We start from the raw sequence: 144,179 nt of genomic DNA on the forward strand, positions 1-144,179 counted from the left end.
GAGGCGCACAGCCAATGATTGCTATAAGCGCTGGAATGACCTAAAGCGCAGGCCTCAAGTCATGCCGCAACTCTAGTGACTGGAGGTGGGTCTCCAGTAGTAGACATGGAACTCACTCCACATGAGTCAGTCGCTGGGACCTACGTCACGGAGGAACAGATCCAAGGCGTGGGAGATTTGGCTGATTACGAGGCATTGTCCGGTGAGTGCACATGCATGTGTGTGTCATCCATGTGCATGGTGTGTGTGAGGGCTTCTGTTTGTGTGACAGGTGAGAGTGTGTGCGCCTGAGTTGTATGGGTCAGCCATGTGCTTCATGCTATACATCCTGCGCATCTGCATTTGGCCATAGCAGTATCCCTTCTGCCAACAGTAGACATCTAGCCCAACTGCACGCCAGTTGCCCTTGAAGTGTCACCTTGCCACAACATTGTTGCTTAATTTTCCACTGTTCATTTAGTCAGATTGTTTGCATTCCACCACTTTTACTAGGCATGTCGCAGTCCTCTAGTCACATGTCTGACATGGCTATGGTAAAGTGGAGTGACTTTGTTACCTGGATATCATTTGTTCAAACATGTCCCTGTGCAATTGCACCATTTCGGACTGGCAGCTCCAGGTGAAGAATCTGACCTGTTTGATTTAGAAAAGCTATTACATGCGGGAACTGGACTGAATGAATAGGTGCTGCCCTCCTCTCCATCTTCACTCAATAGCAATGGTACATGCCATCTGTGTGATGGCATGTGTGTTTCACCTGCCAATCACAGGCCAATGTGTGATGCCACTGCCAGGCAGCATGCAGAATATGTGTTCATCTTCCATCTTGGTGTCATCAGTGTGTGCCATTTGCCTGCCCTTCATACGCAGTGAGGGTGCATGCATGGGAGGGTTTTAGTCATGTGGGACATGTGTCAAACAAGTACTGGTTCTCTTGCTTCTCAGCCCTCATTGTGTGCTATGGTGCTAATGCCTGTTTCCATTTCTTTGTTTTATGTCTTTGCAGGGGAAGACGCACCTGATACTGCTGGGGTTGTGGAGATGGTGCAGACCCAGGAGGGGTCCGAGGGCCGACCAACCACCAGTGAGGGACGTGGTGTGGTGGTGGGTGAGAACACACAAGTGCTGCAGGTCCTGCTCTCAAGGGGTGTCTCTGGCTGCACCTCCCCCGAGCTGTACTCAGGTGTTGATTCGGATGAGACCTACGTGCCGTCGCAGGTGAGTGTTCCAGGGAGGGATTCTGTTCTGTCTCACCCACCTGCACCAGGGTCAGAACCCTCAATGGGGATGTCAGTGTTGGCAGCTACGCCTTTGGTGGTTACGGATGCAGGGTCACACTCCGCGACATCTGATCCTGTTCCTGGGCCAGCAGATCAGAGGGGGAATGCAGTCCTGCAGCCTCCGGCAGTGCCGGCACAGCAAGGCGCAGTTCGCCTTGCCCCAGACAGGTGTGGTGCCCGCCGACGTGGTGGCCGTACGCCACCTGGCAATACTGCATGGGAGCAATCCATTTACGGTATGGCAACCCAACAGGCAGCATCATCCGAGATGATGGCTCAGACCATGGATAGGGTGGCCACTTCCATTGTCCCCCCTGAAAGGCTGATGGAGCGACTAGAGCAGGCAACCGACTCCATCTGCCAGTCACACAGGGAGGACATGTTGGGGTCCAACAGGGACAGGCGGGCGGCACTGGCGACTCTGCAGGAGGCCATCTCCATTGAGTCCCAGGGCCACAGGGAAGCCCTGAGGCAGGAGCTCCTTCACCTCAGGACGACTCTTGTTGAGCTTGAGACTTCAACACACCAAAGGACAGAACAGCAGCTGGAGCGTCTCACCCGTACGCTCTCAGCTGAGATGCAGGCAACGAGGGCGGAGGTCCGGGCATCCCGTGAGTTGTTGCATGGGGACCTCCGCACACTCATCCTCCAGAACCAGACCTACCACACCCGCATGCTTGCAGCCATGGAGGAGCAGACTAGGGCCTTGCGTGGGCTGCCTCCCATAGTGCAACCACCTCCGGATGCAGCTGCACAGGGTGATAATAGCGACAGCAGTGATACTCCCACAATAGGGTAGCCGTGTGGGCCATGAGCCCATGGAGGTGTTTTTTTTTCCCAGGATCCACGCAGGTGGGTTCTGGTGTGCATCCTGTCCTCGGACCTCCTGGGTGGCCTCCCCAACCCCCCCGGGCCCTTCAATGGCCATTTTTGATTTTTTTTAATTTTTATTTTTATTTTTATTTTTATTTTTATTTCTTTTATTCCCAATTTTTTTGGGACGATTTGTTGGCTTCCGTGGTTCCTGTGGGCATACGCTGCATTGTGGCTGGGCACATGCAGGCTTGTAATGTATTTGGTTCAGATGCTTGGGTTTGAGTCACACACTCCCCTCCTGCTTCCCGTTTCCATGGGCTTGCAAAGGGGGTGCCCAAGTGACAGTGAATTACACAGTGACGTTGGACTCCCATGAGCTGTGTGGGCAGTCTGTAGTCAATACTGTGTATACATTCCTAGTGCATATTGCTGTTGTGTTGTACACTGCATGTTGCATTGATGTGTAACTCATCCTCTGTGCCTACCTCCCAATTTGCAGGTCCCTTCCTCATGTCTACACAAGGACCTCTAGTCTGGAGATGGGGTCCATGTTGGCAGCAGTGCACCTACAACTCTACATGGCGCCAACACTGCACAGTTGGTAGTGGTGGGAGTGCAGGCATTTCCAGGTGGTGAGACTACTAATATTAAACATTAGTGATGTCATGTTAATGGTAGTACGTGCTCAAGTTTGTTGTTGGTCCGGCATTACTGTGAGCATTTCAGGTGTTGCAAGTTTCTAATAGGGACACTGTACATTGTGACACTAGTGTCATGTTGTGGGGATTACTTTGTTTACCTGCAAATAGCATGACATGGCACGGTGTGTCGTGTGGCGGTGCTGGGGTTGGGTTGGCTGACATGGCACTGTCCTCTTGTTGCATTTTGCAAGTGGGTATTCATTTTAGCTGCTTGAATGTGTAACTTCACAAAACTGCATTGGTGGTGTCAGTGTGGGTAGGGATGCACACATTGTGACACTTCCAGGTGAACAATCTCAGGCTGATATGGTTTTCACGGTTCTTTCTCCAGACATTCAGGATCAGTGTCAGGTTGAGTCATCATTGATTGTCAGATGGAATGTGCCAGGGCAGTGTGCACTCCACAGGGGTGTGATTTCTATGTGAAGTAATTAGCCACTAGCTGTGTACGGGCTGCCTCCCCCGTGCCCTTTCCCCTCCCATGCGCAGCGGCTGTGCATGTGGTTGGGGATGGGGGGCACCACCATGTCCACGGCCAGGCCCCGGCGTGTTGCAACGTTGTGCAGGACACATGCTGCCACTATGATCCTGCACACTACTGGGGGAGCGTACAACAGCTACCCGACAGAACGGTCAAGGGAGCAAAAGCGTGACTTCATCACTCCGAATGTGCGCTCCACTATGCCCCGGGTTGTAATGTGGGCTGCGTTATATCTTACCTGAGGTGGCGTGGTGGGGTTCCGAATTGGCGTCATCATGTGGGGGCTGAGAGGGTAGGCACTGTCCCCTGTGGAGGTGGTGATTGGTATCATTGGTGGGGTTGTGACCTTGCTCAGTATCTGACATGCATGCATGTGCAGTGGCATTCATACTCACCAAGCAGCCATGTATCGCCATGCCGGCCAGCTTCTAGGTCCCGGCTTAGGGTGGACATTCGGTAAATGAAGCTGTCGTGGGTTGACCCGGGATAGTTGGCATATACTGAGGTGATGATTCCCTTGGCATTACATACTACCTGCACGTTGATGGAATGCCAGTGCTTGCGGTTCCTATAGATGTGCTCAGATGCCCTGGGGGGACGTAGAGCCACATGGGTGCAGTCGATGGCACCTAGCACTTTGGGGAATCGTGCCACAGCGTAAAAATCCAGGGCGGCAGCATGCCTTTCTGCAGGGGTTCTGGGCAGGTATATGTGCCTGCGGACTGATGGGCATGCAGTGATGATGTTCAAGACCTGGTGTAGGCAGCGTGACTGGGTGGCCTGTGATACACCACCCACAATGGCACTTGTCCGCTGAAATGATCCAGTGGCTAAGAAGTGCAGTACATTGAGGACCTTCTCCAGGGGGCTGAGTGCTTGGGAGCACAGGGTGGGTGATGTGAGGTCATCCTCCCACTCACTCACCAGGTCCAGTAGGATGTGTGGTGGAAACCTGTACCTCCCATGCACCTGGTCATCAGGCATCCCGAAAAGGCTGGTTCTGGGTGTGAATATTCTGGCCCTGACTATCCTCCTCCTCCTCCTTTGGTAGGCCACGCCCACTGCTGCTAGGAACGGTATGTTCATCCTGGGTCTGAGCTTGTTATTTTGTTAGCGCGCAAATTAATGCGTTGCGCGTGTTGTAGGCGAGCGTGTGACCCACGCATCCCTGAAATCCAGTACCCAGTCCAATAGCGTGTGGAAATTGCCGCGCACACCGGGATACAGGTGCGCTGACGTACTTGCGTGTGTAAGTGTCCGCGCACACCTGATATACACGTACATAGGCCAGTCGCATGTACGCGCACTTTTGTCCAATTACACGCGATGAGACTCTGACGTGCTGTCCAATTACACGCGATGACACTCTGACGTGCAGTCTTTCCACGTCTGCTCTGTCATCACGTGCTGTGTGGGAAACACCCATGCGGGTCACATCACAGACACGCTTACGCGCTGAGGGCCTTTGGTCCAAGTTATAACACAGGGTGCTTAAAAAAATGATTTTCCTTAGATGAATGGGGTAAAATCCTTTACCAAGATGGCCACCATGGAAAGGGAAGAGGGGCTCCGTACGGAGCCCCTCTTCCCTTTCCATGGCGGCCTATGGGAGGCAAGTGGAAAGAGCAGAAATAAGGTAAGTAAGGGGGGTGAAGAAAAAAAATGGGACGGAGGATGGGGGGAAGATGGCAACAGGGGAAGCCCACTCTCAGGCGGCATGGAACATGGCCTTTCACCGGCGGTGCAAGCCTGCGTAACTAGGCACCTGATTGGCTGCCCCCCACAAGGGAACAAATAGATGTTAGTGTATTGTTAAAAGACTGTCTAGATGAGTTTCTATCCAGTCTATCATTAGTCATGTTGGTATCCATTGTTAGTTGTTGACCATTGTCAAAACTTGTATGACTTAAAGGCAAGTGAAAGCTACACAGGAATTGGTACGATTAGAGAGTCAGGAAACAAATACAGGATTCAGTAGCATTCAAATAGGGCCCTACACTGGTAATGAGTACAAGAAAGAAAGACAATTAAAATAACTATATTATTAAATCAGAATAGTTAATTGACAAACAAGTGAATGAATGCAGAGATTGCCATATCTCTCTGTATATCTATACAATATACGTGTTTTTTTAGTCTCTCCAATTATAGTAGTACTGTATTCTCGCCTAGAGCCAAGTTATGATTAATTTTCTGTTTGTATGTAAACAGACAACGAATATTGACCTCAAAACTCAATGAGATATTATGTGAATGACAGGGATGCAATTTACCACTGACACAGTTTCCACTTTATAAAGTGAAGCAGATTATTACGGAACCTGCTCCTGTTTAAATTGCAATTTCATGAAGGGCTTATGAGGTATGTGTGGGGAGCAACAGGCTGTACTGGTTAAGAAGTTCCATTCAGAGATAAGGTAATCCTAAACAAGCCTGGCAAAGCCAACAGTGTTGCTTTTGTGTACACCTGGGAAAAGCATTTGCCAGGGACTGCAGTAGTGGTTTTAACTGGCCATCGATGGAAGAAGTTGCAAAATGGTGTAAGTACTTAACAGCAGCGCCTGGCAAATGCCTAACACTTTTCCAAAAGCCATTGCTTTGCCAATTTATTTTTTTAACAGGACTTCAGCGAAGGACAAGCAATGTGCTTTAAAATCAAGTCCATCTGATGCATAGGGCATCTGTCAGGAAGGAGATTAGCACGGTCGACCTCCAGGGTGGCTCGCCACATCCTTCAACGGAAGAAATGTTATTAAATAATTTGAAAATAATCATCCACTTCTAATTGACATTGTTTCCCCCTGAATACAACAGGGCTAAAAATATCCACACAAAGAGGGGTCATTTTAGCCTATTAGCTACACGAGGCTTAAACAGACATTTTCGCAAGAAGACAGTCGTAGCTGTCATTTTAAAAGCATACCATTACAGCACCAATTCCTGAAACTGACCACGATAAATGTGCCACCCTCGGTGAAAGACGCAAAATGATGCCATTTACAAAGACACGGTCACGCTTTGCTTCATTGATATCAGAAAATAAAAGCCCCGTGTGTTCGCCACTGATTTTTGCAGCATGTCCTGTCATCAAAAGGCAGACCGGTGAGTCATAGAGAATTCAAGCACTGAACCACGATGACTTGAAATGATACACTTGAGCAGAATCCTAGCATCCGCCTCTCTGAGCAGTTGTTTAAGCTAATGGCTCCTGTCTGCTCTTGTGGGGTTGCTTTGCTTGTACGTTCTGGTACCCGGCAGCTGGGTTTTATCTTGTTAAATCTTTCTGCTCATCGCTTATCAAACTCTTCCGTTGCCTGCTGTGCGTTTCGTGCAGCAGTCACTGGTGACGGGAAATGCTGTTCTTGCCTTGCTCAAGCATGCAGAAGAAAGAGCTGTGCATCTCCCACAAGTCACTTTCCGAATGGATTGTAAAGGACGCGCAGCCTAATTGTTAACTGCTCCCCCTTGGTTTCCCAACAAATGTGACACACAGCTGCGCGGCTACAACATTAATTACGGAATATTGAAAATAGCACTTTTGCTGACCTCGATCCATCACGTTACACATATAAGGGAATGCAAATCTTGAGTTCATAGGTTTCTTATTTTTGGGATAAAAATGTACATATTAAAAATGTTTGAACTTGCTCTGCTTTTGCAATTATTTCTTAGCTTTTGCAATTATGTCACAAATGACATGCTAAACACAAAATACACTTTGAGATAGCGCCAGCTGGTGAACATGTCCTCTATTTGCATTGCACCATCCGCAAAGGTTTTTGTAAGACCAACCTAGGTGCACTATTGGAACAAAAAATATTGATCATTGTTTATTTCGTCATTTTGGTGCCATAGTGTAAAGAATATTGCAACTGTCCCCGGTTTCTTGCTAGTGCGTCGAGTGACTCCTCACTGTCCCTCTTCATCAGTCTCACCACTAGCACCACAATTCACTTCCTTCATTTAAAAATACTTTATTGAACACAAATCAGGCTATAGTTAACATATCTACAACACCAATAACATTACAGGCCAAATCAAACAAGATTATATTATCATACGCCATCCTGGACAGACAACATCTGACACACATTTAAGTAAAATTAAGAGCCCTATGCGAAAACTGTTACTGCCAGATGCAACTTATTTCCTTTTGTAATTTCTTTGAAATGCATGTAGGCTAAAATAGATAGCTACTATTGCCGTACCCAGACTACATGTTTTAACCGTCATCTGAAGCATGTTCATGGGTCTTCCACAGGGCAACACATACTAATTATATAGACATCTAGCCGTTCCCAGCGTAACATACGCAGTTCTAGCATTTCTTAAAGGGCAATATCAATCTGTAATTCATTGGGTGACTTCTGCCCCCCTTCTTACATATTGGTATTACCACTGATCGCTTCCAGGGAGGGGGTGTAGGTTCCTGTTACTTATTAATTGTCACCACTGATCACTTTCAAGAAGGGGTTGCAGGTCCCTGTGAATTAATAGTTATTGAAAGGCTAATAGTATACGTAACTGTCTCCTTTTGAATTTGAGAGGCATATTTCTATCAGATGGAATGAGAGGTATGTGTGGTATAAGAACAGTATCTAAGTTCCATTGATTAAACTGGCCTCTATGATGTGTCTTTGCAGACGTGTAATTGTCAACCATATTCTATTGCAGAGTTCCCGCAATGGCATAAGATTGCGTAGTAGCATAATTACAGCACCTACTTTCAGTTTTAGCTCATGAGGAGACATTCGCCCTAGAGCGTTTCACTCTTTAGAGATTGAAACATTGAGCCAGTAATTCACTGTTGATTGACACTGGAACCTCCATGCCCTGTGTGAAGAAGAGGTTGACAGAAGTACCTAAAAATTATTCCGAATGTTTGCAATAGTGGAAGGTGAAGGAGACCGCGTAGAACCGCCCTCATTCTGTTTGTTAAAATGATAGCTGTTGTTGAATTGGAAGGGCACAGAGAGGTGCACATTGACATTTGGAGAGCAGAGGGCAACCTAACACTGACAAATTGATATTCTACAGCTTCAGAAATCATTTTCAGTGGTGTATATTCCACTTCATGTTTTTTTGAGAGGGATTACATGTCATGTTATGCTTAGAAAGAGCAATATTTAATCCACTGTTGTCCACAGTTCTCATATTTACATATACATCCATTTATCAGCTATTGCATAATCCTGTAAAAAATAAAGATATGTTTCAGTTTCCATACCAATGACACCAATATTTACTTAATCCCAACTCATTATCACTGCATAGAAAACAATCATATATACTAGACCAATATCATCATAATGAGTTCCCTATTGTACATAACTTCACATAAATATGCCCATATGTGAATTGTTAATAATAATTGCTGACTTGCCAACCACTGTATAAAAACACTAAATACATAAATTACAAAATATCTCTCACTGAAATATCGCCTCACATTAAACTCTGACAATATGCAATACTCTTTTACCAACATTTTACCGATCTGCCATATTATATTCAATTTGGCCAAATTGGGGAGCAGGATGGGCTTTACATGTCCACCTGCTTTCCCAGCTCTGCCGGACAAATGCGGCTGCGTTACCATCTGCACCTATTTCCATGTTGGTGGCAATGTATTCCATACAAGATTACCACCTGGTAAATACAGGTGGATTCTGTAGGGATCCATTCTAAATGCCTTGTCTAATCAGTATGTCTCAAGTGGTACCCTCAGTGTATTTAGGTTAGACATCTAAATGCCCCCCACTGTACTTGTGTTCTCAGCAATGATGCTGTGTGCATTGAAAAACGATCACTCATCTCTTATTCATAAGGTGGTGTTTGTCACTGGGCCAGTTTAGAAGACTAGCACTTGCCCGTTAAGTGGATGTAATAGTGGTAATCTTTCATATTCTAGGAACTGAAAGAAAAGGACATTGGATAAATGAACTAAAGTGTTAACTGGTCCTAGAGTAACCAGTGGTACTCTTCACCTCTGTCATGATATAATCCCATGCACTGACACCGGAAGAGGTATGAGTGCTTTGGTGGGCTTTGATGTTGCTCGCCCTGCTCGATATAGCAAACCTCACCCACAGACTAACCATTATTCTAAGCATAATGAGTGCTGCAAAGAAACAGTTCTGCTGTTTCAGAATCTAAAACACTGCCATGCTACCGCTTGTTGCTCTCGCAAGAATCTGTTCTGTAGATATTTGTGTAATATATATTCAGAGAGATTTTACACTTTTATAGCAGTTTCCTTTGAGTTGCTCCTGTGAACCATTTGCCTGTGGACCAAGTTGTAGTGGGTCAGGCATCTTTTTCGCAAATATCAAGGATGGACTAACTTCTCAATCTTAGCCTGAGCAAGAAAACAGTTGCCATGTTGCAAATCGAAATCCCTCTTGTGACCGTTCGTTCTTCATGAGTAAATTGCATGAACATTCTAAAAAATACTAACTACACTCAGGATCCAAGTCGAGGGTACACGTGGGTGGACAGAGTCCCCCCACCTTTTTTTTAGAGGGCAGCTTGTCATGCTAATTTCTGGTCGTCACATTCAATTGGTATGTTAATGAGTCCCCCCACTTTTTTTAAAGACTTGTCCCCTGACTACACTATAGAAAACACGGGTTTGTCCTAATTCGCGTACATCCCCAATGTGCTAATATCACTCTCATTATGGAACAACACGGCTCTATTTCATTATTACTAATTCATTTAGAGTGCATCTCCACTACAAATGCTGTGGTCTGTCCCCGAAGTTATTACTACTAAGTAAATAAACCTGCGTGTCTCATGATTGTGCTCAGAGGGCGACTGGGAACCTAAAATGGCCCTGGAAATGTTTCCCAGAAGTGACCCAAATAACTTCGTGTGCAAATACAACCCCAGGCACCCTGGCTGGGTTTTCCCAAAAGAAAATGTAGAACTGCACGTGGCAAGAGAGTAAGGAAGGGGGTAGGTTGCATGGGAGAGAGGGTAGGAGGAGCAGAAAACTGGGGTACGTACGCAAAAAAGACTCACAGTGCAGAGGCCCACTGGGAAATCTCCAGAGTTCCCTGTAGGCCAGTCCACCAGTGGTTATACTACATTTACACCAAGTGCACGTGCTATTCTTTATCTACGACCTAAAGAACACTCACCCTTTGAAGGGAACAGAACCATTTTAATCTGCCATTTTGGAACAATGTATTGCTGAACTTCGGACCACAATTGAAACAAAGTTCATACAAACCAATGCAATAGTGTCCCCAAACGCACCCTTGTTATGTCCTATCTCCCAAACAGTGTAGGCAAGGGGTTCTTTGTGAAATAAACCCGCGGCCGGAAAAGCGCAGTTTAAAAAGTATTTATGAATGCCTTTATATGCGCGGGTACCCTCCATGTTACCCCTTACCTTAAAGTATCACCCCCAACCCGCCGGCCACATATATATATGCGTTGAAACGTTCATTTTTAACTGCAGTTTTTCCGTCCGTGGGATTATTGCGGCGAGTTTTTCACTAGAAGCGACCCTTCATAGGTGGGATTCTATCTACAAAGGTGAAGTGTGCAAGCAGAAGTTAATTGCATGTCACACCAGAGCTGTGAAGCACTGAGCTCGCTGGTGCTCTGTTCAAGTGGGGTGTTGTATGTATTCACTAATCTCAACAGTGTGTTATGAGCTGCAATGTCATGGCTACACTGTAGCATTTGGGAGGGAGCCAGTGGGTGCCAGGGGATGTAGTCGGTAACTGTGCACATTCCCCGTGGGGACACCACAAACGATCCCGGGGACCCTTGTTCACCCTCAAAATGACATGGTGAGAGTAGGCTCTGCATAAGTATATCTTCCTGGGTAGTGCAAATACAGAACGCCTCCTCAGGGCAGATTGTGTGTGTGCATGCTTTGGTAATGTAAAACAAGCAGGATCGGGGTTGAATGCCCGAGATCCAAATGTTCGATTGAGGGAAGACCGAAGATAATGTTTCCGAAATAAACTTTGGTCTTTTCTCCCCTGAACATTTCCAACTTGGCCCCCGCCCCACCCACAGCCCCACCCCCTTACTTACCTTGCGGCCGCTGACTTGCAGTGTCCCAGCAAGGCCTGTTCCCTTACTCTTCCGTGATCATGAACCGGCGCCGCTGGGTCCTTTCCTTTTTTTGGGGGGGATTGCTGCGGTTCGGCTGCAGGGAATACCCACACAAACCCTGCTCACAATATAGTGAGCAATGGTGCGGGGGGCGCCCTTGAAGCCTTCGGCACTGAATGCGCGATCTGGTTGAACTTTTCGGCCGTTCGGAATTTTTGAACGCCCGAAAGTCGCCCAAATTAGGCATTCGGTCATTTATTATCGGTCATTTTGGACGTTGCCACACAAGCACACGGTGAATGGTATACTCATTTGAGTGAAGCTTGGCCCCATGAAAATAAAGGAAATTCATCCTAAAGAATGTGCACCCGCAGAAGTAGGGGCACGCTTTTGTTACTACAATAAGATAGTACAGCCCATTCTTTAATACCAATGTGCACTCCCTGCATAGACGTGGCATAGTGCCCATTTGTGCAGGGGTACAATTAAGCACAAGGTGAAGTATCTCTAGTTACATATTTTGAATACATATATAAAAGTTAATGTTGCTCCAAGTGGTGGTAGTCTCTCCCCATTGCATGTTTATGTTATCTGGGTTTGGAAAGAAGACGTACAATACCAATGGCTTCACGGTGCTAGCAGCAGACATGCAGTGATGAGTGCAATACATTAGCACGTCTAAACAAATTGAAACAGATGTGTTGTAAGCAGACTAAAAAAAGCAAAATAGTCCTGAAATCCCCACTTATAAGCAATGTGTTCCGGGAGGCAGTTGACATGACAGAAGAAAACAAACCTTTGTCTATTATCATTTCACTTGAAAAGGCACATAAAAAACACTGCATGAAATTAACTAATGGTACGTGCTGGACAGGGATCTAAAACCCTTGCGTGAGAAAGGACAAGTGTGTTCACTGAGGGTGCAGTGTGTAATGTACTTGGTTTGGAGTCAACGTGCAGTCACTCAGGCAGCCAGTGCAAGGAGCGCACGTGGCACGTCCGTGAAGGGCCTTCAGGCGCCAGGGCATAACAGGGCGGGGGTGCTGCCGATTGTCTGGGGTTCTAACAATTATTGAATATTTTACTGTTTGTTCTGAAGTGATAGTGTGAAATGATTAAGACTGCAACTGCTGCCTTGTTGTGCCACAAATAAGAAGCGATTGTCTGGTCTCAGTTATTTAGCCAAGGTGGGCTACAGCAGGGTTGTATTTATCTTGCGGGGGTGGGGGGCGAGCAGTATGTTATGTTTGTAAGTTAATCCCAGTTATGTAGGTTCTGTTACACCAGATGTTCTAAGTGATGTAAGCACATTCTTGGATTCTTATACTGTTTGTGTTCCATTGAGAATGCGATCTTTTAAATAAGGCAGTTGATCCTGGCATCTGAACCCACAGGTGCGCCTGCTGTGACTTATTCCAATTAAAACTTACTTAATATCCTTCCTGGTCTCATGCCTCATTTAACACAGTACCCAACTGCCTATGTTATGAAGACTGCAATCAAATGTTGTGTCTGGCCAAGTCAGAGCAATTGTCGAGCAGCTGCATTTTGTGAGCACTGCAGGTGGTCTACCCAATGCAGTACTTGTCATCTGTAATATTGGCCAACACGTGATGATAAATCCATTGCAATGATGAAAGACCCTTTGATTCGAGGATATTATTTTCCCCTTACCAAAAGGTCTAAAGAAAAAAGAACTGGACCTTTCTCGGGACCCCCTTGTGTGGTGCTTACTTCAAACATGCGCAGAATGTTGGCCAAGTGCATTGTTACCTGTGATGACGAACCACAATATGCTTATTAAGGCTGATACATACCTTTTGGTCACACATTGGCACTGTAGCTTAGGTATTTCAGGGCTCATCACAAAATAGGGAGCAGCCTGGGAGCTTAGTTAGAATCTTGCCTTAAATTCCTATTTTTGATGGACAAAAGGTAAAATAAAATAGTAATAATGACTCTGCTGCATGTCTTATGCATTTCGGAAGTCAATCCACCTCACTACTTGCTGGAGGGGGAAGGGTCTGTCTGAGAGTTTAGGAGCTTCATATGGTCCATCATACGATCAAATAACTCTTCCCCTGCAGTAGTTGAAGCCCCTTGATGACCAATGTCTTCGTTTTTCCTCGACCACCAATAAAGCAATTTTTCATTACAGCAATTAAGAAAAACACAACATTGTCAGAACCTGCACTATTCCGTGCAGTGCTTTAACATTTTGATCACGTGATGTATTTAAAACTGCACATTCCAGAGCGCAAGTTAATGTATTTGAGGTGGTGTGCATGTCCCTGCTTATGGATGGTTCTTTTGGCTTTTGAACCCCCCAACACTCTTTTTTCAATTGACCTAAAATGACCTAGAGTTATAACGAAAAGCTAATGATTAACTTACAGTACAATTGTTCGCCTGGACGCAGTAGGTCTCATGGCTCAGTAGCCAAGCCAAGCTGATCTGCTTGAGAACATCAGATGGTGAGTTCTAAAGTCACCTTAATCTTCAAAATCCCTTAATTACCAGTGGAAAATGGCAGGACCATGCGAGCATTGTTGCATCCCATACTGTTTAAAGCTTTTAAAGCTTAAAGGTTAAAGCTGTTAAAAGCTGGAGCACCCTTGTACAGAACACTAATCAAAGCATCGCCACTTTTATGGCTATCCCTTGGAAATCTGCATATGCTTCAGAATTATCATGCCTGCCAATGTCATGTACTGCATGATGTTACTTGTGCAGCTGACAATGCGACAGATGTGAGTCCTGTTCACTCTGGAAGTGCGCATAGACATTTATCCTTGTGACACCCTTATATTGCAACTTTGAAGTCAAGTGGTATTGTAGACAGGATGTTTGCAATCTTTTTATTTACTGCCAATGGGTCTTGGGTGTTCACAGTGAGGTCGGGTCTGGCTAGGCCATACTTTCCTGTCATGTGCAGTCATTCAGCCACTATGAACAGTGAATTTACATGACCTGCAGCTCTCTACATATTTTAGCGTACAACTTCCATCCTCGATCACCTTGGATCACTGTAGATGAGGCTGATGGGAGCTCTGTTTTGCATGCTGGTCTCAGGGTGATCATTCCCATAGCACCCAGGTTATGTTGTTGACCACAGGTTGATGATGGTAATGTACCCACGTGTGAGGAATTTCCATCTGGCAAAGGTGCAAAGCACTGGCTTTCTTTGATTTTTATTGAATAATATAATGTTGCAGATATCTCTGGAAGGGTAATCTTCTGACCACATTCCCCTTTCGCAAGCACCATGACAAAAGCATAGTATGTATCTGTAGCCTGATGCATCCGTAAACTGATACCCAGCGCCTGCTCTACCCATCACACTGAGCAGGTCCAGTTCAAAGATGCCCATTTTACAGCGGCAGTGACAGACAAGTCTCTGCCTCGCAGTGGCTCCATTTAGGATATGTGCCCCTCTACCCAAATGATACTTATCATAAGTAAACCATAATGGTGGCAGGATAATCTCTAAAATAAATGCTATGCATGAGTTTAATCATAGTGCATGGTACTACTTAAGATCACTACCACCACATCCTAATTGATATTGCACATGTGTCAACTCCTGTGAGTCAGCGCTGCTGTGGAAGGTGATGTGCATTTTGGTCAGCCGGGTGTAGCTGGCCAAATGGCAGGGCAGGAACCTGGTGGGTTGGGCCTCCTCTTTGATCTCTTTGTGAGATCAGGTAGCACCTTCCACCTGAGACAGCTGCACATCAGCCAGCTGTCCTGGGCATTAAAGAATCACCCATTCAAAAGGAGTAGCCTCACTCCAAAATGTTGAATCTCTAAGGGCCTTTGCTCTCAGTGAGAAGGGAAGGGGTGGAATTAGAATAGACTCTGGTCAATGGAAGTAGACCTCCACCATTTTGGTTCTCACTGTCACTCTCTTTCTTCCATGTCCCCTCCGTATCATGAGGTATGTAGTGCATTAAGTAATGCATTGATACAAATACCATTCTATTATCAGGTTCTTTCCAGTATACTAAGCTGCTCATGTAGAAACATAGGTATTGTGTGCAACATACATGATGGATGTACAATATTATTAATCTCACCATGTTGAATAGTAAAATGATAAATGCTTTTTATTACAGTTTTGCCTACTGTGCAACATTTAATAACTAGCTAATGAAACCCACTTACTACATAATTGCATTATTCAAAACAAAACACAAATAAGAACAACACATACACGTATGAGCATATACATGGAAAATGAAGTAAACAACAGTATTACCAGCCAATCTTCATACCCAAACTAATCAACTTTATACACAGAAATGATCGCCCTGCTTCAAAGCTACCACTTCGCTATGTATAACTATCATATGATGTGACTGAACCCCAAGGAGAGTAGTGTGCATACAATGTATACAAATATGAGCATATCCAGCAAAGTAAAGTAATTAAAAAAAGGCAGAACTATAAGAAAGTGTTGATAACCTTACTGATTATCTTTATACACACACAGCATTGCAGTTTTCCAAATCTGTGTTTTCCCCTATGTATTTGTTTCATATGCTGTGAGTGAACCCCAAGTGAATTACTGTAAGTACATATTTGAAGTATAACTCTACAAATATAGTACTTGAATATGAATTATGAGTATATTAATTTTTAGTTCCTGACTGTTACTGGCCTAGATATGTCAGTAAAGGAAAAAAGAGGGAGCCAGACATGTGATGTCATCAGTGATGTCATCAATGACATTTGTGATGCCATCTTTCATGTCTTGGGTGTTAGTCTTAGCAGTGCACGGTGGTGGTATGAGTTATGGTTGCTTAGCTTACCATAACTGGCAAATTTCAAGGGTTTTTACGGTTTTACTTGGAACCATAACGTCCCTTTAATAACGTTTTTTTCACTGAATTTCATAGGTTTTTAGCCATAACGTCCCTTTAACAAAGTTTTTTTCACTGAATTTAGATATAGACAATATAAATTGGATACATGTTTCCTAGGATTCCCTTAGTTTATATACATATAAGATAGAACATACTGATCCCCCTACCTGCGCTAGTGGGTCTGATGTTTGCTGACCATGCGTATGTTCACGGACGGACTCGATCAACATCAACACTATCCAAAAACTCAGGGGGTATCTTACATTGTTGTATCATGCAAAAAAAACACTGAACATGTTCAAAAAACAGCACATAAATGCATTACATTCAATAATAAATAAGAAGTGGAAACTATATGTAAGACACCCACCATCCACTTACATAACAAATGCAACATAATGCAATATACCAAAACAAAATAATTATGCCTCCAACAGAATTACCTCACACAACCTGGACAGCAAAAATAAGCAGCACACCTATGCAGCAGTAACAGCAAAGCTTAGTAAGAAACATATTTATAAACTTTCTGTATTAGGTACAGTAAAAATAATATATATATTTCTTTTTACACAGGAATGTCTAGTACTTTGGAATGGCTGGAAGAACATTTTCCTTGTGATGAAATGAGTGAAAACAGTAATACTAATGGTTAGACACTACACTTCTCTATATAAACCAATTATTACCCATTAGTTTATGTGTACTTACCACATTTTATTTCAACACACCATACAGACATTAAAAATAATACAGAAACAGAAACCTTAGAAAATCATCTGCAGCGAATAGAGCAAAAAATGTATTTATTAAAGGAATAGTGAGCTCAGAAATATGATTGTCCCGAGGGTTCTGGATGTGTTTCTTAGCATACGTTGATTGATCGTACAAACATTTCCTATGCACCTTACCGTAGATTTCCTCTTTTTTACACATGAGAAATCAGACAGCAAGGCGCAATCGTCTTGTGATAATCTTATCCGTTGCCACATCGCCCAAGGTGGACTGCCCTGGCGGCACTAATTCATATGCCCCACCCCTGAGGCTGACATCACCAAACCTAGTGATATTCTCTACCTATCTCCAGGGCGTTACTGGGCAGCGTAGCCAAACGCACCCAGTCATCACCTATGTGATAACGTTAGTTGACGCAGAACCCGGAATATCAACACACATCATCTCACAACACAGCACGTCCCAATTGTGAATATAAAACCATACTTTTAAAGGAAATGGCAAAACTTTACAATTTGTAAAGTACTTTTATTTCACAATAAACGCCCCAAGAACATCTGACGATTGCCATATTCAAGCAAATGGGTAATTTTTTTCTTCACTCTCGATCCACAAATGTTTATCGTGAGTCACGCAGTGTTCCTTTTGGGTATAAGAAGTGCATTGGATGCACTGTGAATCGCAAGGCTTTGAAATCAGCTTGGTGCTACGCCACCGTAAACTATGTCAGGTTGCTCCTTATCACTGGTACCACATCAGGGCATATCGGCCCGTGGTGATCGTCCAAAAAAAAGAGTCATTGTGATGCAGCCATTCACGTGTATCTGCAACTGCTGGTTAAAAAAACAGTCAGTTGGTATCTGGAATCAATGACAATCGCAGAAAGGCAGGATGTAGCTGTTTAAAAAAGATAACAGAAATGTGTCTCAGTAGCCAATCTTTATTAAAGTTTATCATTTTAACCATTAATTTGGCCCGGTGTTAAAACCATTGATGAACACGGACGTGAAACAATGGCAACACAGAGGAAACAACGTGGGAAGTAGTCTTCAATTTGCTTCAGAGGTTAGTGCTATGCAGTATGTTCAGCTCAAATTGGAATGCGGACACTGATGCTACAACCAGGGAGCAAGCTAAGGGCAAGAAGAACACATAGACAGAATTTTAATTAAATATTAGTGTTGAATTACGCATTTTTGGAACCTGGGAGAACCCACTAGTGGACTACACGCATCTCGATGCTGGACTGCCCATGTGCCCAGGACAAAGCCAAGTACACACACAGGTTGTAATTGCGTGTCGTTGCAATATGCCACAAACAACAACTGAGTACAATGTAAGCCAGCAATAATGGTCAGCGAATGATAAGTTGACTCGTTGGTCTATAAAATCGTTGAAAGTAAAACTTACATAATATTCAGCATTTCCATTCTCTCAGCGTAACGCAGACACTCCGTTCAGGTCAACGAATATCACTAATTTAAGGTAGATGGCAGTGCTTCTCATGCTCCTTGACAGCAGCCTTGAAGGCTCCCCCCTGAAGAGGACTGTGTTTCAGTACATGCAAAGAACTGTTGTCCTAGGAAGTAAACAATCAATAGCCTCTTGTATGGCCTGCGAGGTAGGAGGAGGAATCCTCTACCCCATAGCAGGTGATTGTGTGGTGGCAGGAGCAGTTGAGGAAGATGGGGTAGAGGATGTAAGCCTACTGTGAGAATTTTGAAGGTATCCACACACCTAGTCCCCTTGGATCCTCTGGTCAGGTTGCCAGAGAAAGGCCATGGCTTTTGGATTCTGACCCTGGGGGTGGAGATGCGAGGGAGGTTCACTTGGGTGGACGGTCCTTGCAAATTGGGGAGAGGATATCCTGAGGCGAGAAATGGTATCCCCCTTTACCTTGTGAGAACCAACCTCACCCTTCCCCTGCCTTTATGGGCTGTTGTAAACCATCTTCCCTCATTACCTCTTATTCAAACCATTATAGTACTGGGACGAGGAAGAGTCAACTAGGAGTATTGCAAACTAATATGTCATTTCACCACTCTAGTACTGAGACGAGGAAGAAGCCTGCAGAAGGAGACGGCCAAGTTGGGTCCTGCGGGACAGCCAGGACGCTGGCAAAGAACCCCAAGGAGCTGTTGAGCTGAGGCCCGGGCAGACCGCTAGAGGACCACACAGGTGAGAGCCTCATTGGTCGGTTGTCAGCAGCAAGAGCTGCAGGCACGGAAGAGAGACGGATGCTGCAAGTTACTGCAGCATTGGCAAGAAGCCGGCAACCCACAGAGAGAAGGCAAAGTGCGAGCGGGGCTCGCAATCTGAAGAAAAGATGTCGGCGGAGCAGAAGCAGAGACAGCAGCTGCCCGGAGGAGACGCCAAGGACTGCGGAGGGGAAAAGAGAGAGCACTCGAATCGGGGCACTACTGAGGGCTGTTAGAAAGCCAAATGAAATGCAGAATGAATTAAAGAATATGTGCAAGATGCACTGAACCCACAGCAACGGGTTGTGAGGAATAATACGGACAAGATGAATTGTAAGCAGCATAATAAAAGATCCAAATCATTGAATGCCAAACTAAATTAAAGCTTTTGACAAGGCTAAGAACAGATGATAATTTTGTGGAATTACATGTTCAGTGATGTGGGATGCATTGACCCACTAGGCTCTGCCCTGCAACATCACTGTGTGCTGCTTTCACCAGAAACAACGGAATGGCTGCAAGAAAGCCCTAGACACGCTAAAAACCTCTGAGAAGTGCTCAGGGAAACTGGAAAAATAGGCTGCCAAATATACTTTGCCTGTGTCAGTGGTAGAACAGGAGACCACACTGCCAAAACCTCTCATTGGGCTGCCCACAGAGTGAAATGGAACTACCTAAAAAGGCAGGGCTTCATTGCCAGGAAAACCCAGAAGTGCTCTAAAATCAGTTTTTTCTTGGCTGTTGAAATTGCAAAATAATGGTTCCCAAACATCAGAAAAGATCCAACAGCCTTGTTGGGTGTTAACCATCATCTTATTTAAGGAATCCCCATAAGTACAATGTCAGGAGAAGCAGATTTCATCACAAGAATATCCATATTAAAAAAAGGCTTGCCTGGAAAAATCTGTCAGAATATGGGTGCAGTACTGCCGCCTGCCTGTATCAAAACTGTCATTTACTTACACTGTTAGCTTAGACTTGTACATTAAGTTAAAATTGTGGAAAAGAAGTGACTTGCCATCAAAAGCAATACAGGTTGCTACTATTCAATCTCTATGTTTTAAAAAGACTGGAATTAGAGATCTGTGTGAATACTTGTTGAAAATGTAAAGTATTTTAGCAAAGACAAATTTAAACAAAGTGTTTTAAAGTGAACTGATACCAGCCAGAGGACTTCAAAGCACATTCCACAGTTTTCCCCAAACAAAGGTGCCTTCCTTTTGCTCTCTGTCCAGGAACTCTCAGTTAGATGCAAATGAAAGGAGGAGATTTTGCTCTGCTTCTCTGGGGAGAGACAATAGACTTCCTGGAAGAAAGGGAATGCAAATTCAAGTGTCAACAGAAGCCCCTGCCAGCAGGAAGAGAGGCCTGGATTGCTCTTGGCCCAGCAAAACCATGAGGGCGGGACCAGACAGATTTGTGTATCCTAACCCACAAGAAAATATGTTTTTGAAAAAGACTCACAGAGAACTGTGCAAAATTTGTAAAAATCTGTAAAACATAGGTTGTTAACATGGGAATTCTGCTCACAGTTTGAAACTACTCTGAACTCTGTGCTATGCTCAGAGACAGGACTACCGAAATTGTAATTTTGTAGCAATTGTGATGATGCTAGAAATATGAAACTTCACAGGATTATGCCCAGATGTCATGCGCATATATGTAGAAAGATGTGGGCATATCTGACATGGGTAAACCAAAAGTGAGAAAGTGAGACCGGGGGGATTCAAAGAGAGGGGCGTTATATAAGGGTACATCATTCAGAAATAAAAGAACTTATAGACACAAATCTATAATTAAGGGTTCCAGCTGTGCATCACACGCTAGGCATTGACTTCGGTGGAGTGCTGGGTTGAAATCACTTACATTGAATTGAGAGTAAAGAGCAATTTCTATGAAATACAGTGAAAAGCAAGTATGGAATATTGCTGAAGAGTATGAAAGCAACATGGTGAAGGAACAAGAGCACCGTAAAGTGAACTGTATGAGAAAACACATTGTGGCAAAGTCAAGAGACTGGCAAAAGGCTGGCAAGTAGAAAGCCACGTGAATGTAAACCAGCACACAGGTACAGGTACCAAGCAACTCTGTGGACAAGAAATCCTAGGGTTACCAGTTACGTTTCCTGTAATGGGTGGACCGTGTCATCTGCCAACTGCACCTAGACCTGGAATTTTATCTGTGAAAGTTACAGAAATATACAGAGAATCAAAGCAAGTCTATGAAAGAGATTGCTATGATATAATATGACATGTCATGTATAACACACCTATACACAAGTGTTTCAAGGCATGACAAGACAAGATAGGAAAGACAGAGGGAGGGCAAGACAAACAATCTTACTAGGCCGTTTGTCATTCCTATCCTGCAAGTGTGACAGCGCAAAATGCGGGTTCAGTGGGAAGTGCACAGGGAAAGGAGGTGGGACATGTAATCAGGAAGCAATTGCTCTAAGTAAGTGCAGCCAGGGCAGCGAGGCTCTGGGTAAGTGCAAGGGGGCAGTGGACATTAGAGGTTATAGTTACAGCCCCTAACTGCGTGGTAGGCCTGCAAGCAGTGCAGTGGAGACTGATCAAGATGCAGCATCAAACTCAGTGGGGTTCTGAAGGTAGCCAGGCAACCAGTCCGTGCAACAGACAGGTAGGTCAGCAGGGGACGTTGAGAGATAAAGCAGAGGAGAAAATGAAGGTCTTGAATTGCTTCTGGAACTACAGCTGTTCCGGCTCAAGCTTGAGAGGGGCAAGGAGACCATTGCAGAGGGAGGCACCTTCAGAGGAGAAAGATCTATCCCCCACTGTCTGTCTGGAGAAGCCTCTGACCAGGGATGTCATTTAGGGGTCACCAGAGGTTGCAAAAGCGAACTCTGCTTATTGGCCAGCGACTTCTATCAATCTCTTGCAACCTCTGGCATTTCCTCCAATCGAAGGAGGGGGCGTGGACACAGCTACCAAGCGGTGCTGCATGCTTGGTCTCTCCATTTTGTCAGAGCTGCCAGCAGCACGTATGGATCGTCTGCCGCAGCTCTCCTGTCCTCTGCTGTCCAAGGCCAAACCTAAAAACACGGTGAGTCCGACTAAGGTCGGGATGTGTGCTGCTTGGTTGGTGGATGGTTGATAATGATTTTCAGTTGCCATGGTGCCTAACGCTGCGGCCGGAGGCAGGGCCAGGTGAGTTCAACTCGCCTGCGGTGTTGTATTCTAAATGTGGGTGTGCTGCCATCATGAATGGTTTGCTGTCTTACTTGCAATTGCCAGTGTAATAATGAATGGCTGAGTAGTTATTTCATATTGTCAAGCTATTAATCCTGTAGCTGCCACGGCCGCCCGCCGCCGCAGGCGAGTGGTGTGCAGAGCAGTACACACCTCAGCCTGGGCCTGTGGCAGCGCCGCAGCTCCAGGCTGAGGTGTGTGCTTCACCAACACGACTACAGATGCGGCGCCGCCACAGGCGACTTGGTGAGCAGAGCAGCACACACCTCAGCCTGGGCGTGCGGCTGAGCCACAGGCCGAGGCTGAGGTGTGTGCTTCACCTACTCGCTAGCAGCCCCGTGTCACCACAGAGCCAGGCTGACTTGTGTGCTTCACAAACTCTCCTGCGGCCTCTGCTGCAGGCAGATGCAGTAGGACTATTAATAGCTTGACAATATGAAATAACTACACGCCCATTATTATTAATTGCAAATAAAACAGCAAACCATCATAATGGCAGCACACCCGGCACGCACAGATTTAGAATACAACGGGCTGCTTTTAGGCTCAGAACATTCTTTTGTACTTGATGCAAAGCATACGTATCAAAAATAGGGGGGCTGCTTGAAAATAAGTGATTAGCGTACATCTGCGCTCCCCACGCCCATTGTGCTCCCAGCTTATCGCAGGGGCCTCCATGGCATATGCATTTTGAATTCATAAAGCAGACGCCTAGCTGATGCCTATATTGGAAAGTGTGGATTTCAAATATGCAGAAACCCCTGCTATGAAGCTATTGATGCATTCTTTTTAAAATGAGCAAATTTGACACGCTCCAGAGCACTTGCTGCTACCGTCCTAATGTAAGTTTTTTTTAAATCTAGCTGTTAACCTTTCAATTCACTGCTCTTCATCTGCACAGCACTTTTTTGCCACTATCAATTTACACTGCCCTGCACCATGAAGGATATCCAGTTCATGCATGCTGAAATTTACTGAAGCTAAGGCCATCTGCTACTCTGTACATTTTCCAGTTTCCTCTTTCAGGCTGTCGTCAATCTCGCCCTTTCCACTGCAGAGAGATGTCATGGCTCATTTGGAGCAGGTAGCTCTTAAATTAAAACGGCAAGAAATGAGCACTGAAGAGATCCATTTATCTTTATCTTTCAGGGCCTTTGCAAAGCCAGAGTGTGAGAGTGCAATACTAGTAATGTATAGAAACAAGAACTTGAAATGTTTTTTTCCTCTTGAGTTATGCAAGCATTTTGAAGAGATACAGGAAGATGATCAGGTAGAGGTATTTGCCACTGCACTAATCAAACATTTAAACTTAGCACTAGATTCTGAAGGAGATGAACATCGGAGACGTCTGGATGTTTTGTGCAGGATTAATGAAGTCCATGAAACAACTGAAAACAGTACAACACAACACTGAATGTAACGTGTCGAATAAGAAGAAAATGGAGTAAGTGCCAAAATCATTGAAGACTGTGAATGCCATCAACTAGAAGAATACATGTTCTCTGGTGAAATATTCCCACTCTCTCCTTTTATCCTGGCTTTCCCCTATCCCTATACCCGCCTATCCGCCCCTGTCCCCCCAGAATGTTATTTCGCTCTGTAGTCCTGTTGAAATAACAAGGCAGATCTGCATCAAGAGGGTATTTGGATTTATACACTGCCCATGGCACCATGGGCCTTGACACTCTTCTACATATGATGATTCATTCTTGTAGGAATTGTCACAATACAGTGATATCTTAACCATATGTTTCTTTTTTTTTTAAACTTTGGTTTTATTGGTAATTTTTCAGAAAAAGAAACAAAGACAACATCAGGATCAATATGAATATCACATTTAACATCATCATCAAACCCCGTGGTCTCCTTCCCCTCCCTCCCCCCTCTCCCCCCTCCCCAACTCCACCCCTCCCTCCAGATCAGTGTCCCATCGAAAAACCAATCGCAGGAGTCGTCCTCATTACTCATAGTTCTGTGCCTTGGAGCTGTGCTATGCGTTCCCATAAATGCTGGCCTAGACGGATCTGCTGTCTCCCGGGCCATGGGTCACACCATTGTCCTTGAGTGGTACTCTCTGGGCTCCATCGCCCTCATGCCCTATGTTGTCCGCATAATGTCAGTGAGCATCCCACCCCCATGCCTGGTAAACCCCATACCAATTTGCCTGGAAGGTGCTCGATTCATTGTTTATCATGGCCGTCAGTTTGTCCATGAGGAACATGTTCTTATGTTTTTTTAACCAGTCTTCCTTAGAGGGGGTCTCCGGGCTTTTCCACCTTTGCGCTAGGGCCACTCTTCCTGCGCAACATGGTCTCCCACATTCTTGGGTACCTGTATATTTCCGCTTCCTCCGGCGGGAGGCCTAACAACATCGTCAACGGATTGAGTGGGAGTAGTTCCTCTGTGACCTCCTCTATCCATCCCCGTACCTTCTCCCAGAACCCCTGTACCTTAGGGCAGAACCACCACATGTGACCCCTCGTCCCCACTTGGCCATATCCTCTTGGACATCTGGGGGACGCCCCCGAGAACATCTTGGATAACTTCAATGGATCTCTATGCCATCCCTGTAGGATCTTAAAGTTGTGCTCCATGTCCGATGTAAACAGGTTCCCATGGAATGCTATTTTAAATACCCTGGACCATGCATCCTCCGAGAGAGCCTCTCCTGCCAAGTCATTCCAGAACCCCCGAAACCCTCTCCTCCCTTCCAAGTTAACTGTATTCAGTATCTGGTACATTTTGGATACTACCCCATTCCTTGTTGTGGCCGTGTCTAGTAATTTTTCAAAGGGGGTCAACTGTCTCCGCAAGATTCAGGCCCCAGGTCTGGTCACAGAGCATGCCCTTCAGGCGCAAGTATTCAAAGACTGAAAGAGACCCCCGCCCAAGCGCATCTCGCAGCTCCTCGTATTCGAGGAACTCGCACTCCTTGAACAGTTGACCCGCCCATTCCAGCCCCCCATCTGACCAGGACTGGGCATTCCTGAATCCCCTGCTACCCAGTCTGAGCAGGTGGCCCCAGAGCGAAGACATCGGGGAGGGCCATGAAGTGAGGTATGCAGTTTTGGGACCTTCCTTCCAGATCGACCAGAGTATTCCCAGGGGTGGGTGGGTCTGCAATTTATTCAGGATGTGTTTGCGCGGCAACCACAGGAGGTCGCATACTTTCAGAGGGTGGGCATCCATGTCCTCCAGATAAGACCAATAGGTGCCCATCCCCTCCCTCATATGCTCCAACAGGACCCTTAACTGGGTGGCCCGGTGGTAGAGTAGGAAGTCCAGCAACCCGAAACCACCCTCCTCCCCAGGTAACGTTAGAATAGCCATCCCTATCCTCGGGTTCTACCCTTGCCATACAAACTCTCGGACTGCCCTCTGTAAGTCTCGAAACGTCTGGTCAGGGACACCCGTTGGGAGTGCCGTGAAAAGATACAGCAGTCTTGGGAGCATGTTCATCTTCACCGCTGTCATGCGCCCATACCAGGACTGGATCATACCTCCCGATCTCCTCATATCTGATTTAATCTCCACCATAATGGGCCCATAATTCACAGAGGCCAATTTTGAGAGATCTCTCATGAGGAACACACCCAAATACTGGAGTCCCTCCCCACCACAATCCCTGCACACCTATCCCGGTGGTCCAGCCCCGGGTCCTGAGCCCTCATAGGGAGTAACATTGATTTTGATGCGTTAATTTTTAGCCCCGAGAATTGCCCGAAGGTCGTCATCAGGGCCAGGAGGCGGGGGAGCGAGGAGCTGGGCTCCACCAGGTATGCTAGAATGTCATCAGCAAATAGGGAGAGCTTGAACTCCACCTCTCCTCTTTTAATCCCTTTAATGTTGGGGTGGGCTCGGACCGCTATGGCCAGGGGCTCCATCGTCAGGACATATATTAGAGGGGAGAGTGGGCATCCTTGTTGCGTCCCCCGCGTGAGAGGGAATGAGTTAGAAAGTTCTCCATTCACCTGCACTCTCGCCGTTGGGGCCCCGTATAGGGCGGAAACCCAGTTCCTGATGTGAGCTCCGAAGCCCATTCGACGGAGGAGGAGTTGCATGTACCTCCACACTACCCTGTCAAAAGCTTTCAGGGAAAGCAGACTTGCATCTAGGTCTGATTCTTGGGCATGGTGGATTAGGTCTATCATCTTCCTGATGTTATCAGAGCCTTGCCTGCCCCCTATGAACTCCACTTGATCCCTGTGAACCAGCTTGGGCATTATCCCCTCCATCCGTTTGCCTATCACCTTGGCCAGGATCTTAACATCTATATTGAGGAGGGAAATCGGGCGATATGAGGAGTATTCAGTGGGGTCCTTTCCCTCTTTGGGCACAACCACGATTATGTCCCTCATCATGGTATCCGGCAGAGAGCCCCCCTCTAACACCCCGTTAAACACAATCACCAGGTGTGGGGCTAGGCTAGCCCGAAACCTCTTACAGAAGTACACAGAGAAGCCGTCTTCCCCTGGGGATGTTCCCACCTTCATCCCACTGATCACGTGCTCCACCTCCTCTTCCGTCACCCGGCCCTCTAGACCCTCCGCCATTTCACCTGTCAAGGACGGGATCTGGATGGAGTCCAGGAAACCCTCTATCTGGGTGTCATCCCCATCATACTCTGACCAGTATAACTTTTCATAATAACGGCGAAAGGCTGCTCCAATGCTCGGGGTGTCGTGATCCAGTGATCCCCGATCATTCTTCACCGCCTTCACCGTTCTGTTCCTCTGAAGCTCTCTGAGTTTCCAGGCTAGGATTTTGTCGGCTCTCTCCCCCTTCTCATAGTATTTCTGTTTCACTAGTTGGTGGCTCCGCTCGGTCTTATGTAGCAGGTCTTTCAACTGGAGTTTGTAGTTTTCTAGGGAGGCAATCTGATCCCTTTCCAGGGGTGCCTCCGGGAGGTCGCCTGGCTGAAGTTGGGCTATCTTTTCCCTCAGGGACTTTTCCTGGGTCTCCCTCTCCCTCTTTTTCTGGACTCCCATTCTAATCAGGACACCACGTAAGGTCGCCTTGAAGGCGTCCCACAGCACGTGCCTGCCCACCTCTCCATTGTCGTTCAACTCGAAGTACTCTGAGATGGCGTCCTGCACTTCCTGTGCCAGGACTTCGTCCTTCAACGGGGAGTCATTACATTTCCGTCGCCCTCTGCTACCACTCCGCCATCCCCCTATTATGGTGGTGCGGACCAAGGGACCGGGTCAACCCTGTGGCCAGAGACATGTGGAAGAAGGGGTTTGTCTACCAGGATGTAGTCTATACGGGAGTATGATGTGTGGATTGCTGAGTAGTATGTGAAGGAGGGGAGCCCTGTCCTGGGAGTCGGAATGGTGTCCACCAGGCCAAGCTCCGCATTGACCCTCTGGAAGGTACGGGCCATGGTTTAATCTGCAGCCCTAGTGGATTGGGGCCCCAAGCGTTTTCTATCCGCAGGTGGGTCTAGGACCGTATTGAAATCCCCCCCAACACCAGCATCCCGTGAACAAACAATTTCAATCTGTCCTTCACTCCCTCCCAGAATTGTGCCTGGCCTTCATTGGGACCGTACACAACTGCCAGAGTCAGAGGGGAGTCCCGCAAAGAGCCCCTTGCCAGCAGATATCGGCTCTGTGGGTGCTTCACCGTGGCTTCCACTTCAAAGCCAACCTCCCTTGCTAGCAGTATGGCTACCCCCCTTTTCTTGGTTCTGTGGGATGCGCTGAGGACCTCCCCGATCCCCCCTCCTCGCAATTTCGGTTACTTCCCCCGAGCCCAGTGTGTTTCCTGAAGAAATAGCAGGTCAAGCTTTGCCCTCCTGAATTCCCTGCAGACTAAGGATCTCTTTGTTGGGGTGTTCAACCCCCACACATTAAGGGAACCCACGCCCAGGGCAGGCAAATCCTCAGCCATTGTCTAGGATCAACCTCTTACTGGATAGCTGGCTCATGGCACTTTTCCTTTCCTGCTCATTTTGTGTTATAACCTGATCTCCCTTGCCCCCTCCCCCCGCCTCCCAGGTGGGCCTTAAACCTGTCCCCAACTGCCCCCTGGTCCCCCCTTCAAACTGAACAACCCCAACTATTCCCTCGACCCCCACCCCCACCCCGGCGTCCAGCCAAATAGTTCCACCATTGCTGGTAATTGGCCAGACCACCAGCCTACCGCCTCCGGCTGGGCTAATGTCAGAAATCACTTCTCCTTGAGCCCCTCCTTTCCCCCCCAGGCTCCCCTAAGCCACCTCCCACAGGTAGCCGCCATACTTGCTGTTTTGGGAGGCCCCTTACGTCCTTGGACCCAATGGTCCTGGAAGTCAACTCGTCTTTGAGCCAGGCCGGACGTCCTGATCGTGAACCAAGTCCTTTGCCCGGTTTCCCCGTACCCCTTTTGCACTTCCAGATTGGTGTTTAAGCTACCAGACTATCCCAGGCCCGACCGGCCTGCTTCTCCGTGTCCGGGGTCGGCATCCTCCCTGTCCGTCGTCGGGGACGGCGGGTTCAGTTTCTTAAATTTCCGAGGACCCGTCTTCTTTCTCCTCTCTCCTTGTGACCTGCGTTCTCTGGCTCCTTCCGCTGCGAATCCCGTGGGTTCCCTCCGCGGGACGGGTCCGACACGTACTCTTGGATGGCTCCCCTTATGTCGTCCTCTGTAATCAGGGTCGTAATCTGTAATCAGGGTCGACCGTTGACCCGCGTACTCGAACGAGAGGGAGAAGGGGTACCCCCATCTATAGCGCACCCCCTTCCCTTTTAGCATTTGTGTCAGAGGGCGGCACATCCTGCATTTGGCCAGCGTGTATGAAGAGAGGTCCTGGAAGATAGACACTTGTGTATTGTTATAGGTAATCTCCCGTGTCTTTCTGGCCTCTTCCAGAACCTTCGCTTTCTCAGTGTAGTAATGAAAGCGGACTAGAATTGACCGGGGGCCCCCAGCTCTGCCCCCCGCTCTGTGGACCCGATAAAACGTTGGTTCGGTCGTCATCTCGTCCGAGAAAAGGAGAGTGATGATGCCCCTCACCACCCGGTTTAATTCTCTTTCCGTTTCTCCCTCCGACTCCGGCACCCCAAAGATTCTGAAGTTGTTCCACCGTTCTCTATTTTCGAAGTTGTCCATTTGCCTGGCCCTCTCCTCGTCTCTTTTTTCAAGGGTGGTTATTCTCAGGGACATGTCCATCTCTTGGGTCGCTGCTGAAGACTGGTTGGCCTCCAGCTGCAACAGTCTGTCCTCGACCTTGTCCACCCTACGGTCCATGTTCTCCATTTTCTGGGCAATGTCCGCCTGCATGTCTCTGATCTCCTGCAGGACCGAGGCAAAGCCCTTTTCCATTGTAAGGGTGGGCGGGTGCGAGGTCTAGGGCCGGGACATTCTGGTCGACCGTTCCGGGTCGCTAATCTCCCTTCTGGCATCCTGGTAGAGGTACTCCTGGAGTGTATGGCGCCAGCTCATCCGATCTCCCTTTCTCTCCCTCCGGCCGGTGGTCCTCGGGGGCCTATGATCCCGCTGGGGTACTACCCTCTCTCCTTTGGGCAAAACCGCTCCGTGGGGAGCTAACTTTGAGTGGGCACACGCCCCACCGGCCTCCGGCGGGGGCCTCACACTCTTTACACTCCCTTTTCTGGCTGCTTGTGGTCGTCTGTCCCTGTGGTGGGGAGGTGGCGACGACGTGTGTCGAATTGTGATCGGATGAGGGTCCAGGCTAGGCCTCCGGCATGCTGGTTAGATACTATCGGCCATGTTTACTTCAGAGTTCGTCTCCAGGCGGGCACTCACCCTGGGAAGGAGCCCAGGGACCACCACCTGCGTAAGTCTCCTCCTGCCTGGGCCTCTCGCCAGCCGTGTCCCGCTGCTGTCCGCTGTCCACCGCTCTGATGGCCCTGTTGCTCAACTCTGTGTCCGGGAGCTCGGGTCAAGCGGGCTGCCTCTCCTTTGGCGGGTCCGCGGCTTGAGTCACTGCCGCCTGGGGCTTCCGCTCTGCGCTGGTACCATTCTCCTGTGCCGAGGGGCCCCGACGTTGGAGTCCCCGCCGGAGCGCCGGCGTGCTCTGTGACCACACACCACGACTCCCCGCGCAGCTCCGGAGGTGGGCAGGGGCTCTCGTGGATTCTCTCGTTGGGCTGCGAGGCCTCCTTCTCGGGCACCCGAGGGTCTTTCGGCGTCGCTCTTTCGCCCGGTGGGGTCCCCTGGGGTTCACCACCACCGAGGGCCACAGATATTTCGTGGGGGGGTCATGAGGGGGGCTCAATCCCTCAACACAGCCCAGTTTCGGCGGGTGCAGGATCTTCATGCAGCCATCGCCTGTGCGCCCCCTGGTGGCCTCAACCATATGTTTCTTAGCGTACTGAGGGATAATGATTTATGATGCCAAGTCCTGTGATGTAATGTGGAGGTGATGTCACACGGGGCGGGCTCAAATGACATCACTTCATGTGATGTCACTCTTGGGGGCATGGCATTGTGATGTCACTTTCACTGCCCCAGGCATTTTGCTTAAATAACGTCCCTGCCTCTGACCCTTGGAGAGTTGGAGGTAGCTGAGCGGAAGTTGGATGTAATGCGGGCCCTGACCCCAATAAGTCTTGTGGACAATGCATAGGGTCTTGAACTTGATCCTTGCAGCCACCGGGAGCCAGTGGAGAAGGAAGGCTGGAGTCAAGATAAGAGAGCATATCTTCACTGGTGTTCAGGAGAGCAGTTACTGTGCCTCTGGTTGCTCTGAAGCCAGACTGATGGTCATGGAGGCAACCAACAGATTTGGTGTGGAGAGTAAACTGGGAGATGGCCAGATTTTCCAGTATTTTGCCCAGGAAAGGAGTGAAAGAGATTGGGTGGTAATTTTGCCAGGCAGGTAGGATCGGCTGAAGGTTTTTTTAGGAGGGGGTGCATGAGGGAGTGCTTGAGGAGAGAGGGGAAGGAGCCAGTGGTGAAAGGGTGATTGCAGAAATCGGCCAAGGCTGGTGCTAGGGTGTCAATGTGGTCCTTGATGGTTCTGAAAGAGCAGGGGAGCACCAGGTTGGACTTGTCTAGAAACGTCATCTGGTATTGTCGGAGAGAAAGAGGAGAATGGAGGAGGAGATGGAGAGGCGACAAGAGGGGTGCTGAGAGAAGTAGAGGGAGAAGAGGAGGAGAGAGAGGACAGGGTGTCCTGAGTTTTAGTGCTGAAGTGAGAGCCAGAGCTGTACAGAGTGTCTGGGTGGGAGCAAGATAGGTGGAGACTGCAGAAGGATTGGCCATCTCCTTGCATATTTTAAAGAGTTTGACCGTGTTGTTGGAGGCCGCAGAGATGAGGTCTTGGATGTGGACTCTCTTCTTGTTCTGGACAGACCATCTGTATTGCCTTTGGAGCAGGCGGCAGGCCAGTTTGTTAGATGATGCACCAGAAGCCATCCGTTTCCTCTCAGCCACTCTTCACTTGCATTCCAGGGCGGCGAGGTCAGAGTCATACCAAGAGTTGCACTTGGAGGTAGGCTTCAGGCGGATTCTCATGGCAGGGGTAAGGATGGCCAGAGTGTTGGAGATAGTCAGATGAAGGCTAGAGAGGGCTGTGTCAAAGTGTAAGTCAGCCACAGGAGTATGGGGAGCAGAGAAAGTAGAGGCAAAGGCATCCACTGACACATGCTTAATGGGCCAAATGACAAAGAAGGTAGGTGGCAGTGCTGAGTTGTGCTTAGCATGAGGGCCAGAGAGTTTCATATGAGAGGAAAGCAGGAAGTGGTCAGTCCAAGAGAGAAGCAAGGTGAGAGGGTTAGAGAGGGATATGTCTGAGGAGATGAGAACATCCAGGTGGGTGTTCAGGTCTCTGAGGAGAAGTTCAGAGGTGGAGGCAAGGAGAGAAGTGGAGAGGTCTTGGAACCTAGGGAGGAGAGATGGGCATAACCATGACAGATACCATTTGTATACAGGTCTCTCTCCTCTCTTGTAGCTCTCCAAAGCAGGTGCTCTCAGTATCTCTGCCAGACTGAGAATGACTAAAAGTAATGTGTGGGTCCCTTCAGAGGAACCGTTTGCAGACTTTACTCCTGTCCGTGTACATGGGAGTTTAAAATAGGCCTTGGAAAGTTGTGAAAAGTTGAGAGACCAACTAAGAAATGGCACTAGGAGCTCTGCAAGGGTAAACTTTCAACTCCAAATGTCCTAGATCGGCTGAAAATGCAGTTTGAAATTGTCCATGAAGCACGGACACCGATCGCCGCCACATCATCACAAGGTGTAGCAGCAGCCAGCAAGGCAATATTTTCTTAAAGTGCATATTTTTTTTTTATGCTTATGGGCAAAGCAATATGGGGTGCTGTATTTGTTCAGACCGCATGGACATGTTTAATGAAAGTGGCATATCATTTTTAACCAGCATTATGAGAAAGGCCAGCATGATGAGTGTTCTTATGTGAGGTGGAGGGCTCATTGATGCAGGAAGCATGGACATATTTACTTGCTTTGGCATGTCATGTTTTACTGGCACTATGAGTAAAGGAAACATTAGTGTTTCTCTATGGTCAAAAAGACCTACAATGAAGCAGCCAGTATGACATTAGATATGTTACTGGCGTTATGCACAGAGCCAACATGGTGAGAGTTATTACTTTCCCATGTTGGTTTACTTTGGTGCAGGTAGTATGGACATGTTTTCTTACTATGGCATTGCAATTTATAGTGCCATTATGGCTGAAGCCAACTCAATGAGTCTTCTTTCATGGCCATACTTGCCTATGTTGGTGAAGCCACTATGATCATTTTTTTCTGACAGTGGCATTGCATATTTTACTGGCATTATGGGCAAAGATAAGTGTTCTTATGGTTGGCATACTCCATTGGTTTAGCTTTTATAGTCATGTTTTCTTACAATGGTGTGATATTTTGCACTGGCTTTATGAGCAAAGCCAACATGAGGAGAGTTCTTACATGGCTATACTGGCCTACATTGATGCAGCCAGTCTGAACATGTGATCTTCCATTGGCAAGGCATGTTTTTCTGGCATTATGGGAAAAGAGAATATGATGGGTATGCTTAGGTGGCCACACTGCACTATATTGTTTTTCCCTGTATGGACATGCTGACTTACAGTAGCAAGACAGCTGTACTGGCATTATGAGGAAAGTCCACATGACTGTTCTTACACTGGCATACTACAAGACAATGACCACCCATATGCAGGCCTACCTGATAGCAAAACTATAGACTTTGGTGGCAAGGGGCCATCACCTGATTGGAAACTAGATTGGTTTGCAGGGAGAATACTAGGAAACAGTCCTTGTCATGCCACACTCTGTTCCTCTGGAATTTACATCCCAGTTGTAATCCTGACTGCATCAAGTCTCCTTAAATTGACCTGATTTTTCCAACAAAATCCTGGTGTAATCTAGTTTTGAGTTATCCTGGGTGCACACCATCCCTCTAAAGTACTGTGATAATTGTTCCTTGTTAAATTCTGACTACCAATGTTTTGCTCTATGACCGTTACAGCATTCTGTTGTCCCTGAGCTAATTTTTGTAATAAAATTGATAATACTATACTGTTGTTCATTGATTCAGCCCATTTGCACAGTTTTTTTCAGTGGCTTGGCATTTCTTACTGGCCCATTTGATAGGTGTTCTTGCCTAAAACCTACAACATCTGCCAGTGGCAATAGACGAGTTGAAGAGGGTTGGGTCGACTAATTATTTCATAGTGTACTGCTTCACAGCTGTCTGTGATTATGGGACTAATAATTGTAAATCCCTCTTCTTAAAAGATTACAGTCAAAACAAACATTTCAATGATATCTATTGTCACCTTATCGACATATTCTCGCTGAATGGAGAAAGCATATTAATAAAATTTGGAACCAATGGTGATGGATTTAGAAAAACCTTTGGTCTATTTACCATTTCTTGTTTGTCCCGGTATTTTTACTTGAGTAAATAGATTTTGGTTTCGAGTGTTGTGGGGGGGGGGCTCATTCACGCCCACGCACGCTCGCACACTCTCGCAGGCAATGACACGCGGGAGCCGGGTTAACTGCAACCTGCTTTATTCACAAACCGGCGGGAACTGCCGGACCCCTCTTCCCGTCCCACCCCTACCCCCGTGACGTCCCATCAGGCACGTCATGTCCTTTTGGGCCTTAACGAAGGCCCGCCCACATAACGTTGTGGACGATCTGACATCTCCCCCTTTTTAAACAAATGAGCCGCGCGGCTTTTCCTCTTACCCCATTTCCTCGATGAGTCGCATTGGCTTCATGCGGCTCCTCTGGGGTCGTGGTGCCCGGCTTGGGGTTGGTCGTTCCCTGTCGGGTGTTGGGAGGTGTGCCTCGCCTCCTGACTCTTCTCCATCTCCTTGGTACTCTTCTTCTTGTGGTCTGTTGTCTGTCTTCATCACTGTCTCTGTCCATTGTCCATTGCCTTCCCTGCGTCGGTCTGACACGCTTGAAGTGTGAGCTGTTCCTGGTCACCAGGGAGCAGTCGTCCCTCTGTGCGGTGACCATGGTACCCCACTTGTGTGTTATGACAAGGGGGGTGGGTGCAAAGGTGGCTTCCTCCTTGCGGTTTTTGGGTTGCCTTAGCCATACTTCGTCTCCTGGCTGCATCACACTTTCCCGAGCTCTTCTCTTCCTGTCTGTGATTTCTTTTGTTTTTGCTTTCCTCACGGTGTCATTTGCTTTCGCTTCTTGTTCAAGCGGCGTCAGTTCTTGTGGTCTGGGGTTCTCCGGCAGTCTCGTGGAGATCGGCCTCCGGAACATCAGATCAGCTGGGCACACTCCTGTCGTGCTGTGAGGTGTGTGCCTGTACTCCCGGAGTAGCTGGTTAAGAGCCTGCTCGAACGGCTTATTTTGAACATGGGCGATTTGTAGGGTTCTTTTTATGTTGGCCATGAATCTTTCGACCATGCCATTGGCCTGGGGCCATCGGGGTGTTATTCGTCGATGTTGAAATCCCATGTACTTTGCAAATCTCTGGAAGTCCTGGCTTATGAATGTGGGGCCATTGTCTGACTTTATGACTTTGGGGATCCCATATGCAGAGAGCATTCTGTCAAGTGCCGGGATGACGCTCGATGTGGCGCTGCTTTCCACCATTTGCGTGTCCGGATATCTTGAATGTTCATCTATGAGTATGACCACGTGAGTTCCGTTGCCCAGTGCGCCAAATAGGTCTACCGCTAGCTCCTCCCATACTTTGTTCGGTAGCGGTGACGACTGTAAGGGGTTGGGATGAGGCGGTGGCGCCACTTGTGCACAGATGTGGCAGTTCCCTACGATGGTATCAACCAGGTGGTCAAGGTGTGGGAACCAGGCTTTCTGGTGAAGGAGGCGCTTCGTGGCGATTACTCCTCTATGTCCTTCATGGGCTAGGTGCACTATCCTTTCTCGGAGAGTTCTCGGGATGACTACCTTGCAGCCCTTCAGGATCACATTGTCATCTACTACCGTTAATTCCTCCTTTACCTGGTCCAATGACTTGACGTCCTCGCGTGTCGTCTCTGATTCTCCTCTTGCTTGTTGTCTCATGAAGGTTGACTTGTCTGTCACCAGGCAGTGTCTCGCAATTCGAAGTGCTGGGTCAATCTCCGACTGTGCCGACAGTTCAGCCCATCCCACGGGCAGCGGTTGCAGGTGGTGAATTATGTAATTTATGTAAGCGTCCGCTATGGATGGTCGGGACGCAGTGGAGGGCAGAGGGTGCCTAGAGAGATAATCTGCGGGGTTTTCCTCTTTCCCCGGGCGGTGAATTATTTGGAATCTGTAATCCTGCAGTCGCAGGCCCCATCTGGCGATCCTTGGTGGCATCCTAGCCTTTGGGCTCCCATAGATGATGAGTAGCGCCTGATGGTCGGTTATGACGGTGAACTCCTTGCCAAACAGAAAGAGATGAAAGTACTCACACGCCCAGACTACCGCCAGGCTCTCTTTTTCTGCTTGTGAATATGCCTGCTCTGTCCTGGTCAGGCTCCGGCTGGCGTATGCCACCACGTGGGTGACGTGCGGTTCTCCGGGGCCTCTTTGTGTGAGAATGGCGCCGAGTCCCACGGGGCTGGCGTCTACGATCAGTTCGGTGGTACGGTTGGCATCAAAGTATGCCATGTCCTCTGCTTGTGATATGGCTTTCCTTATGGCTTCAAATTCATCTTGGCACTCCTTCGACCATATAAACGGCGTGTCCTTGCGAGTGAGCAAGCGTAATGGGTTGCTGACGGTGGCATAGTCTTTCAGATATCTGGAGCAGTAGCTGGCGAGGCCAAGAAACGATCTCAGGTCCGTGGTGTTAAGTGGGGGCGTGGCCGAACTGAGGGCTTCCACTTTCTCTGGATCGGGTCTCATGCCCTTGTCCGAGAAGACATGTCCGAAGAATCACAGCGATCCTTTTGAGAATTCGCACTTCGTTTTATTCAATGTTAATCCTGCCTCAGTCAGTGCTTGGCAGACTCTGTGAAGCGCTATGTCATGTTCTTCCTGCGATTTGCCGTAGACTAGAACGTCATCTGAGTAATTTAGACAGTTAGGGACGTGCCTGATTACTTTGTGAATTTCCTCCTGGAATATTTCAGCGGCGGAGCAAATGCCAAAACTGAGTCTTTTGTACTGGAACAAACCGAGATGGGTGACAAATCTAGTAATGTACCGGGATTCAGGCGCGATTTCGATTTGGTGGTAGCCTTTTGTGAGGTCGAGTTTTGAAAAGACCCTTGCGCCATGGAGCAGGTGAATCATGTCGGTGATTCGGGGCGCCTGATGCCTCTCTCTTTCGATGGCGGTGTTGGCCCTGCGCATGTCTACACACAAGCGTATGGATCCCTCAGGTGACTTCTTGGGGACGGGGACGATGGGGGAGACCCAAGGTGTGGGCCCTGTTGCTGGTTCTATGACATTTAGTTTAATAAGTTTGTCCAGTTCTTCTTCCACCTGCCTTTGAATGTTGAATGGTATCCCCCGGTAGTGTTGGGCTACCGGCTTTACCTGAGGGTTTATGTGCAGGTGCACCTTCCTGTTTCGCAGTTTGCTGAGGCCGGCGAAAATTTTGGGGAATGATTGTTCAATAGTGTCCGGTTTGACAAAGTACTTGTGCGCCATCAGCTGATATAGGATGTGTATGAGTCCCATGTCTACTGCGGTTCGGAAACTTAGGATGCATCCGCTGTTTGCTTCAGTTTTCAGTATGTATAGTGGAATCTTCGCGGTGTGTTCTTTGTGTGTGCACCAAGCTTTGATCATTCCTAGGCACGGCAGGGGGGTCGTGGACCCGTAGGGGTATATGTCTACTGTGGTTTTCCTGATTTTTGGTTGAGGAACCAGTGATTGATATGCTCTTTCGCTGATGATGTTGACCGTTGCTCCGGTGTCTATCAAGAATTTCTGTGGGGTATCGTTTACCTGGAGTGTCAGTATAGGGCTATGTTGGGTGGCGGCCGTGTTGTCTTTCAGCGCCCATACGTTTCCTTTCCTTCTTTGATCATCCTCAGATGATGGGGTGTCACTGCTGGTGGGGGAGCGGGTTTCAACGTATCTTACGAATCTTCTTCTGTGCGAGCGTCTTGTGTCTTCCGATGAGCGCTTGTCTTCACGAGTGTGTCTGCTTTTGCGGTCACTGTCCTCTTTTCTGTAGTGTCTCCTTTCACTGTCACCCATGGGTCTGGGTGGGCTCTGGCGAGCGTAGCGACGCCTGTCTCGTTGTTGATGTTTGTTTGTACTGTGTGTTGGCGCGTTCTTGCACATGGCCCTGTAATGATCCATTCCTCCACATGCGGCGCATTTTTGCCCTATGGCCGGGCATTCCCCTGTGTGCGGGTATTCATATCCGCATTTGTAGCACGTGGCCTCTAGTGATTTGTTTCCTTAAAGTGGGTGTGAGTGTAATTTGTTGACCGATTCGGTGGTTTCATGGGGTTGTTGTATGGATATCTTCCCCAGGCTGTCTAGTTGTGAGTCAACTGCTGCCTCCATGCAAGCTAGGGCTAGGATTTCTTCAAGGGATCTTTGTTTCTGTAGAAGTTGCTTGCGGAATGGTTGTGAGAGGCACCCTGCGATTACTTGTGACCTGAGTGCCTCTTCATTAGAGTATTTGTGAAATTCACAATGCTTCAGCTTGATGCGGAGGCGCATCACGAAGTTGTCTATTGACTCACCCTTTTCTTGCCTGGTTGTGTGGAACATATGGCGTTCGTAGTCGACGTTAGTATGAGGTGCGAAGTATTCTGAGAGTTTGGCATGTAGTTCTCCGAATGTGACCGTGTCCACATTTAATAGTTCCCCTGCAATGTCTCTCACTGCTGGCCCCACTACCATGAACAGTGTGTTTTTCAGTCTCGTGTCATCAGTTAGCCCTATGGCACTCGTGTAAAACTTAAAGTCCCGGAGCCATATTGCCCATCTGGGTCCAAGGTTTGAGGTATCACGAATTTCAAATGGATTTGGCATGTGCATGACTTGGGATGCACCTCCCGCTGTTTGATTGCTGTCATGGGTTGCATCAATGTCTCCTGCTGCCGCTGGTGCCGCCCCTCCCGAAGATGAGGCCGTGGTACTCGTCGTCTCCGACATGTTTGTCGATGTCGTGGGCCTGAGCGGTGGCGTGTCCCTGTGACGTTCGCGCAGCGTGTGCGGGGTGCCTGTTGCTCTGGGTGTACGTTCCTACTTAATCACCCGTGGTGCAGGATGGCCACGCTTTCCATTTACTGGATGGAGTGCAGCTTCTTCACCCACTCCAGCTCGCCTGTGGCCCAGCCTTTGACCCTGGAGGCCCGCGTCGTGCCACTGCAGACCCGCCCACGCCGTGTGGAGACAGGCGCTGTGTCTTCGGCCTTGCAAACGGCCCTGACCTTGTGCTGTGTATGGCTGCTGGTGTCCCTTCTGGCGTAAGGGTGTGGGCCCAGTTCCCCCAGTCCCGTTACCGTTGCCGCGTCCGTTGTCACGCGGGAGGCGGGGCCACACTTGTGCAGCTTTCCGTGACCGAGGTGCGCCGACGCGCTTGACTGCCCGACAGCAGACCTCGTCACGGAGACAGCGGGGGCTCGTGTCCGCTCGTTGCCAGTGTTGTGGAGGGGGCTCATTCACGCCCACGCACGCTCGCACACTCTCGCAGGCAATGACACGCGGGAGCCGGGTTAACTGCAACCTGCTTTATTCACAAACCGGCGGGAACTGCCGGACCCCTCTTCCCGTCCCACCCCTACCCCCGTGACGTCCCATCCGGCACGTCATGTCCTTTTGGGCCTTAACGAAGGCCCGCCCACATAACGTTGTGGACGATCTAACATCCAGTACATTTCATTCAAGTTATTCACAAGGTTGAGTTAAGATTAGATATTATTGTTTCTAGTTAGTTTCCCTTCCACTACTTTCTTGTAGTTACTTGAACTGTAGTTACTTCACTGGGAGGTAAAATAAGTGAAGCTTAACAGTAGACTATTTCCTTGTTCTAATGTGAAAACGTAATAACACATGATCATAAATTGTCTATTTTACGCACAGTAATGTAACACAACACTTGGGGGCACCATTTGAGCGATGCTGAGGGCCACTCTCCACCAAGCTCTTGAACAAAGCATGGGATGGGCCCACATGGTCTACGACATGTGCACTGTGTATGATGATCAGGCTGCTGCAGTGGCACGCGTGCACTGCACTAGGTGAAAGATCTATGTTTTTTTAATCAAAGCTTAAATCTTTCACCTAGCATAGAACAAAAGGGAAATGCATAGCCGCTGGCACCCACATTTGTCAGCCACCAGTGGCGACTAGTGATATGCTTTATTGGAGGGCTGTAAATATTTGCTATAAGTATGCAAGATTGACCTAGTGTAGCAAAGGAGCCGAACAAATGAAACGGAGCTTGGACAGGGTCTCCTAAAAGAAAATCTTTTGAATAATGGGTTTAAATGGTACAATTGGGTAAACAGCCAGTCAGTTTGCAATAGGTTGTTTTGGGTAACTCGTGAAAGTCCAGTAGATGCAAATCACAGTGCACAGGAACATTCCCCAACACATTTCATGCCTTTCCCCACACTATAGGCCAGTGTAAAAAAAAAATGTTCATGCTCACTGTGCCCATACATTTCCATGCTGGATGCACCAATATATGTTATACTCCCATATAAGAACATACTCATGTTTTCTTTCCGCGTAATGCCAGTAATTATGCTGTAAGAAAACATGTCCAAGCAGGTTCTACCTTTATAAGCCAGTACCACCATGTAAGAACATATTGGCAATGCCACAAGAATATAACCTGTACAAACTGCCTTCAATATAGGCCAGTATAAACACATGAAAACAATTACATGTTTTCTGTATCATAGAGGATCACTAAATAATGTATGCCACAGTAAGAAATAACTAGGCTGGCTTCACCAAAATGTCAGTCTGGGCATGTAATGACATTTATCATGCTTGCTTTATCATATATGCTCAGTATGAAATGTCATGCTACAGTAAGAAATTAATAGATTGGCTGCACCAAAATGCCATTCTAGTCACATAATAACACTTATTGTCAGTGTCGGGCCTCACCTTTTTTCGCTTGTCCTTTGGTGCGAAGAGGTAAGGCCTTTAACTCCATGCCACCACTGTGTCACCCAAGTATAGTAATCTGGGGGTACAGAGGCCACCCGGAGAGCTGGGTCTCAAGGAAGAAAAACCCCTGACAGGGGGAATAAACATGACTGGAACGAGTGTGGATCCCAGGTAGCAGAATACAGCATAAGTGATCCCGATGTGAGGCAGAACTGGTCTCCGGAAAAGTGAACTGACGCACTGCAGCACGTAATCAGGATTGAGGAGGCACAAGGTGCAAAGACTGACGAGCAACCACGTAACGCAGAAGGGAAGAACCAAGGCAGGAGCCAGGCACTGGGAATCCAGGAAGCACAAAGAAGAGGAAATCGAAGGGCAGAGAAACCAGGAAGTGAGGGAGAAGGCAGGAGCCACGGTTGATCCTGCGGCGAGGCAGCGGGAGAAACAAGTAGACGCAGGAGGCAGAATGAATGAAGTGTGCAGCAAAGCTGTGCAAGGAACACACTCTAACTAGTGTAACGCAACACTAAATAACAGTTGCAACGCGCTGCCTACCTGGTCTGCAGTGTCTTTATTCCGATAATGCATTCTTCTGGGACTGATGTGAACGTGATGACGTCAGTGTTCCATGAACGCGAGTGGCCACCATTTTGGAAAGGGAAGCTCCCCTCCAGCATTTCCATAGTGAATCACAGTTCAGGAGTCTCCAAGCCTGCCGTGAGCCCCACAAAAACATTACACTTATCATGCTTGCTTTATCATAGATGCCCAGTAAAAAATGTCATGCTTCAACAACAAATGGCTAGACAAGCTGCAGCAACATAGCAGTCTATCCACATAGTAACATTTATCATACTTGCTTTATCATACCCAGAAAAAAAGTAAGCAATGGCTAGATTGGCTGCACCAAAATGCCAGTGTAGCCATATAATAACACACATCAAGTTGCTGTTTCACAAAAAAGCCAGTAAAGCATGCCAGGCCTCTTAAGGCAATATCAACAATGCTATAGTGCTCCTCAAGCCCCCCAGTCCCTCTCATGCACACATATTCTTATTCACCCACCAGTCAACTTAAACTTTCTCTAAAATTCACTCATACGTGCACCCAGAACCATTCTTCCTGGTTCCTTTCTGCTGTGCACAGAGTAGCTGGATGCAGAGTGCCTCCTTCCTGTGACATTAGCTGCAGTGGCCCTGGCCGAGCCCTCACCCTGATGGCTTTGCTGAGGTCCCTACCTGGACCTAGGGCAGCAGGGCCCCCACACTGCAGGGACTATAAGTGCCCCTGCTATGCCAGTGGTACACAATGTCGATGGCTAACATCTTTGACTGGCAATTTGATTGCCACCCTTAACAGCAGTTGGGTTTTACCTACTAAAATTGGTAAATTAAAACACAAATGTAATAAATAAGTATATACACCTACGGCAGAAAATGACTGATGAAAAAATAAAAATATTCCTGCAAATAACAAGTGATCTAATAACTATACTGGAAAATGCTTGATGGGAGACGGAATACACCTCTTAAATTACATAGCGTTTACTGAAAAATGTGATGCTGCTTCAGCACTATTTGGCACATGAAGGCAGTATAGTAGATATGCGTTGGATTGCCACCTACAGGCAATTATAACATTCACGTAATTATAGCACTGAATAGCAATTTCAAAGAACAAACTGTGTTCCAGGTTCAAAAATGAAAAAGGATTATAAGATTAGGAATAAATGGTCGCTGTATGGGCACACACATTTTACAGTAAGCAATTTAAAATATTTGTGAACAATAATTGTGTATGATTACGTTATCCAAGAATGTGAGTAGGATGAATCGAGTCATTTTGAAATGCGCTGTCTGACTGTGCTCTAAATGCAGTTTAATGCAATTATTTTTCAATAGCCACAAAGTGTCTGAATGTTCGGTTTCAAGCTAGAAACATAGAAGACTGGAAAGACCTTCATGGTATTTGGAAGACTGAGTAGGATTGCAAATAGATTCACACATTTCTAAATAGTAAGAGGAACAGATGAGGTAGATTTGAAACTTACAGAACCCCCCCCCTGGGCTGATTTTTGGTTGCCGGACAGACTGTTTACCATCAGGGGGGATTTTCATTGGCAGACATCAAAAGGTTTAGATTTAGATTTGCCCAGATTCATCCATTCTAAAGTGCAAGCCTTAGCCTTGCGAGTTTAAGAATGTATTTTCCAAAGAGTGGAATTCATTTCCACTATTGCCACCAAGAAAGGAAGAAACCAGAGTGAAAAACAAGGCTACAGTGAAAATCTGATTTTTGCAATGAACTGTTAGGCATTGTGTCAGTGAATTCCACAAGTCAGACCAAGTTCTCCAAAGAAGCTCTCAATTCACCTGTGAGATATCAGATTTACTGCTCTAGGAAATGGTTCGCACTCGGCGGTTCATCAGTTTGCAGATTTACAAACTGTAGACAACATAATTCATGTTAAGCAATTCCTAGATGACCTGCCAAAAGTGGGACATAAATGTGCCCACAATTTGAAATAGCAAAAGTGGTTACAACATGGATCATGTTATGTACTATGCAAATAGGTCTGCCAATTTACCTACAGTAGGAATACATTACCAAGTCAACAAATGAGTAAACATAGTTATTGAGCCGACATTCACTAAGGCAGGGTCATATATCTGCCGTAGTGCAGTTCTGTAAAGAGTGAATTGAGATTGTTCTGTTAATGACCTGGTGGTGTAGGACCACCAGGTGTAGGCCTGGTGAGTTAAGGACCTGGTGCTATTTGGTTATCAGGCCTTCCATTTTCATGTGTTCAAATTTCACATGAGATATCTCACGGATGTAAATGCTTGCAGAATGTGGTGGCCTAGTTTTCCTATTCCTGTGGTGCTCAAAAGAGTCTTCTGACTCTCCCCTGCTCTCAGGATTGGCGGAGTGCCCCCCCCCCCACCACTGCCCTAACTGGGTGGAGGTCTTCAGGATACTCTTTTTGGCCTTTATTTCCTGGAATTCCCCACCAAATTTCACAAACTGATCTTTTGGGAGGCAGTATTTTTGTGGATCCAATTCTCTGACTCTCCCCTCATAGGAGTCTTCCTGGTCAGAGATATTAGCCCAAACATTTGGGGATCTGTACATGGAGGCCCATCCATCAATTTCTGGGGAGCCCTGATCTGTCAGTCCCATCTTACCCACTATATTGAATTCTACCATCCCCATGGCCCCTGGTACATATGAGCCCGTGGACATGAAGGTGGCAGAGTTCATGGTATTGAAGGGGTTAGAGTCATTGAGTACGGGGGTCCTTATGTTCTGATCAGGGGTTGCTCTGTCCCTCTAGACCTTTTCTTTTTCCACCCTATTTCCTGGTGATAAGCAAAAATCTGAGCCTTTTGTTCCTCTATCAAGGACTTACTGGTCTCAATGATTCGCTCTTGCATTGCTACTTATTGGTGGAGCACTTCATTCTTTTCACAGAGAGCCTCATTGTCTCTCTGCGCTTCCTGCCTGGTCTGGGAGTACTGGGGCAATTTCTGCTGCAGGAGACTCACCTCCTGAGTTTTAGCATCTTTGGTCTGGGTGTTCTCTTCCAGAGCATTCTCCACCGGTCTGGTGTGCTCTAGTAGCCTCCCATACTAGTAGCTCGGTTTTTAATTGGCTTACTTCCTAGCCTAAGGCATCCCTCTCCTGACTTAGGGTGCCCCTCTGTTCAGCCAGGTCAACCCTTTGTTTTTTGATGGTACTGGTGTCGGGGTGATTTCCCGGGGGCCGGCAGAGCCGTCCGCAGACCTCCGGGGCTGGGGAGGCCCCAACTCCTCCCGCGTCCCAAAAGGAGTATGAGGCACACACAAGAGCAAGGTAGATACTGCTGTTTATTGTAGTAATGGCAGGGATAACTCTCAGCCTGTATGCATACGGAGACGCTCTCAGCATAAGTGGGGCTCGCAGGCCCTTTTTACCGTAGTATGACGTGCTACTTGAGTCACCTGGGAAAACTGTCCCAAAGCCTAACGCCACTTCGGGTTGGCTCCCCGAGTGGTAGGGTCAGTATGGTTACCTATAAGAGAAAGGGTTATTGGATAAGGACGGGTCAGGTGGAACACTTGGGTTGTCCCTAACAGTTGCTACACCAAATTTGTTACAAGGGGACACTTGGTGATTGGCTAGCTAGAATGGTGTCAGTGATGAGCCCCTCGTGTTCTGATTGGTTCACTCGCGAGCCCCCAAGCTTAGGACCATCGCTGTTCCCAGCTCGTGGTGTCCATGGTGCTGGCAACAATGTGCAACTATGTGTCAGTGGCGGACAATGGACAGGTCTGACTAGTGGCTGATGTGCATGTCTTTCCCTTCGCTGTAGGTGTCCAACTTGTCACTTCGTTTTTTCAGACCGTGTCCCAGACGTTGGACCACCGGCGACTTTTTGTCTCGTGAGCTTGGCATCTTGTCAGTTCGGCTTGGTCACGTGTGGAGAGACCGTGGCTGGAGTACAATTATGAGCATTTGATTTGTATTTTGGCTCTGAGGAGCGTTTGGCATTGGCAGGTGTAACCTTGGTGCAGAGAGTGCGGCATGTAAATGGCAACATCGCGGGCTTGGCTGTGGGCTCTCGTTGGGGCTCGTTCTGCGTGGTCAGCACTTGCATTTTCATCTGAGAGGATTTTCGTCTGACAGGCTCCTGCCTGGGGACTCTTGCTTTGCAGCCTATCTTGGTTTAGCTTCTGGGTGGCGGTACATAATCCATAATATGGGGTTTGTGAGGGGCGGCAGAGTGTCACAAGCAGCAGTAGATATATAGGGTGGCGTCTTCATAGGGATAGGTAGCGAGAAAGCATCTGCAAAGATATATACACAAGCTCTTCAGGCGTCTTGCATTTCTGCGGTGCTGTAGGAGGCCTATGTGGAAAATAACAACGATGCGTGTCTGTGGGTGTGTCAGTCCTTTGCGTCATAGCACTGAGTATGTTCTTCGTGTGAGTTGGTGTGTGAGTGGCCAGTGTGCAGGGTGGCACGTGTGTTCTTGATGTTGGCTATGTCGTCATGGCATCTCTAACGATTTCGGTGTTTGTCGCTGTTGTCTAATCGAGTTGGTCCATGAGGCTGATGTCGGCGGTTCCTGGACGTGGTAGTGGGCAGGCTCCCCGGGCATGTGGGCCATGGACACAGGGGATCTGACCGTCTGGTGAGGAAGTGAATGGGTCGAACTCCTCTCGCGGGGGGTGCTTGGGTCTTGATGTCCTAGGCCATGGTTTGGATGAGAATGGGGGGAGGGTATTTTCCAATTTTCCCACTTCAGTCCCCCCCTCTGGTCGACTTGTCGACCACAAAATGATCCACTCATTATCCACTCTCTTGTCTCTGCGTACTCTCCATACTTTCGTTATTACCGCCAGGTGTCCATACTGGTTCACCTGATCTTCAAATGACCAGTACATGTATAAGCATCCACCGCCAGGCTTGCAATAAACCCACTTTCCAACGTAACTCTTCGGGTTCCTTGGGTTTTCTACCTTTACTGATGGTGGATATAAGTCTGCTTCTATTATCTGCTGGCGTAACCGTTCTCGTTCCTTTATGATGATGTCTGTGTGTTTGTCGTCTTCAGCTGGCATTAGGGCGTGCATGCCGATCATTTCCATCATTTCATCAGTAGTACGCGCTGACCTTGCTTTCCATAACTTCATTCCCAGCAGGGAGGCCATTCCCAATATTATGCATCCTGCTACAATTTTAAGACCATCTGACAGCCACGATGGCATCCATGACCACAAGAAGAAAAACCAGCTACCATCTTTCTTCACTCCCTTTGCTTCTCCTTCCATCTTGGCGTGCATCTTGGCAAGTTGTGATACTGCCTCAGAAAAAGTGCCATTATCTGCGTCGTTCGCAGGGTTAAATGTGCAACACAAGCTCCCAATTTTCCCACAAACTCCTCCTTCCATTGCTGCTAGGAGATCCTGCACATATCTGTTATGAAGTGCCACCATTCGTACTGCCCTCAGTTCTTCTTTTATTGCATTGAATCCTTTTGACGGTGGAGTTAATCGTCATCATTAGTTCCCATCTGGTAATCTTGAGCCACTTTACATTTGCATATGCCTGCATCCCTGGATGTATTATGGAGGAGAAAAATATTGCCGCTCTGCTGAACAGTCTGTGTTCTGTTGGGATGTCACTAAGAGCTGATTCTGATCTTTCCCACAGGTAATTCCCCGTCAGTAGTTCTCCTTGTCTTTTTACTCTTGACCGGCTTGCCGTGCTGTTCTTTTCCCTTCCTTCTCCTATCTTCACTGACTTTTTCTTCCTTTTGTTCCCTTCGTCCATTTTAGGGAAGTTCCCCAGGTTGACATGTTTCTGCGGTACTACCAGGGATGGTATGTTGATAGTGCATATTCCATTTCATGATGGTGGAAATCTGTGGTATGCTTTTGCTCCACCGGCCCAATAGTGGTTCATCAGAACTGCTGTACCAGCACCCCCCTCAGCAATCATTATTGTTCTTTGCAGTTGCTGTTTCTTCCAACATCGACATTCCCATCGTGCTGATAACATAGTGTAGGTGCAGTTAGTGGAAGTATGGTTATAGGTTCCTCATCCTTTTCTAGCCAAGTTACTAGGGCTGCACTCCTTGTCCATCCATTGTAACATTTATTGTTCTCTTCATTTAACGTTACCACTGTTGTCTTTGCCAATGTCACCATATTGCTTCCTACAACCCCGTCCACCCATCCTTCTTTCGTGTATACCTTCCATATATTAATATCAGTGGTCTTTCCCAGAACCCTGGTATCCCAGCAACTTCTCTGGCGTGCCTTTCGCATGGTAGGTAATTCAATGTTATTTCCTTTGTGTCTCCTTTGTCAGGTCCATCCGTCACATATTGGAGCCCTTGTGTATGCTGCCAGTAGTTGTCGTACATGGTTAGTGTTTTGATGAAGTTATTTTCATACGGGCATGTATCCCTCGATTTCTATTTCAGCATTGCTAGTTTTCCTTGAAATCGCCCTCTTGTTTGGAACAAGGCCAGGTATAGTAGGCACTCCACTGATGTTGCAGGTACCTCAGTTGCCACAAATGTTCTGGATGCGCTCATGGCGTATGGGATCAATGAGCACACATAGCAGTTGTCCTTAGTTGTCCCCTTACCAATTTTGGACATGTGCTGGTACCACATGTTATTTGAGATGTGTGCAGACTCTGTAAAATATGTGTCTACCCTGTGGTTATCAATAGGAACACTACGTTTATCCCTCTTCCTGTTTCCTCTTGGGTTACTTGTACCACCTGACACCATACCTGTTGCAGCCATGGTGGGGGGTTTGTTAGTAGAAGGTGATGCCATAACATAGGAAGCATAGTGTGCCTGCCAGACAGTGGCAGCAAGTAGACCAGTGATGAAAAATATGCCTATCATCTTTATTAAAATTGCTAATATCACTGGCATATTTCTCTTACCTTTGCTGCGGTCCTGCAGCTTCTTTAATTTTGATGATATAGATGCCCGCCTAAAAATTTCTCAAAATATGCATTATTTTGTTAATGGTTTTCTTTTTTCAAGCTCTCTCTATCAGATAATCATTCAAAGCCCAGGCGAAAAGCTGTCCCCACGCTTTCCTTACCGTCCTATCTCTTAGGGCTGGTAAGTGCTCGTGGAGGTGTGGGAAGGAGTGCTAGTTTTTGTGTCAGTACCGCTTTCATTACTGCTGAGTCACAATGTGAAAATATGTAGAATGGTTCTTCATAGTTTGGTGTTGCTAGTACTGGTGCAGTGGAGATGGCATGTTTTAATTCACTGAAAGGCTCTGTCATTTCTTTTGTCCATCCCAACTTCTTCTCCCTCCTCTGTGCTTCTCTGTTTGAGCTGTAGTCGAAAACCCATGACCTGCAGTAGTTGCATAGACCCAAATACTGCTGCAATTCTCTCACTGTCTGTGGCTGAGGTGTGTTTATTATGGCCTGCGCTCTTTGTGGTGCAATGTTCCTCCCATTTTGTGAAATCACTTGGCCTATGTACAGTACTTCAATTTCTCCTTGTCTACCTTGTACCCTTTCTCGGCTAGCACTGTGAGCATCTTTACAGAGTCTTTCCTGCACTTTTCCTCTGTGGTGCTAAGGATGATGATGTCATCTACATATTGCAGCACCGTGCTTTCCATATCAATGTTACCCAAATCCATTTGTATCACTCTGTTGAAAATGGATGGTGATTCGCAGTACCCCTGTGGCAGCATGGATGGTGATTCGCAGTACCCCTGTGGCAGCCTTGTGTGTTTCCATTTTGTGTTCCGGTATGTGAAGCTTGTCAGATCTTGTGAGTCAGCGTGTAGGGGTACCGAGAAGAATGCGTTTTTGAGGTCAATCAGGGTGAACCGCGATGCCTCTGCTGGTATTCCACATAGTATAGTGGCTGGGTTAGCCGCTATAGGGTATTCTGCTTCAACAATGTGGTTGAGGGGTCTTAGATCTTAGATGAAATGCCAGGCCAGGACCCTCCCTTTGCTTTGCGCACAAGGTACACAGCAGTGTTGCATGGGGACTCTGATGGTACTAGTATACCTCTATTTATTAGTGCAGTTATTGTTTCATATATCCCCTCATATGCTTCCTTTGATAGTGGGTATTGCTTTACTCTTGGCAGCATTGCTCCTTTTTTCAATTTTATTTTTACTCCTCCAATGCTTTTTATGCAGCCCATGTCGTATGGACTGGTGGTCCATAGAGATGCTGGTACTGCTGCCAGGTCATCCTCGTAAAATGGCACTGCTGTAGTGGCAGGTGCCTCTAGTGCCATTGCCATCTTTTGCGCTACTTCTTTGTATGTCACTCCCAACCAAATGTTAACGCTCATCTCAAACACCCTCTCCCCCTCTCCATTATTGTCTGAGAAGAGCTCCTCATCTGATACCTGTGTTAGTCAGCACCCCTCCGCTAGTGCTATCACTGCTCTCCATGCTCTCCCTTCCCTGTCCTAGGCATGTACTGCGATGTAGTCTGTTATTGCCACAATGCTCTCAATGCTCACTGATATCATTGTCCCTCCCTTTTCACAAGCTGGTGTTTCGGGTCTGAAAAGGTAAGCTGCTGGTCTCCTCCAAATTTTTCCTTCAATTCCTGGTAGCCATGCTGTTGCCATGTCTGTTCCATATTGGAAGATGTCTCCATCTACTGGTTCTGCCATGGCCACTGTTTTGCCACAATAAGCCTGCAGTATTTGTCATGCTGTGAGCATGTTAATGCCTGGCGTGGAGCAAATTATCCCCTTTTCAGTAAAGGAGATGGTCATATTCAACCTGCTCATGATATCTAGTATGTTTACTGGTGATTGCTTTGAATACAGCAGCGGAAGAGACATATTGTGAACTCCTATAGATAAGGAGATGTTATCAGTGAAGGGAACCAACCCTCTAGCCCCAGAAAATCCTTGAGTGTTCATAGCTTCGCCTGACAAGTTAAACTTTCCCTCCCTTATGCATGACCTAGTGGCCCCTGTGTCAACTAGGAAGGAACATTTGTTGTCACCTATCGCCACATGTATGCGTGGTTTCCCCATAGGGTTAGGTGTTACTGATTGGACACATCAAGGACATCTGTGGGCTGTCCTATTGTGGGTATAGTGACTGTCCACTCCCTGTGTAAGGGTTGTGACCCAATATGGTCACCCTCCCCAGCTGTGTCTGTTTCACAGGTGTGTCAGTCGATAATATTGCATTGTCCTGTATTTGTGTGAGCTGCTGCACTGTTTGGACCTGTTGTTGTGCTGCAATCGCCTGCTGCTGTGGTTGGTGTTGTATCTGTTGCTGTGGTGGTGTGTATGTTTGTATTCGTAGCTGTGGTTGCTGTTGTGTTTGCTGTGCCTGTTGTTGTGGTTGTTGTTGTATTTGTGGTTGTTGTATGTACCCTTGAAGTTGCAGCTGGGGCTGTTGCAGTGGTGCTTGTTGTTGTGGCAGTGGTTGCTGTGTTTCTTGCTGTTGTTGGTAAAATTGTTGTTCCCCAATAGGCCCCTGCTGTCCTTGTTCTTCCCAAGCTGCTTGTGCCGGTCTCATTCTGCAAGTGCGTGACATGTGTCCCACCATTCCACATATCCAGCATATTGGTGGTTCCCGGGCTTGCCATGGATATCCCCCCGTCTTACCTGAGTACCCCTGCTGTCCATATTGGTTGTAACCCTGGAACCCTCACCCTTGTTGTTGTGCATGTGTGCCAAATCACCTCCCTCTCATTTGTCCACCCCTCCCTCTGTAGTTGTTTGAGTATCCATTCTCCATTTGCATATAACCCCCTCCCGTGTGTTCTGTTTATGGTGGGGTGGAGGCATCTGCTGTGTCATAATTTGAGCTTGCTGTAACGGTGCTATCTGTTGTGTTGTGTCTTGCGTTACAGTGGCTTGTGTGGGCGCGGGGGCTGTTATCAGTGTTCCTTCCATAGCATATTTAGATAGTTTCTTTTGGACCAATTTAGCTTCCTCTGTCTTTCTATCTTCCTCCTTTTGGTTCATGTTTTCTTGCCACATCCTGCAGTGGTGTACTATTGTCAGTTGTATTTCTGGCCCTGCCTTTGCTTCCATTTCGACTAATTTATTCAACTGCCTCTGTACTTGTTCCGGGAGTCCTTGTACTAGTATGTGGTAAAATATTGCTAGTGTCTTGTCCCACAGTTCCTGTGTTTCTAGGCCCCACTTCTCCTGGATCTCCTGGATGTAATCAACAGGGTTCTCATTCTCGCGCATCTTGCGAGACGTTACTGCTCCTATGTCTGAGGTGTCTGGGTATTGGACCCTCAAGGCCTGCCATAGAGCGTGCCTACAGTTAGCAAATGGCGCTCCATCATGTGACGTGTCATTTATTGTTACCTCTGGGAATCCCGCCCTCCTCCATATGTCGTCTGCAGCATCCCCCAGTAATGAAATTAGTAACCCCTTTACATCACCCACCGCTAACGTTTGACCTGCAGTGTATTTTTCCATTTCACGTATCCATTCCCAGCTCCTCCACTCAGAGATGGAAGTCTGCATTTCATATTTTATTTATCTGCTTGTTTCCATGGGACATATTGTGGTCTTAATCCCCCTCTCTCCAGCAGTGACATTAAATTGTTCTCCCTTACTTCCCCTGGCGTTCGTCTGTGTGAGGATATGATAGTGTATTCATCATCTTCTTCTATGCCAGGTAACTCTCCTATACTGTCAATGTTACCGTATTTCGCGCTATCACTTCCTATGCTCTTCCTTCCCCTCCTGTTACCCTCCCGCCCCATCATGGGTGTGTCTGCTTGCTCTTCCTGCCTGCATCCTGGGAGGTCCCTAAGTCTGTTGACATATGGAGTGTGTACAGGTGTTGGTGTTAGTGGTCGTGGTGTTTTTCTGTTCACTTCTCTGCTTCTCATTTCCTCTGTGTTTTGTTCTCCCCGTGTCCCGCATGCCCATGGTGACTCGCAGTTAGTGCGCGTTATGTTTAGTTTATCTAAACTTTCTCTATTTCCATCTCTTCTATCTTCGCACGACCCTTCCTCTTCCTCGCTGCAAAATCCATCTTGAAATGTCAATCACCTCCCTTACCTGCAGCCCACTGTGTTGATGTTGTCGCAACCTCCTTATCCTGGCGTGTATATATTTTTTTCTCCATGTTCCACTCTCCTCTCTCCCCGTTCTTCATTCTTCTTCTTTACCACCTTGCCACCTATTTCCGCTCTTTTCCTGCAAAGTTCTTCCAATACTTCTTCGCTCACCTTTTCTAATATCCTCTCCTCTTCTTCTTTTCTCCACCATATGCCCCCTTCCCTTTTTAATATGCTTTCAATTATCTTTCCTCCTTAATATTTCCGCGCACTTTCTGATATAATCTTCTTTTTCCACATTCCCATTTCTCTGTCATTTTCTTCCCTCTCCTCTTCTTTCCTTCTCATCTCCCGTTGCTCCACGCGTGCCACTCTTTCAGCTATTGCCCATATGCGCGCGTCATCCTTCTTCCTTTCTTCTGTTTGTTCCTTCATCCTCACCTTCTCTTCCTTATTTGCTTTCTTCTCTTCCTTTCTTTCCTGTGTTTCCTGCTCGAACTGTCTGATCAGTGCGCTTCGTACTTCCCTCAATTCTGCTAACCTTTCCTCCAGCATCTCTTCCTCTTCTAGTGTCCCCCGGAGTTTCAGAATCACCTGTGCTGCTATCCATTCATCTGGCCCTATGTTTGCAAAGTCGTCAAGGACCCTCTTCCCGCCCCCCATACCTGCCTGCATTTTGTTTATGTCTGCCGTGCCCGTCGTTATCACCCCCTTTTGGTAGCTATCTGTTGGTGCGTATGGTGGAGGGATTTATGCAGGGTTTCAGTACCCCTCAGCGGCCGTTAGTTGCTGTCGGGCGGCTTATCTTAGTTCTGTTAGTGGATACAATCCCCCCTGCTCCTTTTTCATTACCTTAGCCATTGGCATATCCCCTGTCCCTTGCTTTTTTACCCTTGCCTTTGCTACCGCAAATCATCCTTCTGCCTCCTCCTCACTTTCTTCAGTGCTAGGTGGGTTTTTGTGTGTCGTACCCCCACCCCCTCCTGTTACCTTCTCCTCTATTACCTCCTTCTCTTCCCTTATCCCCTTTTCCTCCTTTACCCCCTGTACTGCGAACATTCCCGGGGCCCCTGGTGTACCACCCTGGAACATCTTGCAGAGATCAGAAACCTCTAAATGGCTTGCTAACTTTTTGCCTTTGTATGTATTATGTAGATATGTCAGCAGGTAGTGTTGGGTAAAGGTGTCGAAGATGCCGTTGGGCGGCCACGGTACACTTATTTTGTTGTCTGTTCCTTGTGTCCATTCAATGCTGTATTTTACAATTTTCTCCTTGTGCGGTGACAATGTCGTGCAGATGTGCTGGAGTCGTGTTAGTTAAAGCGCTTGCTCTGAGCCCCAACACTGCTCCTGCCCCCGGCCCGTAGTACGTGGCCATGTTACAATTTCACTTTTCTCAACGTCAACCTTTTACCTGGCCCCATAAACTGGGGGCTTCCGATAGTCCACTGAAAAGGAAGGCAATTTCAATTTTACAGTGTTTTGCTTTTGCTGTTCTTCCTTCCCGATGTTACAACTATGGCCCCCTTCGGCCGTGGTGCATGAAGCCCCCTGCGGCTATGTGCCCTGTGTGGCATGCCTTTGAGCTGCCCCACCTCCCTGTGCCACCTGTACTTGGCACACCTTTAACTTAGTTCCTCCTCCTCCCCGTCCCCACTTCCTGCTCAGTCCTCTCCCTTTTCTGGTGCAACCCCCTTGTCGAGCGTGGCCGGCGTTCTCCGTGCGCTGCCGCCTCTCCATCTTCGCCTCTTCCCTTTCATACTTCCTGCCCTCGACCACCCCTGGATGAACACGAGATGGTCGTTGTGTCCTATGCAAGCCCTATGGGTGGCATCACCAACCTCTACAAGATATTACCAGTGCGTACAATTTCAGAACCAGTGAACGCCCGCTATCCTTGACACTTTTATTCCCCGTTAACCCCACAGCTGGCTCCCCACTACATCTGGAGTGGAGTATGCAACACTCAATTACCTATTACAATCGGACTGCGCACACTGTGTCGTCTCACGTGTGATACGCCCCCTCCCTAGGGGAGCTTAACCAGCCAATTATCTTCCGCACTCGGGAAACAATCTAGCTACCTCCTGAGGGAAAAGATCATCTACCCAACGAGCTTCAACACTCAATTAGTAGGTATTCTCATCTATTAATTGATCCAAATGTCAAATCATAGGAAAGCCACATACAGGTGTCCGTGATCTGGACAAATCAGCGCCCTCTAACAGTCACACGCGGGTGCTTCAAGACCCACCCAATCCACTTTGTGACGCTGTAGAGGACAGCCCTCGTGCCTGTCCGCTACACTTCACACATCTATCGTAGCTTATTAATCGAAATCATTTTCCACACACTGTAACAACCACCCGCCACCCTCCCGCACAACATTACATTGCTGGTTGGGTGTGCCATACTCACATCAAGTCCTCGTGAGCTGGGGCCGCTCGAACGCGGGCACCCCTCAAAAGCGGCTCGCCACCTCCCCTCGTCTGGACCACGTCTGGACACTTGCCAACCGCGGGCGGGATACTTCTCAAGTCGGCTCCCGATGGCCAATATCCGGATTGTGCTGTCCGGTCGCCTCGCAGTTCCGCGATGGTTGTGTAGTCCTCACAAGGGGGCAACGGCAGAGGGGGCCGCGCTGTCAGACTACCTCGTCGCAAGAGGCCTTGTAGTTGTGCCCTTGGGTTAGGTGGACTTCAAACAGATCTCAGCAGTGCCTCCAACTTGTCGGGGTGTTTTCTCGGGGGCCGGCAGAGCTGTTCGCAGACCTCCGGGGCTGGAGAGGCCCCAAATCCTCCCGCGTCCCAAAAGGAGTATGAGGCACACACAAGAGCAAGGTAGATACTGCTGTTTATTGTAGTAACGACAGGGATAACTCTCAGCCCGTATGCATCCGGAGAGGCTCTCAGCATTAGTGGGGCTCGCAGGCCGTTTTTACCGTAGTATGACGTGATACTTGCGTCACCTGGGAAAACTGTCCCAAAACCTAACGCCACTCGGGTTGGCTCCCCGAGTGGTAGGGTCAGTATGGTTACCTATAGGAGAAAGGGTTATTGGATAAGGACGAGTCAGGTGGTACACTTGGGTTGTCCCTAACACTTGCTACACCAAATTTGTTACAAGGGGACACTTGGTGATTGGCTAGCTAGAATGGCATCAGTGATGAGCCCCTCGTGTTCTGATTGGTTCACTCGCAACCCCCCAAGCCTGGGAACATCGCTGTTCCCAGCTCGCGGTGTACCTGGTGCTGGCAACAATGTGCAACTATGTGTCAGTGGCGGACAATGGACAGGTCTGACTAGTGGCTGATGTGCATGTCTTTCCCATCGCTGTAGGTGTCCAACTTGTCACTTTGTTGTGGCAGACCGTGTGCCAGATGTGGGACCCTGGCGACTTTCTGTCTTGTGAGCTTGGCATCTTGTCAGTTCGGCTTGGTTATGTGTGGAGAGACCGTGGCTGGAGTAGAACTATGAGCATTTGATTTGTATTTCGGCTCTGAGGAGCGTTTGGCATTGGCAAGTGTAACCTTGGCGCGGAGAGCACGGCATATAAATGGCAACATCGCGGCCTTGGCTGTGGGCTCTCGTTGGGGCTCGTTCTGCATGGTCAGCACTTGCATTTTCATCTGAGAGGATTTTCATCTGAGAGGCTCCTGCCTGGGGACTCTTGCTTTGCGGCCTATCTTGGCCTAGTTTCTGGGTGGCGGTACATAATCCATAATGTGGGTCATGAGGGGTGGTGTCTTCATAGGGATACGTAGCGAGAAAGCATCTGCAAGCATAAACACACGAGCTCTTCAGGCGTCTTGCGTTTCTGCGGTGCTGTAGGAGGCCTATGTGGAAAATAACAACGATGTGAGTCTGTGGGTGGATCAGTCCTCTGCGATATAGCACTGACTATGTTCTTCGTGTGGGTTGGTGTGTGAGTGACCAGTGTGCATGGTGGCACGTATGTTCTTGTCTGTTGGCTATGTCGTCATTGCATCTCTAACGATGATGGTGTTTGTGGCTGTTGTCTAATCGAGTTGGTCCATGAGGCTTATGTCGGCGGTTCCTGGCCGTCTGGTGAGGGAGTGAATGGGTCAAACACCTCTCGCGGGGAGTGCTTGGGTCTTGATGTCCTGGGCCATGGTTAGGATGAGAATGGGGGGAGGGTATTTTCCCATTTTCCCACTTCACTGGATTTCTGGCGCTCCTCATCAAATTCTGTTTGAGAGTGTAGGTCTCTCATAATTAATGTATTATTTTCCTCTTTCAAGGTTTCTATCTGGTTTTGTAGGGTAACTATCTGTTCTGCGCAGACTCTATTATAATTTAATTATTGTGCCAGTTTCTGTTGACTCTATTGCAGAGATTCAACCCTTTCCTGACACTCCTCTTTTAGTGGCTGTAATTGGGTGTCTTGCTCTGCATTCTCTCTATGTAGGAGAGACAGATCTTCATTTAATTTGGTGACACAATCTCTAGATTCTGCCTCTAATTCTTGGCTCTTCAGTAGCCTTTGTTCTGCAGAGTCCAGAACATTCTGGATTCTCTCTAATGATTCAATTTGATTATGTCCCAGAGCTATGTTTTCAGCGTGCTTTTCCCGCATCACTCCTATTTGGAGGTATAGGTAGGCCGCAATTCTGGAAATTATACTTTGCTCCTCTTTAACTTTTAGAGCCATGTACAATTCACTAAGAGCTTGGTGTAATGGGCCTTTTTCCTGCCATGTATCCAGGTTCATGGCAGTGTCCTGTTCTGTGATTACCTGCAGCCAGACCTGTTCATTCTGTTCTGGCCACTTACCCCTGATGAATGGATTGTACAGGAGGTGTTCCCTAGCCATACTGATTTCTACTGGAATCGCCATTTTAGAAATAACAATTTCTTTATTAATTATTTAGGGGTTGATTTACTTTACTTTTACAGACAGGCCTGATCTTGGAGTATTTGTTTTGGGAGGCGCTTGTTCAGTATAGCACAGTACACCAACCAAGCAAAGTGCCTCTACCCTGCAGGTTAGTCTGCTGTCCTAGACTTTCACGGGTAGAAACTCAAACACAAATTCCCGGACGATCCCCCAAATCTGTTTCAATCAGGTGATACACCCTGGTCTCAGCCTAGTATGCAGCGAACAGCTGAAATGCTTATTTGATTATGTCTATAAGTTCAATATTCTGAGTGATATACCACTCATATCACACCCCTTCTCAAATACCCCAGGTCACAATGGACCAGGAATCAGGTTGGTTGGTAAATTTAATATTTATTTATTTATTTAAAATTCAAATAAAGTATACTTTTTAATAGGGAACAGCAATCACCAATGTGGTGACAATAAGAGATAAAAAGATATGTAATGCACTTAAATTCACTCTTAAACAACCCAAAATATAAAACGCTAGAGAAAAGAACACTTTTTGCTTGTTTGAAAAGATAGCACTTAAGTCAGGATTTCCCCCCTGCAATATTCCTCACCCCACAAATAAACAATTCTAAACAGATATAAGGAAGTAGCAGGTAATCAGGAATAAGGAATGGAAAGCAGAATTCAAATCTAACCCTCCCACCCAAACAAGAGCGAAAAACTGACTTTAAAATTACATTTGGAAATGGCTGGGTAAAACAATAAATGTGTGCAAAAATCCTTAAATCAGTACAAATCTCTATGGGAGCAACATTGGAAAGATACTAACAATCATGAGCTATAGTTTGAGCAAACGTAAACACTTTGAATCTGAATGGAAGGAGGAAAATAATTTAGAACAAACATCACACATGTAAAACTTTGCAAAAACGAGGATTCCCTCCTAAAATTAACCAAACGGTTTTTAAGAATAATGGGTGAAATGCACTTGGAGTGCGGTGTTTGGGTTGGGATGTATCTATAGATCTTAGGTATAATTCAGAGTTGAAATGAAGTCTCTAGCTATTAAACTGAGGAAGATATGCAATGTTGAATGAGAGGTGTTTTTAGAAAAATCGGGTAGTCAAAACAGAAAAGAAACTCAGTTTGGGAAAGAAAAAATGTACTATAATTTTGCTCTATGCTAGAGCATTCCGGCCAGTGTACCAAGGAGGGAGAAAGTAAGCTCTAGAGTTGATTCATGACTTCAACCCAGATCCCCAGTGTCCTCTCCGGCGGAACCAGTCTGATCACTCAAAGTGGGATTGATAGTTTTACGATTTACACAAGAGATAAATGACTAAAGAAATGGCGCTTAACAAGATAAATCAAGAACAGGATTGCAATAAGGATTTTGACAATGTTACAGGTCATTAAGGTAAGGATAGGATGGTTTTAGAGATTGGAATGAGACAAGGCAAGGGATGCTATGGTTTTCTATGATTCCTATTAATACTTACAGTCCACTTTAATTTAGGATTTTGGACCGTCAAGGGTTCTGGTCCTCACACGGATCGGGTCTAACCAAGGACAGCTGGGCAAATCTGGCAGGACAGGATCATCTAGGCTGTTCTGGTCAACGGACTGCACTGGAAGGTTACTTGAGACTGGAGATCAGTGGGAAGGCGAGTTTGCAGGCATGCATCTGGCAGTTGCAAGCCAGATTGGATCAGAATGCTTCCCTTGGGTTTTTGGGATTTTTAGAGTTTGAGGCCTAGCTGAAAAGGGTTCAGCAATGCATAGGCCTTGGATTAGCAAAGAAAATCTGGAATCAGGATCAAGTAGGATGAAGAAATCAGGAACAGGATGCCACGCAGGAAATCAGGAAGAAAGTCAGGAATCAGTGTCTTTCCGTGCGTTGTCAGGTTCCCTTATTAATCATGTGAAATGACATCACTAAAGTACATGGCAGGGGCAGGCTTACTACCCACACACATAATGCTATGAATGGGCAAGAGCATAGTTTCCACCTTGCTCTTCGCTGATTGGATTACAGAAAAAGATGTCATGTTTATGGGATGATTTTTACAATGACTAGAAATCTCGCCTAGCCACTGGAACTAAAATCAAATTTTCCCACAAATACATATTTATACAGTTATAACCTCTGAGAAAATCAGATACACAAGTTACATGTTTTGTGGGTCGCATTTCAATCCAAACCCCCCCAGTCTGTGGAACCTGGTTTAGCATTTCTGCTACATTTTGGCAATTTTAACCATGAAAGCTTTGGCCTAAAACTTTCCAACTTTGTACACAGATGCGTATTTACCCCTGGAATATGTGTACAAAATGTCATGTGCGCAATATCAATACTTTCCCCACAATCTGTTATTCTTTACAACTTCTGTTTCTTATGCAGTAATGAGGCCTTCCACATTTTCAAAGAAAGAGCATACAATTAGATTTAAGACTACCACTTTTCATATTTTTCCTCATTGTTGGTGCAAAGTTAAATGTCTTTAAAGTTCAGTTACAAATGTCAATTTCTTTGAAGCATGATGAGAGGCCTCACTTTTGATTGAAGTGTCCTGCCCTTCACACTTGACAGGTGAGAGTCTTGGTTTGCTATTGTGTCAGCCTGGAGCAAAGACGAATGTCTGATGCAACTTGGAAAGCCCCATTGTCCTGGGTATTCAAAGCCTCCAAGCTAGCAATTAGCCTTTCCTGTGCCAGCAGTTTATGAGGTATCACCCTTTCTTAGGGCTAGCAACTGGCAGAGCAAGTTTTACTTTTTTTATATAGTTGGCCAACTTAGCCTGGGTTTTAGCTTTGATATCTCCTTTTAAATATTAACTTTAAACCTATGAAATTAAAACAGTTTATAAGTGTATTTTTTAACAGTAACACATCATTTTACATTTCTAAGTAATCAAGCTTTTACACAACAATGTACTTTTTAAAATAGGCGATTTTCCCCCTTCAGTCAGGAAAAAGCCCATTTTACTATTTCTTTAAATTCAATTTTCATCTCCCGCAAATATACACTTTATGCAGTTAATAGTTCTTGTCTTGAGTGCTGGAATTGTTTTGCCTGGGTTCCACATCAACAAACACATCTCCTTCAAGACACACATAGCTAAAAAAAACTCAGACAGCTTGGTATCAGTTTTCTAGGAAGTGTCCTAAACGCGGCTGCATGCCTCATCAAGGGTCTACGCAGATACGACCACATCACCCCGGCCGTCATCGACCTTAACTGGCTCCCACTGCACACATAAATCACCTTAAAGTCTTGCTGCATCATCTATAAGGCAGTCACCCTCAAGTCACCCAGCTATCTTGCAGAGAAACTCAGCATCTCCGGTTGACAGCACACCAGCAGAAGCCAGGACATGTGCAGACTTGAAATCAGCTGCTACAAAAAGGAAAGGACCAAAAAAGAACCCTTCTCTGCCTACGCCCCAAGACTATGGAACCTCCTCCCTGTCGGCATCAGACTCACCTCAATGCTCCTGCAATCCCGAAAAGATCTCAAGACTCACCTGTTCAAAGAGGCACTCCTACTCAACACCTAGGCCATCACATTGCCCCTTGTGCCACTTGACTCGCTGGATGCACCCGCCCATCTCCTCCCCGCCACCTGGAATGGCTGTACTCCTACTCTGTAACCCCTCTGTATCCTACCCCGGCTGTATATATATTCTGTTGTATATCTCCGTAAAGCACTTCGTTATGTATCTGTATTGCTGTATACCTCTGTAAAGCGCTCCATTGCTTCTCTAAGCTACATCCATGCTCAATAAATACAATAATAATCCTAAATTCATTGTATGAAACCAGCCTGCTGGTCTGACCTTATTTGTATTCTCAGCTGAATATGACATATTCCAAATTTCTCTTGGAGGTAATGGAGGAAGGAGTAAGTGGCTCAGGTTTATCTTGCTTTGAATTCTTCCTCAAAAACAGAGCTTACGTAATTAAATTAAACAGGATGATATTTCAAGCATGATATGCTCACATAGGACAATGCTATGCGTCATAGGTTCAATACCTTGGTCGGGCACACACTGTCATTCACTCCTGTACCCCCCATATAATATATCAAGTGCAACATTTGGAGTAATAATGATAGTAATAAGTAACATCACTTGTCAAGTGCTCTGATACATTTCTGGTGATAATGGTGCTTTATATTTGACTCTGATGCCTCTGTGGTTCTGGAAGTTAATATGACCAAATTACAACTCCACATTGTGTGAAACATACTTCGAATCCTAAACTTTGCTCCTTTCCCGCTCGGACTACTGAACCAGCATCCTTGTGGATTCTCCCAAAAATTCAACAAACAACTTCAATTGATCCAGAAACCTATCACCAGAGCATGAAGAGTCAGCAGCACTTCTCTCCCACTCTAAAGGTCCTGCAGTGTTTCCCGGGGGGACACAGAATCCCATTCAATTGAGATAGTACGGCTTGGCCAGCAAACAACCTTGAATATGGCTCTTAAATGTCTCACCTCGCTTATTATCTTCTATGAACCTTGAAGGCACTCTGATCAGCCGTAAAGCGACTCCTCAGAAGAAACAAATGTAGGTAACACTGCATGAGCGAGAGAAGGCTGACCGTTACAGGCCAGAATGTGCAGAACGCCCTAACAAGTTCCACTGTTCACCCCCTTCCCAAAGCAATTACCATTGTCTACACTTAAAGCCATTGCACAATAGTGGTATGACCTCTACTGTACACAATCTACTTCCATCCTCAAAACAATGCTGGAAATGGATACAAATGTAAAGAAATAATTAATGGAGTTACAATAATCCTCCCTGTGGTATTTCTACAAATCCACACATGTCACGCTCTACCTGATGGATTCCCGCCAATCAACTTGAATCCAAGAAGGAATGCTCGCAGTAATGGTACCTACGGAATGTGATGACTACTGGCAAATATCCATCAAAGTCATGCAAACACACCGGATTTTACCAGTGGAAACTTCAACATTCTGATAGGCATGTGGTTGCCAAAGCGACCAGCTAGGTTTGTACTAGCCAACTCTCTGACTTCCAGAGATGCGATGCCGCTCTATTTTCTTTCGTTCATGTTTAATTCCTGCCTTCATCCTTTCCTCATTTTCAAAGTTGTTGATTGGTCAGTTCTACAATCTGGATATCCGTTTATTTTCTATTTGTAGTTGTATTGATTTTTGTAACAATTCCCTGAGAGAATTCCACGCGTTTGTCGTCTGTCTTAACGATGTAGGTTCACCTGTTTGACTGTAAGAAGCGATCTTAAGGTCTGGTCTTCAGTGACGTGGCGTGTTGCCCGCACCTCAGTGCGCCAGAGCAGAGGGCAGGCAGGGAATACATCATCACAATCATCCTCATGATGGTTTTCATGAATGCATATCCTACTCCTTCCACACCAATGTTCACATCTGTTTTCAGAAAGTTATTCCTTCCCCCAGAAAAATAAAAATGGTTGGAAAATCCACTTTCACTGCTGCAGCTCAGCAGAGGTGAACAGTAAGTAGATTTGTCAAAGCGAACCTCTTATTAGAATGTTTAGACTGTTTAATGCCAGAGGCAACAGTAGCCCCATCCCTCGTTCACAGATACATCGACTGCATATTAAAACGTCGTTTTTTGTTTCTCCAGTAATGCCTTTTCTTTTGATTTCACTGGCATACATTTATCATGTCAAAAAGTGCATTTGTATGAATTATTAAACGGGTAATTGGATGTATATTTAATCACATAATAACCACGTGAACGAACCAAATGCATTTATGGTAAGTTGTACAATAATGCTGCACATATTCCTAATTGTGCGATCGCCCTAATCATGGAACACTTTGAAGGGTGTGTGTATCAGGCTTGTTTTCTGTTGCTACAGTTGACAGTTTTAACAATATCCTTTTTTTCTTACTTAGGAAAATTAATATCATAAACTGTCCTGCTGCCGGCATACATATTTCACTATTTTATCTATATATATTTTTAAGGTGAAACCTGTGAACCATTGGCTTTTTATTGCAAATAACATTTGACTGGTTGGACGTATATGGCTACAGCTTTCTAAAAATAATGCCTGCCACGAGTCCCCTTAAACTGAAAATGTCGGGCAAATTCGTCCAACATTTCAGTAGTTATCCAGCACTGAAAAAGGTGTTTTTTAAATTGATCGCATTCATTTTCTCATGGGCGGAACGCAGAGAAGTCATTGCACCAAAAGGCCTGGGGTAGCGGGCGTGACATCACACGACCATTGACCTCTGATGACATCACAGGAAGTGATGTCATTTGACCCCACACCGAAGTGATATCACGGAAGCGATGGAACACTTCCAGTTTTGTCACCCCTTGACAAAACTGGAAGTGGCATCACATAGCATTGTTCCTAAGTACACTACGAAAAAAATATGGTTACGATATCACTGTAATGTGATATACATTGCATGCAAGAAGGGATCACCATATGTATCGTTAATAGATGTATAGGCCCATATTACCAAATTACTGTGCATGCAAGCAGACGTCCATGGCCAAATGATATTGATGTGTTATTATTTAGCGTCTATGCTTAAGCGCTTTAGTTTATATATAACAAAAATACATACTATATCACCCAACCTGTGTTGGTACTCCTTTATCGACCTCTGAAGGATAAAAGACTGAGTTGGCCTTGATGGGATTCGAACCTGCAGATCACACACACAACCCAGCAGCATGCACTCAACCCACTGAGCTATCTTACCGGCTATAGTAAAATGAGCTATTACACGTCTGAATGTTCTCAAAGTCAGAAAGCAAATTACACTCTGTAGTGGATACCATTAAACTGGTAACTGAGATTCAAGAGCAGGCCAGTTCATCTGAAGGTCTGGTGCAAAGCTGGCCACATGTCAAGCCTGCTCAGATCTACTTTCCAGTCTTCAGAAGTTGGCAAAATACATACAATTGGGAGGGTTCATAACTGTGTATTAAAGAATTTAGAGTAGCACAGGGAGAGCAGCACACTCACACAGCATCCTGCACTCTGGGTATTCGATACCACATACTCGCAAACAAACATCCGGAATAGCATGCCAGGGAGACAGGAAAGAGAGACCCATTACAACAAAGCATTCATTGTGGCACAATGAAATCATGGGTCACTTTATGTGCTATGGTCAAACATTTCTACACCGTACAAAAGATTTTAGGCACAAGGATTTTGTCAAGTGACCAAGGACACTGAGGTGGAATGTCTTGTGATGATTGTAACAACAGAGACATGAGCAGAAAAAACATGCTAAAATTGCAACTTGCGACGAGCTAAATTCACAGTCTGAAATGGATGTTTATTCTACTCTAAATGCTTTATGGAAGTTTGTGTCTGCATTGTGAATTTGAGGTGTTTAAGAACAGACTAAATCAGTGACTCCCCCCCTGAAGTGTGCCTGAAATAAACCTTTGAGTGTAGCAATTATTGTATAGAATTCCAGAATGACAAATGATGTGTTATTCCTATTCTTTCTTATTTAGGGTCGCTGCTCAGTGTTACCCTTGTGGAACCCCCTGTTTTTTTATTTTTTTTAAAGCGGCCTGGACAAGAGAGTCAGCCACTCCAGAAACAACAAAAGAGCCACATGGTGCTGTCCACAGCCAAAAAGCTTCATATGTTAAAACTAAACAAAAAAAATACATAATTTATTTTTAGGGGTAGCACGGGAGACCAAAGGAGTAGCAAGGGGACCTCAGAGGTCGCACTTGTGACCCCTGGTGACTCCCAAATGACGTTCCTGGCGGAAAGATGCATCTTTTTGACAACAGCGCAGCGAAAACCAACGAAAGGATTTGCGCCAATTACGAAACGAATTTGGCACAAAGTGATGCACATGTGATTTTTGGTAGTTTGGTGCAAATCAAACTAGATTTTTTTATAAATATGGCAGACGAGGGGTTGCCCCCATGCCAAAACAAATTTTAAATGTTTTCAATGTCGCTTGGCAACTGGGGTTGACAAGAAATGTTTTGCTCGATGTGACGCATTCCAACAAAAAAGAAAAGCGCTCAGTCGGACATTTGGAGGAGGGAAAGAGGAGATCTGAGATCAGGCAGGATGCGAGGAAAGTGAAGAGGACCAACGAGAAACATTTTTCAGTCAGATTGTTTTCGTCTTTTTGTGGGTAAATCGTAAGAATCAACTGGGAATTAAAATGCGTCTAGGAGCTAGATGGGGGGAAATAATAATGCGTCTAGGAGCTAGATGGGGGGAAATAATAATAGGAGCGGATTTGGGCACTCTTTGACTGTGGAATAAAGTTGTGGAGACTAAAAAGGAGGGTTGCACATTAAGGTTTGGAGGGGCTGTGGATGACATTTTAATGTTAAGGCCTTTTTTTTTGGTCTTACTGAGATAATGAATAGTTGTGTTTCCGAAGGAGACATTCTCACACCAAGAGATGTCTGTGCAACGATTCCCACGATTATATGCCCTTGGGAAATTCTCAGTCGATAATCTCATGGGAATAAAAAATGGGGGGACATAAAAAGGCAAAATACTGGCCTGTGGGCTGTTGTGTCTTACACAAATAAGTAGAATATAGCAACTGGGCACAGCAGAAAGCCAGGGCCAGAGGACCTCAGTTAATTACTAAAGCGGATATCAGCCAGTGGGTTATGGCCATACAACCTACTTTGTGCAATGTGGCATTAGACAGGGCCTAAGGCCATGATCAGTGGGACATGGTATTGTACTAATAATGGGAGCAGGGAAAATGGAAATATGGGGAACATGACCGTATACCTAGTAGGGTTAGGGTGTGTTCCCCCTAACGGGTGCAATACGAAAAAACTGTAAGTTAAGGTTGTTGTCACTTACAACAACCTTTGGATTTCATGGGTTTTGTTACAGTATATTGTTTTACTTTAAATGTCTCTTAACTAAAGTGTTTTCACTGAATACACATATATATGAATTTAAAAAGTATTGATCCAATGCAGACAATATGGTGATATTTTAGGCTAACAATGTCATTTATTTTTAAACTTTTGTAATCTTCAGATCATTTCTTCAGGCATAGGAAGATTGAACCTCTTGAAAAAACAGGATACATTAAGATTCTCACAAAGCAGCATGCATCATAAATGTTACAGAATAGATGCATTGGTGTTTACCACTGTAACGGATGGCCTCAATAACTCCCCGACTCCGAAACATGGGTTTTTATTTCGAAAATAGAAACAAATTTTTCCAATAGCTTCCCTACCTCAACCTCCACTGTCTGGCAGGACTAAGGGCACAACCTACATTTTTAATCTCTACTATTTCACAAGGATGGGGCACACATTTTCTTTCCTGTCTTGCCAGAATGGGTATACACTCCTTTCTCGCAAGAGTGGGGGCATTGGCTACATTTTGATTTCTTACCGGCACAGGTTAAATGTTTACATCTGTCCTGGCTCGCAGGAGTGGGGGAACATCCTGAATTTTTACACTTCTCCTGGCTCATAGGGATAGGAACACAGTATCTGAATGTTTCCATCACTCCCGTCTTGCAGTAGTAAAGGCATGCCCTCCATTTGTAAGTCTCTCCTATCTTGCAGTGGTGGGGGACACAGCATGTATTTGATTATCTCTCCTGTCTCAGAGTGATGGCTCAGCCTGAAGTTTTACATTTGTCAGATCTCGCAAGGATGTGGGCACACAATCGATTTCTGTGTCTCATGCCCTGTAGGGGTGACGGCACACAATTAATTTTTACATCTTTCCTGTCATACATGGGTGAAGGCATACACTCAACTATATGCCCTGTGTTATATATGGCAATCATTCTATATTTGGGTCTTGGGGCATCCCCTGTTTGTACCTCTGCCTCATGTTTTATTTGTGCCACACCATTTGCACGCCCCATTGTCACCATCATTAGCGTGCCATTTGGCACTGCACTTGTGCAGCATCGAAGTCCCAGTTGGCACACACACAAAATCAGGAGTAAAAAGACGATGAGACGTATGAGGAGCTTTACAGTCATTCCAAGCCAGGAGGGCACCCATGAGAAAAGATTGTCGAACCAGGTGCTCAGTTGTGCCACTCCTTCGTTCTTCATTCGCTCGCCAAGGTCGTGTACCACGGCTATCACATGTGAAAGGGAGCCATTCTCAGCGTCTGCAAAAGGTACAAATGTGAAACATGCGCTCCCGATTATTTGGCAAACACCTCCATTGATTGCTGTTAATAGATCCAGCACATATCGATTCTGCATCGTCATCATCGTCATCAACTGCAAGGCTCGGAGTTCTACTTTGATGACGTTGAACCCTTCTTCAGTATCGTTGGCCAACTGGAAAAGCTCCCACCTGGTGATCTACAGCCACTTGGCATTCGCTCTCGCCTGGATGCTGGGAACGAGGGATGCGAGAAATGTCTGTACTGAGCTGAATAGTCGATATCTATCAGGGATTTGGGCCAGGTGTTCGGACGACTTGGTGGAAATATAGTTGGATGACCATTTCTTCCTCCTGTATGGACCTTGCACTCCTTCCTTGTCTAAGGCATATGCAGGTTCCGTCTCTAGTGGTGTTGGGGAATGTGCATTTTGGATTGTTGCACGTTTGCGTTTTCCGTTGATATGGCTCTCGTGGATTACCATTCGTGCAGAGTGCAAGGTTGCCACAGAGCACGTTCCTTTCCATGACTGCGGGAGATACAGGTATGCCATGTTGCTGCAAACCCAATATGTGTCCATTAAGGCTGCAGTCCCTTTCTTCATGTCAGGAATTATGAGGGTTTTGCTACAGTTCTTGTTTCCCCCCATGTCTCTCTTCCCTTCTCCATGGAAACATAGTTCATATGAAATATTTTTCTGTAATTTGAAGGGCTTCTCGATGGTAGTGACCCATGTAAGTTTGCTTATGTGTTCAGTCCATATGGGAGCGCATGTTCTCTGTACCCATGAGAGTTTATCTTCAGACAAGCCTCACTATGCTTTGTATAGTATCTCTTCCTTCTGCCACTTGTTGTCAGCATGCAATGTCTCTTTTATTACCAAAAAAGGTTATTTTACGCAAACGACTCCTTGCAGCCGGGAGTAACATGTGCGTTCATTCCTGAATAGTTCAAAAGAGACTGTGTGTGCTTGAAATGTATTTTTGATCCGGCACAGCGTAAGATGTAAAAGACATTGGGCCTCTGCAAATGGAATTTCTTGTGGCAATGGCACTTTGGGAGTGCCTGAGGCGTGGGGTATGAGTGAGCAGAAATAGCAGCTCTCATTAGTTGTTTGTTGGGCAGTGTGGCTCATGTCAGCATGCTACTTATTTGGTTGATGGGGGTGCTGAGGGTCATCAACTGTATCTATGCCAAATTTATACTGTTCTTTCCAATCATCTACCACTGCTTCTCTCCACTTTCTCCTGGGTTTTTCCCCTTCAGTTCCCCACTTTTGCTCGTTACTCCCATGAGTATAAAAATTGTCGTCAATACTTAACATGACTCTGGTCTTATTACCCCCTCCCCCGGTGGTTGGGCCAGTGGGCAGGTCTGCTTCTGGTATTGCCGCAGTTGTGGGATACGGATGGTTCTGCACCCATGTGAGTTCTGAGGGAGTTTTGTCATTCATGTATATACGCTAAAATGGGAATCGTTCATTTTTTGGGGCGCTGTGGTGGCCTGCATTGTTGTGTTACGAGTGACACCTGTGTTGAAAACATTGTTGTGTTCCTTTTCTGGAGTCCAATGACCACATATTAACCTTGCGCCATCCCAAATCAGGTGGGTCCCTTTCTTGATTGTCTACATGCCTGCACCCCCCTGGCCAGCATCAATTGAGATGTACACTATGACCCAGTACAGAAACAGGCCAAATAGTACCGAAAAGAATACCACTGCACACACAAACAATACACATTCATACGAATAGCTAGGATATGCCTCTCTCCTCTCTCTACTCCTATCTACACTACTGCTAGCTGTTGTTGGAGGCTCGTCCATGATATTCCTAATAAATGAGATATAAGCATTTGTTAATCATGCATAGCATTTTTATACTTTGTTCACAACCATAAATTGGTCACTTTAAGCCTGTTCTCCAGTGTTATTATTTTACACATAATTTGTCTCATAGCTATATTTACATTTGTACATTCTATGTCCACACTTTGTGCTTCCGTTTTCCCTCCCCACATCGTACGTCTGGGGAAGGAAAACCGAGGGAGGCGACTGAGATGGCTGCATCATTTCATTGCGAGAGAAAGGAAGGTGTTATTGACACGTCATTGTTTCAATTGACAAATAAAACCATGAGATTCGCAAAGAAAATGGGACCGTTTCATCACTTTCCTTGTTTATTCAATCATCAAAAAATATTATTACACTTACACAATTATTTACATATTTTGTCATCCATGAGTCTTCCTCTGATACTCAATTTAATACCAGTTCCTGAACCCTACCATGTATTCAGCTTGTGCTTGTGTGCTACCCTCTCCCTCACCTTCTTGGGTGTCTTGATCGTTCAGGCTCCTCCTGGCCCTGCGCACATCTGTCAAATGTACCCAGTATCTCAGTCCCTTTACCTTAACAGCTGTAGGTGTACATAAGATCACCTTATATGGGCCATGGAATCTTGGCCCGTTCCATCTCCTCACGAAATTTCTAACGTATACCATGTCACCTGTCATCAGCTGGCAGTTTGTGTTCCCTGTTGTGGGGGCTGCTGTGTCTGTGGGCGTATCTTGTATGGAGGGGAGTGCTATTTGTCTTGCTATTCCGCGTGCAGCTTTTGTCAAATTTTTGAGGTATTCGTGGAATTCTTCACTTAAGACAGTGGCACTTTGATGGGTGTCTGATTGTCTGCGCAGGGGTGTATGGGCTGTATGCATTCTCCTAGCTGTCACAATCTCATGCAGTGACAGGTGGTGGTCCTTGCTGGGTTGGATTCTCATTTCAAAAAGGGCCAGGGGTAAACAATACACCCAGTTCTTTTTGAGTGTGTGGCACAGTTTGGACAGTCTACTCTTGAGCAATCCGTTCATTTTTTCCACGACGCTGTTCGATTGCGGATGATAAATTCTGCAGAGCTTGTGGGTTATGCCCAACATTGCGGTAATGTGCTTAAACATGTAATTTACAAAGTGCGTTCCATTGTCGGAACATATGATGTCACAGATGCCCCAGCGGGGAAACACCTCTCTCACTAGGAACTTGGCAGCACACTGTGCGTCTAAGTGAGCACAGGGTCCCACTTCCACCCACCCAACGATCAGGTATCTAGCCCCGGTACACCGCTCTCCCATGTCTGCCTAGTCTATATCCATCTCTCTAAAGGGCCCTTCTGGTGTTGGTAATGTTCCTCTGGGGGCTCGCAGTGTCATGCCGGAGTTGTATGTTTGATAGGTAATGCACTCTATTATTAGCTTTTTGACATGTTCCTTTGCATTGTGGGCTGGGAAATGTAACTGTTTAAATGCTACTTCTAGCAGTTGTGTTGGCATCCCTACCTTGCCTGTACTGTTTTGTCTCCATAGCAAATAAGTGGGTGATTGACTGCACCCCCTTTTCACCCACATCTCTTTCTCATTGCCGGGCGCATTGTGTTGAAGCTCAATTATCTGGGAGACTGGTAACGAAGTAAAGCCCTCTGGTTGCATCTCCTCTACTGTCTTTTGCAATATGTACTCACCTGCTGGGTTCTTAGGTAAATATGAGGCTTCTTTTGCAGCAGCATCCGCTGCTGCGTTGCCTAATGAGATGTCACCTCGGGTATGTGCTTGACATTTCACGACTGCGACGAGTGTGGGTTCCTTCAAGGCAAAACTCAAATCTCCTAGTAATGCTGCATGTTGTACTGGGGACCCATATGTTCTCCGGAATCCCATTCTCCCCCACCGTGCTCGTCCCCCATGTACCGTGGTTGCCATGTAGGCGCAGTCTGTGTAAATGGTGACCATACATCCTTTTGCTGCATGGAGTGCTTCTATCAGTGCTACTAGCTCTGCTGCTTGGTCTGAAAAATGTGGGGGCAACCTCTTCTGCACAATCACTTTAAAATCCCCATCTTCTACCCGCACTACTGCTGCTCCTACGTGCTTTTCTCCTGTTTCACAATCTATGGAGGCAGACCCATCCATGAAGTAAATATCTCCTTCTACCAATGCAATTTCATGTGCTTTGGGCATGTCTTCATCATTCACTGTGTATGTGGCGCAATCATGCTGCTGCATGTTTTCCACGATGCATGCTTCTGTGATAAACGTGGCCGGGTTTACGCTTTTACACCGCACTAAATGTATGTTGGCACTGGAAATGATCAGTTTGTATGCTGTGGCCCTTTGGGTGGTCAATGTACTCTTCGATCTCTCAAGCATGGTGAACAGGGAGTGTTCTACGTATAACGTGATGGTGCATCCCATCACAATAGTAGAACTTCTTTCTATCGCGAACGTGGCGGCTGCGAGAGCCTGTTCGCATGCGAAGTGTCCTTGCATTACTGCATCAAGTGTTCGACTGTAAAATGCCAAAGGCTTGTGGCCCAGCGATTGTTTTTGTGTCAGTACAGTTGTCATCAGTGTGCTGTTCAGTGTGTGAAAAGATAAAATTCCTGCTCATAGTTTGGGGTTGCGAGAACTGGTGCAGTAGATATCAGTTCTTTTAGTGTGTCAAAGGCTGTGTGCATTTCCTGTGTCCACTGCAACTTAGTGTTCTCCCTCTGTGCTTCTTTAAGTGCCTGTAGCAGGGGCTTGGTGTATGATTTATAGTCTAGTATCCATGCGCGGCAGTAATTACACATGCCAAAGAACTTCTGTATTTCCTTTACTGTACTAGGCTCTTTTACTGCTTTTATTGCTGCTGCTCTGTCTGGAATGATAATTTTACCATCTTTGGAGATCAGTTGCCCTAGATACAGTGCTTCTGTCAGACAGTATTGCAGCTTCTGATGGTCTACTTTGTACCCCTTTTGGCAAAGGTGTGTCAGCAAGAGGATAGAATCTTCTCTGCACTCATTTTTGATTTTTCCGCAGACCAACAGATCGTCTACATACTGAATTAAGGGGCTCATTGTATGTATGTTTCCAAGGTCTTCGTGCAATATTCTGTTAAAGATGCTAGGGCTCTCACAATACCCTTAGGGCAGCCTGCAATGTTCATATCTTTTCCCCCCTAATGTGAATGCTGTTAGATACCAGGAACCTCGATTGAGTGGGATTGAAAATAATGCATTCTTTAGGTCCACTACTGTGAAATGGGTGGCTTCTGTTGGAATGCTGCACAGAATTGAGGCAGGATTTGAGACAAGAGGGAATTCTTTTTGTACTACGTCATTGAGGGGCGTATATCTTGGATCATCCTCCATGCCCCTTCCATTTGCTTTCTTGATTGGGTATATACAGGCGTTACAAGGCGAGCTTGATGGAACTATTATGCCCTGTACCATTAGTGCATAAATTGTGTCTTTTATTCCTTCCTCAGCTTCCCTGGATATGGGGTATTGCTTCACCCGGGGTAGAATAGCTCCAGGTTTGAGCTTGATCTTTACTGGTGTCACTTCATGTAGTAGCCCTACTTCGTGTGGGCCTGTGGTGCACAGTTGTTGCAGTACTTGGGACATGTCTTCCTCAAAGTAAGCTGGTGGGGCTTTGATCATTGCCACGAGAGGTAGCTGCACCTCTCTCCTTTGAATCATGATATCACAAGGGATTGCAATTTCCATTACTATTTCCCCGGCGTCTTCTATATGACAAAAAAGCTCTTCATCAGTTAAGTCTTGCAGGGCTTTTTTGGTGTCGATGCACAGCACTGTTCTCCACTGGCATGCCCATAGCTATCACTGCTATCCTCTGGGCTGACACCTGCACTGCGTGTCTGTCTATGGACACGATGGATCCTGGCACTACTTCTGGGTCCGCTACTGGGCGAAAGATGAATTCTGAAGGCACTCTCCATTTTTTGTTCTTTAATTCTGGCACTACCCGTGTTAGTATTCTCAGCCCTTGTATGAACATGTAAGGGTTCACGGGTATGCATTGTGTTTGCGGTCTGCCTGTGTGTATATCACTAACATTGCACATATTGTACATATGCCTGGCATGGATCATACTATCCCTCTCTCGGTAAAAGAGATGGTCATGTTGAGCTTGCTGAGAAGGTCCCTTCCCAGCAGGTTAATGGGCAATTCTTCACAGTACAACATGGGGGCACGTACAGTTTTCCCCCCACCATTATGTCTAGTTCTTCAGTGTAGGAACCTCGACCACCGGCCCAGAGAGCCCCTGCATTTCCAAAGTCCAATTAGAAAGCGGGAACCTGCCTTCTTTGAGGCATGATTTTTCCGCTCCTGAATCCACCATGAAAATGAATTGTTTGTTTCCTATCGCTGGCCCAACGAGTGGTTCCTCTGCTGCGTCACGGGTTATCGATAGTACTGGACACGCAAGTGATCTATGTGGGCTGTCCTATGCTGAGTGCCACAGGAGTTCATCTACGTCAAAAACATGTCCTGTCACCACTGTTGTTCCCCTACACGGTGTTGTTGGTGCCCCATTGGCTGTAGCGGCACACATCTGGTTGTGCATGGGGGCGGCATGATTATGACACTGGGGGTGTGAAAAACTCAGACAGAGAGGCTACCCCAAAAAATTAGTGAAAAAATCAGCTAAAAGGGCATTTAACAATAATCGGGAAGCCTTACTTGAACCCAAACCCAAAAAACCTAAAGATGATCGTATTGTCTGTGTTACCACCTTTACGTACCAGAGTTTTGAAATTACCAACATCATCAAGAAAAATTGGAAAATCTTCAAAACCGCGACTCAAGTTATGCCAATGCCAATATTCGCCTACAAAAGAAGCACCACCATAGGCAATAGAGTTAGTAACAGTAAATTGAAATGTCTAAATACACCCTACCCGAGATTGACCACTCTATGGGGTCTTCCAGAAGCCACTGGACATTACCCCTGTGGCTAATGTGGTGTTAGCAAATTAACTTCCAAAACTAAAGAGGTTGATATTGGCCTTTCAAAATATTGGACCCAAATAAACCTCACTAATTGTAATACGGAATGTGTGGTATATTTGATCACCTGTATATGTGGACTGCACTATGTGGGGAAGACCATTCGAAAAGTTAAAACCCGCATCATGGAACACCGGAGCTGCTTGAAGAACAAAACTGAAAATGCTCCTCTGGTGAAACACTTCAACCTTCAGAAGCACAAGCATGAGGATTTTACATGGACTGTACTTCTAGCCCTCAAAGGAACTAATTGTTCAGCACGCGAAAATAAACTGTTGAAGATGGAACAAAAAATGATCTACACCTTACATAGTGATGTCATTGGTCTTAATGAATCGATTGAATGGCACAATATTTAGTTCCTCCCTCAAGAAATCATCTTTACCCCTGTTTTTGCTGAGTCTTTGCTGCTATGGCCATCTTCGTGACCACTGTCTCCTTTCTTGTCTTTTTCTCACCAATTTTTGGGGGGTTGTTTGCCTTTACCTATCTCACATTTCCTACTATTAAGCCCACTCCGGACTCTCCTTTATCCGTGGTGTTTTATTGTTAACTTAGTCTATTTTTTCCTCACCCACCGACATTTCACCTTTGCGCCACCGTTATTTTGGCCTCTCCCCATTCTAGTGCAAGATGGCCGCCTCCTTTCTGCCCTCCCGTGTACATTTCTGGATTCTATTAAACATAGTAGTAGGGCCACTGCTATTTTGGCCTCTCCCCATTCTAGTCCAAGATGGCCGCCACCTTTTTGCCATCCCGTGTACACTTCTGGATTCTACTAAACATAGTAGTAGGACTGTCGCGTTTCCATGACTACTCGCAGGCATCGGCCACTTTGCGCATTCAGATTGATTCACGGAGCCGTTCTGACTGGTTCTGAGCACTTTTCGCCGCGGACGTTCTTCACTTGGTAAGCCGCGCGTCCGATTGCATGCTCTAGAGACTTAGCCCTCCCAGACTTGAGTAGCTATTTAATGTGGGTTTTCATCCACTTTTCTTTTTTTCAGTGTTGAACTAAGGGATTCTTTTCCTGCAGCCAGCCCGATTTACGAACTGTCCTTAGTTGGCATATTTATAAGGTAATCATCCCCCTCCGTCTGCGGTCACCACAGCGACACTCATCGCGGTGTGATTAGATCTTAGAGACATCCACTGACACTCACGCACTCCCGATTGTTGCGATCTGCACCCCCAACATATTTTCTCATTTTTTCTCTCTTCATGGCTACACCTATTCTATAGTACCGATACACAGTGCTTCTCTGTAACTGGCTCTGATATAAATCTCACAAACCTCCGGGTTAACTCCGGGGCATTTGCATGTCCTAAACCATCACTGCAGGCTTTCCTTTATCCCTAACTTGCGGACTCCATTTTAAGGTGAGTTGCGCCTATTATTTTTGGCGATTACGGCACTGCCTTGCCGAATTTCTTCGTACTGGTCTTTCTATTCTGCTGGAATGTTGTGAGCCCATTTATGCTTCTTTCTAAGCTATCCATTTTGCTTAAGAGATACTTCTATCTTTTGTAGGACCGACTTTGTCGTCTACTACTACCTACTGCTGTCAGAAGAGAGCCCCCACCAGCACCATTCTAGGTAATTATTCTCCTTCACATGGTGCCTTTGTTTATACATTTGAACATGTCAAAGCATCTAGCTATTCATAAGCTGACCCTTTGTTTTATGTTGTTTTTATTTCACAGATGCTATGAAACTTTCGTTGTTATTATTATTACTCTGATTGTAACTAGGCTACGTTGTTAAAATTCTTCCTCCTGATGAATGCTCCATACTAATGCCTTGAGGAACAGAAACATGTCGAGACAATTCTCTGGACTGTAAACAGAGTTTACATTTATGACATATTTATTCTAACAAAGTTGGGTACTATACTAATTGTTTTACAAGTACCCGTTGTGTTTGTTCTTTCTGAAACACTGTTTTAACTGGCTATTCAAGCTTGCCACGTATTCCTTGTTGTTGGTTAGAGACAGGTGATCGGAAGCGGCCTCTAGCGTTACGGATTTGCGTACGCTTGTGATCGTTGAGGTGCGGCTTGACACTTCCTGGTAGCGTTCGCGCTCGTATTACGCCGCAGGGTCCTTTCCTCTTTCCTCGCACGAAGCGAGACGCGGCGCGGAGCAGCAGAGGAGAGGCAGAGCGGCAGAGGAGGGACCGGCCCTACTCGGGCCCTCGGCGCCTCGGTCCCCCGACGCCCATAAGAGCTGCTGGAGCACGGGAGCAGTGAAAGGACGGGGAGCTACACGCCCTGTTGGTGAGCCTGTTGGTGAGCCGCGGAGCGGAAAAAGGAGGACTTCGTGCTTCCTCCCGCGGCTCCCTCATAAAACGAGAGCTCCTCTTAACATCAGAGGTGAGTGGGGATTTATGTAGAGTATCCCTGGGGCCTCACCTCACGCTCTCCATATTGGAGACTGGACCATTGGACCATTACATAGACCCAGTACTGAGGCCCATTGCTGATATAGGTGAACTGGATGCTGGCTGTATAATAAAACCAGAGGGCCAGCTGGGACAAGAATATAACTGGGGGAGAACTATTGTGCTAAAAGAACTGCCAGTGGAGAGCATACCCTCCACCCACCCTGATTAGAGGGGCTCTGTATAGGAGCCCTGTGGATCCAGCACTTCTACCTGGTGCCCAACCTACCTTAGTAGGGAGCAGCGGGGCCAGTACTACCCAATTTATGAAAGCAGGCTTTAAGAGCATAAGCACAGGAGACTGCAGGCCTAGGCCTTTGATCCTGTACGTTACAAAGCCCGGAGGTCACTAAACCGTGAAAAACCCGTATGCCTCCAAAGAAGAGATCTGTACAGTCTAAGTACAACCTTAGAGGAATCAAGGGAATGGAGACAATTAAGAATCCCTCAAACAACCCCACGGGGCGGGCGAAATCCAAAAAGAAAGTTAAGAATGACATACCTAAGGATCAGGGAGTGATTACTGAGTTCTTCCTGCAAAACCCACTCCCAGAAACCAATTCAACTATAATTGAGGAAGATCTGGTTCTTGTGCCGTCCAATGCAGGATCTATAAATGCGTCTACTTACGACGACATTGACAACAACTCGCTACTGGAATTATGTCTTAATATTCAGAGGAAAATGACTCCTGCCCCATGCTCGCTACCTATTAGCGTGGACTGTGCTAATTCAAACAAGCAGAGAAATATTCCATTTGCATCCCCGACTTCAGCAGAAGCTATGGGTAGACTGTCAGCATCACCAAACTTGGCGATGGCCTCTATGGAAGACAGTCTCCCAGCGGAAAGTGTATGCTTGGCTGATACTTACCCAGGAGCTGCAGAGATTGCGGAGATCCAGTCCTCAGTTGCATCGTTGCAATTTGCCCTTAAGGTCTTACTGAAAATGACGGGGAAAATCATGGACAACTCAAATGCCCTAATATTAGAGAGGGCCGAGAGGGAGAAAGAAGAGAATACTGCTGAAGTTGATCAATCAGCAGAGTCCAACCTCTCGGAAGCCATAAAACTGGTGGACGCAAATGAAGAAGACCATTCTGACGAGCCTCACAGTCCGGGGAGGGCGACAGAAATAGGAAATGAAGAACTTTTCTTCTCACGTAAACAACGCAGATTGGCTAGGAGGGCAGCAAGGATCAAAAGAGCTAAAGAAATGGCCCTCCTTAAGCCGGTTAACGAATCAGCAGGGCACCCCTCAAAGAAAGCCAAAAAACGGGCAGCAAGGGCAAAGAAAAGGAAGAACAGCGGTGAGGGATGCCTGACGAGCTGGCTAATAGCTGACAGAGAAAAAATGATCGAGCCTGAGGAGGTGGAGGATCTATGCGAGGAGGAAAATCCGAGTGAAGTGCCAGAGACTGTGGACAAAGACTATCCCGGGAGTCCATTAGAGCTATCAGCAACATCGAAGATAACTCGGCCCACTGAATCTACAACTACCATGGAAGGAAACCGTATATGTTTTATAAAGAATTTGTACCTAAGCGAAAATACGAAATGGCTCTCTCGCTCAGAATTATTACTTAGATTGAGCTATGTACCTCAACTGAGGGTCCTAAAGTCTGATGATTTCCAATTCGTGGAACCACTAAAAGGCCCTAATCCCCAGGTCTCGGCACTGCATTGTAAGTTTCTATCCACAGCGACACTACTAAGGAACTATAAAACCGAATTGAAAGCAGTTGACGTGGAGATTGATGCCGATCCCAACGAACCAGACCTATGCCAACCGCCCATCAAGGTAGATATGATAGCTGAAACTAACCTCCGCCCCTACCTCCCGGAAGGTAAAAATGTGGGCATATCAGACATACAACAAGCATTAAAATGGTTAGCGGCTTCACTACCTGAAGTACTATTAAAGCAATGAGATATGTCTATTCTCTCCTGGAACTGCAGGGGTTTTGCTCATTTGTTGTCTACTGAGGGCTCCATTAAGATCCTAGATAAACACAGTTGTTTTTGCCTACAAGAAACCTGGGCAATGGAGCCACTGATCCTGGATGGCTTTGTTATTTATCAAATGGTAGCCAATAAAGGTACAAAGGGAAGACCATATGGGGGACTTATCATAGGGGTGGCCAACATGTTTGGCTCCAAGTTAGTGAAAACTGATTGTGCCAGTAATTTGATGGCAGTTGAGATCGACTATAACAACCAGTTAGGAATGGAGCACTTACTATTAGTTAGCCTCTACAACCCCCCGGGTGCACTAATAAGAGAACAACTCCAGGAGGCCTTACACAATCTATTGGCTACATGGCTACTAAAATCTGGGAATACTGGGATAATAGTGGTGGGAGACTTCAACTGCCATATGAGCGGTAACACAGAGAAGTTCTATAACCCTAATTTAAAAACTAAAAATCAGATGCTACACTCTAAAAATAATGATCCTGAGGGTCTAGGATGGAAACATTTGTTTGATCTATGGGACATCGAAATGCTTAATGGGAAAACAGTGAGCGATTCGCCAGGTAATTATACCTGGTCCAATGGCATTTCGAGAAGTACCATAGACTACATGTTTGTCTCACCTAGCCTCTATGAGATAGTGGTGGACATGCAAATAACCCCTAATGAGTGGAGTGACCATGCCACACTCACTTGTAAACTGAATATTGGAACAAAAGCCCCTATTAGCATCAACATGGGTAATATTGTCCCAAATAAAACCGGCACTAGGATCAGCTGGTCAGACAAAAATGTCACGCTTGCCGTAGCAGCCCTGGCTAATACTGATCCAAACTCACTACCGGATTTCCAGGAGATGTCGAGTGAAGCCATTGAATACTGGATCTGCAATTTTGTTAAGAAACATGCAGTCTGTCGAATGGGGCCTATGATTAGGTGCGGAAAGGAAAGGCCATCTTTTGACATAGCCATGCGAAATCTGAAAAGAGAGCGCAGAGCGGAACTCCGGCTGGCCAAGAGACAAGCTCTCCCTTCAGATGTCTATTTTCTGATGGTCAGGAGCATTAAAAACAAATACAGAGCCATGATCAAGACTAAACGGAAACTAGATAAAATCAAGACCTGGCAAAGACTAGTTAACACGATTTGCACAGGCAAAACGCGGAACATCTGGGCTCTGTTGGGTGAGGCACAAGGTACTACACAAGGCACAATAGTTAACCCTATTAATGCGGAAACATGGATAGCCTTCCTCGCAAATAGGAATTCCAAAGCAGATCCAGAGGAACCTCATATAGTGATTCATAGGCCATCTATTCCCCCATTTAATGTGACATATCATATGGTGCTGAATACAATCTCTGAACTAAAATCTTCGCGTGCCCCGGGCCCGAATGGTCTAGCTAACATTGTGATGAAGGCATATCCTGAATTCTGGGCATCCCTGCTAACTATAATGTTTAAAAAAATCCTAAAAGAGGGGAGAATTCCTCGATCCTGGCAAACAGCGGTGCTCATACCAGTCTTTAAGAAGGGGAATAGAGCTGACCCCAACAACTATAGATTACTCTCAATGCTGGATGTCACGGGCAAAATATTTGCCTCTCTCCTATTAAAGGAGCTGCAGCTTTGGGTAGAGCAGTCAGACATACTCTGTAAATTTCAGAGTGGCTTTAGGCAAGGATATTCGACAGCACATAACATCATGGTGCTGGATCTTCTGAGAACACGTGCTAGATCAAGAGGGCAGCCACCACTATATGCCTTATATATAGACTTCTCAGCGGCATTTGACTCCATCCCAAGAGAGGCCCTCTGGAGGAAGTTAAAAGCAATGGGTTGCCCGGATGGCTTGACCTACTATCTTAGATTACTGCATCAGAACACATCTGCTAAAGTAAAGTTAGACCAGGAAGGACACACCACTAGAAGTGTGTTCCAAAATAGGGGGGTCAAGCAAGGATGTGTTACGGCCCCGCTGATCTACAATATGTATGTACATGACATCCCGGAGGCCATTAAAGGAGCAACAAACTGTCCTCCGAAAATAGGAGATTCTGTCTGTCCTGTCCTGGCCTATGCGGATGATCTGGTTATTCTGGACCACACAATTGGGGGGCTTCGAAGGTCGGCCATTGCCTTATGGGAATACGCCAAGACAAACGGCCTCAAAATCAATTTGGATAAAACTAAGGCAATGAGATTTACCATCAAGAACACCACTCGTGTACAGCTCAGGGTTGGTACAGATATCATTGCCTATTCTCCTCATTATCGCTATCTAGGGGTAGATTTCGAGAGCATTGGCGACTATGGACTCTGCAAGCAGGCTCGTAATGTAAAGGCAACACAACTGACTGCACTGTTCCACAGATTCACAGTGAAGCAGGGGGGATTTACTATCTGGGGAACGAGACAACTGTACGTGCAGGTACTAGCACCTATGATCACCTATGGCCTGGAAGCCCTCCTCAACTCTGACCTGAAATGGTTGCAGGTGATCGAGGGGAAATTCTGGCGCTCTATTCTGGGCCTTCCACCGGGAATCCCCATGGCAATACTAAGACTAGAACTGGGGCTGACCTCACTGAAAGCGATCGTATTGAAAAAGCGTGCCCTATTATATCTGAGAATGAGAGAGGAGACCAAGAATGGGCTACTTAAGGCGGTCTACATAGAGATCTCGAAAAATAAACCAGCGTGCTCCTTGAAAGAGCAAATGTCTAAATTTCTGAAGATCATTGGGTGGCAAATTAGGGAAGGCAGTGTTACTATAGAAACACAAAGGGCCTTGGTCAAACGCATAGAGTTATGGGATTGGCTGGAGAATTACGACCATCTCCAGAAGCTAAAAAGCTATCAGTTTGTCCAGTATAGATTGTATAATTACAAAAACTTGCAGAGATATCTCAATCTATGCCCAGATAGGAGACTCAGACGTTTTATACTACTCCTAAGGCTAGAACAACTGCCTACCTTAATGATAACAGGTAGAAGAGATATGATCCCCCTAGAATTACGACTCTGCCGGTTATGTAAAGGAGTGAATTGCATAGAAACGGCCAGACATGTACTGACAGAGTGCTGCAAAATGTCACCTACCATAAACCTTGCTTTGGGGCCGTTTGTGCATAACCAAGGTTATATCTATGAGGAACTATTCTGGCATCACTGCATTAACTCAAACAGTATAAGGCTCTTGATGGCATTGTATAGTATTTGGCTGATTGTGGAAACAAGACTTAGGATAACCATATAGACGGATTTAAGGAAACTCTCAGTGGAGATCATAGGGCAATAGGTGGTAAGCCAGGACTTCAGAATTACTGTAAATGTAAATACGAATTTAAAATTGAAGTTGTGTTTTATATGGTTTTAGAAAATGTATATCTAAAGAATGTAATGTATTGCTTTTGCTTTTTGGCATCTTTTATGCAATCTGTTGTTATTATTGACAATTTTCTCAGTAGAAGTTTGCTCTTATTCAAATATATATTTTATGTGTAAAGTTTCGTTGTAAACTAAGTCACAATAAATTATAAATTAAAATTATATATCGGATGTTAAAGTATTGTAGTGTGGACCACTCTATTTAATTGTATGTTTTAACCATTATGATTCATCATTATTAAAATTTGATATTCTACTTTTAACCTCGACTGGTCCCCCTTTCGAATCACTTTGAGTATTTATGTTTTGTATCCTAGCATCTGTACTGTAGCTTTGTCTTCTTATATACTGAGTACTGGGGGTGTGAGGACATGTCTTGAGGGGGCATTGGGCATTCGTTCATGTATCTGGGGTCGGGTTGACTGTCTCACCTACCTCCGCCTATTGGCAGCCCCTAGGGGCTTCCTGGGTGGGGGTGTCCGTTTGGATATGAATTGTTTGGCCTGCTTCGACATTCTCTCATAAAATGGCCCCACTTCCCACAATACCAACATTGTACTTGCATCCCCCCTCATGGCCCTCCATACCCCTCGCCTCCTCCTCTTGATCCCCTGAATCCTCCTCTATTTCCTCACTGTTAGGAAAGATTTCATGATTGTTGGTAATTTTCCTTCCATCTGGCCACCCCCAAACTTTTTGCTGTTCTTTTACACCCTGATCTAGACTTTGCCGGAGAAGCGCAGCCTTCCGCCACACTCCTCTGGGCTTTCGCTCCATTCTTACGGGGGAACTGACATGCCCTTAAGACAGTCAGCACCGGGAGACTTTGTTTCCCTTAGTCCTTTCCTCATTTTACAGCTTTTGAGCAACATAAAACAAGAGTGCACCGTAACTTACATTACCACGCTCTTGGGTCTCTAGTCATTTCAATGGCCCTAGAAACTCTCGCTGGACTTATCATGAAATGTGCAAGTGTGTCACAGACGGGACTGGTGGCAGCTATCATTTCTTTGTGTTTTGAACCCCTTTTTGCCATGTTAACTGCGCTTCCCGTGTTTGGCCCAATGGGTGGCCTGGCCTCCAAAATGGCCATGCCACGAGGTTCTTTGTCCTGTCCGCTGACCGTCTTGCCCCTTCACCTTCCCCCAGCTCGAGCCGACCCAGGGCAGTCCTTATTTGGTCATGCACTTTCCCGCGAAACACAACGCTTTCGCGAACAAAGGATAAGGAGCCAAGTATCCTGCAACTAAGAAGCTGAGTCGAGCAATCGCTGGTGACCCGCTGAAGGTTTGACATGCTGCACTGCTGTCGTCCTGTGAGACCCCTCTGCCTCTGATCGAACGAGAAGGCCTGTACTGGCGCTTCGACCCTTTAGAATAGTGGGAACAACTATTCTCGGCATCTTCACGAAATCCTGTACGTAAGCCTTCGGAAGCGTCCCTGGGCCATCCAGTGGACTGACCAGCCTACAGAGGAACCTTGCTCCGTCACCGCCGTCTGGCTTACTGCTATTCCCGTGTCCTCTGCACTCTCACACGATTCGTACACTTGGCATTCCCAGGTCTGAAGGAAGACGTGTGCTTTGGGACCGGAATACTTGCGGTTGCTGAGTTGCCCTGATGTGGTAACAAACCTGTGCGTGTTCGTTGCATTTGGGACACCCTCAACCCTGACTACTGCTGTCGCGGAATCTACACACCGTCGAGACATCCAGGTTCTGCTGATCGCATCTGAACCTGCCATTACCGAAACAGAACCGGAGAAGCCTGGGTCTGCCTGCATCGGGGACCGGTGAGTAGTCAATACCTTAACCGGTCGCCCTCCCGCAGGAGTCTGTGGCTCTCCACCGCTGTCGTAAACAGCAACCCTTTTCCGCACTCGCGCCCTGCTTTTGCCCACAAGTGGAGGCCGCGCTTGAGTAGCGGGGAACTGTTCATCATCGTTTTGTTCACCTCTCTGAGCTGCCTGATCTCCCTGAAGAGACTCTCCTTTGCCCGTTGGCACCCGCGTGTGCAGGTACTTTTGAGCACAAGGCTCCACTCTTCGTAGGGCTCGGACTTCCTTCTAGTTAGGTGGCCTCTGATGTCGAACTGGGTCTAACGATTACTTGCACTGCCTGTTTTCCTCCCCATCTAGGTGGTCTGCATATGTCGTGCTTCTAACTCTTTAGACCCCTTGGTCTTGTATATATATTGTATTGCTTGTGATGTGTTGCTTTATTGGAGTTTTACCGTGATTCTTTACTATGGTCGATGTTACAAAGGCCTTGTAATAAATGTGTCTATATTTTTAATATAACACCTGTCTGGAGTAATTTGTAAGCGTCTTTGCTTTGTGTGCTCATTGCGGGCTTTCAGTCACCCTCACCCCTCTTGAGACCTAGTCTTGACCGCCGCCATCGCTACCCTGATTGGTCTGGCTTGTCCAGAGGTTACCCTGTTCCAAGAAACTAGGCTGGCCTTCTGAACCTCTGCCCCTCCAGGACAGAGTTCAGAAATCCATCTTAACACTCGCCCCCCTCTCGATGTTCACTGTTGTTCTTCATATTGATTTTCCCCTGCCCACAGGTCCAGACTGTTACCTGTCCAATTTGCCACCATCTGCATCGGTATTCCCAACTATCCATCTTCTTCCTCCCGCTCCCTTCCTGCAGCGCTGGTAGTTGCCACTGCACTGACCTTCAGTAACTTGCTTTGCACTCATTTAGCTTCGTCTGCCAACCACCGCTGAGCTATCTCCTTTTCCTTCTCTTTGATCCTCTTGCAGAGGTGTACTATGATGCTTTGAATTTCAGGCCACCCTTTGGCTTCTATCCCAGCTATTTTGTCAAGGGCCTTCTGCACTTCTTTTGAGAGCCCCCTATTTATAATGAAGTAAAATGGGGATGTTGATTGGTCCCAGGCCGTACCCGTTTCGGCTCTCCACATGTCCTGCACCCGGAGAATGAAGGAGATTGCATCTTCCTCATCATTCATTGTACATTCCATCACTGACTGTAAGTCGGGAGTGTCTGGGAATGTTTCCCTCAACGTATCTCACACGCGTGCTCGCACCGTGTTAAACAAGGCTCCATCATGGCAGTCACAATCTAACGTTATTCCTGGGAACCCTGCCTTTGCCCAGACCCTTTTAGCCTGATCTCCTACTGCATAAACCAGCAAGCTTTTGACATCTACCACTGCCATGGGCACTCCTACCGTATATGTTTTCAAACACCTATATCCACTTGCTGGCGCCTCCAGATAGTGGGGGTAGTTGTTTAAGCAAGTTGGCCTTGTCCATTTGAGCCCATGGTATGTAGTTTGGCCTTCCCACCCCTCGGTGTATCAGAGGCAGCTGTAAATTCTTCCCCCCCTTTTTAGTACTCAACTTCTTTCTTTTATTTCCGACCACTGCCATGTGCCCTGCCCTGTTTCTTAGCCTCCCCGTCCATTCTTCCATGGGGGACAACCCTTCTCCAAACGAGGCCCCGCCAGCAGTGATTCCTAGCCTTCTGCCCTCCTCCTCTTGTTCTTCTAAGTCACTCCAGCACTCTTCCTCTCTGTCTGACGTTGCCCCTCCTTCCTCTATCTCTCGTTTGCTGTCTGCTGTATTTATTTCTATTATTTGTGTAGGTGTGTCATTTATTCTGAATAAGATCTCTCCCTTCTTCCATCCCTCTTCCCCTGCTCCCACACTCAGTGGGGGAGTGTCGTCTCATTCTGCCCGGGGTGTTGGTGCCCCTCCTCCTTCCCCCATGGCCCTTATGCGGGACAGTTCTGTCCGGGCCATTGTGAGTTGTGAGTCTAAATCCTGTGCAAGTTTTCCAATACTAATTGTTGATGTATGTAGGGTCTTGTAATGCTCTGGCTCTCATATGGGGTGGTGCAGTGGAGGATGGTTTATGTGTAGGTGGGGCTGTGGGCTGTGCTACATATACAGGGTCACTTTATCCTTCTGCGGGCACTGGTTTTGACAATAAGGGATAAACACGTGTGACCTCTATGACCTTTTCATCCTGCGTGGGTGGTCCTGTGCTGCCAGCTGATGTCAGGGGAGATGCACTGTGCTCACTATCCTTACCTGGGGGCACCTCCTCGAACAGGCGCCACAGATCCAATATTTCTCTCCTATTCTGCAACTGCTTTCCCTTGTACTTAATAAACAGACAAGTGGCACCCATATCTAACACCTCCTTGTCAAAGGACCCTCCTTCAGGCCATACTTGGGGTAACCCTTCCCCTTCAACTCCACTATCCACTGCTCATGGTATTTATTAATTTTCTCTGCATACCCTGGTAATGTTTTACAAATATGGGCAAGGGGCGTCTCTGCACCCATCGTGTTTTACTCTCAGTACGCCTTACCTGACATTTCTGTTTTGTACCTGTTCACTTCTCATATAACCAGATTCATATACGTCACACTTCTCATTAACCTAGATTGACTGTTCGTTCACCTTTCAATATTTGTAAGAGCACGTTGTTAAACATACAACTTTTCTCATAAATCACCAAATTTGCTTCCCACTTTATGCACCACAAATAATCTTTTCACACAAAAAATGGATGTTTAACGTTTTCACACAACAAAAAACATAAAAACAAACAGATTATTTCCCACTGTCCCCAATATTCCTCTACTTCTACCCACTCTCTTGTTCTTCTCCGAGTTTTAATCTCTCCCTCCACCTTATACCAATTCACCCGCTTGGGAGGGACAAAGAGAGAACAGATAAGATAATGGTCAGAAAAAGCATTTCTAACTAATACTCCGGGTCTCCCCTTGCACCCGTACCTTACTTTTTTTTAATCTCAATTTCTCTTACCCATATATCCTGTACTAGTCAAGATAGCACTGTGCGGCGCCGCCTTCCACCCCCCATGGAGATAGGATCCCTTCTAAGCTCTTGTCCCCTTATACTTCGTCACCGTCCTAATGGCCATATGTGATAGAAGGGGAATAGTATGAAGAATAGGAAAGACCCCAGACTCCCACAACCCCTTCAATCCTCTTTAGCTTCCCTTTTCCGCACCTTTTTTGTGTTACCCGGACTATGGGCCTCATTACACGGTAGGCGGTAAGGGTTTAGCGGTACCGGTATTTTACCGGTACCGGTAAACCCTTACCGCCTTACTACGAGGTCCCTTTGCGGGTTGGGGAATTTAACGCCTGCTTTTTGCAGGCGGTAAAAACCAACCCGCAAAGGGACCAGGGAGCTAATTACGGTACCGCAATTTGCGGTACCGTAATTAGCGCCTTCCCAATTCCCATAGAGCCCTATTGGGCAAAAATGGCAATGGGGAAGGGCAATGGTGAAAGGGGGAATTACCTCCCCGCCAACCTTGGAATAGGGCGTTAATTCCCCTTTCCACCAAGGCGGTGCCGGTATTTTACCGGCATGAACCATGGCGCTAATAGTGCCATGGTTCACCGCCATCCGTGTAATGAGGCCCTATGTCCTTTATCCCAAGACCTTCTAATCTGACTCCCACCTGTGCCTTTAATATCATTCGCACTTGATACTCACGTGCCCGTCTTGATCCGAGACCCTCTGGACCCGATCGGCAGGGTGCCGCTCCTCACTGAAAGACCACGCCCGGCTCTGGCGAGTGGTACGTATGGGTTTTGTTAAGAGGGATCCTGTACCCGCTCGCCCTACTGCGTGCGAACGTCTAGGTGTACCAGTTGCAGTTGGCGGGTAGCTCTTGAGGGAGTGCACTCAGGGTCAAAGCAGGGGGGCGTCTTGTGCCAGAAGGACGCGAAAGAACACTATCACAGCAGCGTCACCAATGGGAGTGAGTGGCCCCCAGCCCTGCTGGCAAATCACCCAACAGAGTCAATAAAGGTAATCCCAGGAGGGAATAATACCAAGACCAAGTGAGAGTATGATTAAAGGCTTTTATCGAAAGTTAGGGCAAACAGAATCTACTCTGCTCACGCCGAGAGCTTTCTGCAGAAAACATGTTACAATTTACTTTTATACAGCTTTGGCGTCATCGAACAAGGGGAAGGCCTAAGGGGCACAGATTTGATTGGGATTCGACACTAAGAGTAGGCACCTATGGGTGTTATATGGTCAGTGATGGCTGATTGGCCCATGTGCACGTGATGAGATGATGTGGTACGTGGGCTCAAACGTTCAGCTGCGCTCATCGGTCCAGCATCCGTTGTTGACTCGTTGACATCCTATCTTGGCAACATTTGTCCTTGTGGCCACACATTCTCATCCATTCATACTTGTGACTTGTTCGTCCGGCAGCAAGGCCAGCAGTTTGCACGTGTGAAAACAAGGCTCTGAAGCATGCTTATTCATTACTGGACATGAATTTATGTTTCTATCAAAGTTATCAAAGGTATCACTCTCCTGTTCAAACATAGTCAACTACTAGGTCGGGGGTGTTCATTTAATATTGACAAGGGGAGGGTTGGAGTATATGGCTGTGATGACTGGGTTACAAAAGATACATTTCATTTTAAACATGCACTTCCGTGGAGGGGGCTCCAGAGACTAAATGTCCAGACACCATAACTCTTTATTGATGCCAGGGTGAGCAGAGATGAGCTGAGGCCCCTTTTCATGGTTTTAGTCCCACACTACATGATGGCTGGAGCCCTTTCTAATTACACGTAACAGATTACCTTTTAACATGCAGCTAGCTGGTTTACATTCGAGACAAATAAGCTTGAGACATACTTTTATCTCTATACAACTGGGCAATGTTATAACAACAAACAGAGAGTGATAGAGAGAGAGAGAGAGAGAGAGAGAGAGAGAGAGAGAGAGAGAGAGAGAGAGAGAGAGAGAGATTGCCGATGAATAATCACATAATAATGACAGTCACGGGACACTAACTTCCATGTTGTATTTTTCAGACATTGTACATGTAATTACATTCAGTGTCGTCAACAGTGAGGTAGCATTGTGTGAGCATGCACAGATTTATAGTCTGTTACCTATTGTAGTATTAAAGTTAGTAGTGTAAACGTTTCAGCATTATAAGCCGACATATATACTGCTTTAAATATAGCAAGGTAGCATAGGAACTTCCAAATACATAAACACACGTATATGTATTTACATTGCTTACTCATAAGCCTTCTTAGGTTATCAACAGGTTTATATAATTTCGCACAAGATGAGAAGGCATGTTTACTTTCATATACGTCAAAGGGAAGGTAGGTTCACTGGTTTAAGGATCCTTTCGATTGTTGAGTTTGCTCTGGGGTGCACAGGGATTAGGTTTTTATGGGCAGGGTCTGCAGGGTGAAGGACGGGTTTACAGAGACAGATAGCCCTGGCCCTCATTCTGGGCCGCATCTGAATAAATGGAGGGAGTCGGACAGCAAGTGATACAGTGTGGATTTTGTTGCGTTCCTGCTGCCAGCTTCCTCATGAGAACCAAGTAGTTATGTGGAGGGCGGGGGGGAGGAGCTGGAGGCGGGGGAGAGTCGCGCTTGGCGGAGATAGCTTCAGGCTGGAGTGAAATCTTAATAGCCTTTGCCATTTGAAAATGGAGTCTGTGAATTACAAAATGGAGTCTTTAGCACCCCTAGTTTTGCTATACAAGGGTGTGCGCGGGGATATGGTAGCATCCAGAGATATTCTTGAACGAAAGGGGTCACGGTTCTCGGAGGTGTTCCCGCACGAGTGCTCCAGGGCCGGGGCCCTGGACCTCAAGCAGCTATGGCTAGCCTCACCCAGGAAGCATAGGATTAAGGGGGGGTCTTTAGTATCCCCTCCTTCCACACAAAGGCTATGCTAAGAGCGGTGTGAATTTCATCCAATAATGGCCCAAACAGCAAAGTAACACAGTCCAAAACAGAGAGCATGTCTAATCAAGGTTCTATAACAATATGGATACTTTAACCAAACACACCATCTGCAAGAAAACTAAATAGGAAACCCTGTACCAAACCCACCCTGTGGAAAGAACAGAGAAGATGCAGCAGATGGAAGAATGTATAACTCTGAGTGTGAAGACTGGGGTGATAGACAAATTAACCTCAAAAAAGATATGTCTTTGGATGATAAAGGTGCACAAGTTCCCTAACCACTCTCCAGTGCCAAAATGAACTAGGGGCGAAGTGACGGGCCAATAGTACCTTATTTTGCTTCTTTGGTGGTTCAACAGTGACAGACCCAGCTTCAAGCAGTGGTGTGAGTTCAGATCAGGTACGTTGGATCATGCAGGTCCATGCAAGCATCGAGCAGCTTTGGAGGTGTGTTGTGATGCACTTACAGATTTCCAACTAGGCAAAACAGTTCATGCTGAGGAAAACGTATTAGTACATACCGCAGTGTAAGTAGGGTGAGTTTTGCGTGGCAGAAACTGCATGTATCACTTGTAGTTAGTTTTGACACATATTAGATACCCACATATAGCAAAATGTGCGAGGAAAGCTGAATCAGGTGGAAGATGGAGTCAGAACGTTACAGTGCCAGGAGCGAGATCAGCATGTTAACATGGACAGAGTACCACCATATTGGATTTTAAGGCGTAGTACACAATAAGCAGAATGCAGGCCCCGATGTGGAGGTTTGGCTCCGTTTAGCTCGATCCCAAGAAAATCCCTTTTCCGTCCCACAAGAGAGAAGAGGCAGAAATGGTGCACAGATGAAAACTAATTGTATCCAGCTGCAGATCCTGAAAGCAGTGGGAATGGAATGTTAGCTATGGGGAGTATAGCTTGGGATGTGCCCCTCAAAGGACACATTTTTCAGAATAGGGCATGAGGTTTCATGATACCCATAGGCCAAGCAAAGATTCAGAGCACTACTGCCCTCACCCAAGGAGCAGTCATCCAATTTGAAATACAAGTAGATGCATGACCAAAAGCAAATAAATCCCTGAAATTCAGAATCAAGAGTGGTACCTGGGTCGCGTCATTACTGGGCACCGTCTGAAACATTCTGTGATTTGGGATCTGAGGAGGAGGTCGGGGGTGCAGCAGGTGTGTGCCATGCCATCTGGTTTCACGAGAAGGCCCATTGTCCTATCAAAGCAGAATAGATCTCGCCAGTTTACTTTGATCTTGTCTGTTTCTAAGGGGTGCACATCATGTAACAGTCATGATTTATTATTGTAACAATTTACTTATTAGCCTATCCCATACCTGGATTCAATAGTGACGATGTAGTGGACCATGTGAATATGGGAATGGGTTTAGATATGGTGGCGCAATCGGTCCAGGGAATATAGGGTGCATTAGCATGTTCTATAGGTTGTAGCCAATGAGGGTGGTGGATGACATTGTAACCTATGTATGCTGATTTGCAGTTTTCTGCTATATAAGTTGTAACTTATTGGGGAGTGACATTCTGTCAGTTTGGTTCTACAGCACCGTCTGATATCGTTTTGCATACAATTGACCTTGTTTTCCTTTGCATAACAGTGCAATGATTATTTGTTGGCTTGGATTATTTTTACTGCAAAGGTTATGGGTTACTATTCCCTTTACAAATTGGTGACCCTGATGTGATCCTAGACTCTGTGAGATCAGGGGTGTCCCAGACACACATCATGGGGTGCGGCACCCATCTGCAGTTACCCGTCGCTTGTGCATGACTTGACGAGTGATGGGAACCCACATCAGAGGAGCTTGGGAGAATGTATGGATGTAAGTACATCGTTGCGGGAGAAAATGACCAGGGAAGGGGATGTGTGGATTGAGGTGCTTGTCAGTGTAGCCAGCAGGATCTTCTCCGTTGACCGTAGAGAGGGAAGGTGACAACACTATAGCATGGTGTGAGAAAAAGAGAAGTGAAAGGAAACAGTATCTCCTCCATTTCGGAGGAAAGGCATCGCCATGGTTGAGGTTTGTCTTGGGGTAGATAGCACAACACAGATGACTGGAAATGAAGGCAAGGAGTCAGATTAGCTGAATACTGGCTGCAGTCCAGTTTGCAACAGTCAGTTATATGAAAGTACTTCAGTCCAACTAGATAGCCTGATACCAGAACATTGCCACAATGATCATAGGTAGTCATACAAGTTCTAATTAGACTGTCGAGACTTCATATAATGTAGTTCAATGCTGCCTTCTCAACACTCGCTCGTTAGTGAAACATGCTACTGAAATAACAGACTTTCTCTCAGAGCAGAACCTCAACTTTTTATTTCTTACTGAGACGTGGATGCATGAAACAGCATACCATGCAGTGGTCATGGCTACCCTGGTTGGTTACTCTTGTCTTCACACCGATCGTGAGAAAAGCAGGGGAGGGGGCACTGCTGTTCTTTTTAAGCAAGAGTTGCATTTTTACACTTCTACTGCTCCAGAACTTGATCAATGTGAAGCTATGTTCATAAAATTATACATTAACTCTACTAATTCACTCAGTATTTTACTCTTGTATCATCCGCCTAGATTAACGCTGCTCTTTGGAGAGCAGCTTCTTGCACTCATTGGCGGTGCTTCCGAAGGATGCTACTGCTTTTATGGAGATTTTAATGGATGGGGATACAATCCTTTGGATCAAGAGGGTTTGTAAATGCAGCTAACTTTGGAATATGTTGTTTTTTATGAACATCTTTCTTCCTCAACACATATTGGCGGTAATACTTTGGAATGGATCTTAACAAAAAAACAGAAGATGCTAGTGACATCTGTGTAAGAATGTGTATGGTCAGCAGGGGCAACTGCCCGCGTATCAATAACAAGTGCCATTGCCACAACAGATGCAACCCTCAGGGCCTAACAGCACACAAGTGCATGTGAAGTAACAGACACAACAGCCAGCACCACACATATGAGACAAACATGCCTTGAAGTATGGCGCAGTATGGCACAGTAACACAGTATACAGGGGAAGGTGTGATAGCTGGTAACCCCTTCCTATTCCCACCGTCAAACAAACACATATCCTTATTATGTCAGCCCACCGAGAGCCTTGACATGCCCAGTCTTGTCAACCACTGCCAACCCTAAAGAGGAGCCCCAGGCAGGTGTGAAGATAGGCTACACATCCTGCATAACAGAAGGGTGCTTCCCCTTTCAGGAAATGTAATGGACATGCAGGGGTTCTCTGGGTTAATAAAATCAGTAGCATTTTCAGAAGACTTACCCATCAAGGCAGGTACTAAGAAGGTGTTAACTCTGCAATTGTTTTCATTTGAAACACCAGTAAAAGTGTTAGGCAGGGACCTGCTCAACTAGTTAAACATGACAATCTTATTCATGCAGCAAGGAGGGGTAGTGTGTTCCACACCAGTCATTTCCTATTCTAGGGTCCTGACAATAACATGGGCATTGTACAGTGATGGCACTACCAGAGGAATACCTTTGTACCATGATTTGTTTATGTATGGAGTGGCTGTGTTTTTGAGCTGGGTTCTAGGTTTTAAAAACAACCCATGGAGAGTACCATTGAAATTTAGACCAGCTCAAGATCATGCCCTGGGTAGCATTATTATGCTAGACTTGGTGGGGGTGCTGATTGCTGACTACAAGGTAGTGCTAATAGGGATTGACGAAGAGGGAGATGAGTTGCATACAATGTTGTGTATTGATCCAGCACAACCACTGAGATGGACAGCTGTTTGAAGATGCTGATAACAATGGTAAGAAGATACTGGAGGTTTGTACCCTTTGGCCCTCATTACAACCTTGGCGGAGGACCATGGTGCTATTAGCACCATGGTCCATGCCGCTAAGGTTACGATTCCGCCATGGTGGATGGCGGAATTACCGCCCCATTCCAAGGTGAGTGGGGCGGTAATTCCCCATTCACCATTTGCCCTTCCCCATTCCCATTTTTGCCCCCATAGGGCATAATGGGAATGGGGAAGGCGCTGATTACGGCACCGTAAATTACGGTGCCGTAATTAGCTCCAAAGTCCCTTTGCAGGTTGGATATTTAACACCTGCTAAAAGCAGACGTTAAACACCAACCCGCAAAGGGACACTTGTAATCAGGCGTTAAGGGTTAACGGCGCCGACGGCGCCGTTAAACCCTTAACGCCTGAGTTGTAATGAGGGCCTTTGTCAAATAATGATCCAGCATAGGAATGTCCCTTGCTCTATACATATTGAAACATCTATGAACACATATCTACAGGACGACTTGATAAGGGTCTCCGGCACTTTATGGACTCATAACCCCCATGATGTAGGGCTCTTGAAGAGCATAGGAGCAGTACGTTTCAAGATGAAGAAGGGAGCAGTGCAACCCAGAGTGCAACAGTATCCATTGTCGAGAGAACAGATGAGGGAATACATTAAACAATTGTGGTATTATGGCAGCAGAGCATCATAGTAACACAGCAATATATCCTGTCAGAAAAGCAATAGGGTCAAGTTGGAGGTTGATACAGGGCTTACGCCCATTGAATAATATTGCAGAAGCTGAGTTCCCAGTAGTACCAAACCCTGCCGCAATCCTTTGGAATACACCCACTGAGGCCACACATTTCACTGACATTGATCTGAAAAATGCAATCTTCTCCATTCGGTAAAGGTTCCAACACACCAGACTTCCTCAGGGGTATTGTGAGTCCACTAGCATTTTTAACAGAGTATTCCACATGGATTTTGGTAACATACATATACAGAGAACTGTCAATCAGTAAGTAGATGACCTACTAGTGTGCAGATCAAAACAGAAGACCTATATAGAGCATATTCAGTAACACGGCTAACACTGCTTTCAGACAAAGGATAAAAAGTGGATAAGGAAAGAATTCAATATTGTCAGAAGGAGGTGGTGAATATGGGAAACATAATATCATCTGCAGGGAAATGAGTACCCCAGAAAAAGAAGCTGCAGTACAGAACACATCACAGTCTACTACAGTTTAGGTAAAGCAACAGTTCTTGGGTTTGTGTAACTATTATAGAGAATGGGATTTTGGACTATTCTAGTTGCACAAAACCTCTACTGGAAGAACTCAAGGAAGCACAGGAAAGGAAAGGAACACTCACATGGACAGGATAATGGATTATGTTTCCAGGAACTTAAGAATGCCATTAGCAATGTGCCAGCACTAGCAACCCCAGATCACATTAAATAATGTTATTTGTTTTCACATTTTAATGGTCAGGTAATGACAGCAGTGTTTGCTCGACAAGCATCCATGGGACACAAACCCCTAGCATGTTATAGTGGCATATTACATTCAATGATTCAGGGTCAATTCCCCTGTGAACATACATTAGTCGATGCAACATTTGGCATTGCAAAATCCTCAACAATCACTGTGGGTTGCTCAGTGACGTTATATGTAGAGCATGCAGTGTTTGCAATTCTTCAGCCATCCAAATCCACTCTGACCACACAAAGGGCCTCTGCATATGACGTCATTTTGTCAAGCCCATCCATTTCCATTGTGAGGTGTTTCACAGTGAACCCTGCCACGTTTATTGCAATACCTTTCCAGCAAGATGAGGTAGTGCATGATTGTGTTACATATGAAGGTCCTGAAGATAATTTAATACGAGCAAGGTAGGATGCACTTGAAGAGAGGGCACTTCATTGAAGGGTCATTGACAATTGCTCAGGAGACTGGCCAGAGACACACAGGTGCAGCAGTGCTATGCCTTTTGGATGGGGAATATGAGTTTGTAGTGTAAAGGAGGTTACCAACACACTATTCTGCCCAAGCATCGGGGCTGGTTGCATTAATCGTAGCATTAGAGGCATCCAAAGGATGATTAGTGACCATATACTCTGGCTCTGCATACTTGACTACCACTGTACATTCTGGGTTCTCCAGATGGAGAAGGAGAGGATTTAGGAGGCCAGATGGCACTCTGTGAAGCATGCAGCCTTGTTGGAGAGATTCATTTATACCTTATCCCACCCAAAACTAGTGGCAGTGGGCAGTGGTTAAATGTGCTGCTCACACCCAAAATACAGAGCCCGTCTCACTTGGTAATGATGCAGCAGAAATGCTGCCAAAGAAGCAGCATATCTGCGGAACCCATAAGTCACTGCATCTCCTGAGGTGACTAACAGCAGTTGAAGTTAGCAATCCCATACACTTCAGTACTGCTTGCGCTACAAGTTCATGCGCCCCAAGAAGAGAAAGAGCTGTGGGGTAAAAGGGGGTGCTCACTGTCACCAACTGATTTAATATGGAGACAAAATGATACACATAAAGTAGTAATGCCAAAGGAGTTGCTCATGGTTGCTCTTTGGGAACTGCATTACCCAGCACATTGCAGCTAACATCCAGGAGAACTGGTTTGTCCCCAAAAATATGTTAACGATTTTGTGGCAAATTTCACTACTTGTCATCTTCACAGTACAGGAAAAACTCTCAGGATGTTGTGCGGCACATTGCCACATTAAACTGTACTGAATATAATCAGTACAAGAGCGTGATACTGGATACTATGGTAGATGTGCACCACCCTGAGATTGACAACATGTGGTATAATCACATGTGCGAGGTGGGGAACCCGAGTTGAAATGCAGAGCTACTAGTTATGCTCTTTGATACCTCACACAACAGGAGCACCCAAGTTATTTATACCTCAAGAAATGCCACCTCTTATAGACCAATGTTTAGTTCACTTGGCCCTCTGGCGAGTTTTACAGGGACACATGGTCCAAGCAGCAATAATGGACAGAGATGATGAAGAATGTGTCAATAAGAAAGAACAAGCCCTTTCCAAAATAAGACCATTGATCAAAATGGAAGGAGCACTGTTTTCCAATGACAGATGGGTGTTAGGAGTAGTGAGCTGTCTAGCAGGGGGCTTACTAGTGTCAATCAGAACTGTGGCAGGACATGATGTGAATCGGGTTACGTGAGAAGCCAACAAAAGTGCTGGTGCCAGTGGACTATTCCTTTTACTTTAACAGAAATGGTACCTTTCCTGTAGGAAATCACATTTGTTGTAATAAGACACTTTATATCTCTGACCTGACCAAGGGCAAAGCAGTGTTAATGGATGTCTACTGGGTGTGTGGCCAATACACATATCTATACTTGCCGCCATCATGGAAGGGGGTATGTTCACTGACCACTTTGCACTCAGCAGTTTTGGTAGTGCCTGATGCCCATCTGACATTCATAAATATGCCACCCCCATAAACAACTAAGCCCTCCCTCACCCAATAAGCATGGCCAACTGCTCACCAAGGCTTTGTCACCAGAAAAGATCTTGTCCAAAGACTCATCTGATAAATTGAAGGCAATCCCGGACCAGTTATAATTGTTTACCAAAACGGAAACCTTTTTTACCTCAATCCTGGTGCCAAGTATCCAGACTGCAGACTGCAGACTGCAGCAAATGCCAAGTGGCTGAAGATCACCAGGTGGGAGATGCTTCAGTTGGCAAACCAAACGCAGTAGGGTCTTAATTCCAAAAAGACTGAATTTATGGTAATCAGACTCATGACCCTCCAGAACAGATGCGTTCTGCATTTGCTCATGGCTATGGAAGGGGGCATGTGCAATAGAATTGGACTGTCTTGTTGCACACACATCCTCCCAAATGATGCAGACAACGGGTCTTTGACCGATGCTATAGTGGTCCTTCATAATCTGAGGATTGCCGTGGAGAAAGACGCATCAGTAAATACTGATCACTGGTTCAATTTGATGTTCTCATGGGTCTTGTCTTGGTTGGAAAATGCCATTAAATTATTGGTTCCCATCCTGGGTTTTTTGTGCATGCTTTTTTGTTCAAGTCAGATCATCCTGAGAGGTTACACAAAGACCCTGTCAAAGAGTGCAACTATGATGGTGTCAATAACAGTGGGTAGCACTCCTCCTCTAACAAAACACAAGTACACTGACACTGATAGATGGGATGGAGTTGTAAAACCAAGGATAGTGAGAGTAGAGCAGGATTTCGGAATGCCAGGTACCTTGAACACACCTCACCTGAACCAGAGCGCTATGCAGAGCACTGGGTTGGCTTAGTAGGAGATGGAGGATGTTGCTTGATAACGGACACGCCAGAAGAATATCCCTGACAGGTGAGCAGAGTTTACATCATGTGTGTAGGGCATAGTTTCCCAAAGATGACTATAGAAGGAAGAAGGCAGCAGGGTTAGTTAAAAGAGTATTAACTAAAGGGGGGAATGTTGGGATGCACTTAATGTCCCAGTGAGGCGAAATGGTTCAGGCTGAGAAAAACCTATTAGTACTTACAGCAGTGTGACCAGGGCAAGTTTTGACAGCAGAAGGCACACAATTTTGACACTTATTAGATACCGACATATAGCAACACAGAAGAAGCAATACATATATAAATGTTGCAGTTGCAGAGGCTATAGATAGAGCAATGTTATAGGCCCTGTGTTTAGGAGGACAACATTATATTTTTCAGTGAGGGGCGAGGAAAGAGCTGAAGCAGGTGGAAGATGGCATCAGAAAAGTAATGTGGCAGAGCAAGGTCAGCATGTAAACATACCAGGTGTGCCACCATATTGGATTTTAAGCCCTGGTACAAACGAACAGAGTATAATGCAGGCCCTGGTGTGGATCTGCCCACACATTTAGCACAGTCCCAAGATAAATCTCTTTTCCATCCCCCAAGAGAGAAGCTGGGGTCAGAGGCACCCACTGTGCACAGATTAACGTGAATTTTATCCAGCTGCAGGTACTGAATGGGTTGGAACTGAATGTTAGCTGCAGGGAGTATAGGTAGAGATGCTTCTCGAAGGACGAATTCATGAGAGTAGGGCATTAGATTTCAGGATACCAATAGGCCAAGCAAGGATTAGGAGCACTACTGTCTTCACCTAAGGAGCTGTCATTCCATTTGAATTACAAATAGACGCATCACTAAAAGCAAATAAATACTCTGATCACATCATTACTCGACACCTGGGATCTGAAGGCGATAAGAGGGGAGCTGTAACTCAAACATTCTGTGATTTGAGATAGGAGGAGCAGAAGTGATGCCAATAAATTCAGTACACGGTTGGGGTTGTAGCTCTTGTGCGCCGCAGCATCTGGTATAATGAGAACCCATTGCCTTATCAAAGTTGGTCTTGCCAGTTTACTTTGAACTTCTCTGGATCGGAGGGGTGCACATCACATGGCGGTCACAATTTATTAATGTAACAATATACTTATTAGTCAATACCGTACCTGGATTTAATAGTAATGATGTAGAGGGCCACATGAATAGGGGAATGTTATGTTATTTTGATTTATACCATGCACTGCAACCAACCCAGAGTCAGTCTCGAGGGGCTCATGGGTTTAGATAAGGTGTGGCCAATCGGTGCAGGGAAGATGGGGGGATATTAGTAGGTTCTATAGGTGGCAGCCAATGTATGCTGTTTGCAGTTTTCCACTATTTAATAATTAACCTGCAACATCTTGGGGCATGATGTCAGTTTGGTTCTACAGGACCGTCTGAGACCTTTTTGCATGTAATAAACCTTGTTTTCCCCTGAAAGATGGTGCAGTGATCATTTGGTCTCTTGGATTATTTTTACTGCATGGGTTTCGGTTACTATTCGCTTTGCATGTGTTAGCTTCTTGAAGTTCGAGGGTGGCATTCAGCGAAGCAGATTGGGCTGCTCTCTTGGATCTGCTCGATGTCAACCTATGTTGAGTGGGGTTGTAACCACGGCTCAAGGTGGCAGACAGTGATGGTTTGAAATGGTGATCATCTTGCTCCTATTGTGGTTCAGTGAAGTGGCAGATCGAACTAGGGTCGAGTCGTGGAGTAACCACCAGTTCGATCAGTCAAATGACACTCCAGCGGGTCCTGGTGATGAGCTGTTGAATCAAGCCTAGCAGGTGACTGGCTTGGCAAGGGCACAATGCAGATTCAAGCAGATTTGAGGTGCAGGCATGGTAGTTTGGATGTTCAGAGGAGTGCCAAAGGCAACACTGTCGGGATCCCTCTGGTTTGATGTGAGAAAATGCGGTACAACAGCAGTTCAACATGTTGAATGCAGCGGAACACGGAACCTTAGCTGATCTGGTCCTCCAAATGCTTTGAGGTCCATCATTGAAGGGGCTCCAAGACAGGCAGGGTCTCCTCAGCCAGCCTTGCGAGATTCTGGTGCAGAATGACAGGTCCTGGTCCACAGCAAGAGTCACCCCCAAGGTGCCCTGGAAGGGTGTACGGGGCAGAGTATTCCTTTGCCTTGGATTACTCATTGTTCACCTCAGTGGATGAATCCTTATCAGGTGTTTATTCCAGTGTAAATAAAAGAGTCAGAGTCCCCTTCTTTTCAAGGCAAAAGCCCACAGCTGATTGGACCAAAGCTAGTCTGCTTTTGGGATCCAAGTGCTGCTCCTGGAATCAGTGGACTTTGCCTTCTGACATCACATCCAGAGCGCTTTGTGCTACAGAAAGTGAAGGGGACAGGAAGGAAGGATAGAGGCAGAGAGAAACAAGATGGTGGAAGCTTCCTCCAACTGTAAAGAGATTTCTCTATCTATACTAATCTGGCCCCTTGTACTTTTCAATAGAATCAAAGGCCTTTGAATGTGCAGAACCCTGGTGTGAGGCTGTGCCTTTTGTGAATTGGTTTGCCCTTTGATTCCTTTTCCCAAGCCAGCTTCCTTTGGTGCAACTGTCTCTCTGGAGAGTGTTACCTTTCCTCACAAAAAGAACAAAGAAAGGCAATCCCCAAGGCTAGAGTCCTGCCAACCATGGCAGAGACAGCCTTGTCTGGGAGGAGTACTCATAATCCTTTCTCAGTTGAGCTGGGCTCACAGGGTTGACACAGGTATGATTTCAAAATTGTTGTGGCTGTATTAATTATGCAAAATACCACTCACCATACCATACCTCAGTTATGGCTTATATGTAGAGATTATTCTGCCACCATAACAGTAGATTCATAATGATGGTGCATTTCCTAAATGCAGCCCCAGTGCTACAGAGATTTGGCTGTCAATAGAGCTGTCAACTGGGCACTTATGACCTCTGAACTTTCAAGAATATCAATTCCTTAGGTTTCTCCTGATAAATCACACAACTGGTACAGAATACAACTTGGTTGTCAGTCTGTATCTTGGTAGGATACCTGGTATACTCTCCTACACGCTTCTCTCTCCTCTTAAATATGTTTCCATAGCCTTCACCTAGTTCTGACATGCTCTCATCAGGACTTAATATATTGCATATTGTTCTGCCATGGCTTTCCCACATACACATACTCATAACTTGCATATGCCTGGTCTACTCTCCTGCCAGGGCTTTTCATATATGATCACACTCACAACGTGTATCTACCTGGTATTAATTATCTCCTGCTAGGGCTGTTCAAATATATCTATACTCATGTGAATTAAATCTGCCCGGTATACTCTCCTGCCAGGGCTTTTCTTATATATGTATTTTCTTAGCACCTTTAATTTGCCTGGTATACTCTCTTGACAGGTTTTTATCATGTGGGATTTGGGCGCACTTCCAAACATGATAGACTCTTATATTTGCTTTGTCTGGTATTGTATCTGCGTGGTATACTCTTCTGCCAGGGCTTTTTTCACAGAGGTATTCTTGTATTTGGAGTCTGTTCTCCTGCCAGGGCGGATTTCCATATATGGGCACTGCACACACTTACAAACTTGATAGTTCTTGATGTTTATTCTGTTCTTAAATTGGCCTGGTCTACTCTCCTGTCAGGACTTTCCTTATAGGTGTACAGCATACAGCAAACACTGACACATTTGAAAGTCTCTTACATTGGTTCCCTTCTACCTTTTTAAACAAAGCTCACTTGTTTGTTCTCTTTCTTATGCTTCATTAACAAGTATGTGAGTTTGGCATGGTTGCCAAAACACCCCAGTGACCCCTTATGCCATGGGTGGACTCACCGGCTCTTGCTTTTGTATTCTGTTTCTCCGGCGGTAAGCCAGTGGCAATTGTTTGGCGTTTCCTTCCTTCTCTACACTTCTGCTTTTCGACTTCTCTGCCTCTCAAAGTTCTGGCTGGGCTCTTCAGCATTGATTTGGGCTTTGTTAAGGTAGAGGCTACCTTCCAACACCTGCAAACACCCCTGTTTGCTCCTGGTTTTCCTGCAGTGTGTCTTCACTCGTGGCCACCTTCCCTTCTCCGTGTTGACAAACCAGTTTGTTCCACAGACTTTCGGGTCCGGTGCGCAATATAAATAAATAAACAAACAAACAAACGGAACACTCTCCAGCCCCATGGTCTCTCATTGATTTGCATTACTCGGCTCATCTTCTTCGTCACCGTATGCTCGTATTTGTGGGAATGGAAGTCCATTCTTGACAGCTTATATGCAAAGTCTGGGTAAGTGTTCTCAGTGATCTTTAATAGCAAGTCAGTTCTGAATGACTTGTAGGTAGAGTCAGAGAAGGTGTTTTCACAAGTTTTAAAAGGCAAGTCATATTTTGATAGCTTACAAACAGATATTGTAAAAAGATTTTCAGTACCCTTCCTAGGTGAATGAGGGGAGGTATAACAATATGCCATTAATAGGGCACCAGAGCATTTGGCAATGCATTTTCATGATGCCTTTACACACAATGGGCCTCATTACGACCCTGGCGCTAAGTGAAAAACGATGGCGGTAAATGGTTACCGCCATCGTTTTCCGCCAGGTCCGATCATGACCCGTGACCGTTAACTACGATGCCATTAGCGGCATCGTAGTTAACGCTGCCGCTAACTGCGCTAAGGGTGCACGCACGCGACCGGCCACACCGTACTTAGCGCCATGGCGGAAAGGTACGCAAATGCCGACCCAAGCGGACATGCACCTAACGCCATCACCCAGCCCGTTAAGTACCTTACCGCCATGGTGCTAATTACGCCATCGCAAACCAACCATAAAGGGCCATGTAAAGTGAATGCAGCTGCCACAGGTGCACAGAAACAGCACAGGTGAAGGCAATACAGACTCAGGAAGTACAAAAAGAGCACACCCCACCCCTTCCCACACCCAGTCACACTCCACAATGATAGCAATACGACTAGCAATGTTGTGGCTGGAGGACCTGATAGCAATGCATGTGCTACAACAGCAACAACAACAACAGGCAGCACAGAGGAGACGCATGAGGAGAAGGAGGGCAAGGCAGGCCCAGCAAGCCCCACCAGCACAGCCAGTGCCACCACGCAGTCAGCCCCCAATCCCACGCATCAGAGCCAATCCATTCAACCTCACTGCTGAGCAGATCTACACCCTGTACCGTTTGGACCGGGACACCATCACCGCCATCGTAGACATGATACACAACGACATCGTCAGCATGATAGAAACTCCAACCGCCACCCCCCCCCTACTGAAGGTAGTGTCTGTACTCCACTTCCTGGCCACAGGCACCTACCAGCACACAGTGGGGCACTTGCATGGCATTTCACAACCATTATTCTCACGAACACTCATCCAAGTGCTCGATGCCCTCCTCAAGCACACAGACGACCACATCTCATTACCACGGACTGCCCAGGACATTGCAAACACCAAAGTGGGTTTCCATGCACTAGCCGGCATACCCGGTTGCATTGGTGCCATCGACTGCACCCATGTGGAATTGGTGGTTCCACGTGCCATGGAGGTACCGTACCGCAACCGGAAACAGTTCCACTTAATCAACGTGCAAATGGTCTGTGACTCCAACAAGATCATCACACATTGTTGTGCCCGATTCCCCGGATCAACCCATGATTCTATGGTCCTGAGGAACTCCACAATACCACGCTACATGGAGCGACATGCAGGCCCAAGATCCTGGCTACTCGTTGAGTCCAATGTCATGGAAGTGGGCAGGTGAATGACGTACCGATGCATACTCCACCTGGCTGAAAGGGGGGGGGAATGATGCATACTCCACCTGGCTGAAAGGGGGGGGAATGATGCATACTCCACCTGGCTGAAAGGGGGGGGGGGGATGATGCATACTCCACCTGGCTGAAAGGGGGGGGGAATGATGCATACTCCACCTGGCTGAAAGGGGGGGAATGATGCATACTCCACCTGGCTGAAAGGGGGAGGGGGAATGATGCATACTCCACCTGGCTGTGAGTAACACAGAGAACGGAGACAGGATGGGCACTCACAATGCACTCAACCCCTCTGCATACATTGGGTGATGGCATGCAAAACAGGCCATGGGAGCCATGAGCATATACTGGTTGCATTGTGTGAATCAATTAGTGCATGTAGAAGTGAGCCAAAGTAACAGTTGGATGCAAGCCATGTTGGCACATCATGTTCTTGATCAGACGACATGACTGACACATACATTCTCGCCTACATACAGGTGATGCAGGCTATCCCCTGAAGAGGTGGCTCCTTACACCAGTCCGTAACCCGCAGAACCAGCACGAGGAGGACTTCAACCGTGCACATACACGTACTCGTGTGGTCATAGAGCAGACATTCGGCCTATTGAAGGCACGGTTCCGAAGCCTCAGCAGGTCTGGTGGGGCACTCCTGTACCACCATGAGAAGGTGGCAAAGATCGTCATGGCATGTGTCATGCTACACAATATGTGCGTCAGACGGAATGTGCCTCTGCCCCCTGATGCAGAACTGCAACCACCTGACGATGAGGATGAGGAGGGTGCAGATGGGGCGGCACCCCATGGAGGAGGCAACGCACAGGAGGGGCGTGCAATGCGCCAAAGTATCATCGACCACTGCTTCTAGCACACACACCTGGTGTGAATCACATGGAGACTGCACTTGGGGCACTGTGTGTCTCTGGGACATGCACACTGTGGACTGTACACCAATAAAGCACACATACGCAATGAAAATGTCCACACATTTCATTTTGGCAAAGAAAAAAGTGTATTTAAACTATGAAACGTCGTGACACTTCCCCTCCCCCCTCCCCCTGCACACCCCAACACACCCCCTCCCCCCTCCCCCCTGCACACCCCAACACACCCATCCCCCCTCCCCCCTGCACACCCCAACACATCCCCTCCCCCTCCCCCCTGCACACCCCAACACACCCCATGTAGGTGTCAACAGATGCCTGTGACAGTGGGCACAGGCTGTTACAAGCCCCCTCCCCCGGCCCCCGGGGCACCCCTGGCTGTGGAGCGCAGGTTACGTCCGGAACGTCGGACGGGGCTGCTCTGTGCAGAACTGGCAGTGGAGGATGTCCCTGCCTGCCCCCGTGCATGCACGTCCTGTAGGGTGTGGGTGAGCTCAGTGAGCGCACGACGCAAGCCGGCAAGTTCAGCACAGATGTCCCTGGACATGGCCTGCATGGCATCCCTCAGGGTGGCAGTGCTCTGCGCAACTTCGGCCCTTAGGGTCTCCGTGGCCTTTTCAATGGTTGCCCTAGCCCCCACACATTCCGCGGCATGCTCAGCCAGCATCGTGGACAGTTGTTGCTGCCGTTTTGTGATGTCCTCGAGGGACTGCTGCCCCTGCTGGCCCATGGCCAGTGCTGGTGGTGTGATGGAGGGGCTGCTCCCCTCCTGTGGACTGAGCACTGGGCATGGGGTAGAAGGCCACTCCTCTACCTCTGTGTGCCCCTGTGTGTGATCCTCATGGGGGCTGGCGTCTGACAAACAGGGGGAATGTAGTAGGTCAGTGGGGCTTCTGACTTCCTGCTCCTCAATGTCTGAGTCTGAACATGCAGCTATTGCAGCTGTCTCACCCATGTTGCTGCTGGCCGCTGACCCGGTGCCTTCTGTGGCAGGCAATTTTGGTAGAGGTGGAGCAGCTGCTGCTGGCCTGCTGACTACAGGGGTGCTTGCCGGTGGGACGTCCGGTATGCTTGCAGTGGGTCCTGCTTGTTGTGGGGTCTGCCTCACTGCAGCTGAGGTCGAGGGTGCGGGGACGGTATAATTGGCCTTCTTGGCTCTCTTCGTCGCAGGGGTGTCCTGGTGCTCGGGGTGTGAATCTGTGCCTGTGGTGGAGCAAAGGAGGGAGGGCGTTATTGATGGGTCTGCGGACTTTGGAATGACAATGATGGACATTATTCTGGTCAGTAGATGAGGCAGATTTCAGGCAGGGCCATGCAGGTTGTCTCCTTTTAGTGTGGAATGTGGATGCAGGTATGCGGGTGCCAGCAGTGTATACAGGGTGGTGCTCGCATGTGGCTATGGGCAGTGTGGAAATGTGTTGCATTTACACTCTAGGGCAACCTTGTGCTACACATGAATGGACTGCAGTGACTATGGCATGTCTTGTTTGAGGCACCTACCTTCATCGCCTGATGTCGGAGCTCCCCTTTCCATCCCTCCGACGCCTTCAATGGCTTCCATGCCAATCGTGGTTGCACAAATCTCCTCCCACGGTTGGAGTTTTAGTGGGGATTCCGACCCTCCACCGGTACCCATTGCAAGGTTGCGGTTCGCAGAGATGACCGCTCTGACCCGTATGCGGAGGTCGTCCCAGCGCTTCCTGCACTGCTGTGGGGTGCGGGGTACGGTCCCCACCGCGCTGACGCGCTCGGCCACCAGGGCCCAGATGGCCTTCTTTTTCCCTATCGCTGTCCTGGTCATTTCAGGGGAGAAAACGACAGCTGCGTTGTCTTGCAGGGTCTCCGCAAGCATGCAGAGTTCCTCCCGGCTGAATCTTTCCTGGCGCTGGCGGTCACATGCCTTCTTAACAGCTTTAGGCATTTTTGGGTAGTTGGATGGGTGGGTGATTGGTTGGGACAGGTGTCAGGGTTGGATCTGGTGTTGTTCGGTAGGATGGCAATGGATTGTGTTTTTAAAGATGGCCGACGTGCTGTTTCCCGTTCCGGCGCGATGACGCTATTTCTGGTCCTGCTTTTTACGGCCACCGCAAATTACGGTGGCCGCTAATTACGGTGGCCGCTAATTACGGTGGCCGCTACTTACGGTGGCGGAAGTGCACCTTGCTCGCTTTACGATGCCGGTAGGGGCCTTTTCCGCCATGGCGTTAATTGCATTACCGCCATGGCGTAATGCTCGTGCGCGATGGGTCGTAATGTGGCGCTCTTTACGCCATCGGCCCAGGGCGTAAACGCTCATTACGCCATGGCGGTAATGACGGAAGATTACCGCCTGGGTCGTAATGAGGCCCAATGTATGCCAGTATAAAACATTTTCAAGCTGGCTGTGCCCATACATTTTAATACTGGCTCACCAATATATGCCACTATTCCCATATAAGAACATATTGTTGTTTTCATTGACATAATGACAGTAATAATACTCTAATAATAATATAAGAAAACCTAATCACGGTGGCTTTGCCAATATTTAATTATTTATTTATTGAGTGTTTTATTTACAAACTCTAACTTGCCAAATGGCTTCAAGATGCTGGTTGCAGTCCTGGGTGAAGTCAGGTAGATGGAGAGAAATTACATGTTAGAAGATAACTGCACGGTACATAGAACATTTGCATATTGACATGGGTTGGGACAGTTATTTGGTAAGTGCAAGTTACATAGGATATTGTAGGGATACTGGTTGATGGTAGGGGGCATTTGCATTCAGGAATAGTGTGGTTGAGGTGTCAAAAACAGAGAGGTGCATGATGTGTTGGCAGGTCATTATCAGTAGTATTGATGTCGAAGGTTAGGATGAGGAAGCATTTTGTTATTTAGGATTAGTAAAAAAAAGGTTGAGAACAAGTATGGAAGGAAGGAGAAAGGGGGAATGCAGATAATTTTAGATACAGATAGGTATAATCTAGCAATGGAGGGAGGGGCGGGGTTGGCTGAGGGGAGGTAGCAGGGGGTGGGATGTGCAAGAGCAAGAGGGTAGTTGAACAAGGGTGGGGTAAGTACTTGAAGTGAAGGGTAAGGGTGAGGGTGCAGAGGAAGGGGTGGTAGGATCTATTGTTAAGGGTAGAAGGGGGAGAGTTATGCACTAAGTGCTAGTGGAGGAGAGGAATATGTGTTGTAGGGGATGTGGTGCTGAGGGGTGGAGTAGAGGGGAACTTTGGAGGGAGGTTATAATGGTGAGGGAGGAGTGTTAGAAGGAAGTGTGTGTTAAGGGGTATGGTTACTTGGAAAGCCCTAAAGGCGAGGGGGAAATTCGAGTTGTGTGGATATGGTAGGGATGGTATAGGAGGGAATAGGGGGTGCTGATGAGAGCTTCAGGGGTGGGTTAGTTGTTCTTGTAGCCATTTGCTATTGTATGTGTTTTTGGAAGGTATACGTTTTAGTTTCAAGTGTTAGGTGATCTAGGAGGGCATTCCACAGGGAATGAGCCACAGAGGAGATAGTTCTTACTCTCTGGCATTTTCTATGCTATTTATGGGTTTGTAGCTTTAGTTTGGAGGAGAGCAGAGAGTGAGGGTTGTGATAGTGTTGTGAAGTTTCTGAGGCAGTGTGGTTTGGTGGTATATAATATAGAGTGTGCAATGATGAGGGTTCTGGTTTGTATACAGTGTCTAATTGAAAGCCAATTGCGGATTTTCAGCCTTTCTGATTCGTATTTGTGTGGTTTTAGTCCTATTATGAGCCTGGAAGGTATATTTTGTAGGCGCTGTAGATCTTTCATGTCTTTGGTGGTGCCCATGTAGATCATGTTCCAGTAATTTACTAGTAAATGTAGTACAACAAATGTATTTTGTGGTAGTAGTAGTAGTCGTAGTAAAAATAGTACAAGTAGTAGTAATATTTATTTATAAAGCGCTCCTAAACACCAACTTAACAGCAAGGCGTGGTTTAGTCCTGATAGTAGTACATCTTTCTTTTGGTTCAGTTTTAAGCATGGGAGGATTTTTTTGAGAATGTGGATGAGTGAGTTGAATTTTTCTAGATTGCTTGGATCAGGAGTGTGAGTTTATGTTGAGTGTTTAAAATGATTTTTAGGTTTGTTAGGTTTGTTAGCCAGTGAATGATAGGTACTCTATGGGGGGTTTGTTGAATAGTAGAATTTTGACTTGGGTTTGGACAGAGGTTGCTGTGAGCAATCCAAGTTGGTATGGTGAGTAGACAGCTGGTAATGGTATTGCTAATGCTGGTTTCTAGGGATAGAGTGAAGGCTCATTGTGTGTCATCAGCATAGCCTTTAAAACTGCTAGTGAATGTTCCAATTATGTCAGCAAGGGTTTGATGTATGCATTGAACAGCAAGGGCCATAAGGTGGGAACATATGGCACTACTATTTGTGGCTGATGAGGGCTTGAAATTCGCTATTTGTTTATAATGAGGGTGCAGTTGGTTAGGAATGATGTAATCATTGTGAGGGCTTGGTCTTGGAGGCATATGCGTTTTGTAGGTGTGTGTGTTGTGGGTGGTACAGCTAATGATTTCAAAGGTAGCTGTGAGATCTAGAAGTATCAGGCATGTGAAAATAGTTATGTCTAGGATGTGGTCTCTGATTTAGAGAAATTAGGTTTCAGTACTTCTATTGGGTTGGGATCCAGATTGGTTCATGTGAAGTAGATTGTGGGATTCGGTGTGTTTGGATAATTGGTTACAGGCTGCTTTTTCAAAAGTTTTTTCGAGCATGGGAAGGCTGGAGATTGGTCTCTAGTTGCCAGATTGTGAACTATCTAGATGTGTTTTTTTAAACAAGTGGATACATGGTGGTGTTTTTTAGGACTTGGGGATTATGCCAGTGTTGAAGGGCAGATCTTGCTCTGTTACCTTTGATGTAGGTGGCGGGCATGGGAATGTGTGGGTGGGGAAGGCGTTCATATTTGCAATGATGGTTTGGATTTCTTGCGTTGTGGTACATTTGAAGTTGGTGAAAGGGGCTGTGTGGGCTTTGGTAGGAGTTGTGTTTATATTGTTATAGCAGGGAAGCATTATTGCAGAGTCTGGGGAGTTAGGTTATCATTGTTGAAAGTGTTGGTGGTGTGTCGAATCTCAGAATTTTGTTCCTTCTGCCCAAGAGGCAGCCCACCCCCACCCCCCTTGTGAGTTGGGCCCGCTCCTCATCACCCTCCATAGGGGTAGGGGCAAGCAGAACCTCACTGGGAAAGACTCCTCCTTTGGGGACAAGGACTTCTGTTCTCAAGAGGAACTCCATAGAAGGACCTTCAAACTGACACTAATATGTCTGCCTGATGACAAAAAGAAACAAGAGCAAGTTGAAATGTGTTATTGCCATCCTGAAATAGACAATGTCCTAGTAAAATTCCATTCTACTGGGATGAAGAAGAGGACCTATGGAGGAAGAGAGAACCAATTAGAGAAAGAAAAGAATAAATGGTTTGTTACACAGGTGAAGCCCTCCAGCTATATCATCCCAGAGTGGGGGGAGTCTGGGGAAGCAAAAATACAGCCTGTGAGGTTCAAAGGGAGGCACACAGTGACTGCGAGCAGCAGATATGAGATGAGCAGCATTCTGCACTCTAGCAGAGCTGTGGGGTGTCAGAAGTGCTAAGGTCAGTAGCAAATGACCCAGCAGTAAGGATAAAAGTGTCCTGAAGAGCTAAGAGAGAGATAAGCACTTAGCGCTCACGTGACCACACTGATGCCGTGGTGAGAAGTCTTACCAACAACGCAGAGACCATCTCCATATGGTGGGTTTGGAAAGCGTGGAAACATGAAGTGCCAAGCCGGCCATCAGGAAGAATCAAGGAAAGAGAAACCGATCGAGATTGGTGAGACGCCAACAGCACTGGAAAGGAAGGCGGTCCTGAGTCTGTGACTAAGCCTGTGACGTTAACCGTCGCCATGGAAGGTAAAAGGGATAACAGGCGACCAAGGGAAGGGATTGTCATTCAGTACTGGAATGCTCCTACTCCCAATCATGAGAGTAAAGATATAATAGGAGTGAATGAAAGTTATTATTGGACTGCTCCTTCTGGTCACAGTCATGAGAGCAAAACCATAAGAAGAGTGAATGAAAATCATTATTGTCATTATTGGACCATTCCCACTCATCACAGTCACAAGAGTAAAGATATAACAGGAATGTATGAAAAGCATTACTGAGCTGCTCCTACTCATAGCAGTCATGAGAATAAAGATATAAGAGCGAATGAAAGCCATTACTGGACTGCTCCTACTCGTCACAGTCACGGGAATAAAGATATAAGCAGAGTGAATGGAAATCGTTACTGGACAGCTCCTACTTATTGCAGTCATGAAAGTAAAGATATATTAAGAGTGAATAAGAATCCTCAGTATAGTCAACAAAGAGAAAACACAATACAAGTAGGAAAAGGCAGTCTGAAAGACAAGTATAATGGAAAATGTATAACTGAGCATTAATCAGACCAAGAAGGTCCAAATGACAGACAGGTGACAGTCATACAAGAAAAATGTGATAAGAAAACAAACGTTGGGAATGCACCTCAGAAACTTGAGAATGGAAGCTTCAAGCCAATTCACTTATTAAAAGATATTCCCGAGGGGAACAGTAATTGTGCGCAAAGTATCCAAGGGAAACAGAGACTGATCAATCCTTATAAGGAAAACAAGGAAAAGAAGCACAAAGTCAAGACCTTACTACATGAACTGATATATGTGACTACAAGGGATTATCTGAAGATCGTTTATTGAAGAGTGATTAAGCTTCTCAAGTTGGAGCAGAAAACGAGACAATTGGATATGTTGCATGCTGTTAACCGCTTCGGCAAACTACATCTCTATGCATAATATTCCCAACAGGGGTCCATGCCCGACTGCCCAAGGAGCTACCTAATTAAATTAAGCTCCCCAGCATTGGCCAGATTTATGATTGATATGCGACTACATTTTCTCCCACCATTTGAAAACACAGGATCCTGGCTGGGTATACCAAGGGAATCCTGGCTGTGCAGACTGATTGGGAAAGGCATATTCTTACTAACTGTGCAGCATTAGAAGAAGAATACAAAAATAGGTTATATGAAGTTTAGGCTTGTGACATCAGATCAATTTTGGCCATGAATTGGGCAGCTGAATCCCTTGTTGCAGCCTGGGCCGGTTTCCACTTTTGGCAAAAGCACTGATTAAGTTGAATAATTTTAACTGAATGAATTAACTAAATTAAATGGAATGAATCATATTTTAGATTTTAAGTCAATAATTTTAAGCTAACGTCATGTAATGAGTGATGCATTGAATGCTTTATTTCTTAATAGACAACGGGGCTGGAGAAAGTAATTAATGAGTGTATAATTTTAAGTGTGCTAGGAAAAGTGAATAACTGTTTTATAATGTGTTATTGTATTATGTTTTTAATGCGTTACTGTAATATGAAGTATTTAAGATTGATAATGTTCTACCAAATGCACTAATAAAAACAAAAATAAGAGTGATTAAAAGTCAAGTCAGGATACCTCAGCAGAAGGGAGCCTTCTTCCATATTTAAGATTTTAGGAATAGTCGTACAGTCAGAGAGGTTTAGAGTTGGACATTGGACAGTTCTTCATTTATAGACATTCAGTGGTTGGTGATGAGCACTTCAGGCAGTTTAGTTAGGTATGGAAGCCTTGAAAAAGAGGGAAAGACATCCTTTATCTTATTCTTTAATACAATTATGAATGCGTAATCAGAGTCCATTTTCTTCTTCTGACATGACACAGTAGGGACTAGGTATTATGCTTTGATATTGTCGATTTTTATTGAATGGTCTGTAGTTTCTTATTGGAGTTATGTGGATATTTCTTCAGTGCATGTTTGTGAGTAGGGAGGTTGTTTATCGCTTCAAGGTTTCAGAGTTCTTGGTATGCTTTGAAGAGTTCTCAGTACTGGGATTTTGCTAGGTTTAGGCATGATTTGAAATTAGCTGTTTTTTGTCTTAGAATTTTTGGCGGTAATTTCTACATAGCTTTATGAAATCTAGTTTATCATTGTCAGATTTTGAGGCTCTCTATTTGTGTTCCACTTTACTGAGGGTTTTCCTGGTTAGGCTGTGTTTAATGTCAAAACATTAGTTTTGTTTTTTGTTTAGGGATTTTTGATGATGCATGCCAAAGTATCGAGGGCTGTGGTGATTTCTGAGTTTATTTTATGTAGAACTGTTGTAGTGTGTTGTTGGTGTTGAACTTCGAGGCAAAGAAGGCAGGAAATATGTTTTGTGTGGTTTTGTGGATATTTATTTGTTGTTGTGATGATTTGGGTACTTTCTGTTGTGGATGTTTTCTTGTTAATGGCTGTGAGGAGGATGTGGTCTCTCCAGGGAAGGTGGTGATAGTGGTAGGTGTCAACAGGAGGTTGTATGATAGGGTAATATCTAAAGTGTGACATTTTCGGTGAGTGGGCCAGTAGTGAGAGTGGTTAGAGAGTGGGTGACAGTATCATACACTGTGTTTTATGGTTGTGAAGTTGGATGTCGATGTAGCATAGGTTTATCAGGGTTTTGGATGTGGAAGTTAGTTTGCTGATGAGAGGCAATATATTGTATTTATAGTTTGGGCAGTGTAAGTGATGGGGTTTATGAGAGCTATCGCACTGCCTCTTTTTAAGACTCTGTTAGTGACTTTTATACAGCAGTTGTCAGGAATGAGGATGGTGGTGAAGCTGTCATTGAGTCATGTCTTGGTAATGTCTAGGATATCTAGTTGATGGTTTTGGAAGAGTGTATGGATTTTGTGTGCATTTTTGATTGCCGATCTAGCGATGATGTTTCCAATGTTGATCTGGATTGGAGGTCTTGATTTGGTGATGTTTAAGGGGCGTTAGGTGATGGGGTTTGATTGGCTGGGTTGGAGGGTGCAGAGAAGGTCAGGTGAGTTGAATGGAAGTGTGTTTATGTGGTTTGGTAGGTTTGTGAGATGTAAATGTTATTGTGGTGGAGTTGGGGAGTGTGTGTGTGTGTGTGTGTGTGTGTGTGTGTGTGTGTGTGTAGGTGTAGCCTGGGGGTGAAGTGTATGAGTGTATGTGAAGGTAGCTTTTTAGATTGTGAGGACTTGTGTGATATGGTTTGTGTGCAATCTTGATTTGTAGTTGTTGGGGTAGTCGTCAGAGTTTTTATGCAGATGGTTGAGTAAGAGAGTTGTTGAGTGATAGGTTACTTTGTTGGGGTCTTAGAAATGATGTGCTGATGTTGATTTTAGGGATATTGTGGAAGTTGTAGAGTAAGGTTGTAAGTGTACTGATTTTTCTTAGTGATGTTTGATTGCCTTGGATGATCCCTGTTTTGTAGAGGTGTATGCTTAGTGGATGTTCAAATGGTCAGAGGGCTGTGATGTTGGTGTTGTTGGAGGTAGATAATATTGTGTGGGGGGTTGCGATTGGAGGTCATGGTTTCTATCCAGTTATTGTTTTGTTTGGATGCTATGATGATGTTAGTCACTCGTTCCCTGCTAGCCGGGAGTAGGGACTTGTCAGGGAAGAAGGTCTCTGAGTTTAGTTGGAGGAGGTGTTTTTCGGTGCTTTCTTCTGGTGTTTTCAGGTATGTTGTTAAGGTGGTTGTGTATTAGTATGTAGTTTGGGATTGACATGGCTAGTGTGAAGAGGGTGGGCATGAACGGTAGTCATGGGAAGGTTTCAGGAAGGTGGGTATGTTATATTAGGGGTTAGCAGTATATACTTGCCTCTAGTGTTGGTTGTCATATAAAGAAATTCAAGCATGTAGGGGAAGAGGCAAAGAGGCTTTTCATGGGTTGTTGAATGCTGTTAACGGTCTGCCCTTCACTGAGAGGCCTGGGCTACACACCCTGGGAGTACCTTTTAAGTAGTGGACTAGGTTTTAGGCTCTGAGTGCAGTCCAAGATAGCCACCGTTGGTCATGATCAGATGATCAAGTCTGGTGGTCTGGCTTGTGTTCCCCAATAGGGTGGTATTGCAGTTTTGTTGTAGCTTGGGGGGAGCATAACCCCATATATCAAAACATACTCTAGTTGGCTTTGACATTAAAAATGCCCTGACATAATATGAAAACATGTCCCCACTGGCTGCATTAAAATACCAGTCTAGCCATGTCTTCACCCATCATACTTACTACATCATAAATTCTCAGTAATAAATGCCATGTCACAGTTAGATATAGCTTGACTGGCTGCAGAAAAATGTCAGTATATTTATTTATTGATTTTGTATTGTTTATTTATAATGTGCATGAAAACTGAGCAGAACAAACTGATTCTAAACACAGAATGTACTTCATTCATATGATGGTGTTAAGGGGGATTTAAATTGCTATGAACACTAAGGAGATTAATAAAAAAAGATATGTTAAGGAGATTAAAATACAAGTGCATGGTGTCAATACAGCACAGGCTGATAAGTTGAGAGCCCAACACAGAAAGATAGCTGTGTCTCTCCTCGATGTAGAAAGTGTGATGGTGGAATGTATGTTTGTAAGCAGAGAAGAGGTCATGATTAGTTGATACACCTGGATCCTCCCCAACAATTATTGTGGTGCCAGTCTATGCAATCATTGGAAGACCAAGCAAAGAACCTTACACTTGATCGATTGCTGACTGAAATATCTGTGTAGTGATTTGCACAGAAGTTAGAGCAAAGCTGATTTTGAAAGTAACTGTAGTATTTTGTGCTGCCTAGAGATGACAAAGCTGTTGCTATGGAATGCCAGCCAGAATGGCGTTTGGCTAATCCAACCTGGAATTTACAGGGACACCAGGTGCAAGCAAGTGGTCGGTGGAGGGGGAATGTAAGGCACACTGGCGATAATTGGGGAAGCCTAAAACACGTAACAATATCTCAAATTTGATATTTGCAACCGAGTTAGATTTCCAGTAGCAGCCCAGAATCTTAAGATTGAGTGCAGAACAGGTTGGAAGATTGAATAAAAAAAGGTGGCGATTGAATCCTTGCTGTGTTGCTAAGTTTGCGTTTAGGCCCAAATAAAAATGATCTTAGTTTTTGATATATTAAACTGTACTCTATTTTGGTTCATCCAAAATTTGTCTTCGGTCATACAATCCATTGAATTCTGCAGAAAATTGTGTTATTAATATGCAAATACACCATGGTGTAATCACCATATGATTGACTAAGAAGGCCACATTTAGAAACACCACAAGAGATAGGTAACACTTATAATGACACCAATTTGTACCTGTTGGGTGCAATCCTTCTCCAGGCCTTTTCTGCAGTATACCTGTTTAGGATTTCTAAGATTGGTGAAGTGCCATTCATTTGCATGTTTATTTGTTTTGCTTACAAGGTGGTATACGAATCTCATTGTGACTGTAAATTACACATATTAGAAGAAAGATGTGTTCACATGACGTCTCTGAATCTTAAAGCACTATCATTGAACTTCAAAAAGTCTTTGGTGCTACGTCACATGGCAAAATTAGCACAAAGGCAGAGGGAGAAGAATGACCTGATTCAAACGCAAAACATGTTGCTAATTCTAGTCTAGCCACTTAATAACTTGTTTTAATCTTAGATGGCATTATAAATGCCATGGCAAAGAAATAACTAGACTGGCTGCACCAAAAGGTAAGTCTAGCCAGATAATGATTGCTTTATTAAGGATGCCAGTATAAAATCTCATGCCACAGTAATAAATGGCTAGTCTGGCTGCAAAAAAATTGCAGTCTAGCCACGTAATAACACTAATCATGCTTGCTATATTATAGATGTACAGCAAAAAATGCCTTGCCAAAGAAATAGATAAACTGGCTGCTCCAAAAGGCCATTCTAGCCACAATATAACACATCATGCTTTATCAAAGTAGCCCAGTAATATTTGTCATACCATAGTAAGACAGGGCTAGACTGGCAGCACCAAAATGCCAATCTAGACACATAATAACACTTGTCATGTCTGCTTTGTCAAAGATGTGCAGTAAAAAAGTCATGTCACAGCAGAAAATGGCTAGACTTGCTTCACCAAAATCCCAGTTTAGCCACGTAATATCATTTATCATGTATGCTTTATCAAAGATGCCCATTTTAAAATGATGCTGTCACTGCATCATTTTTTACTGAGCTTCCTTGATTTTTCGCCCCCCCCCAAACCCACCACAAATTAGTGGCCTGGGCCAGCACAAAAACACAACGCAAACCACTACACACTTCCATGCAACATTCTCTCTTTCATTCACACAGCTTTCACTCACTCATATGCACACCCAGCACCCACCCATGCATCATACACTCATTCACACACACAAGCATACATAATGCAGATTCTTACCTTTAGCCCTGATCCGGATGTTAGTCCAAAAATATGAGGCTACTGTAAAGCAATAAAGACACACCAGTCACGAGGAGAAAATATAAACAACAGTTTATTCACACTCGAGTGGGACTAAACTGTTGCAGTGCATGGCATACAGGCATATGAAAAGTGAGCCAAAAACGTACGTGTGTACATGTTTTTTATGCACCTTTACAATATCATGACGAATTTGGGTTTGCTCACCAAATGATAATTGCTTGTGACCTAAAGACCCATGAACGTGGGGAATTCACCATGGCAACATGTGGTCGAACACTCCATGTCACCCTGCAGACTATTTACTGTCTGAGAAGCAAAGCAGAAAGGATGTAGGAGGATATCATGTTCTTCAGTACAAGGTAACATTCCTCGCACTACTTTATCTATGTTTGTGCTAAGCTAAAAGGGCATTCTGCATGTCTACTCAGTAGTTTGTTCATTTTAGAAACAGAATATGCTGTAAATCGTGCTTTGCTTTAATTTTCTGGATTGCACTTTCACAATTAGCTCCGGAACACAAGATAGTCAAGGAAGACAGGATGGCACCTAATTTACAGATTAGCTATGTTTGTGCCAGTGCTTCAAGGTTCTCTGTTGCAGAGTTCAGCGTGCTGAGTGATTCTTAGCATTCCTGTGTGGGGGCAGGTTCTAGGGAAACTTCCAAAGTGGTGACTTTGCAAGCTTTCACCGCGTTCAGAATGAAAACTCGGAAATGAGAGCAAAGCAGCCAAGATGGCGTTTTCGTATACTTCGATTGAACGGTTCAATATGTATGTTCAATGTGTATGTGTATGTGCCTAGGCCAATATTATAATACAAAATATATCTACTCTTACAAACCCTACTTTTGGTCTAAGCCAACACATTGCTAGAAACAAGTGACCATCTATGATCATCATCATCAGAACAACCAGAGTCATCACTATCCTCTATATTGATGGATATACATTGTTTGATAGTGGCTTCTTGCATTATCAAGGCATTAGTTACATTTACAGGAGGATGAGGACCAGGTTCATTAGAGATTTGGAGCAACAATTACCTAGTGCAGAACCTAAAATGGGCCGGCATTTAATACTACAACAGAAAAACAGTATTACCCCAATGATAATAGCAAGTGCTGAGAAGACTTTCCAACACCAGGTTTTTAACATATTCCATGTCCCAATTCCCTTTGGGAACGTGAACTTCAGTACTAAGTATGTGCAGTCTTTTTATCGCTTGGAACACCGTGGGGGAGGAGTCAGGTACGTACACACAACACATGGATCTGACCATTTTCCATACACCTCCACGTTGAGCTAGCATAACATCTAAGACCATCCTATTCTGAAGAGCCACTAGTCTAATTGCTCTTTTCTCCAGCATCATGTTGAACAAGATGTCAGTAGTCTCATTAATTGTATTCTCTAATACTCTTTCCAATCTCCTAATATCTTGTGAATTAAGGACTTAGCCCCAGAACGGAATCATGGCTTTTGCAATGTCACCCAATACCTGGAGGGGGGGGGGTCATCATCTATCTCCCTCCTAGAGCGATGTTTCAGTATGTATGCAGTGGATGTGACATACACCCTCGACAGTAATATTCCCAGATAAGTCCCCTTCCAATCTTTACGTAACCATGGATAGGCCTCTTTTCGACAAACAAAATATATGGGTCCGCCACTGTATAAGGGTCTATTTTTGTTCACTAAAACAGCAGTATTCACACATTTATCATATGTGCCCATATAATGGGATCCTTCTTTTCTTAAGCAGAATGGCACTATATCTGGATCATTATTAATGCTGTGGGATCATAGATTGATAGGGTCTAGAAGGTATATCAGAGTTCCTAGTGGAGGCAATATTTGTTGTACTCTTATTTGCAAAGACAGAGCATCCTAGGGGTAGCAATAGCAAATGATCAAATTCATTGATGTTTGTCCCATCAAAGTTACCAGGAGCACTATCATTCCATTTCCCAAAGATTAGGGCTCTAAAGAATGCAAAGCACGAAGTTGATAGTGGAAGTGGATAGATGTACCATCCCAAACCTTTCTCACTGTGTTGTGGTAGGTGAGAACATACCCAGCAGTTGGTTTTATTCAGGATTGCATCTGTGGCATTCATAATTTGTATTAGTGTAATTGTGATAACCTTTCTGGTCAAAGAGTGTGAGAATGCACATAAAGGGGAGACAAAGTGGGGTTGGCAGTAGGCAACAGCATACTAAGCAAGTGTGAACTCTCCAAGTACCATAATACGGGTATTAAAATGATCATAATACAGGCTGCAAGTGTTATTACGATTAATTTCTCCTTTGTTGTCCATAGTCCTCTAGATATGGGCTGATCAGTAGAAATGCTAGTACTGTCCTCATTTGCACGTGCCCCAAAGATTGGCATAATTTTTAGTGTCCTTTAAGAAACCTCACTAAAGCAGGCTTTATAAGTTCATCCGTAGGTGGCACTTGACCACATGGCCTATCTTGCTTGTAGTCTTCTTCTGGTTCGATAAATGTTATGTTTCAGTCTTCTTTTCCTAGCCCTGCTGTTGCTCCGAAACAGAAATGTTCCAGCGGCATTGAGGGGATTAGAGGGAAGGCTGTTGGTTTCTTGTGGGTGCAGTGTACAAACTACACTTTCCTAATCTAGTAGAAGTCTCATTCCCTATCTAATTCTGTGGTCGAAGGTTGTTCCTCGTAACTCCAGGTACAGTGTGATCGGTGAATAAAGAAACATGTTCTGAAGAAAGTGAAGAATTCTCGTGTTGTTTGGGCTAAAAATGTAACCCCTGATCAGAATAGCCCTTGTCCACGGGCACATCTTTGTAGGTAACAGGATCATCAACAACCCCCTCCTTAACCCATTTGTCGCAGGGTAAAGACAAGAGCACTCGTTTCGAGGGCGCAGTTTGCTTAGCTATCCTGTCTGCAAAGGCATTTCTTTTTTCCAATGTCGTCAGTCACCCTCAGGTGTGCTGCACATTCCAATATAGCTAATTCTTTAGGAAGGGCTAATGCAGATAACAGTTGTACTATCAAAGGACCATGCTGGATGTTCATACTATGAGATGTTAGAAATCTTTTCAGCCCACAATCTACCAAAGTTGTGAGCCACTCCAAAGCCATACTGGCTTTGAGTGTATATGTTAACGCTGAGCCCTTGGGATATCTCACAAGCTCTAGTCAAAGCAACTATCTCTGCAGCCTGGGCGGAGTTGTGTGGAATTATTTTGCTTTCAATAATGCTATCTAAAGTGATGATTGCATAGGCAGCAATAGAAGTGCCATCAGGTAGTTTGAAACAAGAGCCATCACATGCCTTTCGTATCTTGCTCAGTGATCTAGAGACAGTTATGGGATGCACTATCAGTGCAATCCTCGTTTAAAGGAGGCAATAATTCAGCCAGATTCAGAGAACAGCATCTCTTAATTTTAATGTGAGGTGCAAATAAAATTAATTCATACCGATGGACTGGTGCTCCTTTACAGCCATCCTATCCTGAGCCGGCAGGCAAAGCCAGCCCACTTGCACTAAGGCCCAGTGCAACAAGGCTGACTCCTGTCCTAGCCTGTCCTCAGCCTTACTCACCGTTCGCCTGGACATTATGCCCTTTCCCACCTCGCTCTAATCCCTGCTCGCTGCCATACAGCTGACTCTTCCTGTGAACCTTTCGACTAACGTTCTCATCATCCTGAAAGTAAGACTACCAATGCTATTAACTATTTCTGCGTTTTGACAGCTATACTTATTCATTCGCAACACAGCTCCCCATGAGCTTGCTATCCACTGTAGCTGCATATGGTGTCCGCTCTGTGCGTATTGCCCCTACAAGTCTTATCTTGCCTGTTGCGCCAGCCGGCATACTATCCATCCAGATGTCAGTAATGCCGCCTTTCCTATGCTAACATAATCAGATATGCCATTTTCCTAGCTGCAGCAATGTGGTTCATGCACACCTTTGTACCAAGTTTGCGCATCTATCACTACTGTCCTTATTTTAGTAACAACTGAGCCGACTGCATATTTGAGCCACTAGTCGCTACTACTCTGCGGCTGCTTACCACAAAGTGATTATACCATTTCATTGCCCAAATTGCCTGCATTGCTTATGCTTGTTCCACACTTGCCTTGAAACTGCTCTGCCGTCGGCCCTCTGCTCGCATGTGAAATGATTGAGCTCTCGCTTAGAACTGCAACGTTGATCTACCTGTTAGCTACTCTGCCTGATATGTTCATTGTGCATTGCCTAACTTGCTGCGCCACACCTTCTGATCTATGCCTGCATATGTTGCACTGCTCCGCATGAGACATGTCCACACGCTGTAAGCTAACTCTATGGTACATGCCTTACTCTGCCGTGCCTTTTAATTTGACATCTACCCGATTTGCCAATACTTGCTGCTAACACTAGAGTGTCTGTTCTGCTAGAATTGTTGCACCTTTACTATTTACTATTGACACACGCCTCATGCACTCTGCATTGCTCCCTGACTAATATGCTAATGTATGTGCAAGCCTTGGTATTTGCTCTGCCTGTGTACTCTGATTTGATGCACCCTTATTGCCTAGACTCTGAATAAGTAGTCTAAACCTGACCGCCGTGCATTTTAACCTTTGAGCCTGCATTGCTCGCACGGAGCACGTACTGCCTAGCCAAACAGTGTCGGCAACTCTTATCTACAACTGTTCACACCCTGTGCCCCTTTCCTCTCTAACTTCGGTAACATGTTACCATGCTTGTCTTCCCTAAGGTCACTGCTCTTCTCACTACAGGCACCACTCTTAGTGTGGGCAATTACCTGGACGCTACACTTACCACCACCCAACTTAGTTGCACCTAGCTCCTTGTACACCTCATCCATGGCCATCATCTACAGACCTGCTGATACCTACCCAAGCACTGCACCGCAAAACCACATCTACCTCAACGATCTGGCCTTATGGCTTGACCATTTTGCTAAAAAACCATCACCTAACCAACCATGTTCTATCTCTCTTAGAAATTTAAGATTAGGATCTAGATTTATGGGTAAGAAGGGCCACCCCATGTATCTGAGCCCACACCTGAAAGCACAGATGCTCAGCCCACTTCCACAAACGCCCACCTCACCCACGCCCCATCACCCTCAGACCAACACAGCTTCAACAAGCAAGGCTCGTTTAATTAAAGCCGCCCTGATTAACGCAAGGTCCCTAGCCGCACACGCTCTGGACATCGCTGATCTTATCAAGACTCAGGAACTTGACTTCATCGCCATCTCTGAGACCTGGCTGCACGCGGCATCTGGCCCAGCACTCTCTCTGGCCCTCCCCATGGATTACTCCATTATCAGATGTGATCGCACCTCGAGAGGTGGAGGAATTGCATTTATCTTTAGAAACTCATTAGGACTTAGAACCATCCCAAGCACTAAGTTGGAATCTGCAGAGTTACTCTCTGTCAAACTCGGACTCTCAGCCAACCAAACAGTCACCATACACCTAATATACAGACGCCCTGGTCCACCCACTTCCTTTGTGGATGACATCTCTACCTTAGTACTCAACAATGCAAAATCTAACTCTCAAACCATCATTCTTGGTGACCTTAATCTAGGACACCAAGACCCCAATGACCCTGCGGCCCTCGACCTCGCTAATACCTTAACAGATTTAGGAGTCTCACACCACATACAGGAACCCACCCACATTAAAGGGCGGTCCCTTGACTGGCTTAGTGACACCAACTGCAACATTAGCGTACTATCCAACGCCCCTTGCATTTGGTCTGACCACCACGTGATCACTTTCAGTATCGAAGCAGCTTCACCACCCATGCCTCTGGTCGCCCCAGCCACCCTCACCAGAAATAAAAAGAACATTACGACTGAAAAACTACTCCCCCTCATCCTTCCCACATTAAATAATGCTCCTGACACTTGCTCAGACCCCACCACCCTAGCCGACATGTACAACCAGTCAGTGCTTGCAGCCATCAACTCCAATGCCCCGCTCAAACTGTGGAAACCCAAACAACAAGCACACCTTAACTCGTGGTTCACCCCCCAGCTTAGAGTGTTACGTAAAGAGAAACGTACTGCAGAGTCACGCTGGAGAAGTCACCACTCTAACGCCCACAAGGACAGTCTTCTGATAGCCACCCTTAACTATAAAGAAGCTGTACTCCAGGCAAAAAAAGATTCTTACAATAACCGCATTATGTCAGCCCAGTCTAACACCAAGGAACTCTTTAATATTCTTAAGGAAATTGAGACACCTGCAGACCCCCCTGACTCTTGTACCAATGACAGCACTTGGTGCTTCAACATTCAGTCAGCACTCTTGGGTAAAATTGACATCCTCCAATCCAAAATCAGAGACAAATAGAAATCCCTACAACTTGACCAACCACTGACCACACTCAATACACACCTAGCCAAACCTTCTCATAAACCTTTCTCCTTCTCCCTGCTCACTACTCTCGAAGTAGAAGGCATCATAAACAATTTAAAACCATCCAATTGCCAAGGTGACCCTTGCTCAGCACCTATTATCAAGGAAGCATCTCATGAGTTAGCCCCGTTCATCACAGCATTCATAAATGCTTCTTTCAAGACGGGTATTGTCCCTGACAACTTAAAGGATGCATGGGTTATCCCACTCCTCAAAAAATCCTTCCTTGACCCTAATATCCAACTAACTTCAGACCAATCACTACAGTCCCATTCCTGCTCAAGATCCTGGACCGTGCAGCCTACCTGCAGATTCAGGATTACCTCGAACTAAACAATCTTCTGGGATTAAGACAATCAGGGTTCCGCCCGAAACATGGCACGGAATCAGCTCTGATTGACCTGAAAACTCAGATGGAGTCACTAAAGGACAAAGGGAAGTTAGCTCTTCTCCTCCTCCTTGACCTCTCCGCGGCTTTTGATTTGGTCAACCACCAAATACTCTGCCAGCATCTCAAATCTGCAGCCCACTTCTCTGACTCTGCCAATGCCTGGATCCATTCATTCCTGAGCAACAGATCTATGAGGGTCTTCTCACCCATGGCCTCAGCTGACCCCTCCCCCATTCATTGTGGCGTTCCTCAAGGCTCGTGTGTATCCCCTACGTTGTATAACGTATTCACCAAGCCCCTCTTCGATGTGCTTCACTATCTGGGTGTCTCCTACACCAACTACGCGGATGACACCCAGATACTCATCCCAATCACGGGAGACTACACAGCTGACACCAAAGCCCTTAAGGATGTTTACTTGGTCATCCAGGCCTGGATGGCACATCACAAACTTTGCCTTAACGATGATAAGACCGAGCTCCTACTTCTAGGATCAAATCATCGGCTCAACAAATTAGACCAAACTTACAAGTCCTTCATTATTGACGGCAACAATATTAAAGTCTCCAAAGACACCAAGACTCTAGACATCTTTCTCGACTCCACGCTCTCCCTGAACATACAAACTAATGCAGTTAGGTCAGCTTCGGCTTATACTTGCAAACTTATCACCGCCTGCAGACCCTTCCTAAACTCTACCAACTGCATCACCCTCGCCAGAACACTTGTCATGGCCAAAATTGAATACTGCAGTGCTCTCTACCTTGGTACTAGCCAGTCTAACCTTAATAAATTGCAAACTGTACAAAACAATGCCTTAAGGTCAGCCTTAAACATCCCGAGACATTCCCATATCTCCTCCATCAGATTGGACTTACGTTGGCTCCCGTTAAAACAATGAATTGCCCTGAAAACCCTAGCCCTGACTCACAAATGACTGAGCAACAAAGCCCCACCTTACCTGTGCGCTCGCTTCACACTCCACACATCCACTCGACCCACTAGAGCAGCCCAAACTCACAGCCTCATCGTGCCGAGATGTAAACTCCAAAAAGCTGGTGGGGTGAGTTTCCCTGTTCTAGCTTCCAAACTTTGGAACACTCTGCCCACGCCTATTAGAACTGAACCATTGTTCCACTCCTTCAAGAACAATGCTAAAACATGGCTGTTCTCCCAAGATCCATGATACCCTTACTCAGTCTAGTCTCCCTGTGTGGTACAGGACATGTATATACATCTCTGTCTGCTCTGTGCTTGTATTATATTCTGTTAATGGTACCCCGTGGTTTATGTATATATGCTGTATATTTTGTAACTTACTATGTAACTACTGTTTTATTGTAACATGTTTAAGAGTATAAGCCCGGTTAGCCCTGCGTCTGGTTTCCTGCACTTTATAAATAAAATAAAATAAAATCAAAATCAAAATCGTGAGTCTCGCAGATGTGAGATGCTGAGTCTGTGTTCTATTTAACAGAACATCCTCTGAGTGGGGTACCATCACAGTCAAGGAGTGACCCAAGACCATACCCTCACATTGTTTGACTGAGGTGCAGCAGCAGCTGCAGCCCTTAGACATTTTGGCAAAGCGCATGCAACAGGGTCTAACGTGGAGGAAATATAACCGCATGGTCTACTTCTTCCCCCATGTTCCTGTGTCAAAACAGCCAAGGCACACCCATCCGTTTCATGCACAAATAAAACAAAATAATTTCTATAATTTGGTGTGCCCAAAACTGGTGCCGAACATAACGTGGTTTTGAGCAGGTCAAAAGCTTCCTGACAATCCTCATCCCAAGGTAATGGTATAGTTACATCTTTTTTAGTTAATGCCAACATTGGCTTAATCAAAAGTGAAAAATTCAGAATCCATTGCCTACAATATGAAGCCATGCCGATAAAGGCCCTAACTTCTTTCTAAGTGTTTGGAACAGATGCTACATATACGTTGAGGTGCAAGCCATCTACCCTCCTTTGACCTCATGTTGACAAAATTGGAACTTTTTCAAAGAAGCTTTCTGGTCATGTACAGCTAGATGCATTTATAATAAAACAGTGCCCTCCTTGCAAGCATTCTCGGAATCAGCAGCTATCAGTAGGTCATCAATGTACTGCATCAATGTGCAAGTGGAAGGCAATTCAACCATATCGAGTTGTCCCTTAAGTGCTCTACTCTAAATACTAGAACTCTCAGTGTATCCCTGTGGTATGCGTGTGAAAGTAAAAGAGCGTCCTCCCAACGAAAATGCAAACAAGTATCTACTGTCTGGATGAATGGGTATGCTAAAGAATGCATTCTTCAAATCAATGACAGAAAAATGTGTAACCGTAGCAGTAATCATAGTTAAAATAGTGGTGATGTCAGGGCAATGGGAAATTGTGATGCTACTACCTTGTTAATCCCATACAAATCAATAACAAAACGTAGGGTAAAGCATTATCACCTTTCTTATAGACAGGTAGAACCGGACTATTACATGTACTACCAGAAATCTCTTCTATAATGCCTTGATGTATTAAATACGAAACAATACTTTTAAGTGCCTGTTCACCTTCTACAGATAATTTATTCTGTTGAATACGTGACAATGTAATACCGGCTTTCAATACTATTCGTACAGGTTCAACATTTAGTATCCCTACATCATTGTCTTTTGCTGCCCATAAATGCATAGAATATGATCAGTAACAGGCAAGGTTTAAGATGGCAAAATATGCTCCTATGGTGAAACTAAATGGGTATACCACAGGGGACGCAAATAGGACCTTCACAAGAATTGAGGGCAGATCTGCGGCAACCCTTGACATCATTTTCTGTAATAAGATGGGAATGCAATACATTATAGACATGAGTATTGTAGAGCGGGAGGAGAGTGATCATATACCCCTATGTCTCCTGTTTACTTCACAGAGTCACAATGTCGAGGATATTGCCCATGATTGCAATGGTGCAGTTTACATAAGTGAAGGTAATAATCGGATACTATGGCACCATAAAAATATCGAGAAGGCGAGTCAAGTGGCGTCTACTTTATCACCGGAATTCATAACCGAGGGGGTGCTGGGGAAGAACAAGGATATTTAATGCTGACTAATTTTGCCAAATTGATGGAAAATATCCAATCCCAAATTGCAGAAAAAGGTCCTATAAATCAGTTGGTGAAAAATCTAATTTTGCTTTACCTATTAGACAAGGCAATCATAACATGATAAAAGCTGCTAAAAAGTACTTGCGTATTGAAATTAGGAATGTGCTCAAACATAGTAATAATCTGCAAGTGCCGAATTGAGTCTCTAGCCAGATTAAAGATCTAAGCAATTGTTAAAAAGGCAGACTAAAGATTATCAGCTGAAACAGTGGCAAAAAATGGAAAGTCTAGCTCGAAAGAACAACAGTGAGGGCATATGGAAATTACTTAACAAAAATAAAACACGTGAATTGACCATCAACTGCATCACAGAAGAAAAGTGGGAAATCTATATAAAGGAAACTCTGGGTAGAGTTGAGCTTTCAAATTGTATCTTTCCTATCCCTAATGCCGCCTGCAAGTGCAAGGCATTGGAATTAGATATAATTGCGATCATTGAAAAATTTAAGAAATCCAGAGCAGCAGGACCAGATGGGGTATGTAACTTAGTAATTAAGCAACAACCCGAGTTATGGGGTGCAGTGTTACTTCTGCTATTCAAGCAAATAGGTAAAATAGGAGAGATCCCTATTTTGTGGAAAACAAGCAACATCCTAACACTTCATAAAAAGGGGGCATGGGATAGACTAGTGAACTTCCGCATGCTCGCAATGTTAGACACTTCATCAAAGATTTTTGCTAGAATACTCCTATGTAAATTAAATGCATGGATCAATGAATAAAAATATATTACCTGGAAACCAAATTGGTTTTAGAGATGAATGTAGTACAACACATAATCTGTTGATGTTAACATCTCTCGTGAACATGCATGGGATAGACACCACTTAGATGTCTACTGTGCATATATCGATTTCTCTGCAGCTTTCGATACTGTGCTACACAATAGATTGTGGCAGAAATTGAATATGTGGGGCATACCACAAGGTCTCCTAAAAATGCTCATGTTAATCCACTCTAATACCACAGTTTGAGTAAGGCTAAATGCAGTAGGGCGTTTATCACATTATGTGTCAACCTGCTGTGGTGCTAAACAAGGGTGCATGATTATGACCATCCTGTTTAACCTATATCTGGCTGACATGAAAGAGGCGTTTAACTTATCTGAAGCAAACCCAGTAAAGATCAATAATGTCCCTATAGGATGGCTTGCGTACGCAGATGATCTGTTAATACTTGATTAAACACCTGCTGGCTTGCAGCGTATGCTCGATTCACTAGCAATATACTCTGAGGCTAATGGTTTGTCAATTAATATTGAAAAAGTAAAATTATGTTTTTTATGAAAAAACATAAACCAAAGAGATATAGGTGGACATTACAGTCGAAAGTGATTGAACAAGTTAGCACATAAAAATACCTTGGCATCATTATCGACGAGAAGCTGAATTGGGAAGCTCATTGGTCGGCATTGAAGCAACAGTGTCTTATTTCCGCCAATGCTTTGAGTATTTACATTGGAAGACATAATGACTACTCTGTATCAGCTGTTATTACAATCTATATGGCAAAAGTAAGGGCTGCATTATTGTATGCAGTAGAGATTTGGGGCTATAAATATGAAAAACATCTTGTAATCTTTGAGTCAAAGCTTCTGAGAAAACTACTGCGACTTCCCCAATGTGTGATCATAGAATTTCTGTATTTAGAGTTTAACATAAAAGGAATCTGGTATGCCTACCTCAGGCAATGTGTGATGTCCTATGAAAAGATGTGTACTCTGCAAATAGAAACGATAATTGTACCATATGTGGAAGCGTTCTTGCGGTTGGATGGAAATGTGTCACTTGGTACCATGGGAACATTATATAAAATACATAAGAAATGGACAATGGGTAGTGAATCAGTCCATACCACAAGTGCTCTGAAAAGCGGGGTAAACAGGAGACTGAATGATTTAGTTTATGAGCAAAATATGATAAAGATAGCATCACATGCACATAGTAGTGCATATTGTGAAGAGCGACTTACTAGAAATATGCCCCCAATGTACACTTTAGCCTATCCAAGCATAAGGACGTTCCATACCTACTTACTTTTAAACTGTAATGTGTCTGAGGCATTGGAGACCAATGGTGATAGATTAGAACTATTGATTGAGTGAAGAAAATGCAGATTATGTGGCAACCAAGTAATCACTGTACCACCTGATCATAAAATGTGAAAGCTTGATGTACTTGCGAAATAGGTATTTTAAATCCTATGCTAATGCTATTGATATTAAGGAAGTCCCTAATTTATGGATGATTTTTATGAGAGGAAATGATATTCATTTAATATATTTTATGGTGTATTTTACATGAAGATTGTAGAAATATTAAGATGCACTGAATAATCTTTTTAAGATGTTGTGACATGTACTAGAGTGTATGTTCCGGACCACTGTTTTTACCTTTTTTACTCTGGAAAATGTTTAATTGTTGTATGTCATGTGTTATACAAAGCCCAAGTTGGCTGTAAGTATATCTAATAAAAACTAAAACTAAAATAAATGCGTAGGCATTTGTTGTAGTTCACTCCGTAAAGGCAAAGTAATAAATTGTGAAGTGGAATTCAGCTGGAGTGAAATGGTCAAATACACTACTTCTGGTGATTAGTAAATCACGGCATTCAATTTCTTCAACAGATTAAATGCCAGAAGATTCTCACCACAGTCCATAGTCAACTAAAATGGACATGAGTCAGTGAATGGACCCAAAGCTATCGGTACCGGTCGAGAAACAGGACTCACTACTGGAGTACCAGAGAACCATATGGAAACATTATTTTGCCCTGACAGTGGGATATCTGGAACCCGCAGATGGTCAATGGAACACTTCTGTGCTCCAGTGTCTACTAGAAAAACATGCTCTCTATACCCAACTTTCATTTCTGATCTATGGGATTATGAACAGGTTTCAGATTCTGCTTCGGGCTGTCGTAGCGAAACAAATCATCATCAGATGTGAAATCTTCAGTAAAATAGGAATGCAAATTGGTGTTAAAAGTGTTTGTATTATCAGCATTCTGTTGCTATGATATGATATGATATGATATGATATGGCATTTGTAACGCACCTATACACAAGTGTTTCAGGGCGCGACGAGGCGGGGGGGACAAGGGGAGACAGACAACGATCCTACTAGGCCAGGTGTCATTCAGATCGCGCAAGGGTAGAGGGGACTGGGAAAAGTGCAAGGGGAAGGGGAGAGGGGGAAAAGTGCTGTACATGGTTATTAGAATACAAGATAAATAATAGGGCCAGCTGGTGGCAAGTGCAAGGAAAGTGCAGTACATGGTTAGTAGAATACAAGATAAATAATAGGGCCAGCTGGTGGCAAGTGCAAGGTAAGTGCCGGGAGAAGGAGCTGTAGGATACAGAGACAGTCCCGTAGTGCAGGTAGACAGTGCAGGGAAGAGTGGCTGGGCCAAGGACCGAGATTGGTGAGTGGCCCAGTAGCAGATTCAGTGCAGGTTCAGTGATTTGAGCAGGGGAGAGACGGAGAGAAAGCGGAGGCAAAGAGAAAGGTTTTGAGGTGCTTCCGGAACCGGAGATGGTTCTCCTCAAGTTTCAGGGAGGCAGAAAGGCTGTTCCAGAGGGAGGCCCCTGCTGCGGAGAGAGATCTACCCCCAGCTCGTTGCTTGGAGAAGCGGCTGACCCTGAGGGAGTTGGAGGTGGATGAGTGAAGAGCTCGAGAAGGAAGCTATTTCGGAAGAGAGAGTTGAAGGTATTTTGGCCCAAGGCCCCAAAAGACCTTGTGGACAATGCAGAGGGTTTTGAACGTAATCCTCGCAGCCACTGGGAGCCAGTGTAGTGATTTCATTCCTGGAGAGATACGGTCCCTGGGCTTGAGGCCAAGGACAAGTCTTGCAGTCCTGTTCTGGATGAGTTGCAAAGGGCGGAGAGTAGAGGCAGGAAGATTTAGATAGAGGCTGTTACAATAGTCGAGCTACGAGAGAACCCGGGCTCTGGAGACAGTGAGCTTCTGGGGGAAGGAGAGGAAAGGAAGGATACCTCTGAGGAGGTGTAGCTGGTAGTGTGACTTCTTAGAGACGTCAGATATGTGAGGAGAGAAAGAGAGTGTGGAGTCGAAGATGACCCCAAGGTTTTTTGCCTTGCAGGTAGGCGTAGGAAGAGGGCCAAGGGAGGCCGGCCAGAGAGCTCAGGGAAGGAGGGAGTGGGTGTGCCGATAAGTAGAATCTCAGTCTTACTGGCATTAAGGCAGAGGTCGTTGGCGGCACACCATTCTTGGATAGCAGAGAGACAGTCAGAGATGAGGGAAGGGGAAGAGGAGGCCGAGGGTAGCCTGAAAATGAGCTGGGTATCACCTGCGTAGCACTGAAAGTTGGGACAGAGAGCGGCGATGCAGTGAGCAAGAAGAGCCAGATACTGGTTGAACAGCCAGGGGGAGAGGTTAGATCCCTGGGGGACACCACAGGTAGAGAAAAAGATGTCAGAGAGGAAAGAACCCAGTTGGACCTAGGAGTGTCGATTGGAGAGGAAGGAGGTCAGCCACGCCAGAGCCTGACCAGTGATACCCAGGTTATCATGGAGACGGTTGATGAGGATGGTGTGGTTGACAGTGTCAAAGGCAGAAGAGAGGTCGAGCAAAATGAGAACACAAGGGGTGTTAGAGTCAAGGTTAGAGAGCAGGTCCTCCCGGATGTTCAGGAGAGCAGTTTACGTGCTTCTGGCAGCTCTGAATCCTGACTGATGGTCATGAAGACTACCAACAGATTCAGCATAGAGATTAACCTGGGAGATGGCCAGTTTCTCCAGGAGCTTGCCCAGGAAGGGAGTGATAGAGATTGGGCGATAGTTAGCTGGGCAGAGGATTTCTTAAGAAGGGGGTGCACAAGGGAGTGCTTGAGGGGGGATGGGAAGACTCCAGAAGTGAAGGAGTGATTGCAGAAGTCAGCCAGGGCAGGGGCCAGGGAGTCGATGTGGTCCTTGATAGTTTTGGAGGAACAGGGGTGGACCTGTTTTGACGAGACTTTCATAGATCAGACTTGTCTCGAAACCTTGTCAGCAGAAAAAAGGGGAAAGGCAGAGAAGGAGGGAGGAGGGGTGGCTGCAGAAGGGCCAGAGGGAGAGCAGGGAATAGAGGGGGGGGGGATAGGAGGAGAGTGAGGACAGGATGTCCTGAGTTTTTTAAATGAAGTGAGAGGCCAGTGCCATGCAGAGGGCCTGGGAGGGGACAGGGGAGGTGGAGACTGCAGCAGGGTCGGCCAGCTCCTTGCAGATTTTAAAGAGTTCAGCCGAATTTTTAGATGCCGCAGAGATGTAGGCTTGGATAAGGGCTCTCTTCTTAGTGAGAACGGAGAGCCAGTATTGCCTTTGGAGCAGGCGGCAGGCCAGTTTGTCAGAGGATGAACATGAAGCACGCCATTTCCTCTCTGCCAACTTGCACTTGCATTTAAGGGTGATGAGATCTGAGTCATACCAGGAGTTACATTTGGCTTTGGGCTTCAGGCAGATCCTCATGACAGGGGCAAGGATATCAAGGGTATCAGATATAGCAAAGTGGAGAGTGAAGAGGGCTGTGTCAGGCTGGGAGTCAGCCGAAGGGGGAGGAGGGGGCGAGAAGGTGGTAGCGAAAGCCTCAACTGACACGCGCTTCATGGGTCGGATGACCGCGAAGGTAGGTGGCAGTGATGAGGATGGTTTTGCCTGTGGGGTAGGGAGGGTGAGGTGGGAGGATAGGAGAAAGTGATCACTCCAGGAGAGAGGAGTGGAGAGAGGGACAGAGAGGGGAAGGTCAGAAGAGATCAGAGCATCAAGAGTGTGCCCTGCAGAATGGGTCGGCCCAGACGGGAGAATAGAGAGTGAGAGAGAGTCGCAGAGGTCGCGAAAGAGTCCAGAGGGAGGACAGGAGGCATCAAGGTGGATATTGAAGTCACCAAGAAAGAGGAGTTGAGAGTTGAGGCCAGGAGTGAGGAGGAGAGGTCAGCCCACTCAGAGAGGAAGGTGGAAATTTGACCAGGTGGCCGATAGATAGTAGCCACGGTAAGGGAATGGCTAGGAGAGAGAGAGAGTTGGCAGACAAGGCATTCAAAGGAGGAGTAGGTCTGCATAGGAGTGACAGTGAAAGGAATCCACTCAGGGAAGATAAGGTCCACACACCCCCCAGCACGGTTGGGCCTGGGCAAGGAGAGGATCTTGTAACCGTCCGGTAGGAGTGTGTCAAAGCTGGTGACAGAGCTGGCAGTGAACCATGTCTCAGTGAGGCCGAGGATGTTAAGGTCCAGTTCCTCAACAAGGCGACAGATATCAGAGGAATGTTTGACGGCAGAGCGAGAGTTGAGAGTGGCAATGTGGAGAAGGTTGCCATCCTTGAAGGACTTCCGGGGATCAGAAGTACGCCCTGTGGAGGTGAAGAAGAAGGAGCCAGAGAGAGGGCAGGGTGAGGGGTTGGAGGCAAGGTAGCCGAGGACAGGGAAGAGGGGACAGCAGGAGAGGAAAGGAAGTTGATGAGGCGCGGGGAGCGTCTATCAAAGAGGTGTAGGTTGGCCTGAGGGCCTTGGACCAAGACGGTCCCGTTAGCGTAGACATTAATGATGGCCTTAGAGGAGCGGAAGGGGGCCAAGAGGACATCCCAACGGGTGCCACCATTAATGGGAGAAGAGGAGAAGGGAGAGAGCACAGAGACCATATGAAGGGTCCATTGGTCAGCAGAAGGCACGAAAAAGAGGATGTCAGTAAGAGTTTCCTTGGAAGAGGCACTGGTGTAGGTGTCAGCGATAGGGAGGCCTGGGTTGGAGACCAGGATAACCTTTTTAAACTTTTTCCTACCACATTTAGTGAGGAGAGCAGGATAGTCAATTGAGAAGCAGTTAGAGAAGATAGGAGAGATAGAGAGCACCATGGAATAAGGAGGGAGTGGGGGGGAAGGCAGACGAGAGCAAGCGGACAGGAATGAAGCGGCAAGCCCTAGTTTACCACAATTACTGATGACTTTTCTGATTATTTGCATTATTATCCTTGGCTTGTTCTGTTGATTCTGAGTACGCTGATTTCTATTTAGACCGGGTATGCCATTGCGTGCTCTTGATCTTCCACCAATTGCTCCATTCGCTGCTCTTTGCTGGAGGGTCGTACTCTTCAGTGACCTTCTTGTCTACAATAGGCACATTGGTTTACATGTACATTGCCCCGTTTGTGGCATGAACTGTTTTCTTGATTGCGTATTCCCATTATTTCCACCCTGTGCTCCTCTCGCAATCTGTTGCAGAAGTACCCTAGTTTTTAAATCTCCTTTCTTCTTCTATATGTTCTCTTTCTCATTATTTACTCTATTCTCGTAGTGCTGAGCCATATGCAAAACTTCTGTGACTGAATGTCCGGCAGTAATCCTCGCACACATTTGTCAACAAATAATCTCTTTCCTGGCTCCATACTCAAGTCTTGACCACTAAAGTCTGAAAACACTTGTTCAAACCTATCTGTCTTTCCTTGCATACGTGCCGTTAATTTATCCCAAATAATTATCTTTTCAGGCACTTAAGTTTTAAGTTTAGTCACTATGTGGTTTGGTAACATTAATATAATCTGCGGCGGTTTCTCTCCAGCTTTCCTTGATCTATCAGCCAATTCCAGGGCAACACAAGTGTCTCCCATGGCAACTTGGTCGTCTATGTTCCTGATTTGTTTCCATAAATCTGTCGGTAAAATTACAAGGCACAATCGGGCGATACTGTCTAAAGTAAAAACTGCCGAATTCAGAACTTACTCTATTTCTTTGTAAAATCCTGTAGGATTTTTTTTTATATCTGGAATCGATTGCTTAAGGGTGTTTACTTCCTGTTGTGAAAAGGGAACATGAACAAACTGGGAAATATAATGGGCTAGAATAGTCGTGGCAGGTGCTCCCCCTACAGCAGGTATCTCTACCTTCGGAACAAGAGTTGAAGGAACCTCTCTCATAGGCAATTGGATTGCGGGAATGTTCAAACGTTTATTAAGGAGTAAAGCCAAATCGAGTGACAATGAAGTTAGTGCGGTGTCAGCAGAAAACACATGTTTATAAATTACCATAATGTCAGCAGGACAGCACAAATTCTTTTTCAAACATTCATCTTGTAAGTATTCTACCATAACTTGTAATACCTTTCTTTGCATAGATGGAGAATATTGATTGAATGTGTCAAGTACTTCAATGGGTGTACTGAGGCATCTGAAATCCATCTAAGAGCGTCTCTTTTTCTTTGCTGACTATTTTTGATTGTGTCAAAAATGTCTTCTGCAAATATGATGCCAATTGTGTGCCTTCGTCTAATGCTATTTGATGCAGATGATCTAATTCATGTTTATAGAAAAACAGTTTCGACACATGGTTGCACACTTTCAGTGCGTTATCTCTACTACGAGACAAAAAATTCAAATCATTCAATTCTTGTGGTACTGTCGAATCAGTTAAATCACCCCAGACCTAGACTAAATATAAACCCATCTGTTCTATCAATATCTTTTGTTCGGGAATACCCCCATGGAGTTACAATCCTTGGATCGTCAACAGTATTGTTATGTATCAACAGTGGAGTGCTAAAAGTAGTCGGTAATGAGAGTAAGAGCAAGTCGTGTGCACTGGAAAGCAAAGGAAAACTATCAGAATGTGTAATTGGTGCAGGCACTGGTTGCGGTAGGAGACGTTCTCCTCTCATTTAATAATTTATTTATCAATTCATCAGATGCATGCAAATCTTGTGACGGTATATTTTCTGTACTTCTAATTGGAAACTCCTATCCATTTTCCTCACGACCTCTTCCTCTTTTTGCTGGTCATGTGCTAAAGCTTTGCCAGCTTGTGTAATGTGTTTGCGTACAAGTTTCTCTGTACTTCTAAGACGTTGGGTGGATTCCTTCTGCCAATCTCTAACAATGTCAAATTCTGCCGGCCTCGGTTTCTTTTGCAACAGCACAGTTTCTAAATGCCCAATTATCGCTATCTGAAAACAACCCTATTTCGGCCACTGAACTTCTGGTTCACGTCTGGTTTGACGATGCCAAATAGTATTAAATACTAAAGCACCTATACCATATTTAATTAACATATCATATGCCGGCGACCCTGGCGGTGGCGCTGGTTGATTATGTTCCAAATCATTCAGTTGTCTTCTTTTACAATAAAGTGTTGCCCAACAAGATGACAATTTACTAAAACCTGGCATGTCTAAACAAGCAGTTCTACCAGGCTCATATTTGAATGCGTGCAAATATATGTTAACAATTCAACATTAGGCAAAGCACTGTCTGTCTGAAACAGACTCACCTGATCAATTAAAAAAGAGAGATCTCCCATTTTTTCAACCATCATCATGGCTGGCCGTCTTCCGAAAAAGCCTCTAGTCCGGGTATCTTGCCGTTAGGACCTCTAGGCAAAGCATGGCGTCCAGAGATCGCAAGCAGCATTCTGCTGAGGAGTCGCTTCTCAAGATGTGCAGGGGCCCCCGCTACTCCGATCTCAGTCCGTCCACTCTCTCCTCTGCAAGCGATGGGTCCTGGTCGTAAGAGCCCACGTTCCGGGCGCCATTCTGTTAATCTAAAAATATGAGGCTACTGTAAAGCAATGAAGACACAAAGGAGCAGGTAGAACAAAATAAGTTTCGCAGATTCACTGATCTATATCAACAAAGTGATGCAGTACCATCCTGTATCTTATTGCCCTGAAAAAATAGACCAAGTACATAGAACATATACACAATTCTAGAAATGTTTATTAATGCTACAAAAAGGTAAAACAATTCATAAAAATGTTCTAAATGAACATGACCCAAAATAAATCACACATGGTAGATATAAAATGAACCTATTCACTAACGTAACAAACACTAGACCACATTTACCAACTGAATATACACATATGCCTTTGACACCCAGTACACTCTCCAGGTGTTATAGTTGCAAACATATATATCCTGACATGTTTCAGTTCTTCTTGGCTACCACTGTACAAACTTTCTTCAGGGGAAACACGATTATCTTTGTTACCACCATGCAATTCAAGGCCACATTTAGGATTACAGATTCAACCAGGGAGTTATCTAAAATAGGGACTGTTGCTTAGAAACCTCTGGGTGCTAAGCGTGTTATAAATAGCCATTCAAAAATAAATTAGCAATATGTTTCCATATGCAATGTGGTGTGATTGATTCTAGCCTATGCATGTACACAAAATACTAGTTGCGGTGAGCTGTGTTATCAATTTAGAATGCGCAGAACGTGGATGTATCTATTCTATGTATCCAGCCAAGATTCTAACTTTCTATGAAAAAGGACAACAGTGCCCCCCAATTCTCTTGGATGATTTGGGAGAATCCAATGTGGAGTCCTCTCAAATCAAGATCACTGTTGAAATGTTGCTCTTTAACTGGAAGTGCATCTTTTCTATTGAAATGGAAATGCTGAACTCCCCCTCATCACGTTCTGTCATTTTATTGTGATGGCCGTAAAGATCTCATGGATCAAATTGTATCCAAAATAAAATAATTTGACCGAGTACATTAGAATTTGTTTCATGCATTTGGAGATAAGTTATATTACTTAAGGTCTTTACAAATAATGTTGTCACCCCTGAACCTGCAGTAATGGCGGTACTTTATCGGTTTTAAGTGCTACAAGGACCATTCCTAGTTCGACAGAAGTTCTCTCATGCAAATTCCTTACTTATTTCCTTTTGAAGCTCCTCCAATCTACTGGGTGCTCTCATTGAGCGCATCAACTAGCACTCAGCCGGAAATGGACGTTCTGCATGCAAAAAATAGAGCAATCTCTCCAAAAGTTGCTCTCAAACACAGTACTATTGCAAAATATATATACACAGTGAAACGTCTATTACATGCATTTACATGGCTCAATGATAGATTACATATAGATAATCATATATGTGCTCCTATCTATTTACTCAGATATTTATGTATAGAAACGTGTTTTTTTTCATCACCCCTTTTGAATGATCTCCCCAGACGTCTATGAGTTAAAGCCACAGTATTCGTTCAGGCTCATGTACTCATTCTCGAAAAAGCACTATTACTATAAGCTAACTAGCTAACTAGCTAACTGTCTGGTGTCCTAATTGATGTGTGCTCAGCCATTTCTCCATTTATTCATTTTAACTGAAGCATCTACGAAAATGAATTTTCCATAGCATTCTACAGGCTTCACGTTTTGTGCAATAGGCACGCGGTGGCAGAACGGGAAGAGGGCTATCGCGATAACCTGTTTCATTGTACGCCACGAGCGAAAGACAGACAATTTACTGTTGCAATCAAAAAAGAGAGGGAGCTCAGCAGAAGATGGCGGCTGGCTGCAGGTCATTGTGATGCGGAAGACCTATAAACGCAGCAGATTGGATCTTGATGCTTCCAATTCGCTCTATGGCATGAAGGTCACCGTCTGTGAGGCTGTGAACGATTCTTGGCTTCTATACTAAAGGCAGATCTCTGTCATGCTGGCATTCTTTTTAAAGTAAATTGTCTCTAGCAACTCGAATGAGTAGGGTGCTGTATGCAGCAATAAGAGGATTTGTTTGCATCGTCAATAAAAGCAACTACACCAAACTGTGGACTTTTTTTCTAGCCCAGAAAGAAATAACATTTAATGTACACCTTCAAGCTGGATTTCCTCGACAGGCATCACGATCGATGCGAGGCCGAGCAGAAACCTGTAATCTCACTCACAGGGTAGTCTCAAGGATAATATCCTGCTTGAGAATATATTTGATATTTGATCTGATATTTCACAGTTGGGCGGTCACGCTATAGAGGAAACTGATATTAGCTGACGGCTATCCCATGAGCAGAACAGACATTCAATAACACTTTGTGGGTTTAAGGATTTCCCGATGGAAAAATACACACATTATTGATTTGGGATACTGAGCTTTCTGCATTGATGGTCAATATCAGAGTCGTGTGCTACAATTGGGGTGCATTCCTGAAGACCTGTGCTTATATGCCCTAATTAATTTCGGGTCCAAATTGGAGGTGCTCTAATGGAAAGGACCAGAAATGCAGATGTTGAGCAACGGTTCCCATAATACACATACACAGTCCTATTCAATTGTATGTGGAACACAGTCTGTGCATTCAATCACATGGCGGGTGCTTTACGTTGCACTAATGCAAACATGTCATGGGCGTGCAGTGCCAGATCATGCTGCTGAGATGCCAGCCCAGGCATTCTGCTGCCAACATTCCGCTGCCACAGCAATGGCAGCTGTCATTGCAGATGCCTGCTGTGGGAGGACATGTCTATGTCTTTGCTGCGGACAGGTTGAGAGGACCAGACAGCGAGAATTCTTTGGCACGTGCAGTGAATCGTTGATCTCACTCCATCATGTGCTGGGATGTGATAGAATGGCTGCAAAGAGCCTGACGGACCAGGCACACTATGAGTCAAGGCCTTTTCCATAGCACTTCCACTGCAATTGTAAGGAGGCCCCAAAGCATTACATGGAGAGGGCTCTGTGTATGAAGGTGTCCTCAGAGAACAGGTTTAGAGGCCTGTAGGTTGTGCAGATCTCCACAATGCAACTCCAAAACTCAACACAAAATGGTGACTATTGATATTACCTCCTTCTAGCAAGAGGGAATCAAAATATTAGGCACATCACATCATTCCCTGGCAGTGCTGGAGTACCATGGTCAGGGAATTGCCAGGGAAGATACTTGTATGTTCGTGCATTTGACAAACAGTGATCTTATCTTCATTGGGTACAGTAGCAGCAATTGCCAACAGGTAGTGCAAGCTAATTACCAGTGGCTCCAAATCTCAAAAAACACACAAGGCTGTGCAAAAGTGAAGGCAGTGGCGGCAATTTGCAAGTGAGGGAATTCATAATAGGTATACTCTCCATCCGTTTTATTGGGCAGCACATTTCTTGACACATGCAAAATCTGGTGCTTTTGCCCATGTAGCTCGATTGAAAACACATCCTGCTATGCATTCCTGATTCTGAAATGGATCCACAGCTCCAGTAGCTTCTTTTTACTAGCATGAGGTTCCCATGCTCCTGGCCTGCTCCCTTGCAGCCAGGTTCAGAGTGTAGCACAGTGCAGGCGAGGGCTTTTACAGACCCCTGCCACCAATGCTGTGCATCTGATATGTTTCAATCATTTTTCTACACCTGAGTGCTACTGGGTAATGCCGTAGATTGTGTCGCTTATGCACCCAAAGGATGGAGGCAGGGGGCGGGACGAAATTCCCCTGAGCTTGCCCCCTGTCCATTATCTCGTCCACCAGTTGACTTCATGAATTATGGACTTGCAAGGAGGAGATGCTGTGAATTTAAATTTATTATCCTGCAGTACTCAATCAACACAAGCGCACAGACTTTGCAATCAACTGATTAGATTTCAGACTGAGAAATATGTTGGTGACGTGAAAAACAGACAGGTTTGTGTTGCACAATCGAAATTCATCAACATATATGTTGCATTTTGCTGAGCTGAAAAATACATACTTGTCTTTAAATAAGCACATTATTTAAATTATCTTAGATTTCTTATCATATCATTGTGAACAATTCAGACAAATATTATTTAAAGCATCATGGAACGTATTGGAGTGTTCTGGGAGATTATTGGAAAATAAGAAAAACTGCTTTTGGAAATCTGAGTGACTATTAAAGTGATGTTAGAGACTGGTAACAATTTCAATTGGACTTTCGGCAGGGCATAAATAGAAAACCCCTTGCCACCACTTTTACACCCTATCTTCCGTTCAGTACCCACAAACACACCCTTCCTCCTTTAATACTCTCTGCTAGTCTTGCCAGTCACTCAAAACCTTCTTGGGATTTTGTGAACCACCTTGTGCGATTCCCCAGCTTTTCCAATGGATCAAAACCCACCTTGGATTTTATGGTGGGTTTTGCGTTTTGCAGTCCAATCGAGAGACTCGGAAATCAGACAGCAGATTAGAGCTCTTGAACCATCTAAAGAATGGTCAAGCACACTATTGTGACCTCTCATTCAAAACATACATACCCGTTTGGGTTCCTATGCAAAGTGAAGCCTTTCATCCCAGACCCGAGTTTCAAAACAGTTGTCCAAGCCCTGGTCATCTCCCAAAAGGCTGGTCGCAGAGTCCTGCCTTCAGGAGGCCCAGATGCCACCTTGGACACTCTAAAAACGGTCCAACATGCTGCAGCACACCTCAACACAGGACTAAGAACATTCTACTTCATCACCCCATCCTGAAGGCGTTTCACTGGCTGAAACACACATCATGTGTAAGACTGTCTGCATGACCTACAACCACAATGCCACTCTGCGTGGATGAGAAAAACACTGCCCCAGAGGTAAGAGCACCAACAGGCTTTAAGGAAGGCCTCAGAGACTCTTCTCTTCACAGAACATCTTGTGAATCGATCATCCCTCAGTTCAAACCTATTCTTTCTCCTTTGGATTCCCCTCCCCCAGGGGCGTTGCTAGGGGGGGCTAAGGGGGCTATAGCCCCTGATCTTTTGGTTGTAGCCCCGGATAGAATCTCAGGAGCTACAGCCAAAAGGCTAGCTAGCCCCCAGTCCCGACAGTTCCGACATCAGCGTAGCCCCAGGTCTTTTACAGACCTAGCAACTCCCCTGCCCTCCCCTATTACTCTTGCTCATTTCGGCTCCTGTGAGAGCCCTCTACTGTACTTGACACCCCTTGGATGACTCCTTCCTTTGAGCAGCGCTCCGTTGCTTCCAAGCTAGGTTTGCACTGCAGAGATACCATACATACATACATGTAAAAGGCCAGGAGGCGTGTGCAGTATAGGATTATGATATGATAGGTGATTTATTACACGCTTATTACCCAGAGGTTTCTAAGCGTGGACCCGGAGATCGATCCTGTGTTGCTCCGTTTCGTCTTGCTCCAAGGCGAGCACGTTGCCCCTGAGCTATCCTCCTGAGTCAAAGGTGTGATATTATAGGATTACACTTCGTGGTGTTTTTAAAGGATTTGTGGTGTGTCTAAGGAGACTTTCAGTGTGCCCCAGGTGTTCGCTAGTCTGTGCAATTTGTCTGTGGAAGTTGATGCTCCCTGTTTATGATCCCTTATAGTGTTTTGTATGTTTCAGACACCCTCGCTTGTACTTAGTTTGTTATCCTTACACACTTTTTCCATTCTTCTTTCCCCTTTCCTTTGTATCGCGCTCAAAACACAAAGTAACTCCCATCCTTTCTCCTGTTCCTTTTCAGCGTTGTGTCGCCTCAAAAAAGTGTTTGTGTGAGAATACTTTCCAATTGCCTGTGCATGGCTTTATCACTTATCTTTATTGCCATTGGCAACATGCCATTTTACTTAGAGGTTCAAGATGGGGCAGGGGGTGATAGGGGAGCAGATGAGGATCTGAATTACTCCCGGTGGTCATAGACTAAGATAATCATCCAGGTCTGTGAGGGGGAGAGAGGGATCCTGATGTTGTCGGCTAGACCTCCTTTCAAACACCACAGGCACAACAGGTGTTGCATGAGGTAGGAGAGCCTGGCCTCTAAAGGAGTGAAAGATGCAGGGTCATCAGAGGGAGACCTGTAGAGAAGGGAGCAGTGGAAGGGGAAGATCATTTGGCATGGCCAAGTTGGGGCAGGGAGTCCTAAGGCCAGAGGTGATAGAAGAATCTACATGCACGGGCTTGTGGCTTCCATGACAATTCAGGAGTAGATTGTTATGGCTACAGTTATTTATTTATTTATTCGAATTTTTAGAGCGCACAGCAGCCCAGGGGCATCATGGCACTGTTACTGAGTTATGCTCCAAGAGTACCTGCAGAACGCACACTGGTACTGTTGTCCTTGGACTGGTGGAGGAGGCTGGTGTAGGAGAGTATGATGGGTAGAGGGAACAGTCGGTGGTGGTGCAGGAGACTAAAGAGAACCAGACTAATATGCAAGAGACTATCCCCCACTAGTTGTCACTGGTAGAGTCTGGGGCCACTGCACCATTGCATGCTTGCAGAGCAATAAAGACAATTGCAAGCGTCCCTTGTGATGTTTCAGGCAATTCAGAAGGCAGCCCTTCCATAACAGGACCCCGCTGGTCATAGATCTGGGAAAGCTTGCACTTGCTAGAGGTAATGGCTGGCATGCAGGAGGAATGTGTTGTAATGTGCACTTACTGTAAAAAGACAGCCAAGTGAAGTCATTGAAGGATGACATGAACCTTGGACACCCCAGCAACGCTCAGGCAACTAAAAGCGTGGCACAAGTGGTGCAGAAAGCGCACATATTACCTGCTGCTAACCCAACAACTGCAGCACCCTCCAGCAGTGATGGTGATATGGAGACATACCGGTGCATCACCGGAAATGCCATTGCAAGCAATTATCAACACTTTGGACTATCCCAAACATCCAACCCTGCATGGGTGCCCAAGCTTAGCTTAACCCACTGGCAGCATCCAGTAGCTTGCCCCCTTTGCCAACCGGCAACATGGCATTATCCCGTCAGTGGTGGTAGAGTTCAGTGTAGTGCCATTTGGTAAGGTAAAGAGAGACCGTCAGATGAGGCATGTTCTGCCTGCATTTCCTGGTAATTATCAGTCAGGTGGAATTGGATCCCAGTGCATTGGAAGATAACATTGAGAGCACCATTCTCAGGTACCATCCGATTTTCCTGTAGGTGGCTGGGCAGGAAGGTAGTGATAGGGGCGGCATGGTCAATTGGGAGACCTCAAAAAATCAGGGCAGAATCTACAGTTTGTGAGTGCTGTATTAGTCGTCAAATGCTTTGTCTAGACACCACCCGATACTGGCTCCCGACCAATGCCCCCGGGTAATGCCTGCACCAGGCATCCTTGTCTCACCCGATCAGGCTGTGATAGACGTAGAATGCCCCGCTCTGCACATCGATCCAATACTACTGTTAAATAGTACCGTTGTACCGATGCCGGCGCCCACTGACTTGCCCACCCGAAGACAATGTAGGATGCTCCACACCTGTAACCGGCCTGTTAGCTCTCCCCTTCTGCTCCCCATCTGATCTACTGGCTCCAACTATCTTTTTGCCACCACTATGGGGCACATGCTAACTATGCCTCCTGTCCACCTCGCCTATTCGCATAGGTTTCACTATATTTTCGCCCCAGTGCTACCCCAACAAACCTCACTGCATACAACCCTCTAATACCACCTGCAACCCTCTCATTTTCCCCCCACCAGAGCACCTCTCATACCACTAGTCCCCCATAAGTTTACCACTACTATGCTCCCCATTCCTACTGTTCCGCCCACTCCCCCACCTCCACTCGTGAAATTTCAACACCACTCATTCCACCGGCCCTGCAACACTGCATTCACAGCTTAACATGTCCTGAATAAGCTTATCGTCAGGAAGTATTTGCACTACTCTCTCAGCTAATAACTTGATGGTCTCAGGCAAGCATATCCAGTAACAACCTGCCTTTACTGA

Source organism: Ambystoma mexicanum, chromosome 6q (assembly GCF_040938575.1).
Source record: "Ambystoma mexicanum isolate Mex_15411 chromosome 6q, UKY_AmexF1_1, whole genome shotgun sequence".
Taxonomy (NCBI): Eukaryota; Metazoa; Chordata; class Amphibia; order Caudata; family Ambystomatidae; genus Ambystoma; species Ambystoma mexicanum.